Source organism: Mytilus edulis, chromosome 6, assembly GCF_963676685.1.
Source record: "Mytilus edulis chromosome 6, xbMytEdul2.2, whole genome shotgun sequence".
NCBI lineage: Eukaryota > Metazoa > Mollusca > Bivalvia > Mytilida > Mytilidae > Mytilus > Mytilus edulis.
This window is the reverse complement of record NC_092349.1, coordinates 9,874,299-9,996,391: the sequence shown is the minus strand read 5'-3', so window position 1 is coordinate 9,996,391 and position 122,093 is coordinate 9,874,299. Positions and strand designations below refer to the sequence as shown.

Below are 122,093 nucleotides of genomic sequence, written 5' to 3'. Positions count from 1 at the left end.
ATATCATTTTTATATCTTGATGAATCTTGAAAATGTTTTTCAAATATTGCGTGTAATTGAATGTTCATCATAATTGGGTTTAACCAAAGGTTATGTCGTACATTCAAAACAGAAGTTTTTGTTTCCGGTATAACCTATGATGCAACTAGTCACTGAGTTTTCGCGGAGGCGTTTGAAGCCGAATCCCGGATTTCGTCCTTCTTTCATGGCGAGTCCAAAAGTAAAATATGAAATTCTATTACTATATATACTTTAAGTAACTTCAGTCCTATGTCAAATTAGAACAAGGACATTGCATCAATGTAAGAATATTTTCTAGGATCATGAAATCATTTTTTTCCCTTTTAGTAAACTAAGCACTTTTAAAATTGTGTACGCTTCAGTGGCGGATCCAGCCATTTTAAAAGGGGGGTTCCAACTATATGCTCCCATTCAAATGCATTGATCGGCCAAAAAAAGGGGGGTTCCAACACCCCCCCCCCCCCCCCCCCCCCTCAATGTTAGCTGATATTTTTTGAAGATTCAGAGTACTCAATTTAGATTTCTTAACTTTTCGATTTTAGGGTCACTGGTAGGTCTGGTAGACGAAACGCGCCTCTGAATATATTTTTTTGAGTCTGGTAATATAAATGAGTTATATCAAAAATGATGGAAACATGAAAAAAAATATCCACCATTGTAAATTGTTGCCCTTATGTGAACACACCATGCCACTTATTGTTTACTCTTTTTTTTTACATTAACAAGTAGAAACACTCGAGTGGAATGATGATACGAGATTATAATTTAAATTTTATTGATCATTACACGAGCAAAATGTAAACGTACACTAGTTTAACCTTTTCAAAAAGTACGATGTGTATCGCTTCTACGTGAACATGAAACGATGATAAAAAAATGTTCACAAATCGTTGTCAATATGATATACGGTAGTCTTTTGTCCTATCTTTATTGTTTAATTTCTTTTCCTGTCCGGGGTATGTTCACGATTCTATATCTCAAACTAGCAATTAGAATATAAGCCACACGACAATAAAGGCAACCAATCAGAACCAATATTTTTTAAATCATAATTTCAAGAAGGCGTGAATGAAACTTTAATAGTTTCGAACCGTGAAGAGAAGCAATAGCGAAAGTTTACAGAAATGGTATAAGGGTTGAAGATACAAGATACCATTCCCGATTGAAGATTCAATGTATAGATATTAGAACTCGATTGTTATTAAAAGAATGAATTCAGGAGCTTGTAATCAAGTGTGTTTATTGATGTTTATCATATTTGTTTTGAACATAAATCAGTTGGATTTTTCATTTGAAATGTTTTACATTTTTACATGACGTGGTTATTTATTATAGCTTACTATTTAGCATTCACTTACGACCTATGTTTTATCTCACTTTTGTATCACGTAAGGGGATATATAACTGCTCATATTCATTTCACTTGAACTCTGATGGATAGTTGTCTCATTGGCAATCATATCATATCCTACTTATCTTCGCATAGCTTCTAACATCTACGTCATCTACTCTCTTGTGAATAGTTATCTAATTGTATTGACAATTAAACTTTATCTTTATTCTCCTGTGTTTCTTTTTATTATGCATCAACATTATTTAAAATAAAAAAACAACGCCACTTGTTATCGTGCTTGATCAATTGCTAATCTGTTTTATAGTAATTACAAACTGCTAATAACCTTGAAGCAGATCAAAGGCAGTAATAAATCTAAGGTGCCATTGACCTCCGCAATAATATAAAGGATTAATTTTAAGCAGTTTGGGACATATCTTGAGAGTTGTCTTCTGAGAATAAATATTATAACGAATTATGTATCAATATTTGATATGAAGAATGAAGTTCATTTAACTGAAACGTAAAGACTTAATGTTATTTTTTACGTCGTCATTTGATTATATAAATTGCATTTTTTTCTTTAGAATTTAATAATGTCCCTCATGGGCAATGGTGGGCATCCTTTCATGGTCAAAACTATCCATGGACAATATTTGCTTATTTATATGTGTCCCGGCCACAATTTCATACCTGCGAAAAAGTGTCCATGATAATGGACATTATTTAATATCATAATTCTGTGGTGGACATTTGTTTACAGGACATTATATTCGCCATCCCGTTTTGTAATATGATTATATCTAGTATTAAATGTATTCTTTGCCTTGTTAATATTGGACGTATTTGAACCTATAATAGCTTTTTTTTTTTAATACATTTTACTTTGACAGAGAGTTGTCTCATTGTCACTCACAGCATCCTTACCTTCTTATTTACTAGTAGATTATATTTTTTAATATACATGTATAAAATTATAATGATTTACATTTAAATAAGTAAAACAAAGGGTGGACACTATTTCAAACTTTTGCAGTAAAATTCTGTCCACTTGAGGGACAATATTTCATATTTCACGATGGCTCTGCCCGAGGGAAATATGATTTTTCGAGGGTGAAAAAATCCTCATATCTCCCGAGGCCAAGGAAAATGAATGTTTTATTCCACTGCCTATGCTTTGTTTACAATCTGAACATCAAATACTAGTTTGCATAAAAAAATAATCTTATCAGCTTGTTTTTATTACTTAACACTTCATACATTGATAAACAGTGCTGAAAAAAGTTAATTATTAGTCTTTTTGTTTTAAACGTCTGAAATAAATTTATACAAGATAATGATATTTGCTATGTCCATTTAGAAAATAAGAAGTTAAAGACGTTATGTTCATAAAGGACGCGTAACGTCGCATGATTTAGTCCCTACATTTCAGAGGGGAATATGATACTGAGAGGGGAATATGAAGATTTGTTCAATGACACGTTGGATAGTCTCAACCAATCAAATACTGTGTAAACTATCAATATGTATAAACAGTGGAATAATATTTAATATCACAATTCTATGAAAAACTGTCAAGGTGGACACTTTTTCACAGGACACTACAATGTCTTACATGTTAATGGTAAATCGTCAGGGTCTGTTGTCTACAATTCTATATTAAGGTACATCATTCGACAACAATTGGGTTTTTTTCTTCTGAATTTTAGAATTCAATTCAGTCAAAAACAATGTATATCAAATGAAAACTCAATGATCGATTAATTAATTCAACAAATCGTTAACAAACGACGCGATCGGTAACGATTGACTAGTACAATTTTTTGCCTCAATCAAGTCAACTGATTGTTGCATCAATCAAACGTATTTGTTTATGATTCATCACAAATCTGTCTTAACTATATGACTATCGATTACGATTCAAAGTCACATGTTGAATAAATCAACCGACTTTGTCTAAGATGAAGACTCGATTGTATTTATTGATAGCGATTGAACATCAGTTGTCGAATCAACCTTCGATCATGACAATCGATATAACCGAAAACGATTGAACGTCGTTTGTCGAATCAATGAACTAAATTTGTGCACCATACAGATTCGAACAAAAAGATGGATACGATCGATAACGATTGAACGTCATATGCCGAATCAATCAACTCAACATTCAACTTAATTCGAGTTTGTCCATCACCGGAAAAAACTCGTTAATTATGAGCGCTTTTATGACGTCATTTACCAGAAAGAGGGGATCGCCTGTGTCCCGCACTTTAAACTTTCATCAAGCGTCTTAGTGATCGTCATTGTGCAGGATAAACTAAAAATAATGATTGTTCTGTAGGTACTTAATCACAATTCCCTATGGCAGCAGTGCTGAAAGACAATTATGAGATTTAAATTTGCCGAATAATTCGTACAATATAGATTTATAGTTTTCCAACCACTCGCTCAACATTGGAAAGGAAGTGACGACGTCCCTAAACGCATGAATGATGTTCACTAAAACCAAAGTTTTTTTTAACAGAAATGCATCGAACTCAAAAGTTGTCTATACGATCGGTAACCAATAAATAACATTTGTTGAATCAAACAACTCAAATAAGTTACATCGTTTGTTTAATCCACCATTTTCTATATAGGAAAATGTCTGTGTATATACTCAGTCAGGAATACGACAGTTGTTATCCATGTGTTTGACGTGTTTAAATTTTTGATTTTGTCATTTAATTACGGACTTACCGTTTTGATTTTCCCTCGGAGTTCGGTCGGTATTTTTGTTATTTTACTTTTTATTGAATTATTCAACTCAATTTGTGTATGATGATGACTCGATCGTAAAGATAAAAAAACCAATAGAACGTTATGTCAAATCAATAATCAAAATTTATTTATGATAATTATCAATACGATCGATAATAATTAACCATGATAAGTAAACTATATAATATACACTTAATCAAGGGAAGAGCTCCACAACCTCCACACGGCGAACGAGACCAACTAATATAAATTTTAGTAATTTAAAACCAGATGTTCCGCAGGGCGCAGCTTTATACGACCGCAGAGGTCAAACCCTGAACGGTTGGGGCTAGTATGGACACAACATACAAGCTTGATACAGCTCTGAATTTGGATTGCGATTAAATAGTTGACACAGCATAGGTTTCTGACACAGAATGAATGTGGTTTAATGAACTTAAATTTTGTTTTTGCTTTGAAGCAATTTAATATGCTGTTGAATATTAATCCTCTCAAAAAAAATATTGGAAGAAATTTTCTTTTTAATTTCTGAAATCTGAAATAAAGAAAAATTAAACCCCCCCCCAAAAAAAAAAAGAAAATTTTGTTTCACCTCCCCTTTCCCTTATTCCAAAACTGATCTCAATTCAAATTGTAATAGAGTTTGCAACAATAACTACTCATTTAAATACATCATAAAATATTAAAATATAAAATGTCATACAGTCATGGTTAAAATTAATATTAATTAATAGTAACTTCTAAAAAAAATAAATGGGAATGTGTCCAAAGAGACACAGATGATGCCAGCATATAACGTTATAAAGGGACATAACTCAAGAACTGTAAAAGTGAAGCTACCAAAAATTGAACTTAAACTGAGTTTAGAGGTAATAAGCATTGTATACACATTTCATTAAATTCAGTTGAGACAAACTTACGTTAAGAGAACAGAAACTAAAAAATTCTTCAATTTATCCATTTGTAAAGGGGCATAACCCTAGAATGGCAATCAAAGTGCTTGTAATCACTGAATGGTAAACAATGGTAAAGACTGCTTTAATTTATCAGTTGGTAGTAAAGTGAATATTGCATGGTATATTGTGTATAGCATTGATTTAAGTTGATTCAACTACTATTCTGGACAAAAAAAGATAACTCCAATTTTCAAAGAATATTTCATAAAGCATTGGTTTTAGGTGATTCAACAACCATTCTGGACAAAGAAAGATAACTCTACTTAAATGTCTTGAAACAACAACCAGATGCCCCGATGTGGTCTAAGAACTTAAACTTAAAAACTTTAAATTTTAAATTGGACATTACCTATTATGGTCCAATATCCAAAATCTAAATACATGGTTAGATTCAGCATATTAAAGAACCCCAAGAATTCAATTTTTGATGAAATCAAATAAAGTTCAATTTTGGACCCTTGAGACCTCAATGTGGACCAATCTGATAACCGGGCCCAAACATCAAAAATCTAAATACATGGTTAGATTAAGCATATATCAAAGAACCCCACATATACAATTTTTTTGTTGAAAAATCAAACAAAGTTTAATTTTGGACCGCAATTTGGACCAACTTGAAAACTGGGCCTATTATCGAAAATCTAAATACAGGTTTAGATTCAACATGTTCAGCATATTAAAAAAACCCAAGGATTTAATTTTTGTTGATATCAAACAAAGTTTAATTTTGGACCCCAATTTGGACCAACTTGAAAACTGGGCCCATAATAAAAATTATAAGTACATGTTTAGATTCAGCATATCAAAGAACCCCAAGGATTCAATTTTTGTTGAAATCAAACAAAGTTTAATTTTGGACCACGATTTGGACCAACTTGAAAACTGGGCCTATAATAAAAAATCTAAGTACATATTTAGATTCAGCATATCAAAACACCCCAAGAATATAATTTTTGTTGAAATCAAACTGGACCCCAATTTAGACCAACTTGAAAACTTGGCCAATAATCAAAAATCTAAGTACATGTTTAGATTCAGCATATCAAAGAACCCCAAGAATTCATTTTTTGTTAAAATCAAACCTAGTTTAATTTTGGACCCTTTGGATCTTAATGTAGACCAATTTGAAAATGGGACCAAACATTAAGAATCTACATAGATAGTTAGATTCGGCATATCAAAGAACCCCAATTATTCAATTTTTGATGAATTCAAACAAAGTTTAATTTTGGACCCTTTGGGCCCCTTATTCCTAAACTGTTGGGACCAAAACTCCCAAAATCAATCCCAACCTTCCTTTTTATGGTCATAAACCTTGTGTTTAAATTTCATAGATTTCTATTTACTCATACTTAAGTTATGGTGCGAAAACCAAGAAAAATGCTTATTTTGGTCCCTATTTGCCCCTTATTTCTAAACTGTTGGAACCTCAACTCCCAAAATCAATCCCAACCTTCCTTTTGTGTTCATAAACCTTGTGTTTAAATTTCATTGATTTCTATTCACTTATACTAAAGTTATAGTGCGAAAACCAAGAAAGTGCTTATTTGGGCCCTTTTTGGCCCCTAATTCCCAAACTGTTGTGACAAAAACTTCCAAAATCAATCCCAACCTTCCTTTTATGGTCATAAACCATGTGTTTAAATTTCATAGATTTCTATTCACTTATACTAAAGTTATAGTGCGAAAACCAAAAGTCTGCAGACGACGACGACGACGCCAACCTGATCCCAATATATATACGACCAAAATTTTTGCGGTCGTATAAAAAAATTAGAACAATAGTGCAACTATCGTGTTATAGTGGAAAAAAGTAAATAGAAATGGGGAATGTGTCAAAACACTACATTACACTGTCAAAATAGCTTGTAAGAAAAAACAGAGAATGGATATGATGAATATAACATAGACACAAAATGAAAACATGTAAACTAAACCTTGAACAATGAACCATGAAATGAGGTCAAAGTCAGATGAACCATGCCAGGCAGACATGTACAGCTTAAAATTCTTCCATACAACAAATATAGTTAACCTATTGCCAAAAGACCAAAACACAAAAACTTAACACTGGGCAATGAACCGTGAAAATGAGGTCAAGATCAAATAAAATATTTCCATACACCAAATATAGTTGACCTGTTGCATAGTGTTAGAAAAAAGACAAAATCTTAAAAACTTTTGCCTTTTGGCAATTCACTATATATATGCTGTTGAATATTAATCCTCTCAAAAAAATGTTTGAAGAAATTTTCTTTTTATTTATGAAATCTGAAATGAAAAAAATTGACCCCCCCCCCCCGCCAATATTTTTTTAACATCCCCCTTTCCCTTATTCCAAAACTGTTCTCAATTCAAATTTCTAATGGAGTTTGCAACAATAACTACTCATTGAAATACATATTAAAATGTAAAAAAAGTGCTTGTTATCACTGAATGGTGAAGATTGTTTTAATTTATCAGTTGGTAGTAAAAGTGAATATACATTGTATATTGTATAAAACAATGATTTAAGTTGATTCAACTACTATTCTGGACAAAGAAAGATAACTCCAATTGAAAATGTCTTGCTATTGCCCAATATATTTCTTGCTATTGTGCAATACTGTGCAATTGAAAATATTTGCTATTGCACAATACTGTGCAATTGAAGATTTCTTGCTATTGCGCAATACTGTGCAATTGAAGACTTCTTGCTTTTGCACAATACTGTGCAATTGAAGACTTCTTGCTATTGCTGAATACTGTGCAATTGAAAATTTCTTGCTATTGCACAATACTTAATATAATAATTTTGGATCCTGATTTGGACCAACTTGAAAACTAGGCCAATAATCAACAAAAGGCTGTCACAACGACAGCAAACCGGATTTATTAACATTTATTTGTGTCCTGGCAATATCACAAGAACCATAACTGATGAATGCTGAAAGCGAAAATTGTCAATATCAAATTTGACCTCCATTTTGTAGTCAGTATCAACATATTAAAATTTGAAAAGCTTAGATTGAATGGTTCATTAGTAAATGCAACAACGTGAATGGAAACACCATTTTACGATCTTTCAAGAACCATAACTCCTGAACGGTAAAAGTCAAAATCGTCATTATTGAACTTGACCTCTATTTTGTCATCAGTAACAACATATAAAAATTTCAAAAGCTTTGGTTAAATGGTTAATGAGAAAATGCACGGACGCGACTGGAAACACCCTTTTTCAATCTTTCAAGAAACATAACTCCTGAACGGTAAAAGTCAAAATCGTCATTATTGAACTTGACCTCCATTTTGTCATCAGTAACAATATATTAAAATTTGGGAAGCTTTGGTAGAACAGTTCATTAGTTAATGCACGGACAACATTTGATTGCCGCCAGCCCGCCCGCCGTACATCCCCAAATCAATAACCGACATTTTTGTCACAAAAATCCGGTTAAAAATCTAAGTACATTTTTAGATTCAGCATAACAAAGAACTCCAAGGATTCAATTTTTGTTAAAATCAAACTAAGTTAAATTTTAGACCCTTTAGACCTTAATGTAGACCAAGTTGAAAACGGGACCAAAAATTAAGAATCTAAATACAGTTAGATTCGGCAAATCACAGAACCCCAATTATTCATTTTTTGATGAAATCAAACAAAGTTTAATTTTGGCCCCCTTATTCCTAAACTGTAGGGACCAAAACTTCCAAAATCAATCCCAACCTTCCTTTTATGGTCATAAACCTTGTGTTTAAATTTCATAGATTTCTAATTACTTATACTAAAGTTATGGTGTGAAAACCAAGAAAAATGCTTATTTGGGCCCCTTTTTGGCCCCCAATTCCTAAACTGTTGAAACCAAAACTCCCAAAATCAATCCCAACCTTTCTTTTGTGGTCATAAAACTTGTGTCAAAATTTCATAGATTTCTATTTACATATACTAAAGTTATGGTGCGAAAACCAAGAAAAATGCTTATTTGGGCCCCTTTTTGGCTCCCAATTCCTAAACTGTTGAAACCAAAACTCCCAAAATCAATCCCAACCTTTCTTTTGTGGTCATAAAACTTGTGTCAAAATTTCATAGATTTCTATTCACTTTTACTAAAGTTAGAGTGCGAAAACTAAAAGTATTCGGACGACGATGACGATGCCAACGTGATACCAATATACGATCAAAAATTTTTCAATTTTTGCGGTTGTATAAAAACTTAACTATTGCCACTCAACCATGAAAATGAGTTCAAGGTCAGATGACACCTGCCAGTTGGACATGTACACCTTAGTCATTCCATACACCTAATATACTAGACCTATTGCTTATAGTATCTGAAATATTGACTTGACCACCAAAACTTAACTTTGTTCACTGATCCATGAAATGAGGTCGAGGTCAATTGAAAACTGTCTGACATGCATGAAGACCTTGCAAGGTACCCACATACCAAATATAGTTATCCTATTACTCATTATAAGAGAGAAATTACAACTTTTTTTTTCGAAGTCGTCACTGAACCATGAAAATGAGGTCAAGGACAATGGACATAATACAGACGGAAACTTCAAAACATGAGGCATCCATATATACAAAGTATGAAGCATCCAGGTCTTCCACTTTCTAAAATATTAAGCTTTATAGAAGCTAGCTAATGGCTCCGCCTTAGTCGCTGCATCATTATCCCTATGTCCAGCTTTTTGTGATAAAAGTTGTAGGCTCCATAAAAATGAAAACCAATTTATGGACGTATGGATGGACAAGGGTAACATTTAACATGCCCACTTCAGCGACGGCAGGGGCACAAAAAACAAGTGATTTAGAATATGGTAGGTTGTTTGTCATATTTGTTTTGTATTTATTGATTATGTCATAATGTTTTACATTTTGTTATGCCTCTTATATATCTGACTGAGCGATATGATTTTGGTCATTGTTGAAGGCTGCAGTTTCTTATTTCTACATCATTGGATCTCAAGTGGAGTTGTTTCACTGGCAATCATGCCACATCTTCTAATTTCTATATTGGCAAAGTTTTCAAGACTTTTTACATGTATGTGTTGAGTTTCCAGTCTTCTACAGTGTTTTTCTAAGATTTTTGTGTTTACATGTTGTTCCTATTTCAATAATAATTTAATGTAAATGACAAGAACTCAAAGAACTAGTGGAAAAAATCAATCAATATCTCTTTTATAAATTATATTACCAAATAAAACAATGTGACTTCATAAATTATAATGATGATTCAGATTTTATGAAAGACTGTTATGCTTAACACCAAAATACAACTGAATTGACTGTCAAAATTAGCACAGATCTTTCTGAGTTTATTTCTGATCAAATTCCTCATATTGGTACACCATTTATAAGTTGATGCTCAGCACAGCAGTCATTTTTGTGTTTCTATTTATAAATCATTCTTCTGTCTTTTGACTGTAATAAGCTTGGACATCTTCATACATTTTCTGAAAATAAAAAAATTGTTCATTAAATCTTCTGGGAAAATCTTCATGACCTTTACCTTGAACACAATAAAATGAGCATGCTAAACATAAAATTGATAATCATGAGAAAGGAAATGGGGAATGTGTCAAAGAGACAACAACCCGAACAAAGTGCAGAAAACAACTGGGCCACCAATGGGTCTTCAATGCAGGGAGAAAATCCAGCACCAGGAGGCATACCTCAGCTGACCCTAAAATCTACTAGTTCAGTGAAAATGGACATAATACTAAACTCAAAAACATACTGATACAAACAAAAAATGACAATGAATGATTACTTTTCAGAATTAAATTAATTTAATGCCAGTCTCTAAGTTTCAAAATTACTAGAACACACCCGTGAAATCGCTGGCATTTAGTCTGCTTGGTTGAAAGTATGTAAAATGTAAACGGTTGTAATAGGAATTTTGGTCAAAGATTTTATGTCTGGAGAATTTCAGAAAAGGTATCAAAAGTCATACTTGGACACATGACAATTATTTGAAGTCCTCACCATTTTTCCAAAGTCCTATTTTTTTGTTTTCTGTCAAATTCCATGATTTTTGTGTTTCTGTTTATTAAGAAAATTTAAGAACATATATGTATATTATCATTGATTATAAATAAAGTGACTGTATTTGCTATAAACTATCAATTCAAAGTTTCTTCTCCACGGCGATAACTGCTATATTATATAGAAAGTCCTTATATATTACACTGTATTATAGGAGTAAAAGCATAGTGTAATACTGTACATGCAAAATAAAGCGAAAAGTTTAAAATCAGAAGTCTTGTCTATGACATGATGACTTAAATTTGGTCTGATGTCGGAACAACATGAACAATATCCGGACATTTTTTTTCCGTTTTTCTCCCAAAATACCCCAAACTGAATAATCATAATGGATGACAAATGCGACTGTGCATGGTACATATAAGAAACAGAGCCATGATGAATAAATTATGCGGAAAATGCACAAAATGAGGTCTTCTAATTTAATAGTACATGTAGTATAGATACATATGTCATGTTTGTACATATAAGGCCATGTTTACACCGAACGCCGTGTACAGTAAACATGTTTTCATTTGGTTTAATGTAATGTACACTAGTTTCGCATTAAATAAGTTCACATATATACTCCTTGTTTAGCTACCTGTACATAAGATTTGTTCACACTTGTACACTATTATGTCAGTTAAATGTTCATTACGTAGAACCAATTATATTCAAATTTCGGAAAACTTTTCTAGCAGTAAGAGAACGACCATTTGACTTTAAAAAAAATTCGGGAAGACCTTTTCAAATGAATTGTGTGTTCGGCAATGCTGATGGATGAGTCTTGATAAGGCTACGTAAAGTGTTTTTATAACAAATAAATATATCAAGTTTAGACAAATATTTCTGCCACGGGGGGGTCTCTTCCTATATAAAGGTATATGCATATGTGCCGCTGGAATGGGTCCCTTTTTTGATCCGTCAAATATATCAATGGGGTGCAATTTTACCGAGGAAATATATCAATAGGTAGTAATTGACTGATTGTGATATATCAATGGGTCATAAATTTCAGTTTGTTGTGCAACGATCTTCACTGAATTTCCCAAACTCTTTGTCATCTGCTGAAACTTATTTACACAAGTTTTGATATTGATTAAATTTAATTACACTGTCACAATATATGAATGGGTTATGATTTCGCTGTGAAATATATGTATAGGTAGGGATTTCACAATTATTCAATATATGAATGGGGGGTGTTTTTAAAATCCCAGCTGCACACCTATACCCAAAATCCCATGTTGAGACCCCCCCGTGATTTCTGCAAAGAACTTTATTAACAAACGTTATAAGTATCAATTTTATATAGAACTTGTTTCTTTTTTAACAATGTTTAAATATACATGGAAAATTAAAGTTCTGAATGCCTAGTTTTGTGTACACTTAACCTACACAAGGTCTACATCGACTATCGACTGCATGTAGACAAAACAGGATTTAAACAACATGTGTATGTAAACATTGAGTTTTATCAATGGGTACGTAATTATGTTTAGTGTATGTGTGAGTTACACTAACACAACACCGAGTTTATGTCAATGTGAACACGGCCTTAGAGTTAGACTGGGTAATTTAACCTGTATCAGAGTATTGAACTTTCTCCCAACAATTGACAAACAAATGATTAAGAGCATTCTGAAAAAAGGATTTCTATGCTACTGCTCACAATCTTTAGTACTGTAGAAGGCATAAATGGTAGAAGGGCCAGGGGAAATATGTCTACAGACAATATGATAGATATAGTCATGATAGTTTTGATTGACACAAACTGAATCAGATGTACATTTAATTCCCTTTTGTTGCTATGTTGAAGGTAAAAAAAATTCATAAATCAGTCAAATTAATGCTATATATACGAGTTTAACTTTTGTTTGCAATTGGTGTCATGAAACTTGTGCCTGTTTTATAAAATATATTTAAAATTTTTGAAAATTAATTATTATTTCAAGAAAATATGGGCATGAGCCCCTATTTTTTTTTTTGATATTTCAGAAGTATTTTAATAAAACATGCAGTGACATGTTTAATAAAAAGCAATTCACCCAAATGTCGTTAATTTCAATGTATTATTATGAAAAAAAGAGGTCTGTGATCCCTAGTTTATATAATTTGAAATTCTATTGACTGAAAAGTCTCTCCGAAACTTTTAGACACCCCATGCTGCTTTTGCAGCCCAGCTACTTTCGCTGAATGAAGTGGATGTAAGCAATTATTATAGGCAACCATACAGCATTCCATAATGAGAAAAATCAATACCATATTATAGTTTACCAGTATTCTTAAAGGTCCCAACATTTTAAAATTATTTTCTTCATTGTATTAGAATTAAACATTGCTGTTACATTTTGACATTTTGTACATGTAGGTGTGAGCCAATGCTCTGTGTTGAAGACCGTACTTTGACCTATAAGGGGACAAATTCCCCATTTACAGTACTGTAGACATGGTAGAAAAAACCAGATGCTCCGCAGGGCGCAGCTTTATACGACCGCAGAGGTTGAACCCTGAACGGTTGGGGCAAGTATGGACACAACATTCAGGCTGGATTCAGCTCTAAATTTGGATTGTGATTAAATAGTTGACACAGCATAGGTTTCTGACACAGAATGAATGTAGTCTAATGAACTTAACTTTTTTTTTTGCCTTTGAGAATTCACTATGCTGTTGAATATTAATCCTCTCAAAAAAATGTTTGAAGAAATTTTCTTTTTATTTATGAAATCTGAAATGAGAAAAATTGACCCCCCCCCCTCCCCAATTTTTTTTTACATCCCCCTTTCCCTTATTCCAAAACTGATCTCAATTTGAATTTCTAATGGAGTTTGCAACAATAACTACTCATTTAAATACATCATAAAATATTAAAATGTAAAAAAAGTGCTTGTTATCACTGAATGTAAAGATTGTTTTAATTTATTAGTTGGTAGTAAAAGTGAATATGGACCATAATTTGCTATTGGGCTCGTTTCCTATAACTATAGAAAAGTAATAAAAATGTGTATTACTGTAAGAAAAGTCGTAACAACATCTAAAGAAGCCTTTATTTTTATCAACATACAAGTGTATGCTACTCTTCCCTAGAAAAAAAATTGAAATTAACAAATTTCAAAGATTATACGACCGTATTTTTGTGTCGTTTCTCGCGTTACTTTTTGCTTTCAAAGTGCATAACGCTGACTGATTTATAGATAATCGTCACCGGCAAATTCGTAACTTTTGCTTTCAAATAATAAAAAACATCGACCAATAAGAATAGTCAGAAGAAAATGACGAGAATTATAAGTATTTCTGTAGCAGGTGTAAGAACAGTGGCGTTACTTTAGAGTCCGATTTCGTAACGCAGATTTTAGATGATGTAATCTGCTTAGTTGTAATAGAATTCTTAAAAACAATATGCAAATATGAACTCTCGCGAGATGTTCAAACAGGTAAATCAGAGAGGATCTACATTCTAGTTCTGTTCTTCGTAATAATTAAGTTTAACTTAGAAACTGACGTTATCGTTATGCGTTACATTTCACACGAAACAGAAGTCCAGTTATTGCGTTTTTTTTTAATAAAAATTGTTTGTCTATTCATTTCCGGTCATACGTGAAACATGTGACTAACATGTGATCACGCCATTACGGCCGGATATACGAAATACTAGGTCTAAACATTGTTTTTGTTTCCAACGGGATGTTAGCAAACATAATCTGTAGACTTGTTTCGTCTTGTTTAAAAGAGGAAAATACAATTTTCAAAGAGATTGCGCCGGGCAGAGCTCCAGATAAGCTGCGTATTTGCGTGATCACGCAATACAAATAATAAAAAACCCAATGCAATTGCACATTGCAGGGTTCAATAACCCAATTAATTCAAAGGAAAACCCAATTATATGCCAAAACCATGAGTTCTCAACACTTTTATTGGCTACCATTTGCGTTATTTACCCTTATCTGTTTACAGTCGTCGCGTAAACTATTTTTATAATATTTATAATTGGAAATGTCCTTTCGTTCTAAAAATAGATCCCTGCATCAAGTAACTGAATGGGTGCCTGTTAGAGTTTTCCGTTGCTCAATAGGTACACGTGTTTTTGAAAACATTTCGATCTTCTCTGGGTTTATCCAATAAGCGTGTGTCATGTAGTCAAATTTTGTTCGCATTGCTCGGGATTTATCATAACATACTTTGAATTAAAACGAAAGTGAATGTCCGGTAAAAATATTGAATAGAAGCATGTTTTCTGCTTCTTTTGAAAAGCTGAGGGAAAGTTATGAAGATAACAAGACTCAGTCAGTGTTTTTAGAAAGCGTCCATGGAACACACGGGCGTGTGTGCGTATCTTAACGAGAACATTGCTGATAAAAACGGGGTTTCCTCAAAAACGAAATCAGTTGGAAAAAGTGAAAGGCTAAATCAATTATGACATGATAAAGCATCAGAAACCAAAAGTTCTAATAAAAGACAACTTAACCCAGATTTATGAAAATTGGAATAAAACAAAAACATTCAAGTATAATTAGAGTTTATATACTATTTTTTTTCATTTTACCGTTAATTAATGCCGATATACACACACAGGACCTGCACTGGTCTCAGAATTTATTATATAAAGGTATAAGACGAGTGCCTGTGAATACACATATATCATGTATATCCGTTTTGTATCAGTTTATATGAGAAAATACAAAACTGGCAGACGGTTTGAAACGGAACACAAATTAAACCTACAATTGCTCCTCGGTGAATAAACCAAATGAAACAGCTAGCAAATAACCCTAACCCTAACCCTAAACCAAGTAAAACAGGCTAAACAAAGAAAGAAACATATTTAAGATGGAAAAAAATCTGGGGTTGATATTCCCTAAATATTCAATATTGTGTTGATGAAAAAACCCAATACATTAAGGAGCTTGGTGGTGAAAAACCCAATTTGATATTAACATGAGGGGTGAATATGAATTGATAATGCAATTAAATCAAAGCCTTAAAGGCTGTAAAAGCAATTGCTGTCATGTTAATGTTTGGGGACTTTTATTTTTCATCCACATATATACAAGAATTAAACCTGACATGAGTGTTGTCTAGTTAGAAGTAAGAAGGTTTTAACTTTTTATAACTAAAAGACTTTAGCAGAAAGTCATTTTTAATATATTGTATATTTCACAAGGAGACACCACGTTTACCAGGCTAAGGTTGGGGTCAAATATACATGTGCTGAAACATATAACTCAAAAAGAAATCATCATGGATTATCCCCTGGTAGTGTTTGTAACTGGGCAATAATTTCCTTTATTGATTTAATTTTAACAATTTTCATTATTAATTTATATTTAACCATTAACACAAATGATTAAGTTAAAACATTTCAACTTTCCAGACGCAAATGTTAAAAAACGGGAAAGAAATAAAATATCTTACAAGACATAAACATGTAAAGAATAAATGTATATTTCAGCTTAATAAAAATATTTTCATAATGTTACTTTGTCATCATTTTTAAAACTAAGTTCCAAACATTATTGCTCAGTTGATATGTGTCCTTCTGATGCGGTACGAGCACAGGCACTTGTTTCTATCCATAGGAAGGTCGATTATCCATATAAATAGTTTTATATGGATAGTCGACCTTCCTATGGATAGAAACAAGTGCATGTGGGTACGAGATAACTACAATTCTCATGCAATCCCGAAAAGGGGGGTCATCACAGACAAACATGACATTAAATCGTTATCACTAAACTAGTATATATATTGTATAGGGGCCAGCTGAAGGACGCCTCCGGGTGCGGGAATTTTTCGCTGCATTGAAGACCTGTTGGTGACATTAATTCTGCTGTTGTATGTTTTTCTATGGTCGGGTTGTTGTCTCTTTGACACATTCCCCATTTCCATTCTCAATTTTATTATACGAACAAGAACAAACAGCTCTACGTTGCTTTGATATTTATCAATTTTCAGGAAACATTGCGAAAAATGATCTTCAATATTTCGAAAACATGTGAAATAAAATTGCTAACACGGTGGACCGTCGAGTGTCAACAAACGTAGTAGACTTGTTCACTGAAAAGACGAGGATAATGGTTTCATCTGACATTTGTTATGCAAACCCAGTTTTGATCATGATATTTAAAAAGACGTACTTTTTTCAATCTATGTATTAATAAACTAGAAAATTCCAAATTGTAAATATCTCTTCATCTGGACCGACTTGGCATCTACTACGTTTGGACGGGTCCATTTCATTAGTAAGGTGATCGATAAATATTACGGAGTTTTGACAGAAAAGGAAAACGAACTTATTGTTAAGTGTTTTCAACAAGGGTTTCGTTCCGCTAAATTATTTGCGCAAATAAAGTTTGTCTATTTATAATTTGACACTACGCATTAACCTGTGTAGTGATTTTGATTTTACGATAAATGTATGAATGAACGATAATTTTATGAATGAACAAGAGCACCTGACCTCTTAAAGAAACACAAATTAAACATATAAAACCGTATTTATTAGGAGATAATTCAGTTAAATTTTCAATACTAAATCAACAACTGAAATGAATCCATATTTTGTTGAAACATCGTACGAACGGCGGAAAACGGAAGCGCATTTATAAAAATGTACTTTTTTTCACTCGGACTTCTATGTTATTTGATAGTCAAACGGTTGACCCTTTAAATACAAAAATACATCTACAAGAACATATTCTGAAACTTCTTAAATCCACTAACTTTTTTTTAAAGTTTCAAGCTATGTATTGCATTAGAAAACATACATAGGTGTTAAAGAATGACTGACCAGGAGCCTGTTTAACAAAATACTATGGCTTGATCTGGGCGGAGTCTCTGATCTGGGTCAGAAAGATGGCCATACGCGACGACATAAAAGCAATTGCTTTAAAAACTTTATCACCCAATTGTATAAGAAAATGGTGGGTAAAAAACCCAATTTGTGAATTCTTATCTGAAGCTCTGGCGCCGGGGGTCTATTATTTTTCCTATGTGCATAATGTTACATATGATCCTGTGTGAAAATAAATGCCCAATGACTTGACAAAATCGATTTCAGATTTGACAGACGTTAGAACACACTTCGTTTCCCGATAACGATGTAAAGAGTCCTTGGAAAATTCAATCGAAATTACGTCTCTTATCATTGTACCAATGCTCGTTGGAATGATTTTACTTCAGCAGTAAATATTACTGGATATTTTAGGTGAATAAATATAATTTAATAAAAAATACATGTTAATATACCGTTACACTTGGAATGTACAAAGTTGGTATCTTTGTCACAATTTTTAATTATTTTTTTTTATTCATGTTCTGCAAACACTTATCAGAAAGCAAAAAAATTGTCAAGGGAGAAGTAAACTTTTACCAGGCATGACTTGAAAGGAAGTACTTTATTGATTTTAGCCCACTAAAGTAGGTTAAAATGTAGAAACCATGTAGATCGTGTACAGGTCACAAATATCACATGGTGCCTATTTTAAAGATTTTAATTTCAAGTTAAAAGTTTTTTTCTTTACTGGATTTAAAGAATTTTACATTGCCAATGATTTGGAATGAATTGTATATAACTGGAATTTCAAAACCAAATATAAATACATTTTTTTGGCTTAAACATCAAGATACAACGATTATGGTATCCTGTATCAATGAAGAAAAAATGGAAATTTCTGAATAAATTGTACTAATTGTTTTCAAAACAAGCACACATTAAGGAGTTTTATAATACTGTTACATTAAAGATGGATTTTAAGAAAAAGTATACTGTTCAGATTATTTAAAGCAGATTTTGCAATAAAATAAAACTTAAAAAATGCTTTCGGTTTCTTACGGTTTCCTGTCGCGTTTAAAAAAAACTTTAATTTAACATTGAAAATAGATTTTAAATATTAACATGAAGCAAGTAACACTAGTAATGGTGTTCATTTATGTCTTTTGAAATATATTATGCAAAATAAAGAAAATAAAGATTGGTTTCCTGTTTGGTTTCCTGTCACGTAAACGGTGAATCAAAATGTATTAATTTTTTCTTGAAAAACTCAATTGTTCCATTAATACTATTCTAACACCAACACAACCCACAGAATAAAAGTTAAAGTTTTAGAACTTATGAAAAAGGATACCAAAAGAAACCAAAGGCTGAATACCAAATTATGGTCCATATACATTGTATATTGTATAAAACAATGATTTAAGTTGATTCAACTTCTACTCTGGACAAAGAAAGATAACTCCAATTGAAAATTTCTTGCTATTGCGCAATGTTGTGCAAATATATATTTCTTGCTATTGCGCAATACTGTGCAATTGAAAATACTTGCTATTGCACAATACTGTGCAATTGAAGATTTCTTGCTATTGCGCAATACTGTGCAATCGAAATTTTCTGCTATTGCACATAACTGTGCAATTGAAGATTTCTTGCTATTGCTGAATACTGTGCAATTGAAAATTTCTTGCTATTGCACAATACTTAATATAATAATTTTGGATCCTGATTTGGACCAACTTGAAAACTGGGCCCATAATCACAGGGATCTCCATGGATGAAAATTGAACGATGGAGGAACTTTCACCATTACAAACCGTGTCTACGCTGTACTGTGTAGCGCGATCGAAAGTATTTTATCCCTCCATACAAGGAATGGTGAACATGCTAATTCATTGCTTATTTAAATTATATTTATTTGAATTTTCATTATAGAATTAGAAGTATCAATATTTTCATTTATTGCCGTTTTTTAACCATTCAAATGTCAAGTCTTCATGGTCCCCCCTTAGTTGAGCATGACCAAAAGCTGTCATGAAGGTCCCCATGTAGATTTCTTGTATTTTTGGTAATTGACAATTGTTATGTATGATGTGGAGCTTATTTTTCATGGACACTGTCAAATTCAGAACCCATTTCCGGTATGGCTGATTTGCAGCAACAACAAAACGATTCGTACGGGTTATGTAAAAGGTTAAAGAGATTTTTAAAGCAAATGTTGACAAATGAAAAGGTTTTTAATGACTTTATCTGGCAAATTGATGCTGTGCAACATGCATCTTTCGAGTCTGAATAGAAACCGGAAACGCGGATGTATCAATTTGATTGTAATATACGAAATGAATTCGGAATTACGATACGATATTTCTTTACAGGAAATATTTTTAAAGTTTTTACTTTTTAACTTTTAAAGTAATTCTAAATTATCGTTACAGCAGTACTGGAGTTATTTGCGATGAAATAATATTTACTGTTTTGCGTCTTATTTTGTACTTCTTAAAAAAGGGGGATGCTGATTGCGTAGGTCAAAATAAAGCACGTGTTCGACTTGTTAAACTGTTTTCTTTGTAACTGGATTATTAATTTATTTATTTAATCTAAATTATCATAATCATTTGCTGAAACTTACCGTATTTATTCTAATAAACGCCCTGGGGGCGAAGACAATTTCCGAAAGGGGGGCGTCAATTAGAGAAACGAATTTCGTACCTTACTTCATTGACCTTTACCTGAATTTTGTTGAAACAGACTATAGTAACATTCACGTGTTTTATTGTCTCCATAATCTATAAGTAGCGTTTATCGGTAATATCAAATAGTTTGTTAAAATTTTCGAATGAATAAGCGTGCACATCAATGGAACATAATTTCAACAGCGTACTGTTTAACTGACAGATCTATTTTTGGAATTTGTTCACACTGTGTTGGATTATTGGAGTGGATTAAAACATGGGCATTTATATTGATTTTCCGTTTCATGTTTCTGAGTGACCAGGTCGATTTCATTTTCTTAACTACAAAATGGGGGTGTTTATTAGAAGTCAAAAGTTCTGAACGCACAATTTTCGGTACGGGGCGTTAATTAGAATTATATTTATTTGAATTTTCATTATAGAATTAGAAGTATCAATATTTTCATTTATTGCCGTTTTTTAACCATTCAAATGTCAAGTCTTCATGGTCCCCCCTTAGTTGAGCATGACCAAAAGCTGTCATGAAGGTCCCCATGTAGATTTCTTGTATTTTTGGTAATTGTTATGTATGATGTGGAGCTTATTTTTCATGGACACTGTCAAATTCAGAACCCATTACCGGCTTTAAATAGAATAAATACGGTAGTTGATTAATTCGACAAATGGATCGTCTATCCTCAGATAGTATTCTCCTGTCTGGTTTGTTGATCTACCTGTACAAGCTCAGGTACAAGTGATTAGTGATCTTAATCCGGATATCCCTCAGGCGTTAGAACTGTATTGGATTATAACATAAAAAGCCTAAGGGTTATGCAATTACATGCATTTGATTATAATTGATAAAAAAATGGCGTCGGGCTACAAAAAACAATGAAGTTTTGAACAATGGCGGAAGACAATTTAACGATGGCGCGAGTCATTTGACGATGGCGCAAGACATTTGAACGATGGCGGGGCGCCATCGTTAAACAGGCCATGGAGATCCCTGAATCAAAAATCTAAGTACATGTTTAGATTCAGCATATCAAAGAAGCCCAAGAATTCAATTTTTGTTAAAATCAAACTTAGTTTAATTTTGGACCCTTTGGACCTTAATGTAGACCAATTTGAAAACGGGACCAAAAATTTAGAATCTACATACACAGTTAGATTCGGCATATCAAAGAACCCCAATTATTCAATTTTTGATGAAATCAAACAAAGTTTAATTTTGGACCTTTTGGGCCCCTTTTTCCTAAACAGTTGGGACCAAAACTCCCAAAATCAATCCCAACCTTCCTTTTATGGTCGTAAACCTTGTGTTTAAATTTCATAGATTTCTATTTACTTGTACTAAAGTTATGGTGCGAAAACCAAGAAAAATGCTTATTTTGGCCCCTTTTTGGCCCCTAATTCCTAAACTGTTGGGACCTCAACTCCCAAAATCAATCCCAACCTTCCTTTTGTGATCATAAACCTTGTGTTTAAATCTAATTGATTTCTATTTACTTAAACTAAAGTTATTGTGCGAAAACCAAGAATAATGCTTATTTTGGCCCTTTTTTGGCCCCTAATTCCTAAACTGTTGGAACCAAAACTCCCCAAATCAATCCCAACCTTTCTTTTGTGGTCATAAACCTTGTGTCAAAGTTTCATAGATTTCTGTTTACTTAAACTAAAGTTATAGTGGGAAAACCAAGAAAATGCTTATTTGGGCCCTTTTTGGCCCCTAATTCCTAAACTGTTGGGACCAAAACTCCCAAAATCAATCCCCACCTTCCTTTTGTGGTCATAAACCTTGTGTTTAAATTTCATAGATTTCTATTGACTTAAACTAAAGTTAGAGTGCGAAAACTAAAAGTATTCGGACGACGACGATGACGACGCCAACGTGATACCAATATACGACCAAAATTTTTTCAATTTTTGCGGTCGTATAAAAAACTAGTTGAAATCTGTCATTTAACAACAACTACAATATTTTTTGAAATCTTAATAGTGTACGACTGAACTGCAGGCTAGGGCCATTTTCCATTTTTTGTGACAGTACTCTTAAGATTTTTAATTTTTTTCTTAACAAAGTTAGGACTGAAAAATCTATTCAGTTTTAAATTTCCATTGATAAAGTTCCCAGTTACAACTCTCATCACAGGGATACAGGTACTAATAAAAAACCAATATGATTGATGTAAACTGTGTGAAACTTGTTTCCAAATCCGACATTTTGAAATATTTGTAAAATTTCATGAATAAATAGGTTTAAACTAAAAAATGCAACATTTATTATTTAATTTTTTTTGTTACCATTACAATGATTATGTTGGTACACAAAACTTAGTTTTAATGGAAGACTACTTATCATATACAATATACTAAATGTCACATTTTAAGTGTTTATTTTAGTGGATAATTACTCAAAATTGAGGTGCTCCTGAATTGGAGGAAGATTCTCAAAACAGAGTTTTACAGAAAAAAATGAAAAAAATCGTTTCTCTCCCCAATCTCATTTAGCCCCTCAGACTTTGTTTACTTTGAAAGTTGTTGACCTAAAAATTAAAGTATTGAATGTTGATGTTTGAATCAGCAAACATAATTTAATTATGTTTAAATTTAACAAATAACAGGCTATTATTTGAACTTGGAATTATTTTTAATTATGGAATTTGCTTGATTTCTTGTTATTGAAATTTTTAATAAATTCCATGTTTATTCTGTACTGAAATGTTCTGTGCTGCGCACAACACTTTCTATTACAAAGAAAATAGTATATTTTCAATAGAATGTACTGTGCCGTGCACAACACTATCTAACCAAAATACATTGTATGGAAAGTGTTATTAACCGCTCAAAAGATTATGATACCGAATAAACATGGAAATTTATTTAAAAAATTTAAACACAAGAAATTATGCAAATTCCATAATTGAAAATAATTCCAAGTTCAAATAATAGCCTGTTAAATACCATTTTTAATTGGTACACAATCTTTGAGAATGATTTAAATAACCTGTGAAGGATATCCCTGCTTCTGCGTAGTGTGGCATTCCAACAATGACGTCACTATAAAATATAATGTAGGTTGGATATATTTAGAATATCTCGTCATACTGATTTTTCCAGATTGTAAAAGAAACGTAAATAGAGTAAAGGAGAGCTCAATATACGATAATTTCGAGAGAAACAGAAGGGAAATGTGTAAAAAAGTGTTTGAAGTCAATCTATTCATTTGTGTCTCCCCATCTCATCAATCTCAGTAAGATTTGTTGGGGTGTTTTCAACACTATAAAAACAAAATGAATGATGTGAGGGAATGTCACTCTGGTCAACCCCATAGGGGATTGACGGCTTGAAGCCGTCTTTCCCAAAAAAATTAGTTATCAAGGCTATCATGGCTATCATGGCTATGCATTTAGTTTCTGCGCAATGAAATAATTTTACAAATAACAAGCATATGTTATTACAGATTTAGAAAATTTAAGGAATAAAGAGTAGACAACTCATGAAAGTATCTGTAATAACACACACAAGTTATTTTCTGTAATAATCCTAAAGAGTTATATCTCTGACTGTTCTATTTCTAAATAAAGTGGGATTCTGTCAACGTTTTATTTTTAGTTGAATAAGTCTTAATCATGTTTTGGTTAGTGTACATGGTGTATTGCTATAACTTTGTTTCATTGACTTGTTTCAAAATGAAGTGAGATTCTGACTTCGTTTTTTTTTTGTGTGTAGAATAAATTTTATCATGTTTTGGTTATAATAGTGTATTGCTATATTTTATTGTTTTATTGTTTCAGATCAAAGGGACCAAGCTGTTGAAAACAATTATCTTTTGTGTTTTTCATTTAAAATCTTCAATGTTTTACTCATACCAAGCTATAGCTGCGGAACCGTAGCTCTTAGGTCCTTATGTTATTTTTTGACTATTTGCGGACCATCTATGGTCCGCAAATAGTCAAAAAATAACATAGATGGTCCGCAAATAGTCAAAAAATAACATAAGGACCTAAGAGCTACGGTTCCGCAGCTAACCAAGCTATAAATACATTCAGTATTTACACCAACGCAATTTAAAACAACAATCATCATGATCAGTCAGGGGCATTACTTAAACAAGTAACATTTAAAATTACCTATACAAGTAATGTTGAAAACGAGGCTATTTTAAATATTACTTATATAAGTAACTTTTCTAAATATTATTTTTATAGGTGTCCAACTATACAGATTTTACTAGCTTTAACAAATTGTTACGGTCATCTGGTTATTTTTCCCATGAAATATGAAATCTAATCTTTCTGAAACACTAATTGCCTTTCTGACGCACTTATCTTTCATATCGACGCTTTTGGGTCAAACATTGGTCTCTTGGGACTATTCAAATATCATTTTCCACAACAATCTTCAAGGTGGACAGATATAAATAGATAGAAACTTGTGAATTAATTAAGACTTGAAGTTATTTATTATTTGTAACCCAAAACAATTACATATGTTCCTTAAATAAGTGTTATTACTAATTTTTTCAAAGATGTATACAATAACTTATTCAAGTAATATTTTTTTCATTATTTTTAAAGACACCCTTAATCTCTATACTCCTCTTAAATCTAATAAATTCTTCATTTTATGATATAAAATGCTTTAAAAAATTCATGAAAACTACATTTAGTCCATGCTTCTATTGAAATTTAAAATAACTCTATTGAGTTATTTTATAATTTTTTAAAACAAAAATTACCTATATAAGTAACTAAAAAAAATTACTTGTTTAAGTAATGCCCCTGACTGATGATCATGATTTTCCAATTATTCAACTGGAATTTGAATTAAAATTGGGCTGAACGTGTAGAGTGCTACGGACCTTGGGTGCAAACGTGCGAGGTGCGAACGTGTAGGGTGCGAAAGTGTATTGGGCGTGATACCATCATTTGTCTATTAAAACCACTAGCTTTCGGTCAATATTGATTGCTGTAAAATACAGATAGTATCATACAGACATATTTGTGTGTTATATTTATATTTAGCTAGTTTTTTGTGATTTGTGGAATAGAACTACATTTGTTAGTTAATAAGTTATGCCCCCCCCCCCCCCCCCCCCCCCCCCCTTTCCCAAAAAAACAATACAAAATACAAACTCATGTGTCTATACCACAATTGAAGAATATTGATTGTCAGTAGTTGTTTGATGTCAAACCATCCATTGTAAATCATGACCCTATCTACTATAGATCTATGGTAACATCAGTGGGTCTCATTGGAACAGCAAACCTACCCCTTTATTCATGTTTCTAAACACGCTGTCAAGCGCCTTGTCCAGATACATTGCATAAACTAATCCACCAGTGCAAAACACTAAAGCAAAAGTTGATGTTCGGCGAAAGATGCCTCTATATACTCCTTGTAATGCTGACATTCTCTTCTGTTTGGAAGTCACCTTCGAAAAAAAATCAAGAGACTTTTTTCTTCCAAATTGTGCGGAAGGATATAGCAGAAAGCTTTATCAACTATTTAACTGGAAGAAATCCCTGTTTCTTATTTTCCTATTTTAATATAAATATTTTTAATTATTATTAAATTCTGGTTCTATTTTGACGAAGAATTTAGTTGTTTATTAAATTGTTCCTTTTAATTTCTTGGACTATTTTTGCAGCGAGAGAACTGCTTATTGACCTTCAAGCAGAAGATCTCCCTTCAGATAAACCCAAATACCACATTCAACTTTTCTCGCTGCCTTATATGATAACGGATCATTAAACAAAAATCACACATCATATTTTCATGTCTAGTTTTTATACGACCGTAAAATTTGACATGAGCTACCCAGAGAGACTAAAAAAACTAGGCTTACCTACATTATCCTATAGGAGAATAAGAGGAGACATGATCGAAACCTTCAAAACAATGAATGGATACTACGACAAAGAAGTTAGCTCATTTTTAAGAAAAGCAGAAGATTCTCAACAAAGATGTAGTAGTAGGACCAACAGCAATAAAGTAGTTCATCAAAGATTCCAATCTAATATCCGTAAACACTCTTTCTCTGTTAGAATTGCTAAAACCTGGAACAAACTACCAGATAAAATAACAAAGTCACCATCGATAAATTCATTCAAAAATCGACTAGACAAATATTGGTCAGACGAAGAATTATACTATAATGACTATAGAGCAGAAATATCCGGAAGTCACGGTCAAAATAGTATAAGAAATACATTAAATTACGAGTCTGGTGAAGAGGAACCTTGAGGGATCCTGTACTGGAAATCAACTATAAGTAACTATAAGTAAGTATATTGCTATCACGTTGGCGTCGTCGTCTGCGTCGTCGTCGTCGTCGTCGTCGTTGTCGTCCGAATACTTTTAGTTTTCGCACTCTAACTTTAGTAAAAATGAATAGAAATCTATGAAATTTTGACACAAGGTTTATGACCACAAAAGAAAGGTTGGGATTGATTTTGGGAGTTTTGGTTCCAACAGTTTAGGAATTAGGGGCCAAAAAAGGGCCCAAATAAGCATTATTTTTGGTTTTCGCACAATAACTTTAGTTTAAGTAAATAGAAATCAATGAAATTTAAACACAAGGTTTATGACCACAAAAGGAAGGTTGGGATTGATTTTGGGAGTTTTGGTCCCAACATTTTAAGAATTAGGGGCCAAAAAGGGCCCAAATAAGCATTTTCTTGGTTTTCGCACTATAACTTTAGTTTAAGTTAATAGAAATCTATGAAATTTTGACACAAGGTTTATGACCACAAAAGAAAGGTTGGGATTGATTTTGGGAGTTTTGGTTCCAACAGTTTAGGAATTAGGGGCCAAAAAAGGGCCCAAATAAGCATTATTCTTGGTTTTCGCACAATAACTTTAGTTTAAGTAAATAGAAATCAATGAAATTTAAACACAATGTTTATGACCACAAAAGGAAGGTTGGTATTGATTTTGGGAGTTTAGATCCCAACAGTTTAGGAATTAGGGACCAAAAAGGGACCCAAATAAGCATTTTTCTTGGTTTTCGCACCATAACTTTAGTATAAGTAAAAAGAAATCTATGAAATTTAAACACAAGGTTTATGACCATAAAAGGAAGGTTGGTATTGATTTTGGGAGTTTTGGTCCCAACAGTTTGGAATAAAGGGCCCAAAGGGTCCAAAATTAAACTTTGTTTGATTTCATCAAAAATTGAATAATTGGGGTTCTTTGATATGCCGAATCTAACTGTGTATGTAGATTCTTAATTATTGGTCCCGTTTTCAAATTGGTCTACATTAAGGTCCAAAGGGTCCAAAATTAAACTTAGTTTGATTTTAACAAAAATTGAATCCTTGGGGTTCTTTGATATGCTGAATCTAAAAATGTACTTAGATTTTTTATTATTGGCCCAGTTTTCAAGTTGGTCCAAATCGGGGTCCAAATTAAACTTTGTTTGATTTCATCAAAAATTGAATAATTGGGGTTCTTTGATATGCCAAAACTAACTGTGTATGTAGATTCTTAATTTTTGGTCCCGTTTTAAAATTGGTCTACATTAAAGTCCAAAGGGTCCAAAATTAAACTAAGTTTGATTTTAACAAAAATTGAATTCTTGGGCCTCTTTGATATGCTGAATCTAAACATGTACTTAGATTTTTGATTATGGGCCCAGTTTTCAAGTTGGTCCAAATCAGGATCCAAAATTATTATATTAAGTATTGTGCAATAGCAAGAAATTTTCAATTGCACAGTGTTCAGCAATAGCAAGAAATCTTCAATTGCACAGTATTGTGCAATAGCAAGAAATCTTCAATTGCACAGTATTGTGCAATAGCAAATATTTTCAATTGCACAGTATTGCACAATAGCAAGAAATATCTAATTGCACAATATTGTGCAATAGCAAGACATTCCAATTGGATTTCAATTGGAGTTATCTTTCTTTGTCCAGAATTGTAGTTAATCAACTTAAATCATTGTTTTATACAATATACAATGTATATTCACTTTTACTACCAACTGATAGATTAAAACAATCTTTACCATTCAGTGATTGCAAGCACTTTTTTTACATTTTAATATTTTATGATGTATTTAAATGAGTAGTTATTGTTGCAAACTTCATTAGAAATTTGAATTGAGATCAGTTTTGAAATAAGGGAAAGGGGGATGTGAAAAAATCTTTTTCATTTCAGATTTCATAAATAAAAAGAAAATTTCTTCAAACATTTTTTTGAGAGGATTAATATTCAACAGCATAGTGAATTGCTCAAAGGCAAATTTTTTTTTTTAAGTTCATTAGACCACATTCATTCTGTGTCAGAAACCTATGCTGTGTCAACTATTTAATCACAATCCAAATTTAGAGCTGAATCCAGCTTGAATGTTGTGTCCATACTTGCCCCAACCGTTCAGGGTTCAACCTCTGCGGTCGTATAAAGCTGCGCCCTGCGGAGCATCTGGTTGCATCTGATAATCTTCATTATTTTACATAACAGGTGACATGTTTTATTTGTATTTCGGATTTTTTTCTTGCTACCAGTTTTACTTAAATAATAGTCATTAAGGCTGCATCGTTGTAGATGGCCAGTGAGTGGGACCGCCAAATGCCGGCGCTATATCATAGTTTAAATAGTTAAGTAAAACAAAATAGAATAAAAATCCTATATGACAGCATTATTTATATGGAAATTTAAAACCCATATGACACATAAATTACGGTCTGAATTGGAAGCGGCCAGCAGATTGGAACGGGACTGGCTCATGCCGATTTTCATCCCATATGTGATAAATGCAACAAATTGAATCCCAACACAAAAGCGAAAACCTTTAGACTTCACTTACTAATTACACATGCAATGAAACTCTAGAAAAAGTTGACTCTACAAAATATTTGGCATAACTCAATCAAACTTAAAACGGGATAAACATATTGATAATATGACATCAACATGATCAAAAAGCAAATCAGGCTCTTTATTTATCCGTTTTTAGATGGTGACGTTCCCTTGTCACCATCTTACGGTGTTTATATATCTCAACTTGTACGATTCGCTCGTGTATGTAACAATGTTTTCGATTTTAACGAGAGAAATTTATGTATTACTGAAAAATTATTACACCAGGGTTTTCGATATCACAAACTAGTCAAAACATTTACTAAATTTTATCATCGGTATAAAGACATCATTCGTAAATATAGCTCAACATGCAGACTTCTAATACGTTCAGGTATTTCACATCCAATTTTTTATGGTAATATTCTTTATAAAGCACAAAGGTGTCAGTATTCACCTCAGAAACTTACAAAACCTTTGAATAAACTTATTAAGAAGGGATATAATTACGATACTGTTGTCAAGTCATTAAAGATTGCATATTTTGGCGTTAATATTGAGTCACTGATAAGGTCTTTGCATCGGAACTAAACACATTTATTCTAAAATACAGTTGTTGGATGGGCGTCAAGTTGGTTACTTATTCCCTATTCCTATTCGTTACCTATTCCCTATTCCCTATTCGTTGCCTATTCGTTACCTATTCCCTATTCCCTATTCGTTACCTATTCGTTACCTATTCCCTATTCCCTATTCGTTACCTATTCGTTACCTATTCCCTATTCCCTATTCGTTACCTATTCGTTACCTATTCCCTATTCCCTATTCGTTGCCTATTCGTTACCTATTCCCTATTCCCTATTCGTTACCTATTCGTTACCTATTCCCTATTCCCTATTCGTTACAATGTAGGTGCCCACTATATACAGGTGTTGGATGATTTTGGCGATCATTGGAACTACTATGTTGCCATGGAAACTACACCAAAATTTTCAAAATTCTAAAAATGCTCAAAACTCCATGAAACTTCACAGTAATGATGAGCAACATTGGAGTTGGAATTTCCAAAATAGGTCTTGTTACCATGGAAACAATGCAAAAAGGTCAAAAATTTCAAAAATAAGAATTTTCCGCAAACTGGATGAGACTTTACAGGAATGGTAACTGGCATAGGCAGAGTTGGATTTTGAAGTTAGAATTTTCAAAATGGCCGCCGTAACCATGGAAACAGCAAAAATATCAAAAATTAAAAATGTTCAAACTTAATGAAACTTTGCAAAAATGTTACTAGACATCTGTAGATGCTCTCTTTGACTTTGGAATTGTCAAAATGGCTGCCGCTCACCTGGTAATAGGGGGAAGGGGTGCCTTCCATTATTGCTAGCAATTACAAATCTAGTTGTTAATAGTCTTACATATGGTAATAGTTCTGAATTGGTTGAGGTAAAATGATCTTTTTATGACCTATTTATATGTGTGTGTGCTCAACCGATCCTTTTACTTCATGTTCGATACGAAACAACACTCCACAATAGACCAACATGACACAGAAATTATCAACTATAGGTCACTGTACGGCCTTCCACAATGAGCATAGCCTAAACCGTGTAGTCACCTATAAAAGGCCCAGACATGACAACCTCACACAATTCAAACAACAAAACTGACGGCCGTATTTCATATACCAAAAAATAAACGGATATATGTAACACAAAAACAAACGATAACTACTTAATTTCAGGCTCTTGTCTAGGGACAGGCACATACTAACATAATGTGGTGGGGTTAAACATGTAAGCAGGGTCTACATCGTTTCGGAGCATGCTATTACCTTGTTGAATTCGTTCCATAACTCGCTTATAATTCGCTTGTAATACGTGTATCATACGTTGCACCTTTTAAAACATGATTTTTAATTGTTTTGTTGTCTCTGGTGGTAGATTTGGGTTATTACAGGTGATATAACTCTATTAGCGCATTTGTACCTGTTCCAGCGCTCGGATAATACCCTGTTACTTTTTCGTTCCTGATTCGCTTTTAATACGCGGGGTATACGTTGCACATTGAAATAAATCGTTTTTTAATTGTGTTTATGTCTCTGGTGGTAAGAATGTGTTCTTAGAGATGAAATGATCCTATTAGCGCGTATGTATCCGTTCCAGCGCTCGATAAATACCCTGTTACCTATTCGTTACCTATTCACTTATAATACGTTTGTTGTACGTTGCACCTTTTCGAAAAGGATTTTTAATTCAGTTCATATCTCTGGTGGTAATAATGTGTTCTTTTAGATGAAATACCACTATTAGCGCGTATGTACTCGTTCCAGCGCTCAGTTAATACCCTGCTACTTATTCGTTCCTTATTTGCTTTTAATGCACGAGGTATACGTTGCACCTTGAAATAAATCGTTTTTTTAATTGTGTTCATGTCTCTGGTGGTAACAATGTGTTCTTAGAGATGAAATGACCCATTAGAGCGCATGAACCCGTTCCAGCGCTCGCTTAATACCCTGTTACCTATTCGTTACCTATTCACTTATAATACGTTTGTTGTATGTTGCACCTTTTAGAAAAGGATTTTTAATTGTCTCCATGTCTTTTGTGGTAACAATGTGTTCTTAGAGATGAAATTACCCTATTAGCGCGCATGGACCCGTTCCAGCGCTCGGTAAATACCCTATTACCTATTCGTTACCTATTCGTTACCTATTCACTTATAATACGTTTGTTGTACGTTGCACCTTTCAGAAAAGTATTTTCAATGGTGTCCGTGTCTCTGGTGGTAACAATGTGTTCTTTTAGATGAAATACCCCTATTAGCGCGTATGTACTCGTTCCAGCGCTCAGTTAATACCCTGCTACTTATTCGTTCCTTATTTGCTTTTAATGCACGAGGTATACGTTGCACCTTGAAATAAATCGTTTTTTAATTGTGTTCATGTCTCTGGTGGTAACAATGTGTTCTTAGAAATGAAATGACCCTATTAGAGTGCATGAACCCGTTCCAGCGCTCGTTTAATACCCTGTTACCTATTCGTTACCTATTCGTTACCTATTCACTTATAATACGTTTGTTGTATGTTGCACCTTTTAGAAAAGGATTTTTAATTGTCTCCATGTCTCTTGTGGTAACAATGTGTTCTTAGAGATGAAATGACCCTATTAGTGTGCATGTACCCGTTCCAGCGCTCGTTTAATACCCTGTTACCTATTTGTTACCTATTCACTTATATTACGTTTGTTGTACGTTGCATCTTTTAGAAAAGGATTTTTAATTCAGTTCATATCTCTGGTGGTAATAATGTGTTCTTTTAGATGAAATACCCCTATAAGCGCGTATGTACTCGTTCCAGCGCTCAGTTAATACCCTGCTTCTTATTCGTTCCTTATTTGCTTTTAATGCACGAGGTATACGTTGCACCTTGAAATAAATCGTTTTTTAATAGTGTTCATGTCTCTGGTGGTAATAATGTGTTCTTAGAGATGAAATGACCCTATTAGAGCGCATGAACCCGTTCCAGCGCTCGCTTAATACCCTGTTACCTATTCGTTACCTATTCACTTATAATACGTTTGTTGTACGTTGCACCTTTTAGAAAAGGATTTTCAATTGTGTTCATGTCTCTGGTGGTAACAATGTGTTCTTAGAGATGAAATTACCCTATTAGCGCATATGTACCCGTTCCAGCGCTCGGTTAATACCCTGTTACCTATTCGTTACCTATTCGTTACTTATTCGCTTTAAATACGTTTGTTGTAAGTTGCACCTTTAAGTAAAGGATTTTCACTTGTGTTCATGTTTCTGGTGGTAACAATGTGTAATTAGAGATGAAATGACCCTATTAGCGCGCTTGAACTGGTTTCAGCGCTCGGTTAATACCCTGTTACCTATTCGTTACCTATTCATTACCAATTCACTTATAATACGTTTGTTGTACGTTGCACCTTTTAGAAAAGAATTTTCAATTGTGTCAATGTCTCTGGTGGTAAAAATGTCTTCTCAGAGATAAAATGACTCTATTAGAGCGCATGAACCCGTTCCAGCGCTCGTTTAATACCCTGTTACCTATTCGTTACCTATTCGTTACCTATTCACTTATAATACGTTTGTTGTATGTTGCACCTTTTAGAAAAGGATTTTTAATTGTCTCCATGTCTCTTGTTGTAACAATGTGTTCTTAGAGATGAAATGACCCTATTAGTGTGCATGTACCCGTTCCAGCGCTCGTTTAATACCCTGTTACCTATTTGTTACCTATTCACTTATATTACGTTTGTTGTACGTTGCATCTTTTAGAAAAGGATTTTTAATTCAGTTCATATCTCTGGTGGTAATAATGTGTTCTTTTAGATGAAATACCCCTATTAGCGCGTATGTACTCGTTCCAGCGCTCAGTTAATACCCTGCTTCTTATTCGTTCCTTATTTGCTTTTAATGCACGAGGTATACGTTGCACCTTGAAATAAATCGTTTTTTAATAGTGTTCATGTCTCTGGTGGTAACAATGTGTTCTTAGAGATGAAATGACCCTATTAGAGCGCATGAACCCGTTCCAGCGCTCGCTTAATACCCTGTTACCTATTCGTTACCTATTAACTTATAATACGTTTGTTGTACGTTGCACCTTTTAGAAAAGGATTTTCACTTGTGTTCATGTCTCTGGTGGTAACAATGTGTAATTAGAGATGAAATGACCCTATTAGCGCGCTTGAACTGGTTTCAGCGCTCGGTTATACCCTGTTACCTATTCGTTACCTATTCATTACCAATTCACTTATAATACGTTTGTTGTACGTTGCACCTTTTAGAAAAGAATTTTCAATTGTGTCAATGTCTCTGGTGGTAAAAATGTCTTCTCAGAGATAAAATGACTCTATTAGAGCGCATGAACCCGTTCCAGCGCTCGTTTAATACCCTGTTACCTATTCGTTACCTATTCGTTACCTATTCACTTATAATACGTTTGTTGTATGTTGCACCTTTTAGAAAAGGATTTTTAATTGTCTCCATGTCTCTTGTGGTAACAATGTGTTCTTAGAGATGAAATGACCCTATTAGTGTGCATGTACCCGTTCCAGCGCTCGTTTAATACCCTGTTACCTATTTGTTACCTATTCACTTATAATACGTTTGTTGTACGTTGCACCTTTTAGAAAAGGATTTTCAATTGTGTTCATGTCTCTGGTGGTAACAATGTGTTCTTAAAGATGAAATGACCCTATTAGCGCGCATGTACCCGTTCCAGCGCTCGGATAATACCCTGTTACTTATTCGTTCCTTATTCGCTTTTAATGAGCGGGGTAAGTATACGTTGCACCTTGAAATAAATCGTTTTTTAATTGTGTTCATGTCTCTGCTGCCGAGCGCTGGAACGGGTACATGCACGCTATTAGGGTCATTTCATCTCTAATTACACATTGTTACCACCAGAGACATGAACAGAAGTGAAAATCCTTTTCTTAAAGGTGCAACGTACAACAAACGTATTTAAAGCGAATAAGTAACGAATAGGTAACGAATAGGTAACAGGTTATTTACCGAGCGCTGGAACGGGTACATGCGCTCTAATGGGGTCATTTCATCTCTAAGAACACATTGTTACCGTCTGAGACCTGGACATAATTGAAAATCCTTTTCTAACAGGTGCAACGTATAAAAAATGTATTATAAGCGAATAGGTAACGAATAGGTAACGAATAGGTAACAGGGTATTAACCGAGCGCTTGAACGGGTACATGCGCGCTAATAGGGTAATTTCATCTCTAAGAACACATTCTTACCACCAGAGACCTGAACACAATTAAAAAACGATTTATTTCAAGGTGCACCGTATACCCCGCGCATTAAAAGCGAATAAGTAACGAATAGGTAACAGGTTATTTACCGAGCGCTGGAACGGGTACATGCGCTCTAATGGGGTCATTCATCTCTAAGAACACATTGTTACCACCAGACATGAACACAATTAAAACACGATTTATTTCAAGTTGCAGCGTATACCCCGCGCATTAAAAGCGAATAGGTAACGAATAGGTAACAAGATTATTTACCGAGCACTGGAACGGGTACATGAGCGCTAATGGGGTAATTTCATCTCTAAGAACACATTGTTACCACCTGAGACATGGACATAATTGAAAATTCTTTTCTAACAGGTGAAACGTATAAAAAATGTATTATAAGCGAATAGGTAACGAATAGGTAACGAATAGGTAACAGGGTATTAACCGAGCGCTGGAACGGGTACATGCGCGCTAATAGGGTCATTTCATCTCTAAGAACACATTGTTACCACCAGAGACCTGAACACAATTAAAAAACGATTTATTTTAAGGTGCACCGTATACCCCGCGCATTAAAAGCGAATAGGTAACGAATAGGTAACAGGTTATTTACCGAGCGCTGGAACGGGTACATGCGCTTTAATGGGGTAGTTTCATCTCTAAGAACACATTGTTACCGTCTGAGACCTGGACATAATTGAAAATCCTTTTCTAACAGGTGCAACGTATAAAAAAATGTATTATAAGCGAATAGGTAACGAATAGGTAACGAATAGGTAACAGGGTATTAACCGAGCGCTGGAACGGGTACATGCGCGCTAATAGGGTAATTTCATCTCTAAGAACACATTGTTACCACAAAAGACATGGAGACAATTAAAAATCCTTTTCTAAAAGGTGCAACATACAACAAACGTATTATAAGTGAATAGGTAACGAATAGGTAACAGGGTATTAACCGAGCGCTGGAACGGGTACATGCGCGCTAATAGGGTCATTTCATCTCTAAGAACACATTCTTACCACCAGAGACTTGAACACAATTAAAAAACGATTTATTTCAAGGTGCACCGTATACCCCGCGCATTAAAAGCGAATAAGTAACGAATAGGTAACAGGTTATTTACCGAGCGCTGGAACGGGTACATGCGCTCTAATGGGGTCATTCATCTCTAAGAACACATTGTTACCACCAGACATGAACACAATTAAAACACGATTTATTTCAAGTTGCAGCGTATACCCCGCGCATTAAAAGCGAATAGGTAACGAATAGGTAACAAGATTATTTACCGAGCACTGGAACGGGTACATGAGCGCTAATGGGGTAATTTCATCTCTAAGAACACATTGTTACCACCTGAGACATGGACATAATTGAAAATCCTTTTCTAACAGGTGAAACGTATAAAAAAATGTATTATAAGCGAATAGGTAACGAATAGGTAACGAATAGGTAACGAATAGGTAACAGGGTATTAACCGAGCGCTGGAACGGGTACATGCGCGCTAATAGGGTAATTTCATCTCTAAGAACACATTGTTACCACAAAAGACATGGAGACAATTAAAAATCCTTTTCTAAAAGGTGCAACATACAACAAACGTATTATAAGTGAATAGGTAACGAATAGGTAACAGGGTATTAACCGAGCGCTGGAACGGGTACATGCGCGCTAATAGGGTCATTTCATCTCTAAGAACACATTCTTACCACCAGAGACTTGAACACAATTAAAAAACGATTTATTTCAAGGTGCACCGTATACCCCGCGCATTAAAAGCGAATAAGTAACGAATAGGTAACAGGTTATTTACCGAGCGCTGGAACGGGTACATGCGCTCTAATGGGGTCATTCATCTCTAAGAACACATTGTTACCACCAGACATGAACACAATTAAAACACGATTTATTTCAAGTTGCAGCGTATACCCCGCGCATTAAAAGCGAATAGGTAACGAATAGGTAACAAGATTATTTACCGAGCACTGGAACGGGTACATGAGCGCTAATGGGGTAATTTCATCTCTAAGAACACATTGTTACCACCTGAGACATGGACATAATTGAAAATCCTTTTCTAACAGGTGAAACGTATAAAAAAATGTATTATAAGCGAATAGGTAACGAATAGGTAACGAATAGGTAACGAATAGGTAACGAATAGGTAACAGGGTATTAACCGAGCGCTGGAACGGGTACATGCGCGCTAATAGGGTCATTTCATCTCTAAGAACACATTGTTACCACCAGAGACTTGAACACAATTAAAAAACGATTTATTTCAGGTGCACCGTATACCCCGCGCATTAAAAGCGAATAAGTAACGAATAGGTAACAGGTTATTTACCGAGCGCTGGAACGGGTACATGCGCTCTAATGGGGTCATTCATCTCTAAGAACACATTGTTACCACCAGACATGAACACAATTAAAACACGATTTATTTCAAGTTGCAGCGTATACCCCGCGCATTAAAAGCGAATAGGTAACGAATAGGTAACGAATAGGTAACAGGTTATTTACCGAGCGCTGGAACGGGTACATGCGCTCTAATGGGGTCATTTCATCTCTAAGAACACATTGTTACCGTCTGAGACCTGGACATAATTGAAAATCCTTTTCTAACAGGTGAAACGTATAAAAAAATGTATTATAAGCGAATAGGTAACGAATAGGTAACAGGGTATTAACCGAGCGCTGGAACGGGTACATGCGCGCTAATAGGGTAATTTCATCTCTAAGAACACATTCTTACCACCAGAGACCTGAACACAATTAAAAAAACGATTTATTTCAGTGCACCGTATACCCCGCGCATTAAAAGCGAATAAGTAACGAATAGGTAACAGGTTATTTACCGAGCGCTGGAACGGGTACATGCGCTCTAATGGGGTCATTTCATCTCTAAGAACACATTGTTACCATCAGAGATATGAATTTAATTGAAAATCCTTTTCTAAAAGGTGCAACGTACAACAAACGTACTATAAGTGAATAGGTAACGAATAGGTAACGAATAGGTAACAGGGTATTAACCGATCGCTGGAACGAGTACATATGCGCTTATAGGGGTATTTCATCTATAAGAACACATTATTACCACCAGAGATATGAACACAATTGGAAATCCTTTTCTAAAAGGTGCAACGTACAACAAACTTTTTAAAAGCGAATTAGTAACGAATATTTAACAGGGTATTATCCGACCGCTAGAACGGATACAAATGCACTTATAGAGTTATATCACCTCTAAGAGCCCAAATCTTCCACCAGAGACAACAAAACAATTGAAAATCATGTTTTAAAAGGTGCAACGTAAGATACACGTATTATAAGCGAATTATAAGCGAGTGATGGAACGAATTAAACAAGGTAATAGCATGCTCCGAAACGATGTACACCCTGCTTACATGTTTAACTCTACCACATTATGTAAGTATGTGCCTGTCCCTAGACAAGAGCCTGAAATTAAGTAGTTATCGTTTGTTTTTGTGTTACATATTTCCGTTTATTTTTTTGTATATGAAATACGGCCGTCAGTTTTGTTGTTTGAATTGTATGAGGTTGTCATGTCTGGGCCTTTTATAGGTGACTACACGGTTTGGGCTATGCTCATTGTTGAAGGCCGTACAGTGAACTATAGTTGATAATTTCTGTGTCATTTTGGTCTAATGTGGAGTGTTGTCTCATTGGCAATCATACCACATCTTCGTTTTTACGCAAGCGCTAACACGGTGATTTCATCCCGTCGAACCAAGATCCATCTTCAAACATACGGACATAAAGCAGTTAAAAGGTAGAAAGTATAAAAACCAAGTAAGGAACAAATGCGTATCGAACATGAAGTAAAAGGATCGGTTGAGCACAAACACATATAAATAGGTCATAAAAAGATCATTTTACCTCAACCAATTCAGAACTATTACCATATGTAAGACTATTAACAACTAGATTTGTAATTGCTAGCAATAACGGAAGGCACCCTTCCCCCTATTACCAGGTAAGCGGCAGCCATTTTGACAATTCCAAAGTCAAAGAGAGCATCTACAGATGTCTAGTAACATTTTTGCAAAGTTTCATTAAGTTTGAACATTTTGAATTTTTGATATTTTTGCTGTTTCCATGGTTACGGCGGCCATTTTGAAAATTCTAACTTCAAAATCCAACTCTCCTATGCCAGTTACCATTCCTGTAAAGTTTCATCCAGTTTGCGGAAAATTCTTATTTTTGAAATTTTTCACCTTTTTGCATTGTTTCCATGGTAACAAGACCTATTTTGGAAATTCCAACTCCAATGTTGCTCATCATTACTGTGAAGTTTCATGAAGTTTTGAGCATTTTGAGAATTTTGAAAATTTTGGTGTAGTTTCCATGGCAACATAGTAGTTCCATTGATCGCCAAAATCATCCAACACCTGTATATAGTGGGCACCTACATTGTTTTAAAATATGATGATTCTGAGTTGAAGCATATCCAAACAGTTCACCAAAAACCCAAAAGCTCATTTTTTTCACAATTGTGCCGTTTCCATGGTAACGGCAGCCATATTAAACTATTCCATCCCATAATTAAAAAGGGGGAAGGATATTAAAAATCAAATAAGTAACGAATAGGTAACGAATAGGGAATAGGGAATAGGTAACGAATAGGTAACGAATAGGGAATAGGGAATAGGTAACGAATAGGCAACGAATAAGGAATAGGGAATAGGTAACGAATAGGTAACGAATAGGGAATAGGGAATAGGTAACGAATAGGTAACGAATAGGGAATAGAGAATAGGTAACGAATAGGTAACGAATAGGGAATAGGGAATAGGTAACGAATAGGCAACGAATAGGGAATAGGGAATAGGTAACGAATAGGTAACGAATAGGGAATAGGGAATAGGTAACGAATAGGTAACGAATAGGGAATAGGGAATAGGTAACGAATAGGCAACGAATAGGGAATAGGGAATAGGTAACGAATAGGGAATAGGGAATAGGTAACCAACTTGACGCCCATAGTTGATGGCATGACACGGGTTATGTTCTTCTCATATATGTTATGATGGTATGATACTAAACCCCTAACGGGAAGGATTGTGCCTGATGTTCATATGATGAAATCATAATCTTTCAGTCAGTTTAATTGAAGTCTGGAGCTGGCATGTCAGTTAACTGCTAGTAGTCTGTTGTTATTTATGTATTATTGTCATTTTGTTTATTTTCTTTGGTTACATCTTCTGACATCAGACTCGGATTTCTCTTGAACTGAATTTTAATGTGCGTATTAATATTGTTATGCGTTTACTTTACTACATTGGTTAGAGGTATAGGGGGAGGGTTGAGATCTCACAAACATGTTTAACCCCGCCGCATTTTTGCGCCTGTCCCAAGTCAGGAGCCTCTGGCCTTTGTTAGTCTTGTATTATTTTAATTTTAGTTTCTTGTGTACAATTTGGAAATTAGTATGGTGTTCATTATCACTGGACTAGTATATATTTGTTTAGGGGCCAGCTGAAGGACGCCTCCGGGTGCGGGAATTTCTCGCTACATTGAAGACCTGTTGGTGACCCTCTGCTGTTGTTGCTTTTTATTTGGTCGGGTTGTTGTCTCTTTGACACATTCCCCATTTCCATTCTCAATTTTATCTTAGATTTATTCGTAGAAAACTTTAAAATAGCCTCACCAAAAAGACTCGTAAAGCTCATGCATCATTAAAGGTCTTGTCCTACCAAAATTAGAGAACTGTTCAACCATTTAGGAAATCATTTAGGATCCACATTAAAACAAAAAAATTAACCATTTGAAAAAAGTTCATAAAGTCTTAAGAGCAACCTGCTACCCATGCAACAGCTTCCATAACACCAGATCAGTAACTGAAACAATGACAGACTTAAATTCAATTTATACCCACCTGAAATTAGGCGTTTAAGACACAGATTTTTTTCTACAAAATTATACACAAAATTGTTGCAGTCCCTAAATTTAACTTTTTGATCCCATTACATAACAGTGCCAGACGTAGCCATCCACACTCATTTAAGCAAACAAAAACTCCTAACTAAAGACAGTTTTCCTTTTTACCTTAAATTCTTAACAGCAGTATTATTTTTTATTTTTTTTTTTATTAAAAATGAGAAATTTTTAAAATATGCAAGGCCTACAAAGGGGACTACAAAGAGGTTCTTTAAGGGACCCACATAATGGGCATTTATGCGCAAAACTTTTAAACTATTTTAGTGAAAATTCGGTTCGTATTGCCTATAACTATAGTCTTTAGTTTTCTATGTTGTTTAACATACATGTACTGTTGGTAGTCTTTTCGTCATTTGTAATGACTAAGTCACTTGGTCCGATCGTTTTCAACTGACGAGTTTACATATACCTTTGGTATTTTCAAACTCTCCTTTTAAATTTGATTTGAATGTTTCTCATCTAGATTTCATTGTATAGATTTGGAATCTAATTGTCTTTTGTTTTGGAGATACATGTCCAAAACCAATTACTTTTATGGCTTCAATATCGATTTATCGAAATTGCGCATGTGCTTCGAACAGTTCATTTCATTTATTTGGATTAAAAAATATTTGTTCTCCCAAAATTCAGGTGCACGCATAGGCGTTTTGATGTAAACGAAGCTTCGCGTCTGAAATGACTTGGCTAACTCGTTAAAAAGGCTATACTTGAATATTTTTTTTATTGGTATAAATATTGATTTTGTTATCAGTAACTTAAAAGCAAACTAAATATTACTAGTATGTTATATACATATATATATATATACCAATTCATGGATCTACAATCTGTCCATACCTGTATCTTGGCATTACATACAAGGTCATGTTTTTCTCTGATTGTTTATGACGTCTTTACACTATATCCATTGATATTGGATGTGTACGGATGGTAATTTAGTCTTAGATGCATGCTTTTTTATTAGTTGTTGGTGGCTTTGAACTAGCTGTCAGTTAACTGCGAGTACTCTCAGATCTGTACCTAGTGTCTTTTTGTTGTTGGGATGTAGAAGTACCCGGTCACGTCCACTTGTGTTTTTGTTCATGAGTTTTAAGCTTTTGCAACTGATTTTTATAGTTCGTTCTTATGTTGTACTGTTATACCACTGTCCATAGTTGGGATAGGGTTGGGATCCCGCTTACATGTTTAACCCTGCGACATTCTGTATGTTTGTGCCTGTTACAACTCAGGAGCCTGTATTTCAGTGGTTGTCGTTTGTTTATGTTTTACATATTAATTTTGTTTTTCGTTCATATTTTGTACATAGATAAGGTCGTTGGTTTTCTCGTTTGAATTGATTTACATTTCGGGGCCTTTTATAGCTGACTATGCGGTATGGGATTTTCTCATTGTTGAAGGCCGTACGTTGACCTATAGTTGTTTATTTCTGTCAATATTTGTTCTCTTGTGGAGAGTTTTCTCATTGACAATCATACCACATCTTCTTTGTTTATATTAGCCTACTCGTAACAACAACTTAGTTAATTTGTTATACCGACATTTCTGTCAATTTTGTAGGTATCTCATTGTCAATCCATCTTCGCTAGCCAAGGGTTGCGATCCACTCCCGTTCTCAAGAACGGGAGTGGATCATGAGAACGGGAGTGGATCGTAACCCTTGGCTAACAAAGATGATTGGCAATCATGCATCATCGTTCAATCTCGTTCAATCTCGTTAGGGTTATGAATAATCTATAAGTTCAAATCAATCGATAGAGCAAACTAATTCTTCTTCTTTTATAGCTGCTCATAGGTGTCGTTTTTATTTCTCATTGTTGAAGGTAGTATGGTGACTTAAATATGCTTCAATGCACGTTATTTAGACTCATGGATAATAGGATCATTGGCTATTACAGCCAATTCCATTGAGTGTGTAGGCAAATGTAATATCTTGGATTAGCTTGCTTACTAGCTGAACCGTGAAGTCATTATTAGGTCAGGTAAAATTCCCTCCTTTAAAAGAAGACTAGTCCGACATATAACCAATCTATCTGTCGGTAGGACTAGGCTACTCCAAAAGGGGGATATAATACCCTACCTAATAATGACTCCACGGTTCAGTAAGCAAGCGATCTTACCAAAGATATTATCTTACCAAAGATATTATCTTTGCCTACACACTCCATGCAATCGCCTGTAATGTATTTATGACATTGACTCGTTCTATTTTTTTAACTAATGACTGATTACAACCTTGATTTTTTTCAAACTGTAACTATTAGAAGGTTCTTATGGGGTTAACGGTAAACGGAATAATGGGTAAAAAATGCAGAATAAAAGTCAATAATATAAAGAATTGAGGAATTCTAGAATATAAAGAATAGACAAAAAAGTTTAAAAAAAAATCCCAAATAAATAGAGAGAAATGACATACAAAAGTCAAAGATTACAACATTGAAGTACCCCCATTCAGACCCTCTATTGGGCATTCTTTTCACCAGCAATACAAATATTGTTGGCGACGCTTATATATCCAATATACATTTTTTGGTATATAAATGATGGTATCTTGGTATGTTAGTTTTCAGTAAATTCATGTCTGACCGCTTCCACTAGAACTTATAAAATATATAGTAATTACAACAAATACATTGATTTTTTTTTATTAAGCATTTGAGACCATTGCACTCTGTGAACACCTTTAGTATTTCAACCCCACATCATGAGCACAAAATGAGGATTTCTGCGGACTTATACCGCTCTCTTACTGTGGTAATGGTAATTTGCATTATTGTACGACCTTATAACACTACAAAGTGCGGCATCATTTCTATCTATGTCTTCATAAATATCTTTTGCCGATCGACGGACATCTCCCTTCCAAAAATTATGCGTTGTCATGGATACGTCATTCATTCCCCATCTAGCGTATGCTAAATTCATGACTGGATGGTTCTCGTCCACACTTGCCACAACTATGTTTCTTCCATTTTTTCTGAATTTGATGTGTCCTCCTCTGACTTTGACATAATGCGTGCCACTGCCCCTTATTGGGTTATAGGCGATAACAATCCAGTCTCTCCAGTAGTATTTTTTGGCAAGTAATCTAAATAGTCCAGTGGCAAATTGACTATTGGACTGCCAGCTGTGTTGTGGAGAATATTCGTCAATATCCTTTCCGGATTGGGATTGATAATTACTAACACACTGCTGGTCAAAATCCTCGAACTTTCTTCGTACCTGCTGTATTCTAATTTGCCATTGTGACTTCATATAATCAACGTTGCGATTATATTGTTTAATTTGAAGAAAGCCTAATTCTACTGTTACCGCTTTCAAGAGTAGTTTCATTACGCCAAGAAGAAATATCTGCGTCTTTCTGCGGTCATATTTAGTATAAAGCATGATGGAAGTACCAAGATTATCTTGAAATATGTTTTGGTTGTTCACAATGGCATCATACAATTTTTTGCCACTATTCTGATAATCACTATCATAACTATCTATAAAAAGCTGTGTCCTGTTTCTGAAAGCAGCCTCTGGAACAGTATAAATATGTTGAAACTCATCCGACGCTACATTTATCTTCTGTTGTATTTGCCAGAAGTTGACCCTAACAACATTCCAATTAATCAATCGTTCAATATCGTTAAATCGATTATCTACCTGATCCAAACGATTATCGATATTCTTCATCATGTTTTTCATGAACGCCAACTCGGCAGACTCTGATGGGATGAACGCCATGATGACCCCTACGACGGAAGCTAATGCACCTAGGTAAGGTCCAACACTGCTTCCGATCTTTGATAAAGACTGTCCGAAATTTCCATTTGCAAGTACTTCTGTCATTGCTTTTCCAGTTGCAAGGCCAGAATTAACTGCGTTTTTTTCATCGGAAGAAAGGCTTTAAACAGGTGTGAAAAGACATAACAGAAAAGTCACCATAAAGAACCATTTGGAAGTAAACACTGAAATAAAAGGCATATGATATATGATAGTTATACTATGATTACATATAACTAAAAAGTTACTAAATCAGATTTAGGACATTTGAATTGAGAGCTTTTATTCGAATGTATGGGGTTGTTGTTTGTTCGGCTTCCTGTAGATCATATTTGTCTTTCCATAAAAAAGTTTGAAATAAAATGTTTTATACGCATACAAGGTGGTTGCTTATCTTCGTTGAACTGTAAAGCTTCAAGTTTTAAATTTGCTATTGAGTTTGGAACTCTTGGTTTAAGAGCTTCCTTGTTAACTTATACCTTAACCCAATGAGCAAACAAACCTCATTGGGTTAAGGTATAAGTCAACAAGGAAGCTCTTAAACCAAGAGTTCCAAATGGTGAAGTTGAAATCATCCCTTCGTAAATTTTACGGACGCCATCACGAGTTGGTTGACCGTTATGGAATACACGTCATACACGTTAGTATCACAGTTTTTATAAGTAATGGATTAAAGCACCTCTTCCGTCCAAAACCGCAAATTTGTAGTTAACCCATAAATCACCGGTCACTTTTCAAAAGAGCGTGTTGATGAAATTTGTCAGTGGTCAATTCTATGAATTGAGTATCATCCTTATATACAACAAGCTTCTAGGAAAATTTTAATTTGTTTTAATTAACCAGAACGTGGTGAAATTCTTTCTAATTTGTAATTCTATTAAGAAAAGAAAAGTTATCATGCAGCAAGGTATTATGTTGTTTTATTTATAACTAGATTTCCCACAATGTGTCTGTGTATAGAATCACTAAATAAATTCGGGCCGGTCGGACGGAACATACAAATAAACCAGAACATAGATATGTTATGTATTATCATCAAATACAACTTACATTTCAATATTATGAAAGAACGCGAATGCGACCACTTTCATTTTAGACGGAAACCGTCTAAAATTTAACTAAAATGCTCAAATTGTAAAGATTTCAATAATTTAGCATGACGTAATGATGCTAGTGCCCTATATATGTGCATTGTATTGTAAAAAACATCCTATATTTATGTAGCAGAAGCATTCTACTTTCCAGTAAATAGCTAAACGATTACATTTTCACAATTTTGTAAAACTGCTTTATTTTGGGGCCATAAAGTGGTCTTACTGAACCTACTCCTTTTCTGTTGATAACACAAATTACGCACATACGTTAATTAATTTTTGTCCACAAACTAAGAGTGATGCGAATGATGTTTAAACTAATATAAAAGTTGAGGATGAACACGGTCATTTTTGACAAACACCATCTGAAAAGTGACTTTTTTTGGTATATTTGATAGATGTTTCATAAGCTTGAATCGGAGCGTTTTTAATGACTAAATCAGTTAGAATCTTTAATATAATCTAATTGAATCAATTGAAATAGACACTTAAGTGTTTAAAAAGTGTCCAAAATCTTTCTTTAATAGATGAACCTGAAATTTGAGGCCAAAATCTGCCCTTACCAGACTTACTCCTTTAAGGATTTTGGTTCACGGTATAATCTTTGTTAAAAACTTTATTTTGAAACATAAAATTAAAGAAATATATTAAATTATTAGATGGGGACATTTGGCCCTGTTGATCAGATAAAAAGAACCCGTTTTTGTATTACCTAACGTCCGATTACCAGTGTGCCCTAATATACAACTAAAGGTATGCTGCATTTGTCAGCACATGTCAGGATAATGTATAATTTTATTTGATTCGAGCGTCACTGATGAGACTTTTTGTGGACAACACGCGAATCTGGTGTATATGCTTTTAATCATGGTATCTATTTTGAGTTTATTTGATATGACATTACTGCAACTCTATTTGAACCTGAGGAAAGTAGCCACCAATGCTTGACACTACAGATGCTTGACACTACAGAATGATACATAGAAAGTAATGGGACTATGTCATTAGTCGTTTTATTTCTGAATACACTGTCAAAAATAAATACCAGCAAGGATACAAAAAGTAGACGAGATCCTTGACTCAACAGTCATATCGTTCACAGGTTTAATTAACGTGACGAAACTAAAATACTGAACTCCGAGGAAAATTCAAAACGGAAATTCTCTAACCAAATGACCAAAAACAAAAGATAAAACACATCAAACGAATGGACAACAACTGTCATATTCCTGACATGATACAGGCATTTTCCTATGCAGAAAATGATGGAGCGAACCTGGTTTAATAGCGCTTAACTTCTCACTCGTAAGACAGTCGCAGCAAATTTTATTATATTGACAATCCATCCGGTCATTTCTTGTGTTATTTAAATTCCTTTTAAGCAACAGACGTACAATTAATAATTAGTAAGGTAATTTTCTAAATATTTCATTCCTAAGTTGTTTTATTTATTTCTTTAATTTTATGTGATTGTATTTTGTAATTTACCTCTTGTTTCACATGTCAATGTGACTGAGTGTTTTTGAAATAAAGCATATATTGTATTGTAATAAAAATGCGACAAAATATTGGATTTATTTTAGTTAAATTAATATATCGAATTTGAACCTGTTGAACACTTCTACCAATGCATCTGAAAACAAGTAATGGAAGATGAAGGTAAGAAGCTCTAATTTAATATTCATACTAAAATTTTATAGGACTGTTTACTTGTTTTGTTCGTGTTAACCCGTTAAGAAAATATATTTAGAAAAGTAATTTAATAATTACGCAGCTTTAAAAGTTCTGGAATCTTTCTCCTTTTTTTATATATATTTTGGCTGTTATGCTCTATTCATATTTAAGCACCCATTTATTCTCTATTCCTTTTTTAGCTCACCTGACCTGAAAGGTCAAGTTAGCTTTTCTCGTCACTTGGCGTCCGTCGTCCGTAAACTTTTACAAGAATCTTCTCTTCTGAAACCTCTGGGCCAAATTTACCCAAACTTGGCCACAATCATCATTGCAGTATCTAGTTTAAAAAAAGTGTTTGATGACCCGGCCAACCAACCAAGATGGTCGCCATGGCTAAAAATGGAACATAGGGGTAAAATGTAGATTTTTGCTAATATCTCTGCAACCAAAGCATTAAGAGCAAATCTGACAAGGAGTAAAATTGTTTGTTAGATCAAGATCTATCTGTCATGAAATTTTCAGACAAATCGGACAACCCGTTGTTGGTAGATGCTTCCAAATTAGTAATTTAAAGGAAATTTTGCAGTTGGTGGTTTTTATCTAGAATATAATAATAGATAGAGATAAACTGTAAACAGCAATAATGTTCAACAATGTAAGATCTACAAATAATTAAACAGGATCAAAATTGTTAAATTAACTCTTTTTTGTTATGCGTTTACTTTTCTACATTGGTTAGAGGTATAGGGGGAGGGTTGAGATCTCACAAACATGTTTAACCCCGCCGCATTATTTGCACCTGCCCCAAGTCAGGAGCCTCTGGTCTTTGTTAGTCTTGTATTATTTTGATTTTAGTTTCTTGTGTACAATTTGAAAATTAGTATGGCGTTCATTATCACTGAACTAGTATATATTTGTTTAGGGGCCAGCTGAAGGACGCCTCCGGGTGCGGCAATTTCTCGCTACATTGAAGACCTGTTGGTGACCTTCTGCTGTTGTTTCTTTATTTGGTCGGGTTGTTGTCTCTTTGACACATTCCCCATTTCCATTCTCAATTTTATCTTAAGGAGTTATTGTCCTTTATAGTCAAATTTTAACAATTCTCATAGTTCAAAGGGGCGTAACTCCTAGAAAAAAAAATTGAATCGCAATTTCCCGTTGATATGCACAACTACATAGTATGTCCTTATTATCTGAAAAGGTTTCGTGAAATTCTGTTGTGTGGTTTGAGACGCGTTGCGATGACAAACTGTTGCAGTAGTACATTAAAGTAAATAAGTTCAAAGAGGCGTAACTCCTAGAAAAAAAATTGAATCGCAATTTCCCGTCGATATGCACAACTACATACATATAGTATGTCCTTATTATCTGAAAAGGTTTCGTGTAATTCTGTTGTGTGGTTTGAGAGGAGTTGCGATGACAAACTGTTGCAGTAGTACATTAAAGTAAATAAGTTCAAAGAGGCGTAACTCCTTGAAAAAAAATTGAATCGCAATTTCCCGTCGATATGCACAACTACATAGTATGTCCTTATTATCTGAAAAGGTTTCGTGAAATTCTGTTGTGTGGTTTGAGAGGAGTTGCGATGACAAACTGTTGCAGTAGTACATTAAAGTAAATAAGTTCAAAGGGGCGTAACTCCTAGAAAAAAAATTGAATCGCAATTTCCCGTCGATATGCACAACTACATAGTCTGTCCTTATTATTTGAAAAGGTTTCGTGAAATTCTGTTGTGTGGTTTAAGAGGAGTTGCGATGACAAACTGTTGCAGTAGTACATTAAAGTATATAAGTTCAAAGAGGCGTAATTCCTAGAAAAAAAAATTGAATCGCAATTTCCCGTCGATATTCACAACTACATAGTATGTCCTTATTATCTGAAAAGGTTTCGGGAAATTCTGTTGTGTGGTTTGAGAGGAGTTGCGATGACAAACTGTTGCAGTAGTACATTAAAGTAAATAAGTTCAAAGAGGCGTAACTCCTAGAAAAAAAATTGAATCGCAATTTCCCGTCGATATGCACAACTACATACATATAGTATGTCCTTATTATCTGAAAAGGTTTCGTGAAATTCTGTTGTGTGGTTTGAGAGGAGTTGCGATGACAAACTGTTGCAGTAGTACATTAAAGTAAATAAGTTCAAAGAGGCGTAACTCCTCGAAAAAAAATTGAATCGCAATTTCCCGTCGATATGCACAACTACATAGTATGTCCTTATTATCTGAAAAGGTTTCGTGAAATTCTGTTGTGTGGTTTGAGAGGAGTTGCGATGACAAACTGTTGCAGTAGTACATTAAAGTAAATAAGTTCAAAGAGGCGTAACTCCTTGAAAAAAAAATTGAATCGCAATTTCCCGTCGATATGCACAACTACATAGTATGTCCTTATTATCTGAAAAGGTTTCGTGAAATTCTGTTGTGTGGTTTGAGAGGAGTTGCGATGACAAACTGTTGCAGTAGTACATTAAAGTAAATAAGTTCAAAGGGGCGTAACTCCTAGAAAAAAAATTGAATCGCAATTTCCCGTCGATATGCACAACTACAAAGTCTGTCCTTATTATTTGAAAAGGTTTCGTGAAATTCTGTTGTGTGGTTTAAGAGGAGTTGCGATGGCAAACTGTTGCAGTAGTACATTAAAGTAAATAAGTTCAAAGAGGCGTAATTCCTAGAAAAAAAAATTGAATCGCAATTTCCCGTCGATATGCACAACTACATAGTATGTCCTTATTATCTGAAAAGGTTTCGGGAAATTCTGTTGTGTGGTTTGAGAGGAGTTGCGATGACAAACTGTTGCAGTAGTACATTAAAGTAAATAAGTTCAAAGAGGCGTAACTCCTAGAAAAAAAATTGAATCGCAATTTCCCGTCGATATGCACAACTACATACATATAGTATGTCCTTATTATCTGAAAAGGTTTCGTGAAATTCTGTTGTTTGGTTTGAGAGGAGTTGCGATGACAAACTGTTGCAGTAGTACATTAAAGTGAATAAGTTCAAAGAGGCGTAACTCCTCGAAAAAAATTGAATCGCAATTTCCCGTCGATATGCACAACTACATAGTATGTCCTTATTATCTGAAAAGGTTTCGTGAAATTCTGTTGTGTGGTTTGAGAGGAGTTGCGATGACAAACTGTTGCAGTAGTTCATTAAAGTAAATAAGTTAAAAGGGGCGTAACTCCAAGAAAAAAAAATTGAATGGCAATTTCCCGTCGATATGCACAACTACATAGTATGTCCTTATTATCTGAAAAGGTTTCGTGAAATTCTGTTGTTTGGTTTGAGAGGAGTTGCGATGACAAACTGTTGCAGTAGTTCATTAAAGTAAATAAGTTCAAAGGGGCGTAACTCCAAGAAAAAAAAATTGAATGGCAATTTCCCGTCGATATGCACAACTACATAGTATGTCCTTATTATCTGAAAAGGTTTCGTGAAATTCTGTTGTGTGGTTTGAGAGGAGTTGCGATGACAAACTGTTAAAGTAGTACATTAAAGTAAATAAGTTCAAAGGGGCGTAACTCCTAGAAAAAAAATTGAATCGCAATTTCCCGTCGATATGCACAACTACATAGTATGTCCTTATTATCTGAATAGGTTTCGTGAAATTCTGTTGTGTGGTTTGAGAGGAGTTGCGATGACAAACTGTTGCAGTAGTTCATTAAAGGAAATAAGTTCAAAGAGGCGTAACTCCAAGAAAAAAAATTGAATCGCAATTTCCTGTCAATATGCACAACTACATAGTATGTCCTTATTTTCTGAAAAGGTTTCGTGAAATTCTGTTGTGTGGTTTGAGAGGGGTTGCGATGACAAGAAACAGGACTGACGGACTGACGGACGGGTCAAAAACATTATACCCTCCGCAACCCGTTGTGTGGGGTATAATTATCAAGTATAAATATATAGTCAAAGACCATTGCTGACATGGTTACTTTTTTCAAGGCGAGGTAGATTACTTTGGATGTTACAGCCGATTTCAATGAGTATGTAGCAAAAGGTAATATCTTTGATTAGCTTGCTTGCTAGCTGAACCGTGAAGTCATTGTTAGGTCAAGTAAACTATCCTCCTGTCAAAGTAGACTAGTACGTAACGACAGATAACCAAGCTATCTGTCTGTAGGACTAGTCTTTTTCGAGAGGAAGATATAATACCTTTCCTAACAATGACTTAACGGTTCAGCTAACAAGCAAGCTAACCAAAGATTTAAATTTACCTTTAGCTACATACTATTATTTTTGTTGGATGATAAGCAATTGCTGTTATCGCATTAATTTCACAAGTGCAACTGCAGTAGGATACGTAAGGTTTAAAGCAACGCTTCTGTCCTAAACCGGATATATGAAATTAACCTTTTGACCGGTCAATGGGAAAGCCTATGACATGTGAAAACTAGAAATGTAGATCAGATAACAGCCGAAGGCCACCAATAGGTCTTCAATACTGCGGGGGGGGGGGGGGGGGGGACTACACCCGGAAGTTTGCCTCAGGTGGCTCTTAAAGAAAAATGTATACGTGAAAATTGACGCCAAAACATATATACACATGGAAAAAAGTATTGCAACACCAAATTGAAATTCAAATTAAAAAAACACTTTATTTTTTTGTTAAATATTTTTTTGAAATAGAACTCGATAAACATTATCTAAATATCACATGAGTTTAATCAATAAATATCGACTCTATCAGTTTTTATCTGCACCTGCAGCTACTGTACTCGTAAACACTAAAACAGATGTTTTTATCCTCATTGTTTTCAACACTTAAAATAACCAAGTTTATAAATTTATGTTATTGACACCTTGTAATTGGTCATCCACAACTGCAGCAAGATGGCAGATATCCAGCATGAGGGAAGCAGGTATGTCGTTGTGATAATTGCTCGTATTGTTGGTCATCACCATTCCAATATAAGTCGTTTTGAGAATAAAAATCATGCAAAAAACAATGTTAAAGACCTTCCGAGGTCAGGAAGACCCCCTATAACATCTGCTAGGGAAAATAAAGCATAATGAAGGTTGGTAAGAAGGAAACCCATTGCAAACAATACAATCCTATAAAGAGAATGATGACCATACAGTAGCCTTTAAAGGTGTAATACCACCATTGATTTTCCCCTATAAGTCTTCGTTAAATTTGCACTTTTCAAAAAATTGTGCAGAATTTATCTTTGTTTCAAATAAAAGAAATACTTGGCATGAGTAAAGTTATATCCTGTCCAGTTCTACAGAAAAAGTTTCACATAACATTTCATTGCATATAAGAAAATAACCATCATTGGATGTTAACCAATCAAATTTCTCCCCTTATTCTATCTGTGTACAAGGTTTAGTCACCATGTAACCTCAAGATTACAAAATTTTCTATAGAAATCACAAATAAAAAATAATGGTGTTTTGAAATACCCAAGACATATGTTTATGACACAGAAATAGTTTTACTGCAATAAAATGTAGGACTAATTACCTACAACGGTCAAATTCAAGGGAATATTTTTTTAGACCTACTTTCATGCAACCGGATGTGACGTACCATGATTTGGTGGTATTATACCTAAACAAGAACTGTCCGAGATCGGCTCATCGCTGCTGGTTATCGTGCGATAATACCGTTTCGGGGACCTTTGCCTACGAACAGACACAGATGCCCGTCTCCAATATAGTGCAGAGCTCGCCAAAGTTGGAAATTAGCGTCATGGAGGAATATCCATTGTTCCAATGGAATTCGGTTCATCTTCCTTGGCCCAATTTTAGCCCGAATTTGAACCATATCGAGCATATATGGGACACTATTTGGCGTAAAGTGCATGAAAGGACACCCCAGTTCAAACAAGTCATGAAATGAACAATACCCTTCGTCAAGAATAATTGCTGCTAGCTTAGCAACAAATTAGTCGACTTATGGCAGGAATCAGAAGACATTATAAGATGCGGTTATTTGTATGAATGGAGGCTGCGCCCAAAATACGTATTCTTTCGCGTATAACGATCAACCTTGATGTGAACAATCATCTAAAGATTAATTTTGAAATGTCTGACATTGTAAAGTTCGACTACAGTAAAAGTTGTAAAATGCATTTTTTTTTTGTACAAAAAACACTTCATTTTGTTATAATAATTTTGGTTAGATAAAAGTTTGTTTTTCATACATTTTTTGTTCGTTTTAAAGCCAATGTTATCATTAACTACGTTTCAATATTATTTTACAAATATTTTATCATACTCCATCCAAAATAAGAGACGAATTCTTCAAGTTTAACCCCTTCCCTTTCACACCGGTACAGCTTACCGGTGAAGCGTTTTTTGGGTTGCGTATTATGTGAGAATAGTTGTAGCGTTTTTATTTTTGAGTGTATAAACATAATACTTAGATGAAATTAAAGCCAAGAATTTAAGCTTTCATCTGGTATGATATCGTGGATGTTTAACAACAAAAACAAATTTCTCAGCGAGATGAACCTGCACTTGACAATTAATTTGACGTCGAAATTTACGGGGATTTCCCGTTTTGTCAATGTCGGAACTAAACTGTCGAAACTTCACTGTGTGAAATATTTTGGCTTTACAAAATTACAGGCTAATAATTTCGATATTTTGCTTTACAATGATGTATTTTTTATTTGGTGGAAACGCCATTAAGCATAGTTTTTTGTCCATAATAAAGCACTTGCTTTCGATTTAAATAACCACGAGAAATTTGAGAAATTCAAAATTTTTACGAAGGAAAAAAAACAGCAATACTTAAACTATGAAATAGGAAAAAGTGATTATACACGAATAAACTTGGGACTTTTAGGTTTCCAAAACTGGAAAGTTTATTAAAATCGGCCGGGGACTTCAAAAGTTACGAGTCTTTATACTTTTTGATGATCGCCGTCAAAAATGAGTAAAAAACTATGGAGTTTTTTTATGACGATAGTCAATCATTTCTTTTATGGGTCATTTATGCGCGCACCTGCTTTAATCTATTTTTTTTTGGAGAAAATAATCAATTAATTCTTTACTTCTTCGAATTTCGTACATAATTTTATTTTTTATCGGTCACCCGGATACATTCCGATATCGGGTTTTTTGTAATTTATGATTTTACGGTTCATGACCTCAGTGTTAAAATCAAGGACAAATGGATACCGATTTAATTTCATCAGACGAAGAGGATTATTTGGATTTGTTACTTCAGGATGGAGACATCGTTGATGATACTGAGTCATACACAACAGAACAAGAAGTTTTGTAAGTTCCAAATTAACACCATGAACGCAAAGTCTTTTCTTTTCAATCGTGACAATTCGAAGTTCCCTTTTCAGCAATAACAAGTTCAAATTTGTACCTGATAAATATTAGCTGGTACATGTATGTTGTGGAGTATCATATTTATCATACTCAATTCTTATTAACCCTTTAACAATTTAGTCACACAGCTTTGGACAAGTTTGGTTAACATGAAGTATTAGGCTTGAATATTGTGAAAAAAAAGCAACTATACTTTATCATGATTTTATATTTTTTTCTGATACTCATGTCAGAGCAAAGTTAAGTGCCAAAATAAATATTTTACCCCTTCATATTCTAAAAGTGTCTGTCCAAAATCAGGAGCCTGTAATCGGCTAAATAATAATTGTTTTCTCATAGACAATCATACCACATCTCCTGTATATTTATATCTATGGCAAGCCAAAGTGGACAAAAAGAGCTATTTTCTAATATTAGAAAATCTTTTTCTAATATTAGAATATCATTTTCTAATATTAGAAAATCATTTTCTAATATTAAAAAATCATTTTCTAATATTAAAAAAGAAAAAGTCTATTTATTAATATTAGAAAATGACTTTCTAATATTAGAAAATGCTTTTTTAATATTAAAAAATCATTTCTTAATATTAGAAAATCCTTTTTTAATATTAGAAAATCCTTTTCTAATATTAGAAAATCCTTTTCTAATATTAGAAAATCATTTTCTAATATTAGAAAATCAAAAGTAATTTCTTATATTATAAATTCATTTTCTTATATTAATAAATGATTTTTTAATATTAGAAATTCATTTTTTAATATTAGAAATTCATTTTTTAATATTAGAAAATCATTTTCTAATATTAGAAAATCATTTTTTAATATTAGAAATTCATTTTCTAATATTAGAAAATCAAAAGTAATTTCTTATATTATAAATTCATTTTCTTATATTAATAAATGATTTTTTAATATTAGAAATTCATTTTTTAATATTAGAAAATCATTTTCTAATATTAGAAAATCATTTTTTAATATTAGAAATTCATTTTCTAATATTAGAAAATCAAAAGTAATTTCTTATATTAGAAATTCATTTTCTAATATTAAAAAATCATTTTCTAATATTAAAAAATAAGGTACTTTTTAATATTAGAAAATGATTTTCTAATATTAAAAAATGGTTTTCTAATATTAAAAAATGATTTTCTAATATTAAAAAATTATTTTCTAATATTAAAAAAGGATTTTCTAATATTAAAAAAGGATTTTTTAATATTAAGAAATGATTTTTTAATATTAAAAAATCATTTTCTTATATTAAAAAGTACCTTATTTTTTAATATTAGAAAATGATTTTCTAATATTAAAAAATGGTTTTCTAATATTAAAAAATGATTTTCTAATATTAGAAAATGATTTTCTAATATTAGAAAATGATTTTCTAATATTAGAAAATGATTTTTTAATATTAGAAAATGATTTCTTAATATTAGAAAATGATTTTTTAATATTAGAAAATAGCTCTTTTTGTCCACTTTGGCTTGCCATATATATCAGAATTGACCATTGTTTGAAAAAATAATCAGTATGTTTAATTCAATAAAAGACTGAAAGTGTAGAAAAAATGTACATTGGCACACACAAATAACAACAACAAAACAGAACATAAGAAATGATGGTCAGCTGGGAGTCAAAATACAAGCAGATTTATATAAACAAAAAAGGGGTAAACATGCAATATTATTGCATATGCTGCAGGCTTAAATTACATTTTTGGAAGCTGACTTGGACTATTTCAAAAGATTGGTTAAGCATTATTTATAAAAATCATGCAGAATAACATTTGAAGCAATATTTGCAACAGACATCAATATATTAAACTTCTTTTGGATGAAAGCAGACATGCATGTGGGGTATAAATCAGATAGCCAGCAGTCCAACAACAAAAAAATACAAAATGTAGTAGACATCTTACTGTTCTACACAATACATTTGTAGATCTATAGGTGTACATGTATATTCAGAATGTCCAGTAGTCATTCACAGTAAATAATATACTTATGATCATGAACGTATGCTATTGGAAAATTTGTATTTGCAAGTATCTGTTAATCTGGTAAAACTTTCTATATATTATACATGATCATACATTAACTTATTATAAATATAATTATCAGTTGGATTTTGTTTCTTATAAATGTTAGTATTTTCTAGTTCATCACAAGACAGTTCTCAGAGTTTATATGGTGACACACTTGCCAAGAATATTTATTGGAAAGATGAAAACACCTTAGATGATTCAGCTCCAGACCCAAGAACAAATGCATTCAAACCAGAAAAACCTCCAGGTTTTCAGTTTGCTAACTTCACTAGGTAAATGGATATATGTTGTATGAATTCTTACTTGAAATGGATATTTCTGTTATCTGTTCTACACTTATTCATTTAAGAAATATTTCCATCTTTATAGAAGATAGTTTTCAATTGAATAAATTCATTTGAAAAGCCCCTTTTCCAATCATAAAAAATGTAAAAATATTCACTTTCACTATAAATACAGGTTAAACTTTCCCTTTTATGATTTTTTATAGTTAAAAACCCTGTATTTTAATGAATTAAAGAAGTATATTGAAATGTCTTAGAATATTTACAATAAATTTATTAAAAGAAATTAATTTGTCTTATGTTGGCTTGTCTGTAATATTTTCTCAGTATATGCTTTGTTTTAAATATTACTATTTTATGTTGGTAGGAAACAACTACAAGGACTAAAATCACCAGCAGATTTCTTCAAACTCTTTTGTACAGTGGAACTTCTTACTCAGATTTGTATAGCCACAAATAACCAGGCAAGAACTTTAATTAGTGCAGGAATGTGCACTTCATACACATCTAATGGAGCCTGGGAATTACTCACAGTAAATGAGTTACTACGGTAAGACTTAATATAAGTGAGAAAAAAATATGGCACCTTTAAGAAACCTGTTGTTGATGTTTAAATAAACTTTTGGGTTGTTGTATAATTGGTATATGGTTATAATATATATATATAAGAAAATTATTAAAAGATAATATTATCAAAAGATAACATTTGATATACACTAACATTATAATAGAAGGGTATTCTTTATTTTGAAAAGTGAAAACAGAGTATTATATAAGATTATTTTTTTATTAAATGTTGTCTTTTACAGATTTCTTGGTATTGTTATCTACATGTCAGTTGTAAAGCTGTCCACAGTTGATAAATATTGGTCATCTGATGTGTTATACAAGAGCTGTCCAGTTCGAGATGTTATGTCAAAGAAAAGATTCCTTGCAATACTATCATTTATTCAAGTGACGTCTCCAGCTGAAGTTGATAAAGGTATTTATAAAAGTATTTTTATTAAAATGAATGTATTCAATATTTTAAAAAGAATTACATATTGCTTGCTTAATGTTGTAATTCAGAAATACAGTTGCAAGCTATGGAGTTTTTCATTATATGTGCTTAATGACATTATTTAAAATTTTACATTTGGCCATGATTTTTCAAAAAGATAAATTTTATATCAATATTATAATGGACAGGGGGCATGCATGTCTTATTAAAAGAATAGATATGTCATATATGTCTTTTGCTCCCAACTTTCATTCTTCAACTGAAATAAAAAAAAAGATGTGGTATGATTGTGACCACTCTGTACAAGAGACCAAAATGACACAGATTTAAACAACTATAGGTCACTGTACAACCTTCAACAATGACAAAAACATATACCGCATAGTCAGCAATAAAAGGCCCCGAAATGACAATGTAAAATAATTCAAACAAGAAAACTTACGGCCTTATTTATGTACAAAAATAAGAAAATGATTACCTACAATGTGTTCACTTTTTATTCTCCTTCAACAATAAAGCTTTTAAGAATTATTAAATTTGAGATGAAAGCTTTTTTTTACCTGTTAATAACAACATCAAAAATTAAAAATAGGTGTTGAATAAATGCAGTAAAAATATTTAATCTCCAAAACTATATTGTTAATGAAAAATTTATATTAGAATCTATGAATTACATTCATGTGGGATTCAAACTTATGTTTTTGCTGAAATAATTTTGGAAAAAAAAATCAACAAAAGTTTTTAAATGTTTATTCAATATATCTATTACTTTCTTACAAATTTATATGTAGTATTATAGAATATAAACGATTTTGTACTTTTGTTGTCCTCTCTGTTTTTTTTTCTATTTTCAGTAAGATGTAAAATCAACGTATTATGATGATTGACTGGAGAACACATCGCTGGACGATTGTGAAATTTTATATTTAACATTGCCAACCAGTTTATCTGGGTCCCAAAAAAGCTTATGTCTATAATGGAGAACGATTAAGAACATAGAATAACTAAAATGCTAACTTGAATTTAAAAGAAAGAATTATTCATTAAACATGTTAAACATGTTAAAGATATATGTTTTATCATATTACATCACTGCATTTTGTGAATTGTTATTCTTATTAAATTAACTAATTATTCAAAGCATGTGTTTTGTCCTGAATGCAATATATCTGGAAATCAATCTGCAGCAGAAGAAACATTGCAAACTTTTTGTAAAAGGCTTAATATTTCAAGATATTTTCATTTAATGGATCTTAGTTCAGTTGGTCAATTCTGTATCTTTCAGACACTATTTGCTATAGGTGAACTATATTTGGTAAATGGAATGATTATTTGGTGTACATGTTGATTGTTCTATTGTCAGGTTTAATGCGACATTGACCTCATTTTCATGGTTCAGTAAACAAGTTTTGTTCTTGTGTTAGGTTTCTTCTATACTGTAAGCAATATGGTTTCAGTGCTCGTGTATGGAATCATTGTAAGGTGTACATGTATGTCTGTTTTTTCAGGTGACAAGTTAACAAGAATGAGGTATTTGCTGGACCATGTAAAGGAAATATCACAAAGATTATATTTTCCACACAAAGATATTTCTGTAGATGAAAGGATGGTTGCTTCTAAACATAAATATTCTGGCATTCGGCAGTTTATCAAAGACAAACCAATAAGATTTGGGATAAAATTGTGGGTTCTGGCATGTTCTGTTACTGGGTATACATGGAATTTCTTTGTGTACTTGGGTAAAAAGAGAACAAACATAGTTGACAAATCAAAGGGCTTAGCATTCACAGTTGTTACCACTTTGTGTGAAAAGTTATATGGACAAGGATTTAGGCTATATGTTGATTCTTTTTACACAACATTACGTTTAGCAATTGACCTACTTACAAACAAAGTGTATTTAATTGGAGCTATCAGATCTAATAGCACAGCGATGCCTCTAGTTTTCAAACAAAGTGTAGACTGGAGTAAACTTGTATCCAGAGGTGATTTTAGATGGCATAGGGAAGGTTCGTTTGTTTTCATACAATGGAAGGATTGTAAGACGGTTACACTTATGTCCCCTTTGCACAAAGGTTCTGATGTAACGTCCTGTTTTAGAACTATTTCCAACCGTAACGCATGGAAAAGGCAGAATGTAAAACAGCCACAAGTTATTCATGATTACAATGTTAATATGGGCGGAGTGGACTTGTCTAACCAATATTTAAACAAGTATTCATCTTATATAAGAACCCAAAATCATTGGTGGAAGGTATTATTTTTTCACTGTTTTGACATTATGGTGGTAAACTCCTATATAGTTTTTCAGGAGTTTATAGGAAAGTATCCTGCCCAGTTTGAAAACACTACATTTGTTTCTAGGTTTGGTCAACTAGAGTTTAGAGAATCGATAGCATCTGAGCTAATGAATATCGGGAGACCTTCTGTTGAGAACATTGTCGCCAAACATATGCCATCTTTTCTAAGTATCAGAAAGGATTGCGTTTACTGTAATGCAAAAGCCAGTATGGATGGTTTACCGTCACCAAGCCACAAAGTATTTTCAGTTTGTAATACTTGTAATGTCCCACTTTCTTGTTCAGCAACAAGAAACTGTTTTTACAATTGGCATACAGAAGTAAATATTCAAACCTATGTCTCTCAAAATGGAAAATTTAAAAAGAGAAAACTTGAAACTTGATTCCGGTTATTTGGATACTGTGCATGTGGCTGTTTCCCCCCAGTGACTTACCAGTTGTTAATTGATACTTTTTGTTCATTTGTTAATTTATACATGTATATGAATTAAAGCAATTTTCTTGTCCACTTGCAAGTGTTGATAATCCATACAGGTAGTACTCCAATTGACATCAACAGTTATTTCGATAAAGTTGTTCACCTTTGAAATAAGGTTCAGTTCTCGAAATGAGAGATTTTAAATCATTTTTAGAAGACTGTTGCCATAACAACTGGTATTATTTTGTATTACACTTTAAAGTTGGTATCCGATTCTATTAAACTTCGTTTTGGTATGTTAATATATAATTCTTATTATCAAAATCTCGGAATCCTTTAATGTATGGCAATTTTTTCGTATTTTTTCCCATTTGACTACCGTTGCTATGGGAACCATTTGACAGAGTGAAATATTTTCTGTATTTTTTATATTGTTTATCCCATATTTAGTAAGTACTTGATGAATGTTCATCTTTACAACTCTCAAAAAGCTGGAAAATGAAGGAAATACTATGGGATCAGGTATTTTTTTTAAAATTGGAATGTTGCTTAGCAACAGAAAAAATACATTATTTATGAATATAATCATTAACTTTGACATGATTTGGAAAGCTGACTTTCCAAGCTTACTTTAACGGGTAAGAGTTATATCTATTTTAATTTAAAACATATTCAGAAATTATCAGGAAATTCAAAATTTCCATAAAATGACAAGAAAAAGCGGGAAATTTCAATACTTAGAGACGTGTCACGTGATCTGTTGCTATGGTAACATTTATCTGATATGTTCATTTTGTAGCCAAACATATCTGTTCTGAGATAGATGGATACAAAAAGATATGCTTTATTATAAATAAAGAAATTTATGTGATATTTAAGAACACCTTTAAAAGTGTAAATTTTGCTTAAAAATGCATGAATGGGAAGGGGTTAAAAAAATCAAGGTGTTGCAATACTTTTTTCCATGTGTATATTTTAAAAAACTAAAATTTAAAAACTTACACGACTAACAAAAGCCATAGGCCTCTGATTTGGGACAGGTGCATACATGAGGCGGGTTTAAACATGTTTTGTGAAACCTCAACCCTCCCCCTATACCTCTAAATAAGCTAGAATAAACAAACACACAGTATACCCGCAGTAAAACTCAGTTTAACAATAGTCCGAGTCCGATGTCAGAATAGGTAACAAAAGAAACTATAAGACAAAGGGAAAGATACATGCATTAACAAAGGATTATTAGCAGTTATTGACATGCCAGACCCTGATTGAAAACAAATGTCCCTATCAAGAATAATCCTCCCAACCTTTTATAATAACTAAAAATCAGTTTTTGTTTGCGAAATAAAACATTCATTCACCATAATAGTTATCAAAGGTACCAGGATAATCATTTAGTACGTCAGACGCGCGTTTCGTCTATATAATACTCATCAGGGACGCTCAGATCAAAATAGCTGTAAAGCCAAACAAGTTCAAAGTTGGAGAGAATTGAGGGTCCAAAATTCCAAAGCGTTGTGCCAAATACGGCTATGGTAATCTATTGTTGGGATAAGAAAATCCTTAGTTTTTCGAAAAAATTAACGTTTTGTAACGGGAAATTTATATAATTGACCATGTGATTGATATTCATGTCAACACCGAAGTGCTGGCTACTGGGCTGTTGATAACCTCGGGGACGAAACGTCCACCAGCAGTGGCACCGACTCAGTGGTGTATAAAAGCATAATGATAGCACTATACTATAAGTCCTTACTGTTTTCTATACGGTGATGTAAAATTAAACTGTAAGCAACGTTTTGGATGCACACATGTTGTAAATTGTTACCTGTCATGCATGTGCATTCTATAGCTACATGTTTCTATTCAGTCTTTGACCATGTTGGCACACATGCAATGCAACCGGTTATATTTAAGTAACAATTTTAATAAATAGAAAGGAAAGTTCACAATTAGGAAGCTGCAACAATTTCTGTGGTCGTAAATTTAAGTTTTCAGCCGATCCTCATTGTCGATTTCATTGTCGATTTCTTACATTTGCTTATGGTTTGAAAAACATCTATTGTGATGTGAAATTTACATTGTTATCACTTCCTTTTTACAACAACAAAAAAAGGGGGAGGGTAGAAATTTTTTCCAGGAATCTATATACAAACTAGGGCGTTTTTCAAAAGTCCTACATCTTTACTAAAACAAATTATTACAGTAAGTATATTCTCAACATCTTAACGTACTAAGCAATATTTTCAAAACCGCAATATATCTCATTGAATATATAAGGAAATATAAAAAAAAAATATTTGATACGAGTAAGATATCATTTATACCTTCTATGATCTAATATAAACTTCGAATTCCATGGGGTGTAGGAGTGGGGACTTCTGACCGCCGTAACAGTGATTCTATAAACAATCAACGTATTGTTTCAACAAAATGGAGGTCCATGTCCACCCCCCTCCACCCTTCTTTATGAAAGAAATCCACCTCTGGGTAGCTAGATCTTAAAACTTTTTAATTTTGTCCCTGTAAGTGAGGGTATGCCCTACATCTATAAAATAAAATTTAATTGAAAATTCAAATGCCCCCCCCCCCCCCCCCCCACACAAAAAAAAACAATAAAAAAACCACACACACAAAAAAAAACCAATAAGAAAACCACACACACATGATATAAAAAAATTTGGTTTTGCATGCCCTTTCTTCATTCCTTAATTCTGTTGTAACTTACGGTTACAAATGATACCCGCGCGGTGTAAAAATGAAAAAAAAAACGTGTACGTACAGAGTAAACAAAAGAAATTTAGAACCATGAATTACATGAGTATAAAAACTGAGTACTTTTCGATATACACACGAGATATGGGAATAGTATATAACTACTCACTGTTATCTCTTGATTTGTTGATTATACGTGATTTGAAGAAAATTACGATGATCGTTAATATTAATTTAGCAATAAATAAACGAATAATTATAAATATTGTATTACTGATATAGTCATTAATCAATTTAATTGTAGGTAACCTATTAATATTTTGCAAAAAACGCATACTTTTGATTGATTTTAAACTATTTTGGAAAATTTAAGGAAGCTCTATAGGTACCTTAGATTTAAGTGTTATCTTAGGCGATTCCTTAGTATAAGGAGTTTTATGCATACCACTTAAGTTTTGTGGGCGTGACTTAAAACAACTAAGATTTTACTTAGGAAATACTTAGTTTAAGATTTTTTATGCATACCACTTAGATAAAAAGGGCGGAGTTTCCTTAACTTAAGTGTTAACTAAGAAAAATCTTAACTTAAGTAGCTTTATGCATACGGGCCCTGTTGCCGTTCTTTGAAAGTTAATTCGATAAAATCATTTTTGAAGATTTTTAGAAACATAAACCTTTAAGGTGGTAAGCATTTTCACTTTTTCCATGAACGATGGGTATTATATTTTTGGGGTCTTCCTTTACGCAGTCAAAAAGCTGAAAAGACGAAATCGTTGTCTCAACAAAATATTCTTTCACATTTTTAATAAACAACTGACAATCCATCCTGTCATTTTCAAGTTTAATTGAAATTCTTACTATAAGTTGAACATCCCTTTGCATGAATAGATAAAAAGAACCGATTTTTACAAATTAATTTTGCATGATAGATCAAGTTACATAAATGTCATTACCATAATGATTGTTTGCAGTATTGAATTATAAGAGTGTTAGGGTCCTTAATATTTAAATTAACCTAAGTCAATTTTACGTATGAACTGTTTTTATTTTCGATAATAGTATTCTGTCCCACTAAACGATAAACTGGCTTTCTGTTTAAATTTAGGAACAATAAAATTATCAATTGAGGTAAAATTAAGTAAAGGATAATTGTTTGTTTTTATAAAGGCAAAATAAGATTTATATATAGATATTCCAATGCCAATTCTACGGAAGCGTATTAGGGACATAGAAAAAATAAAATTGGCAGTGAACTTTTTTTTCAAATCTCGAAATTTTGACTACAACTTGAAATTTTGACTTTTCAAATCCCGAAATTTTGACTTCAACTTGAAATTTTGACTTTCTAAAATCTTGAAATTTCGACCTTTTATAAAGTCGAAATCTTGACTTTTTAAAACTCGAAATTTCGACTTTATAAAAAGTCAAAATTTCAACTTTAAACTCAAAATTTCGACTTTTTTAAACTCAAAATTTTGACTTATTTTAAACTCGAAATTTCAAGGTATTTTAAACTCAAAATTTTGACTTTTTCTAAACTCGAAATTTCATCTTTAAAATCTCGAAATTTTTATTTTAAAATTAACATTTTGACTTTTGAAATCTCGAAATTTTGACTTTTTTAAGTACTTTGAAAACTTTGATGTTAGTATTCAAACACAGTTATTATAATTTTAGAAGGAGTAGACATGTATACATGGACGCAAATTATTAAAGCGTCATCCACACATTTTGGCAATTTATATTCAGAAATTCGTTTTGTTCTTAAATTAAGATATCATGGATTAGCATTTAATATTGACGAGTTTCATTTGGAAAGAACATGCATTTTGACTGAACAAATACCCCCTCCCCCCCCCCCCCCCCCCATATTCCATGTTTTAGTTACACGTCACTGTCGTAGGATCGACAATCTGATGATATTTAGCATCACAGTTTCAAAGGCCTGTTTGGTTTCCCAATAGCAAGTCACTGACTATGCCTTGTTTAAACAATAGTAAATCAAGTAGCCAAAAATGCCATGCATATTCAGAGCAACCAATGAGCTGCTCAGTTTTCTAGTTTGGGAATTTCAAATTATTGGTTCTTTTTTCTGAAACATTGATTGAACTGTACCAGTTGGCATTCTTATGACACAACTATTTTAAAACACTTGTCTTTATATATTAGACTGTTGAATAAAAGTATGTCGTAATATAGGTGTGTCGGAGTAATGAGGTTGTCTTGATACACATATCTGAAGTCCAGACTTGAAATATGTATTTGAACGAGAAACATTTTTTATTTATTCTTCGGCCAAAAACAGATTTTCTATCTAAAATAACCTCTTTAAAATGGTTTAGTTTATTAAAATATGCTTATCAAATTTATGATGTATAATGGCTCTCCGCTTGTTGATATAAATGACTGTGAATGTGATAGACTATTATCGAAATTTTGAGTTTAAAAAAAGTTGAAATTTCGACTTTAAAATAAGTCGAAATTTTGAGTTTAAAATAAGTTGAAATTTCGAGTTAAAATTAATTCGAAATTTCGAGTTTAAAATACTTCGAAATTTTGACTTTCAAATTCCTTGAAATTTCGAGTTTAAAATAAGTCGAAATTTCAAGTTTTAAAAAGTCGAAATTTTGAGTTTAAAGTTGAAATTTTGACTTTTTATAAAGTCGAAATATCGAGTTTTAAAAAAGTCAAAATTTCAAGTTGAAGTCAAAATTTCGGGATTTGAAAAGTCAAAATTTCAAGTTGTAGTCAAAATTTCGAGATTTGAAATGTCAAAATTTCGTCTTTGAAAAAAAAAAAGTTCACTGCCAATTTTATTTTTTCTATGTCCCTAATACGCTCCCGTACAGTTCATATTTTAATTTTACAATAATTCTTGAGGTGGATGAGGGTTTTTCATTTCTGTCTACTTTTATTGCCATTTATTCTATTCTTTATAAATGTTGCCTGTTATTCGCTATTCTATATATTCAAGCATCCCATTATTCTGTATTCTTTGTTTTTTATTTGCCTGTTTTTCTTGTTTGTCTGTCTTTTTTAGCTCTTCATTCAGCACATTTTGTCCTTTATTCTCTGTTCTTTAAACCCCATCCAGATCCTCTCAAAATGACTCGTGGTAGAGTGTTCTTTTAGTAAAGGGGTTAATTGCAGATTCCTTTAAAAGACGATTTAAACAAGTGTATCAAAAAGCCTGTCTAAAGTGTCTTTAAGCGTTACATTTATGAATACAAATGAAGGTGGTGACGTATAGACAACTAATCACATGATTACTGAACGGATAACACCCGCTGTTGAATAGTTATATGAATACAATACAAATTCCTTATTTTTTCTCGATAACTCGAATATTGACATATAAAAAAGCTGAGAAGAACGCACGTATGTTGATTGCTTAAAGAATAAGTGATTATAATTTGACATTCATTGGTATCTTAAAAAAATGGATTTGAAATGGTATCTACTTCTACAATTATCTTGAGTAAAATAAAATGAAATCGTCGATCTTCAAATTGTATTTACTGTTTGTTTCTAATATTGTCTTAAACAAAAACGCTTGGCTTTAAAGCTGAAAGTTTGGTATTGCGGGTAAGCTTTGTTGAATGATAATCAATTACTGTTAACACATTCATTTCATCTGTAAACATCAGCAGAGTATACATAAGTTGGGTTTAAAAGCACATCTTCTGTAAAGAAAAAGGACACATTTAGTAAACCTTTTAACCGGTCCGTTTTCAGAAATATGTCAGTGGTAAAACCTATGACGTGTGATTCTAAGAAATTTTAATATCCTTTATAAACAAGAGGCTTCCAAGAAATGCAATTTCATTTTGTTTAAATTTATCTTATCTGTATTTTTATGATTTATCAGGACAAAACCAACATGGGATAAATAAATTTACTATTATTTGCAAGAGGTATTTGTATTATCAAGATGTCTTCATAGTATGAAAAAATATTTTCACGAAACGACAATGTAGTATGAAAAGGTATCTCCATGTTATATCAAAACGTCTGTGTAATATATACATTTATCTTAGCGATAAAGCAAATTGACAGAGTAGTATAGTAAAATGTCGCTATTAAAGTCAAGAACATTGTCTTCATGATATATCTCTGTCCTTAATGATATGAGTATTGTTAAGATACGGCAGCTGTGGCGTTCCATACATCTGCGGTCTTGGAGGTCACCTCGATAGTTAATAAGAGGCTTCTAGACTAAAAAATATTTAAAATTTCGAGACACATATAAATCGAGATCATGCGTCTCAAATTGTTTATTAAGTCTTTCCACTTTTCTGTGGAAAGACTTATTGTATTTGTTCTGATTATTATTAGGTCTTTCCACTTTTCCGTGGAAAGACCTATTGGTTTTCTTCTGATTATTAAGTCTTTCCACTTTTCTGTGGAAAGACTTATTGTTTTTGTTCTGATTATTATTATTAAGTCTTTCCACTTTTCTGTGGAAAGACTTATTGTTTTTCTTCTGATTATTATTATTAAGTCTTTCCACTTTTCTGTGGAAAGACTTATTGTTTTTGTTCTGATTATTATTATTATTATTATTTTTTTTTTTTTCTTCCGCCAAATTTTGTTCATGCGCAAAATGTTTGTTTCGCATTATGTCGCTTAAATATTTCTCATATGGTATCGTATACTTTATGCGCCTTTAAATTTCACCCTGCTAAGCCGAATCATTTTCTATGTAAGAGTTATCTCCCTTTTCACTGTTTACACTCTGTGTGCATCTCCTTCGTAACAAAAAAAGATAGCGACAGAATTCTTTTTACAAATTGTTCGTTACATCCTCAGTAATTTTTGGCGTATTTGGATCGAAGCGATTCGATGAAATTTTATAGGAGTTATCTACCTTTACAAAATAAATTTGTCGGTATGTTTATTTAACTCATAAACAGTTAACCGTATAACCCTGGAATGTTTTTATTTGAGTCCCCTAGGTCCTAACTTAGAAAATGAGGTCAAGGTCAAAGGTCAAGGTCAAGTTCTCAATTGTGACTTTTGCTTGTTTTTGCATTTTTTCTGACACTTTGAAAGATACATATTAAAGAACAAGTGCAAAATGTCAGCTTTATGGTAATGAAGATATGCTACATTTAGTCTTATACAATTAAATGGCATCTTATAGGAGTTGTTGCCCCTGAAATGTCTTGATATGAGGTTATTTGATTATAACTTCAATTAAGTTCATTATAAAGACATTTGACCTCATACAAAAGGTTAAGTGACAAATGACCTTGAAAAATGGCTACCGGAAGTGACCTTTAGAAAACCGGAAGTAGCTTTTTTTTGCAATTTTTTCACCTAAAAGTACCCAGAATCCATATATTTTGTCATATAGATACATAAAACAGATTACTGAAGACTAAAAATGACTTCCAACAAACCGGAAGTGGCCAATTATCTCCCATTCTACATACAAAAGTATATAGAAACTATATATTTTTGGAATCAGTGTGAAAGAAGCTATCATATGAGACCGGATGTGACATTCATTTCACCGGAAGTAGCATATTATCTCCCTTACATCACTCAAAAAGATAATTAAACCATCATTTATCGCATCAGTATGAAGAAACTACCTTCTTATCCAAATTTCTTTGTTGTGGAAAGACTTTCAATTGTTCTCTGAACAATTGGTTTTTAATTATTATTATTATTATTATTTTTTTTTTTTTTTTCTTCCGCCAAATTTTGTTCTTGCGCAAAATCTTTGTTTCGCAATATGTCGCTTAGATATTTCCCATATGGTATCGTATAGTTTATGCGCTTTTAAATTTCACCCTGCTAAGGCGAACCATTTTCTATGTAAGAGTTACCTCCCTTTTCACTGTTTATCCTCTGTGTGCATCTCCTTCGTAACAAAATAAGAAAGCGACAAAATTCTTTTTACAAACTGTTCGTTACATCTTCAGTAATTTTTGGCGTATTTGGATCGAAGCGATTTGATGAAATTTTATAGGAGTTATCTACCTTTACGGAATAAATTTGTCGGTATGTTTATTTAACTCATAAACAGTTAACCGTATAACCCTGGAATGTTTTTATTTGACTCCCCTAGGTCCCAACTTAGAAAATGAGGTCAAGGTCAAAGGTCAAGGTCAAGTTCTCAATTGTGACTTTTGCTTGTTTTTGCATTTTCTTTGACACTTTGAGAGATACATATAAAAGAACAAGTGCAAAATGTCAGCTTTATTGTAATGAAGATATGCTACATTTAGTCTTATACAATTAAATGGCATCTTATAGGAGTTGGTGCCCCTGAAATGTCTTGATATGAGGTTATTTGATTATAACTTCAATTAAGTTCATTATAAAGACATTTGACCTTATACAAAAGGTTAAGTGACAAATGACCTTGAAAAATGGCTACCGGAAGTGACCTCGAGAAAACCGGAAGTAGCTTTTTTTGCAATTTTTTCACATAATAGTACTCAGAATCCATATATTTTGTCATATAGATACATGAACAGATTACTGAAGACTAAAAATGACTTCCAACAAACCGGAAGTGACCAATTATCTCCCGTTCTACATACAAAAGTATATAGAAACTATATATTTTTGGAATCAGTGTGAAAGAAGCTATCATATGAGACCAGATGTGACATTCATTTCACCGGAAGTAGCATATTATCTCCCTTATATCACTCAAAAAGATAATTAAACCATCATTTATTGCATCAGTATGAAGAAACTACCTTCTTATCCAAATTTCTTTGGTGTGGAAAGACTTTCAATTGTTCTCTGAACAATTGGTTTTTAATTATTATTTTTTTTCTTCCGCTTAATTTTCTTTCCTTCACAATTTTTTTGTTTCGCAAGATGTCGCTTAGACATATGGTATATGATATCAAACAGTTATTACACTTTTCTAACTGACACCGCGTAACCAAAATCTTTTCAATGTAAGAGTTATCTCCCCGAACACTGTTTTTCTTTTTATCGCTTAATCTTCACAACCGTATAAGAAACCGACAAATTTATTTTTTCAAATTGCTCGTTATATCCTCAGGATGTGCTGATTTATTTTGACCGAAGCCGTATAGATATTCCATATGAGAGTTATTCCCCCTTTTGTATTTGAAATTTTGAAATGTATTATTAACTGGAAAACCATAAGTGATAGAGACCTAGGGTCTTTTGATTTGAGATCCTTGGTCCAAAAAAATGAAAATAAGGTCAAGGTCAAAGGTCAAGGTCATTTTCTAATTTTTGAATTTGTCTTATTTTCACTCATTTTCATTAACCTTATAAGATATCGACAAATTATTTTGTATAAATTGTTAGTTGCGACATGTTGTAACTAAATAATTTTAGTTGAAAGGGTGTGTAAACAATGAATTGGAGTTTTAGCCCCTATCATATCTTAAATTATGTTTAAAGTGATATAACTTATTAACCATACATATTAGAGACTAGGGTCTTTTGATTTGAAATCCTCAGTTTGTGACCTTGAAATTGAGGTCAAGGTCATAGGTTAATTTGACGTTCTAGATTTTGACCTTTGCTTTAAATTCATATCTATACATCATAAAGTCATAGGAACTGACATTTTCAACTGAATTTTAATATTTTCATATCAAAATGGATCTTTATTAGTTGAAAGACCTTCAATTGTTCTTTGAACAATTGGTTTTTAATTATTATTATTAAGTCTTTCCACTTTTCTGTGGAAAGACTTATTGTTTTTCTTCTGATTATTATTAAGTCTTTCCACTTTTCTGTGGAAAGACTTATTGTTTTTGTTCTGATTATTATTATTTTTTCTTTTTTCTTCCGCCAAATTTTGTTCTTGCGCAAAATGTTTGTTTCGCAATATTTCGCTTAGATATTTCTCATAGGGTATCGTATAGTTTATGCGTTTTTAAATTTCACCCTGCTAAGGCGAACCATTTTCTATGTAAGAGTTATCTCCTTTTTTACTGTTTATCCTCTGTGTGCATCTCCTTTGTAACAAAACAAGATAGCGACAAAATTCTTTTTACAAATTGTTTGTTACATCCTCAGTAATTTTTGGCGTATTTGGATTGAAGCGATTCGATGAAATTTTATAGGAGTTATCTACCTTTACAAAATAAATTTGTCGGTATGTTTATTTAACTCATAAACAGTTAACCGTATAACCCTGGAATGTTTTTATTTGAGTCCCCTAGGTCCTTACTTAGAAAATGAGGTCAAGGTCAAAGGTCAAGGTCAAGTTCTCAATTGTGACTTTTGCTTGTTTTTGCATTTTCTCTGACACTTTGAGAGATACATATAAAAGAACAAGTGCAAAATGTCAGCTTTATTGTAGTGAAGATATGCTACATTTAGTCTTATACAATTAAATGGCATCTTATAGGAGTTGATGCCCCTGAAATGTCTTGATATGAGGTTATTTGATAATAACTTCAATTAAGTTCATTATAAAGACATTTGACCTTATACAAAAGGTTTAGTGACAAATGACCTTGAAAAATGGCTACCGGAAGTGACGTTAGGAAAACCGGAAGTAGCTTTTTTTGCAATTTTTTCACATAAAAGTACTCAGAATCCATATATTTTGTCATAAAGATACATGAACAGATAACTGAAGACTAAAAATGACTTGCAACAAACCGGAAGTGGCCAATTATCTCCCATTCTACATTCATAAGTATATAGAAACGACGACGAGGATTTTGGCCATGCAACGATTGACGACGGCGAAGATTTCTGGCCATGCAACGATTGACGACGACGACGATTTCTGGCCATGCAACAATTGACGACGACGAAGATTTTTGGCCATGCAACGATTGACGTCGACGAAGATTTCTGGCCATGCAACGATTGACGACGACGAAGACTTCTGGCAATGCAACGATTGACGACGACGAAGACTTCTGGTCATGCAACGGTTGACGACGACGAAGACTTCTGGCTTTGCAACGATTGACGACGACGAAGACTTCTTACCATGCAACGATTGACGACGACGAAGATTTCTGGCCATGATACGATTGACGACGACGAAGACTTTTGGTCATGCGATGATTGACGACGACGAAGATTTCTGGCCATGCAACGATTGACGACGACGAAGACTTCTGGCCATGACACGATTGACGACGACAAAGACTTCTGGCCATGCAACGATTGACGACGACGAAGATATCTGGCCATGCAACGATTGACGACGACGAAGATTTCTGGCCATCCAACGATTGACCTATAATAATAATAATAATAATAATAAATAATAAATTCTTTATTTAAAGAGGGTAACTCAATTAGAAAAATTCTAATTTTCATTGAGGCCCTCAAACAAAATACATGCATACAGTTAACATTGATACATTAAATTACAATATATATTACTAGTATATACAACAATTCAATCACTAAAATATACAAAGGGTAATAAATGACAATATTTGATATAGTTTTGTTAGAGAAAAACAAATTATTTGACTTGCATATAATTTTCAAGAAAATGATTATAACTATGTTTCTTGAATAGTTCCACATTAGGACATTTTTTTATTTCGAGTGGTAAATTATTCCATACTTTGGTTGCAGAGTAATGAAAAGATTTTTTATAAAAATTTGTATTTGGCCTTGGAACAAAAAGATCATTATTAGAGACAGATCGTAGGTTGTGGCGTTGCACATCATCAATATTTAGAATTGCTAAGTAATCAGGTGTTAGCCCATTTACAATTTTATACATTAAAATTGATTGTTGGTATTTTATTCTTTTGGTAAAAGATAGCCATTTTAAAGAAGAAAACATGAAATTAGATGGAATAGAAATATCGCATTCCAGTATAATTCTTGCTACTCTTTTTTGAAGTTTTATGATTCTATCTGAATCTTTTTGTAATAAATTTCCCCAAACTGAACTACAATAGTCTATATATGGTAGAATATATGCATTATAAAATAGTTGCCTTGTGTGTATTGGCAAATATACTTTAATTTTATATAAAAGTGATACTTTAGAAGAGATTATTTTACATACACGATCAACATGATCTTCCCAGCTTAAATTTTCATCGACGAAGATTTCTGGTCATGCAACGATTGACAACGACGAAGACTTCTGGCCATGACACGATTGACGACGACGGAGACTTCTGGCATAGCATCGATTGACGACGACGAAGACTTCTGGCCATGCAATGATTGACGACGACGAAGATGTCTGGCCATGCAACGATTGACGACAACAAAGACATCTGGCTATGCAACGATTGACGACGACGAAGATTTCTGGCCATGCAACGATTGACGACGACGAAGACTTCTGGCCATGCAACGATTGACGACGACGACGAAGATTTCTGGCCATGCAACGATTGACGACGACAAAGACTTCTGGCCATGACACGATTGACGACGACGAAGATTTCTGGCCATGCAACGATTGACGACTTCGAAGATTTCTGGCCATGCAACGATTGACGACTTCGAAGATTTCTGGCCATGCAACGATTGACGACGACGAAGACTTCTGACCATGAAACGATTGACGACGACGAATATTTCTGGCCATGCAGCGATTGACGACGACGAAGACTTCTGGCCATGAAACGATTGACGACGACAAAGACTTCTGGCCATGCAACGATTGACGACGACGAAGACTTATTTATGGTCATGCAACGATTAACGACGACGAAGACTTCTTACCATGCAACGATTGACGACGAAGATTTCTGGCCATGATACGATTGACGACGACGAAGACTTCTGGCCATGCAACGATTGACGACGACAAAGACATCTGGCTATGTAACGATTGACGACGACGAAGATTTCTGGCCATGCAACGATTGTCGACGACGAAGACTTCTGGCCATGCAACGATTGACGACGACGAAGATTTCTGGCCATGCAACGATTGACGACGACGAAGACTTCTGGCCATGACACGATCGACGACGACAATGACTTCTGGCCATGCAAAGATTGACGACGACGAAGACTTGTGGCTATGACACGATCGACGACGACAAAGACTTCTGGCCATGCAAAGATTGACGACGACGAAGATATCTGCCCATGCAACGATTGACGACGACGAAGATTTCTGGCCATGCAACGATTGACGAGGACGAAGAATTTTGGCCATGAAACGATTGACGACGACAAAGACTTCTGGCCATGCAACGATTGACGAGGACGAAGATTTCTGGCCATGCAACGATTGACAAAATCGGTTAGCGAATCACAATTTTTTTTTCACGCATCATCAACTAATTGACTTTTAATTGCAAAATAAAAGTTCAAATCAGGCATAACAGTGACGACATGTTTGATGTATTTTCAAATGTGTATATGCTATGTGGAATTAATGTGTATAGCTATGTCTATTATCATTACATACAGATGGGAATCTAGTATAACCAATACCCCATCTATAAACACGTTTTGATAGTCCAGTTTTAAGAAAGACACTATAAATTTTCTAAATATTCACAAAAATTTGAACACGTTCATATTAATCGTACAAAATAAAAATAACTTGAAATACAAACACAATTTTCATTACTTGGAAGAGTATAGTCATATTTTCACTATTTTTAACGTCATAGGTTTTTCCACTGGCAAATTTCCTAACCGCGGCTATATCAGCAAGGGACCGTTAAGATGTTAACTTAACAATTCCGGTGTGGGACGGAAAACGTACTTGTATCTTAACTCATGACATTGTTGTTTTTGTGAAATTAACGTGTTTACAGAAATTGCTAATCATCCAACTTTTTGACTTGCATGTTTTTCCTCATTAATTTAGTGACTTTTTGTTTGAATTCAAGCATTTGTTTGTTAAAGACCCTATTTAGAAAAATTAGTAAAATTAATATTGAAGATTTATATGTATTTTACAGGAGACCGCTACAAAAGGAATTTTATATCAAATACTAAAAGTCTTATTTTTTTGCCAAGAAAGTCAAATTATAATCATGTTCTTCATGTTCTTCACGCGAACTAAAATCAGGTGCGTAATCTTTTCAGTAATTCTTTTAAAATATTAACAATCGATATTAAAGGAGAAAGGGATGAGTATTCAAATACTTATTTACAGCGATCTACGTATCCTTTCCGAGAACAGTAACAATAAAAAAAAATTTTTTTTATATGGGACTATTTTGTTTGTATTTGCGAATGATATGCTTTGTCCCTTTTTTAATTTCACGTATTTGATTTGTGTTTGTTCATATGTTTATCCTTTAAGAATAACATTAGTATATATATGATATAGGACGTAAAAGTTCCTTTAATTAATTAATGCAAAAAAAATTTCTCAAAATCCTACTAACTATCTATCTTCGTGCAATTTAAACAAGAGGCTCTCAAGTGCCTAAATCGCTTACCTGTTATTTTTTGTTTTTTGCTTAAATCTTACTTCAATGATTATTTTGGCTTTTTTCCCCATACGTTCCATTAAAGCCATAGTGTCTATGTTTCTTGACGTACAAGGAAATATAATACAAAATTTATTTAGTTTCATTTCTTTTTATTGTTAAAATTAAAAACCATAAAAAAACTTGTGAAAAATTGTCCTTAAAGGGCAATAGCTACTTAAGGGGTCAATTGACAATTTTTGGTAACTGAGGTTATCACCAGTCCAGTAGTCAACACTTCGGTGTTGACATGAATATCAATAATGTGGTCATTTTTTAAAATAAATTTCCTGTTTACAAACATTGAATTTTTCGAAAAACTAAGGATTTTCTTATCCCAGGCATAGATTACCTTAGCCGTATTTGGCACAACTTTTTTGGAATTTTGGATCCTCAATGCTCTTCAACTTTGTACTTGTTTGGCTTTATAAATAGTTTGATGTGAGCGTCACTGATGAGTCTTATGTAGACAAAACGCACGTTTGGCGTACTAAATTATAATCCTGGTACCCATACCCGTAGCTAGGGGGGGGGGGGGGGGGGGTTCGGACGAACCCCCCCTTGAAAACAAGTAAGCACTGTTAAAGACAATGTTCTGTTCGAATTGTGACTGTTAAAGTCGAGTTTGTGAGTCCAACGAACCCCCCTTTGGAAATTCCTGGCTACGGGCCTGGTACCTTTGATAACTATTTACACCACTGGGTCGATGCCACTGCTGGTGGACGTTTTAATCCCCGAGGGTATTACCAGCCCAGTAGTCAACACTTTGGTGTTGACATGAATATCAATAATGTGGTCATTTTTTAAATAAATTTCCTGATTACAAAATTTTGATTTTTTTCGAAAAACTAAGTATTATCTTATCGCAGGCATAGATTACCTAAGCCGTATATGGCACAATTTTTTTGGAATTTTGGGTCCTCAATGCTCTTCATTTTCGTACTTTTTAGGCTTTATAAATATTGCTCTTAATGCTTTAGTGTCTGAGGTATAAGTCAAAAACTACATTTCACCCCTATGTTCTATTTTTAGCCATGGTGGCCATATTTGGTGATGGATCAAAATTTCGGATACAATTCATAAACCAGATTCCTAAAGGAACATTCATTCAAAGTTGAGAAGTATTAGGCACAATAGTGTCAAAGGAGAAGACTTTTAAATGCTGGTAAACTTGATAAACTAATTGTATAAAATTGTCTTGAAAGGGCAATTGACATTTGCTCATCTAACTTTTTTATAGATCTTATTTTTTGCAACATTATTGCTGTTTACAGTTTATATCTATAATGATATTCAAGATAGTAAGAAAAAACTTCAAAATTTCCTTAAAACTACAAATTTAGTGACAGCAACCTAACAATGAGTTGTTCGATTTGTCTGAAAATATCCGGGCTGATAGATCTTGGCCAATTGAACAATTTTACCCCATGTCAGATTTGCTCTAAAACCTTTGAGATATAAGCCAAAAACTCCATTTAAACCCTATGTTTGTTGATGGATCAAGCTTCTGATACAATTTATAAACTAAATACCCTAAGTAACATTTAGTTAAAGTTTGAAGGTATTTGACCGAGTAGTTTTAGAGGAGAAGATTGTTTAAATAGTTTACGACGACAGACTACTGACGACGACAAACGACGGACGACAACGGACGCCAAGTGATTGCATAAACTCACATTGGGCCTTTCGGTCCCCAGTGAGCTAAAACAAAACTCATATCCCTGCTTTATTGTTGCATCATTCTAATATGACGTCCTTATTACGCTTTGTAAACAAAGTCGTGTTCTAATGAGCACAAAATATGTTTGACACATGCGCACGAACTTACTGTGTATATTAACGTTATTTCCATCGTTATCCTCTAAAATATATAAATTTAAACAGCTAACCTAAACTTTTATTATAAAACAACATATATTTACCCTGTTCGTAGTTTTTAAACTTATCAAATATGAAATGTAATGCACAGACATCTCGGGGAGGAAACGGGTAAAGCCAAACATTTTTACGGTATTTTCGTACGCTTCGACCTATAAAAATACTGTGTATGTCCTATTAGAATCGAAATAATTCCTTCATGTCATGCTCTATGTTCATTTTAACATGGGTAGGCATTATATTTGACCACATTTTGCACCTCGCTGACGCTCAGTGTAAAATATCGACAAATATAATGCCTACCCATGTTAAAATGAGCATAGAGCATGACATGAAGGAATTATTTCTTAATTTGAAAAAGAACAAGAACACATTAAATAATAGAAAATCGGCTAGAAAATATGAAATATTAAATATTAAAAAAAGGTCAAGGGCCTGTGTTTATACGTTCATCGTTCTAATCTATGTAGACATAGACGTATCTTATAGATGTTATAATCTCTGTTTTGTGATAGTTTTAAGATCATTCTAGTATTCAAAAGACAGAATATTTTAATCATGCTGCTGAATTTGTGAGAAAAAAAAGCTTTATGGTTCGTCTAGTATCCTTGCTTTTCATCAAATTCTTGTATTCAAATTTATGGTGGAATCTGCTATAATGCAAGGTATTCGGACGATCCTGCATTATTTTCTTAAGTTTCAGCTGAAAAACATTTCCAGATAATGTGGAGAATAATTATACATGTATAATTCTTTTTGTCATGATTTTAAAAGTATGTCAGATGATGATAAATTTGTATTTTTAGTTAGTGATGAAAATGTTTATTTTTATGCGGCCAAAATCTGCTATGATATTTTACTGAAAAGAAAATATTTATTATATTCTTAACATTTGTTTACTTTAAAACTGTTTTATGTTATTCTTAACATTTGTATACTTTTAATTTGTTTTATGTTTTATGTTTTACGTATGTATATATATATGTAAATGTATATACCATTTTTTATAGTCTCTAATAACTCTTTTTAGAGTGGCTCTTGTTTTATATTGGAATATTTAAATTGTAATATTATGTAAATGTTTTAGAAGAGGTGAGACCCATATAAAATATTGTCTTATCTTGTCTGTATAAGATATAGTCAAGTTTAACGTGGGTGCATTACTAATGAAATCACGTATCGAGTGTTACTCGACTAATTATGTCGAAATATCAAGTGATTTCTTAATGAGCCTCTCAATCAAAGGAAAAAATACGTAAACAATTGAATAAGATGTAAAATGATCTATTAATTTCATAGATTAAAACCCCATATTGTTTCGAAACTTATCTATATAGCGAATTTTAAATATTTTGTTCAGTTTTTCACCCACTGAAAAAGAGAAAAAATGTATTAATAATGAATGTATTGATAGATTCCGTTATATTTATTACAATGGTAGGATTAACTTTGTTGGATACTAAGGTCTCTTATATCATGTCAACATTTGTTCTCATGGCTGGAATTTTGTGTTTAGTCATAAACATCAAATAGACCATAAAGGCATTAACTGAGCATTATTCAGTTTTGAATCGAAGTTTCATTTTGTATCACAGTAATATATTAACCTAAAACCTAGATGTATTTCTGATTACCAAATAGTGCGATGATAAATTATACAAACACGACGTTGCAACTGTCTCATATTATAATTAATATCTCAGGGGAGGGTCGGCGGTCAAATAGTCTACATTGCATGTAGTTATATTACTGTAATCTCTAGCCAGTCAATACTGCGGTCTATCTGGTGTGGGTGCAATCGACTCCAATCTTAATTGACTAGGAGTCGGTTTTTCTATCGAAGGTCGGTTGCCTCCACCAATAGAAACTGGCTGCAACGAAATAGACCAAAGGTGTCGCTTAAAAATTTCGTTATTACACTGGTCAGCAATCAACTAATCAATATTTTCTCGTGTTCTAGTGCACACCATTTCTTGTCTCTTTTTTTTTTTAACTTAAGGTCAACATAAAACAATCTTGAATTTAAGAAAAGGGAAAATAAGAAAGAAAAATGATCGAACAGATATTCAAATCAAAAGTAAAACAAACGACAAAACGAAACACGACAAAAAAGCCTGAGATACACGAATTCCGCCAAAAATCGAGAGTTATCTGGGATGCAACAGCAGGACAAGCATGTCGTGGTACACATGTGGCACACGGTGTGTTGCTAATGCACGTGCAAACCTGGTGCTAATTCTAAATCGGTTAGATCACATTAGCGAACAATTGGAATTAACAGATCCGTTGGTATCTGTGAAACATATTCCTTACTCATTATCAGTCAACCAACTCATGAAACGTCCTTAAAAGTTTCGAAGGGATGATTTCAACTTAACCACTTAGAACTCTTGGTGCAATTGTTTCATTGAAAACAACAGTCTTCAATCATGTAAATCATGATGAGGAGATCTTGAATATCGTACCCAAAAGTAAATTAACAAAAATACCGAACTTGGAGGAAAATTCAAAACGCAAAGTTCCTTATGAAATGCCAAGATCAATAGAACATACTCCTGCAAATAAATGGATAACAACTGTCTTATTACTGACGTGGTATAGTCAAATACAATCTAATTGAAATATAGATCTCCGAATTCGTTATACTGCGTTACTACATATGAGGCGCATTTGTAGTAACATAGTATAACGAAATCGGAGATCTTTATTTTAACTAGATTGCATAGATTTTTTTCCCTTTATTTTACTCAGAGATAATAAATTCCATCTTGTTAGTGGACTTTGGAATGGTATATTGGTGGACAATTGGTTAGTACAGTTTACCAATCATTAACATGTGTACGTTCCCTTGTCACCATCTTACGGTATTTATATATCTCAACTTGTACGATCTTGTACGATTCGCTCGTGTATGTAACAATGTTTAAGATTTTAACGAGAGAAATGTATGTATTACTGAAAAATTATTACACCAGAGTTTTCAATATCACGAACTAGTCAAAAAATCATTTACTAAATTTTTATCATCGGTATAAGGACATCATTCGTAAATATAGCTCAACATGCAGACTTCTTATACGTTCGGGTATTTCACATCCAATTTTTTATGGAAATATTCTTTATAAAGCACAAAGGTGTCAGTATTCACCTCAGAAACTAACAAAACATTTGAATAGACTTATTAAGAAGGGAAATAATAACGATACTGTTGTCAGGTCTTTAAAGATTGCATATTTTGGCGTTAATATTGATTCAATTATAGGGTCTTTGCATCGGAACTAAACGTATTTATTAAAAAACGAGTTGTTGGCATGACACGGGTTATGTTCTTCTCATATATGTTATGATGGTATTATACTAACCCCTAACGGGAAGGATTGTGCCTGATGTTCATATGATAATATCATAATCTTTCAGTCAGTTTAATTGAAGTCTGGAGCTGGCATGTCAGTTAACTGCTAGTAGTCTGTTGTTATTTATGTATTATTGTCATTTTGTTTATTTTCTTTGGTTACATCTTCTGACATCAGACTCGGACTTCTCTTGAACTGAATTTTAATGTACGTATTGTTATGCGTTTACTTTTCTACATTGGTTAAAGGTATTAGGGGGAAGGTTGAGATCTCACAAACATGTTTATCCCCGCCTCAATTTTGCACTTGTTGGTATTGGGTTCGAGGGGCGAAGCTCCCTGAAGCTAAAGAGTTATCAAGAATGAGATACCATTTATGTCATTTAAAACTCATCAATAGCAACATACTTAGAGTCTAATTTGTTTATCTTTTGTATTTAAATTAATTTATTCACTTTGTTGATTTGAGATATAAATTTAAGGTCATTGGTTTTCAGTGGCGTAGCTATGCCATTTTCTAGTGTACGCCCGAACCTCGACAAGTTGTCTGAGGGCCCCCATCAGGTTAGTGGACATGAAATAATGAACTCAAGTAGATTTTCAGGTGAATTTGAAAATTCGTAAAGGTTTCCATGGAATTCTGGTTCTAGTCTAGGACAACTTCCCGCAAAAAAATCTATTTGTCAGTCCATAACAGGATTAAAAATAAATAAACATTTTCCTTCAATATTTTTTCTTGATCTTCTTCTGCCAAAGTTTCATGACAATCTCGGAAAGTTTACAAATTTCCCAGACCGTCTGTTAACTGCGAAAAAATAAGTCCATCAACTGAAAAATGAAAACAAAGTTCTTATAAAATTTTGGTTCATGCAGACATTAATTATAAAAAAGCTTCTGCTAAAGTTTCATAAAATTCGATGAAGGTTTGACAAATTCACTGATGTGTAACAAACTAACCCCAGACTTTATCTACCTGTTATATAACTGCAAAAACAACTTCCCTTTATCATTAAATACGAGAAAATTAAATATATGTCCAACTTTCGTAAAATTTCATGAATGTTTGACAAAATTATTATTGATATATAAAAAAAAACTATTAACAACATGCTGAACCTACATGTATATGTTGACGCCGCCAACGCAATCTAGGATCGCTATGTCTCGCTTTCGCGACTGAAATGTTGCAGGCTCGACAAAAATGCAATTATCATCAGATAATGAGTAGCTTTTAAACCAAGGGAAATTAAGTGCAATTCACAGTAGATTCAGACTTTGGCAGAAGATGAACAAATTTATAATACCCCGGATACCTTTTGATTGAAAAGTAGATTTCGTCACTATTATTCGCAACTATACAACTCATTGAAGAAAGATTTACAAGGCTTATATATGTAATTTTAACAAGTTCTTTTTAGTTTAATGGGATTAAAATATTTTTTTTTACCAAAATTCAAGTGTACGCCCGGGCGTTTTGACGTTAACGTAGCTACGCGCCTGACTGTTAGTTTAATGGGATTAAAATATATTTTTTTTTTACCAAAATTCAAGTGGACGCCCGGGCGTTTTGACGTTAACGTAGCTACGCGCCTGACCGTTAGTTTAATGGGATTAAAATGTTTTTTTTTTTACCAAAATTCAAGTGTACGCCCGGGCGTTTTGATGTTAACGTAGCTACGCGCCTGACCGTTCCACTAATTAATATAATATGATCATGATAGTATATCCCACCTGTACAAATTTTATCGACATCCATTCAGTAGTTTATTTATTGTTGTTACGTCTTACAAGGCAAAAAAGTCATTACGAACACGGAATCATTGCTTTATTATGTAATAATACACAACATAAAATTTATTAAAATCAGGTTTTATTTAATTTCGATTAAAATGATGAATTGGGACAAAAAGTTATTTAATAATACGCAGAATTGATTTGTTTTTGTCCAGTTTTTGCATCAAGAAATGGTCAAATGAAACATATACTGAATACTGGAGTAATGTCATGGGATTTTTTTTTTAAATTTAGCCAGCTGTTTTTTTTTCTAGGAAAGCGAGGTCCTTTGGTATACAAAGTGCGCATAACATTATCATGAATACGCCTACTTTATTATAAGCACATTTATCCCACGTTTCCGATTTTAGACGGAAGTGGTACTTTTAAAATTTACTTAAAATACAGAAAAATTAGCATGTTACAGCAATTGGAAATTGTCAACTCCTTGTATGGTAAGTTTTTAACTTTAATACACTTTTTATGACAATAATCAATTATTTATTTAAGAATCTGTAAGAAACATAAAGTAAATATTATTTAAAAATCATTCATACTTAAATAAGAGTTTTTAAAATAATCAAGAATAAATTTTACTGAAATAATCCAAATTCACACATGCACATAGTTTAAACATATTTATTTATAGTGGATTGGGAAACAAGTTTTGCAACTTATATTAATCCCTTTCCACTTTGCGGGTGCGAGTGCTGCCTAGTAGCGGCATTAGCCTACTCTTTTTTCGAAATCTACAAGGGTGTCTTTAACGTGCAAGAGATATGGCTCTCTCTTAACACGGGTCAGCCATTTATCGTCCCCTTCCGACGGACTATCATCGTTTCCTCAAGACCATACTCACAAATGGTGTCAAGGGAGAGCCGAAAATTGAGTTCCTGAAATTTTCATCCCAAACGGGAATCGAACCAGGAACCTTTGTGCCATAATTTATGTCGATAATTTATTATTTCTGAAATTGGTTGAAGGACAAAAATGTTACACAATATTTGTCCAATATTTTTACAAATACATTTTGGTGTACAATCTAGGTCTAGCACTTGGACCACATTTGGAAAAAACCTAGATCACCAACACATTTAGACCTTTCATTACCTTTACTGATCAAACACTTAATATTTGTCAACATTGGGTTTAGCAATAAGCACTGTGGCACCGTTAAAGTCCACAATTCCTCTAAAGTCCACAACACCGCTAAAGTCCACAACAATTTTCCGCTAAAGTCCACAACGCCGCTAAAGTCCACAAACTTTCCGCTAAAGTCCACAAAATGACCTCCGCTAAAGTCCACAAGAAAACGCCGTTAAAGTCCACAATAAAAAGTTCCGCTAAAGTCCACAAAAAAGCACCGTTAAAGTCCAAACATTTTTTTTTATTATCAAATGATCAATTCGCTGGTTTTTTACTCCCAATAGTATATATATCTAATAAAAAGCATGAACCCTTGTTTTTTCAAAGTATTTCTTACGAAAGCGTATTAGGGACATAGTAAACATAAAATTTGTAATGAAATATTTTTGACTTAATCTCGAATTTTTGACCTTCTCAAATTTTTGAATTACGACTAAGTAAAAATTCAAAATTTTGATTTTTTAAAAAACTCGAAATTTCGACTTTTCTCAAACGCAAAATTTCGCCTTTTCTCAAACTCAAAATTTCGACTTTACTTCAAACTAAAAAAAATGACACTATAACGTACACGTGAGTGATTTTGATAAAAAAAAAAAAAAAAAGCAGACATGCAAGATTTTTCATATATCGTTTTATTTAGTTTTAAAAAATAATTTCAATATAAGCAAAAGGTAAATTACCAAAAATACTATGTTCAAAGTTAGCCTCGCTCATCACGATCTTGAAGACCTCACCACGACCGTGATACGACCTTCCTGCGATCTACACGATCGTACTACGATCATCAAAATTTGCATTTTTTTTCACAGATCGTAGTGCGTTATTAATCATGCTCATACCGCGACCTCACCACGTTCTGATTTTTTTTAGATCGAGATGAGCATGGTGCAATCGTGGTCTAGTGGGACTGGGGCTTTATCTTGGGTCACACATTAACGTTTTTTACTGCCGTCTCAGTTTGACAGGACCATTCCCGATTAAAATTTGTCAAAATCAAGATCCTGTGAATCGTGGATGAAAATTCAAACCTTAATTAAAATTTGTAAAACAAATAATTTAATCATGACAACAGTCAGATATTGTTCAGGAAGCTTCGATATTCAACCGTATCAAGGTACTCAATCCGATATAGCAGAATCTGTCACGACATAGGCACGATTGTAATCCGACTAGACAAAATCGGCTGAGTTTCCCCGAATGTTAAGGGACGCACCTAACTGTTGGGGTGCTTTGCCGAACTATTCGGACCCTTCCCGACCAGTAGGAATCTGTTACGAACTAAAACGACTGCGTTCAGACAATAATAGGACAGTGAACCGACGCTGACGGAAGTTATCTGTTGGAAAACTGTCGGCATACTCGAGATGATCATGTACTGTCGGAAAGTAATCCTACCACGGTCCGCTCTATCGCATTGCAAACGGCTTTGTCTGGTGTCAGTCGTATTGTATTTTGTAATTGTCGGGACTCTGACGTGGGTATCATTGACGAATTTCATATTAATAACGGGACTGTTCCCGAACGGTTTAGGCAAAAACGTTTCGCAATCGACAAGATCTGGATCGAATCTTGACTTAATCGGCAGAAAAACAGCAATGAAAAATTTCTCAAGATCATTCCCGTTCCACAGGACACCGTTAAGAATACACAGAACATTGTTAGGATTTTGATCCGATACAGCATAATCTGCCACGACACAAGCACGACTATAATCCGACTAGACAAAATCGGCTGAGTTTCCCCGAATGTTACGGGACGCACATAATTGTCGGGGTGCTTCGCCGAACTATTTGGACCCTTCCCGACCAGTAGGAATCTGTTACGAACTTATACGACTTTGTTCAGATAATGATAGAACATTCGAGATAATTGAGGATAGTAATCCGACTTTTTCACTTTTCGTGTCGTATCGCTGTTTGGTCTCAAACGGGAGCAATAATCGGCAATGTGTGAACTCCGCATAAGGGACATAGTAAGGCCGTTAGTTTAAGGCCCCACATAAGGGACATAATAAGGCCGTCTCATTGGCAATAATACCACATCTTCTTTTAATATATAGTAGAAATAAAATTAGCAGTGAACTTCTTTTTTCAAAGTCGAAATTTTGGCATTTCAAATCTGTAAATTTCGACTTTAACTCGAAGTTTAAACTATTCAAATCTCGAAATTTTGACTTTAACTTGAAACTTTAACATTCTTAAATCTTGAAATTTATTCAAACTAAAAATTTCTGTCAACATGCATGTTCTTTCCGAATGAAACTCTTCAATATAAAATGATTATACTTATCATATTTTTGTAGAACCAAACGAATTTCTGAAAATAAATTGCCAAAATGTGTGGATCCTCGGTTGCTTTTTAATTTGCGTCCTTGTCTTCTCCTCCTAAAATTGTAATACTAGTAGCTGTGTTTGATTACTAACAGCCTATGTTTAAATAGTGAGGAAACGACGAAATTTTCAGTTTTAAATTTTTTTTTTTTTTGTTTTCAAAAAGTCGATATGTTGAGTTTAATGCCTTGTCCACACGTACATTTGATTCGAATCGAAGGCCAATCGAATTCGCTAATCGTGTTCACACACTCTTCCTTTTTAATTCGAATTGATTTGAATTGTCTAATTCGCACTAACCAATTCGCCTTAGAAATCCGTTTTTGTTGATACGAATTAAAAAGTTAACGACGTTCGGACAGTAAAGCGAATTACGTGTAAACGCATCATAAGAAAAGTCAAAATTTGGAGTTTAAGAAAGTAATTTTTTGAGTTTGAAGTAAAGTCGAAATTTTGAGTTTGAGAAAAGTCGAATTTTGCGTTTGAGAAAATTCGGAATGTCAAAATTTCGACTTTGAAAAATATTTCATTACACATTTTATGTTTACTATGTCCCTAATACGCTTTCGTAAGAAATACTTTGAAAAAACAAGGGTTCATGCTTTTTATTAGATATATATACTATTGGGAGTAAAAAACCAGCGAATTGATCTTTTGATAATAAAAAAACAAATGTTTGGACTTTAACGGTGCTTTTTTGTGGACTTTAGCGGAGCTTGTTATTAATGACTTTAACGGCGTTTTCTTGTGGACTTTAGCGGAGGTCATTTTGTGGACTTTAGCGGAAAGTTTGTGGACTTTAGCGGCGTTGTGGACTTTAGCGGAAAATTGTTGTGGACTTTAGCGGTGTTGTGGACTTTAGAGGAATTGTGGACTTTAACGGTGCCACAACACACGTCACACATGATTACCTTCTTTTTCATTTGTTAAAAAAAAGACATTATCATGATCGATTAGTTTTGACTTGTAGCTTTTTACAGAATGAGGGTTGATGCATTAACAATAACTCAAGAATGTTTCACTAACTTGCAAGAAAATGTGGTGAATTGTTTACATTGTTGAATTTAAACATGTTACGGTGTATATGCATTAATCATGTTTTGCACATGTTTTTGTATTTTATTAAATTATGTACATCTATTGATAATTATGAGCTCCCTTTTTATTTTTATAAATTTACAATTTTACGTTTCCGAGTTAAAGGGGGAAATGTGAATGCCTACTCCTGAATGAATATCCAATCTTTTACAAAAATCGAAATTTTACAAACGAGTGTTTGAAAATGGTCAAAAATGATTCCTCACTTATTCTTATTCTTAAAATTTTAGACAAAAATTAGCCTTTAGTCCTTTACTGGACCTTCAACTATGCTATTTTATAAATATCTGCTGGTTTGTACAGAGTTTGGTTTAATTTTAATATATACCTTTATATATATAGTTCCATCAAAATTAAATTACTGTTTATAAAAGTAAAATAATTGTCCGTAAAAGTAAAATAATTGTTCGTAAAAGTTAAATAAATGTTCATAAAAGTTGAATATATTTTCATAAAAAGTGCAATATTTATTCATAAACACAAAATTTGCATTCCAAAAAATAAAAATGTTTGTTCATAAAATAAAATATATGTTCTTAATTTTTTTGATTTTTTTCCCGATACCACATTCGGAAACCAGTGAATGTTGACATGCTTGAGTTAAAACTGAAAGAGCGGTGATCCGTTCTGTTATATGGCCCATCTAGATTATGTTTTTTCGGTATGTTCGTCCGTTCGTCCGATCGTTCGTTCGCCCGTCTCTTCCGCTTCAGGTTAAAGTTTTTGGTCAAAGTAGTTTTTGATGATGTGTAAGTCCAATCAACTTGAAACGAAACTTAGTACACATGTTCCCTATGATATGATCTGTGTACTATAAACACATTCTTGTCTGTCCTTCTTCGTGAGTTCTTTTTAAATAACCAGTTCTTTCCGTGTCAAGGTCTAAATTTTCTACGCAAGACTCTGGTGCATAGAAATTTGAATCAAAAGATTGGAAACTCATCATTGACCTAACAAATCAACCCAGGGAGATGGCATAAGTTTGTTTAAAATTGCCCGATATTGAATTGTGATCTACCAAGTTTACGGGGGAAACACTGTGAATTTTCTATCAGCTCTCGATATGTCTATCATTTAAACTACAAACGGGTACATACTCCTTGATTATTTGTTGAAAGTTGCCGGTATGTTTATATAAACAAATGTCATGGGGACAAAACAAATGTCATGGGGACAATGTTGAAATATTTGCAAATGAAACTTATAAACGTTTTGACATTTCCAGTGACGAAGGCATACAGAAAAGGAGAATGTTAAATACATGTATGCAATGGGGTAAGTACCTAAAAATATAGCAAAAAGGTCCGAATAAAAAAGGACAAAACATCCATTCTACTTTAAAATTGAGAATGGACTATAAATTATATGCAACATGTTAATTCAGGCTCATCAGAAGAAATTGACAAATATGGTAACCGTTATCTTTACACTACAACCTTTACATTTTTTTAGACATGACAGGGCTTTGATAGATAAAATCAGATGCATTTTGTGTTTCAGACAAAATAATAACGTATCATTTTTTCCTGCATCATAAGCACATTTCGACAATAAATGTCTCTTCCGCACAGGCAAAGGTCGAAGTCGCTATCTGCATTTTGACCTTTGCTTGATATTGAAACTCATCAGAACCCGTTATAAAGTCACCGACGTAATGTTTACGTCAAATTAAAAATAAAGACTTGACGCAACGTCAATTCATTGAGTCGAAGTTCTTTATTGATTTTTAAAATGAGTTGCCTCCCCTCTACTATTTGATATCAGATATTTGCAAGGAATACTTGGAAATTTTACATGTTACAGACGATTTCATTGAGTATGTAGATAAAGGTTATTTCTTTGGTTAGCTTGCTTGTTAGCTGTACAGCAAAGGCGGCATTATTATGTTAGGTTCACTATCCTCCTTTAGGTTTGGGCCCACTGGCTGTCTATGAGGGGGCCCGCTCCCGTCACGCTTCAGTGATTTCCTATATAATCAACTATATTTTTTTTCTCATAAGGGATGGCGGTCCCCCTACAACCCCCCCTCCCAAAAAAATCTATCTTTCTGTCGGGCTAGGCTACTTTGAAAGGAGGGTAGTATACATAACTTAATTATAATTTCACGGTTCAGCTAGCAGGCAAGCTAATCAAAGATATTCCCTTTCCCTTTTTGCGATAACTTTATACGTGTCTATTATATAAAAAATAAGATTTGGTATGGTTGTCAATGAGACAAATCTCAACAAGAGAGACCAAATGAATAGATAGTTAACAAATAAAAATCATCGTACGGGCTTCAAAAATGAGTAAAATTCATACAAGGTTATTTACAATAAGTTGGACTACATATATACATAACGTTCAAATCGTATCCTTAGCGAAACTTGATTTTGCAGAAGCTAGAGACCAGAATTGTGAGAGTCCGTCTAAAGTTACCTATCATTTGACCCACAAGTTATTGTTTTGTTAACCGAAAGTAGACAAACAAACTTCCTTATTCTAGCCAAAGTTATATTCGCTAGCCAAGTGTTACGATCCACTCCCGTTCTTTTCACCCTTGGCGGATCGCCGATTGAGATAAAATTTCGGAGACACAATATAAGGATTTTCATTAGTTGCAGTTAAAACTCGCTGCATCTAATCAAAAAGCGCCTATAACATGATCACGTGTGAATATAGAAGGTGTTTGTAAACACGTGTAAATGAATATATTATCTTTATTCTCATCACCAATTACATAGGTACAGAGAAGACATGTAATACAATACATTAAACACATATACAATATATACAACAACAACAAAACAAGTTGCTTTCTTTAAAAAAAGAAATGCAATCTTAAACCCAAATGCTTGCTTGGCATTATATATTAGATAATTGTTTAATAAAGATGTATTGTTTTATATTACTTCTGTTGTGCATAAGAATTAGAAACTGACATTGCCTGTTTACTTAATGTTAATTTTATTTTTAATTATTCTCGTTCAGAATATTAATCGCATTGTTTACATGAAATCTTATCTTATATCTAAACACAGCTGGTTTCAACGTTTGACTCTAATTAAAATACTACGCATGTTGGTAAATATATTAGCAGCTTGTCATTGTGTGCAAGGAAATATTATATCATAATAAATTTCAGATCATACGTAAAATATCTTTATAGCAACTTAATGCTTATTCAACAGATTAGTAAGCTATTGTGCATGTGGATTTGAAAGGTGGTCATATAAGCTATTGCGCATGTATTTGAAAGGTGGTCATAGAAAGAACAGAAGTGTTCCGAATAACATCCGGTGTTCCGAAAGACTACATCTATCGTCCAATATATACAGCGTAAACCCTCAGGGGTTTACGCAACAACAGAATTTATGCAGGAGGACACACTCGCTTGTTTATAATTCGTATATTAAACTTACATAAATTTATGAGATCTGCACTATTTGTAACAAATTGACATAATTTCTTTTTAGTATCTAATACATCGCTTTTGTCCCCTTTTCAACCTGTGATTTAGTTGCCTTTTTATAATTTCCCGTTTTTTTTCAATAAAATACCCAAATAACTAAACTCTTGAACTATTTCTATCTCTTGATTATCTAAAAAAAAAATGAAAATTGTCTGGTAATCTTCCACATGAAAAACATAATATTTTGGTTTTGGATACATTAACTTTTAATTTCCAGTAGTTACAGTATTCATTAAAACTATCTAACTGTATTTGAAGATCTTGTGGTGTCTCAGTCATCAAAACAGTATCATCTGCATCACATTTAACATTTTTCCATTTACATTGTTTAACAGTAATTTATGCCAAAGCCCATCCCTCCAAATTTTGTCAAAAGCCTTTTCAAAGTCTATAAATGCACAATAAAGTTTTTTATTTCTTTTCTTTAGAAGTTCAAACAGAGAATGTGATATAAATAAATTATACATAGTGCTATAACCTTGCACATTGCATGTGTTCAATGTAAAATCAGGAAATCGTCAAAATATTTGTTCAAACGCTCGGTTAAAACAGCCGTGAACAGTTTACCCAAACAACTAACAATGGTAATTGGCCGAAAAAATTTTGGATATTTTTTTGTCGAGAGTTTTCTTGTATATGTTTTCAGATCCAGCCAAATTTGATCTATTGACTGTAGTTCGACTTTTTTTTAAATTTTCGTCTAAATTTACAATATAAATGTTGTCTCGCAAATTTACATTCTCGATTAAACCATGATTTATCAATAAATGATTTCTGACGTGTTTTTCCGTTTTTACTATGAGAAATGCCAAATGTAGCTTTTGCACTTTCTATAAAAATTTCACATAGTTTCTCAACATGTATATTAACATTAATGTCTACCCTTGGTTCTGTCAAATTATTAAACGATCATCTATTTTTCCTTGGTTTATATTTTGTTGAAACTCTATCTATTTATCACTGTCCCACTTTCTTATCCTTTTTACACTTTCTTCTATATAATACGGTACCTCACATCCGTTTACATTTGTTGCATGCACACGAATAGACAATGGACAATGTACATCAGAAAATAATTTTGAAAAATCTACTACTTTCAAAGTACAAAATCTGTTTATAAAATTCACATTACTAATGCAATAATCTACAACACTTGCATTCCTGCAAGTCAAGTTTCCTTCCTTGCCACCATTTAACCTCCCATTTAGTATAAAACAGTTATTCCCTTAGCAAAAAACTAAAGAGCCATACCTATTTTTTCCAATATCTCTATTTTTCTATCCCTCGGAATATCTAAAAAGTCCAAAATGGACACACTATTTTCTATTAAATCAGAGAAATTACTTGAAGGATCATTAGAGTCAAAAATAAGAAAATCTTTCTCTGAGGCTGTTCGACCATTAAAATCTCCAACCAAACTGACAAATATATATCGTGATGATAAGTCCAGACACTCAATTTCAATCTGACAAAAAGCATCCCAAGATGCATAAGACGTGTACTCTGGTGGAATATACACAATTTCAAACACTGCATCTGTATCAGTGTTCATCAATTTAGAACTTATCTCAAACCAAAAAACAAACTTGCTACCCGTATCAATAACTTCAATGAGATGTACATATTTCTGTTTGTAACCAAGTAGATTACCACCAGATTTCACTTTTGCAATTTTTTTTTCTGTTTTTAAATTTTAATATATAACCTGGTAGTTTTATTTCATCTCTATCATCAAGTTTGGTTTCAACTAAGCACATAACGTCATGATTTCTTAACAAAGTTTCAAATTCAGGATATTGTAGTTTTTTCATGATTCCACAACAATTAAGTGATAGGATATTGAGCATATCAGGATATGCACTTTTAAAATCACTATTTGACATAACTAAATTTTCTGTATTCATGGAAGCATTTGCACTAAAAAAAAATGTCTGTTGTCATATTTACATTATCATCAATAAAGTTTTAATCATTAATATTTTCAGTTTGATTTACCTCATCAATTTGACTTTTAACTATTGTTTTGTTAACATTCAGAACAGGTTTATTAATGTTATTATAATGAGAACAGTTTGAAGTATCTACATTAAGACTCGTACTTGTGGGTTCTCCCTGACATCCCTAAGTCGGCGTTGTACCACTTTTAGTTGGTCTTTTATCTGGTGTTGTCCTGTTGTTAATTAAGCGGTGACCTCAATGGTGATGGACGAGCTTCATTTAGAGAGCTACCATTTGATATTTAGGGAGGGAGGCTAGGATGGAACATTTTGTCCTGCATTTTTTTTTAGTTGTAATCTCTGTCCTGCCTTTTTATTTTTCACTCTATCCGGTCCTGCTTTTGTTTTTAGTTTATCCTGACTTGTTTTACATAAATTGTCATCCTGACTTTTTTTTTTAGCAAATGTCTCATCCTGCCTTTTTTTTTTTACTCAAAACTCCTGTCCTGCCTATTTTTTTCAAATTTCATCCTAGCCCCCTCCCTAAAAATCAAATGGTAGCTCCCTTACCGCACTGTCACTTTCCATATTTCTGTCACAGTCGTCATCCTTTTGTAGATGGTACAGCTGTCCATCAATAAACAGCCGGTCCCTGACTAGAACTACATCTCTTTGTTGTTGTTTGGCTTCTTTCATCACCGCATATAGTTTTTTTCGCCGTTTAATTTCTGCTGGAAACTGTTCACTTATGCCAAATGGGGCACCTTTCAGCTTGAAAGCGTTATTTAGTACAAATTGAAGGTCGTTGTGGTAAATTAATCGAGCGAGAATATGACGGGCACCATTAAGTCCAGTCTTACCAAAGCGATGAACGTTTCCAAACTCGATGAAGTGATCTATTTCTAGTTCATGACGCAAGAATCCTCTGAGTTTGTTTTCACAGTTTTCAAATTTTGTAGGACAAAAGCCTGTAAAAATAAGGTTTTTTTCATACTGCGGCACTGAATACGGGGCGCCGAATGGGACTCTTGTGGTTTTGTACAAAATTCAATTCTGTCATAACAAAATCATTTTTGTCTTACAAAACTATGTGCTACAGACTTGTTTTGTGAGAACTTCAATTTTGTGATGACAAAATTCATTTGTGTAGACAAAATTCATTTTTGTCATGACAAAATTCATTTGTGTAGACAAAATTCATATTTGTCATGACAAAATTCATATTTGTCATGACAAAAGTCAATTTTGTCTAAAAGGTATTACAAAATTGACTTTTGTTACCTGATATGGAAATTAAATCACAAAAGTCAATTGTGTGAGGTAAGATTCAATTTTGTGAGACAAAATTGACTTTTGTGAGACAAAATAAACTTTTGTGAGACAAAATTGACTTTTGTGAGACAAAATTGACTTTTGTGAGACAAAATTCAATTTTGTCAATTTTGTTGAGACAAAAGTCAATTTTGTTAATTTTGTTGAGACAAAAGTCAATTCTGTCAATTTTGTTGAGACAAAAATCAATTTTGTTGAGACAAAAGTCAATTTTGTTAATTTTGTTGAGACAAAAGTCAATTTTGTTAATTTTGTTGAGACAAAAGTCAATTTTGTCAATTTTGTTGAGACAAAAGTCAATTTTGTGACGACAAAATTCATTTTTGTGACGACAAAATTAACAAAATTGACTTTTGTCTCAACAAAATTAACAAAATTGACAAAATTGACTTTCGTGAGACAAAAATCAATTTTGTTGCGACAAAATTCAATTTTGTCAATTTTGAATTTTGTCAATTTTGTTGAGACAAAAGTCAATTTTGTCAATTTTGTTGAGACAAAAGTCAATTTTGTCTCACAAAAGTCAATTTTGTCAATTTTGTTGAGACAAAAGTCAATTTTGTCAATTTTGTTGAGACAAAAATCAATTTTGTCAATTTTGTTGAGACAAAAGTCAATTTTGTCAATTTTGTTGAGACAAAAGTCAATTTTGTCAATTTTGTCTCAACAAAATTCATTTTTGTCAATTTTGTGTAACAAAAATTGATTTTGTATGCAAATTAGTTAACAGAAACCAAACTAAACTAATTTGAATACAAAATTGACTTTTGTCGCCCAATTTTCAAATTAGGTAACAAAATTCAAGTCTGTGTAACAAAAATGAATTTTGTCATGACAAAAGTGACTTTTGTCCGCTGATAGATAATTTTGTATGACAAAATTTTAGATTTGTAGTATGATACAAATTTTGTTAAACTGAACTTATTTTTGTTGAACAAAAGTCACTTTTGTCCGTACAAAATTGAATTTTGAGTACAAAACCACAAGAGTCCAATTCGGCGCCCCGTACTGAAGGTCTAGAATTTTGTCACTAAGATCATTTATTTCATCGTTATATACCTTGGCCCGTATGCATAAAGCTACTTAATTAAGATTTTCCTTAGTAAACACTTAAGTTAAGGAAACTCCGCCCTTTTTATCTAAGTGGTATGCATAAAAAATATTAAACTAAGTATTTCCTAAGTAAAATCTTAGTTGTTTTAAGTCACGCCCACAAAACTTAAGTGGTATGCATAAAACTCCTTATACTAAGGAAACGCCTAAGATAACACTTAAGTCTAAGGTACCTATAGAGCTTCCTTAAATTTTCAAACATAGTTTAAAATCAATCGAAAGTATGCGTTTTTTGCAGAACATTAGTTACCTACAGTTACCTTGATTAATAACTATATCAGTAATAAAATACTAATTGTTCGTTTATTTATTGCTTAATATTAACAATCATCGTAATTTTCTTCAAATCACGTATAATCAACAAATAAGAGATAACAGTGGGTAGTTTCCCATATCTCGTGTGTATACCGAAAAGTACTCAGTTTTTATACTCATGTTATTCATGGTTCTATTTTTCTTTTGTTTACTCTGTACGTGCACGTTTTTTAGATTTTAAAAATACTCCCCGCATGTATCATTCGTAACTGTAAGTTCAAACAGAATTAAGGAATGAAGAGAGGGCACGCAAAAAAACATTTTTTATATCATGTGTGTGTGGGTTTTTTTTTTTGGGGGGGGGGGATCATTTGAATTTTCAATTTAGTTTCATTTTAAAGAAGTAGGGCATACAAAGGGGAGAGGTGGACATGGACCTCCATTTTGTTGAAACAATAAGTTGATTGTTTATGGAATCACTGTTACGGAAGTCAAAAGTCCCCACTGCTACACCTCATGGAATTCGAAGTTTATATAAGATCATATAAGATATTTATGATACCTTACTCGTATCATATTTTTTTTATATTTCATTATATATTCAATGAGATATATTGCGGTTTCGAAAATATTGCTAAGTACGTTAAGATGTTGAGAATATACTTACTGTCATAATTTGTGTCAGTATAGAGTGTAGGACTTTTGAAAAATGTCCTTGTTTGTATATGGATTCCTGGAAAAAATTTCTACCCCCCCCTTTTTTTGTTGTTGTAAAAGGGAAGTGATAAAAATGTGAATTTCTCATAGATTTTTTTCAAACCATAAGCAAATGTAAACAAGGGGTCTGGAATGGGAGATGTCAGCGCATAATAAGCTGAACTATAATTAGTGAACATTAAATTTTTATTGAAAAAAAAATGTTTTGTAAAATGATTTGCTTACAATGTTACCCTTAGTCTTGTGCTACGCCACTGAAACCTTGATCATGTTTTGTTAGAGTTTAAAACATATTGTTGTATCCAAAAAATATTACACCCATTAAAAGATGATTAAAGATTATTCATTTGGCTTACTGAAATATTTTTTTTCCAATGCTCATCCGTAAAAACATCAACCTTAAAAAGCGTTGTCTTATATGCGCCTATTGTTCATCATTTATACTATGTTTATACGTTGTTTTGAATTGTTAAACATACCAATATCAATTTAACCCAAGCTCTTTAAAATAAAAGCATGCATTGATCAATAAATATAAATAATCATAACAAACTTTTACACGGTACATGTGATGAGCTAGTATCATACGGTAATTAGAGAAAGGTTCCGATTTAAGTATTCCTTAGTTAACTTGAAGACTTAAGTAAGTTTATGCATACCGCTTAAGAATTTTACTTAACTAAGGAAATTCTTAGTGAAATCTAAGTTTAAGGAATACTTAAGTTAAGATGTTTTATGCATACGGCCCCTTGTTTGCAGACGACTGAGAGATATTTTGTTGGCTTTGCTCAAACTTTAAAAAAAAAAAGTCAACTTTTTTGTTGAGAGCGCTTATTTGGTCAGACGAAGTTTTATATTCAGTTTAACACTGATTATACATATCACTCATGATAGCTTGTACGCTAGTTTCTAGAGAATTACTTTTTCCTTAATAGTTATCCCACGATGACGCGGTGTGTCAGTGTAAGATCACCCCGATGGCCGGAGGCCAGAGGGTGATCTAACACTGACATACCAAGTCCGAGTGGGATAACTATTTTACATCCCAGCTGTTTTAGATTAAACAAAAAACCATTTACAATTTATAAAATCTAGTTAAGAACGCCACACAACCATTATAATATTCTTTATAAATTACTAAATGATTTATACCCTTTTTGACCCCCGAACACGATGAGCGATGAGTAGATATCAAACAATGACAACTCGCCCCACTGACCAATCGGCCCACACTATATCGCCACTTTATGAAAAAATCGCCCCACTCTCGTTTACCGACTCATCCCACTTTTGAAAAAGTGTAAAATCAAACTGAACAATCACTGACAACTCACTTATTAACGAAAAGGGTTTAAACCTCACTGAATAAAGGTCTGCCAACTCGCCCCACTTCTAAAAATACCTGCTTCCTTTAAGTATGTTAAATTACTGATAGTTCGTATCCAGTCGTCCTGGTCTAGTGGTATGTTTCATGGCTTGATATGCTAAATGTCTCGAGTTCGAATCCCAGCATATCCACTGGATTTTTTCTACGTGAATTTTGATAGATAGTCTTTTCCGTATAATTGTATCTTTAATTATAAGTTTTATAGTCGATTTGACATTCCCGCCAAAATGTTACAGAACAAAGGAAAGCATGCATAACAAAGAAACTCAAACTAGGGTGATCTGGTAGGGGTGATCCGGCTCAGATCACCCCTGTTAGAACAAAGGAGCTGGGATGTAACTCCAAGTATTTAAAATTTTTCGTAAGTATACGCAGATCAGCAGATAGCAGTGTGACAGTGGTTTTTATTTTCTCTATACTTTCCATTCCAGATTCAATCTTTTTTATACTTTTTTCTACAGATGTTACAACACTATGAATTAATGTTAAGAGAGTTGCCGTATTATTTTCATTGCCATCCTCTATGATCTTACGGCTTTCAGCAAGAATTGTTGTTGTTTCGGCAAGACATTTTGTGTTATCCCCTTGGAAGCCTCTTTATTTACTGGGTTGGGTCATGAATATTGATAGAGTTCGAAGGTCAGCTTTCATACCTTTTAGCGTTACTCCTTTGTACGTTACATTTATCGAATCTTGTGAGTAGATTTTGGTAGTGTAATGTGATTACTATTTAGACGGTAAACAAAGAAAATACTATAGTTATCAAGTCTATCTTTTTACAAAAAGTTATATTTCATAACTCAAAACTCACAGTATGATGAAAGTCGAAAGTAACATATTATCGCAAAATCCAAATGAAAAAAAACAACTTAAATTATCATTTTTCTTCATTTTTGACGGAGCAGAATTTTCAAGACACCGTCCATAAGGGGACATATATATATATCCAACTTTAATGTAGAAGGTGTTTGTAAACAATTTCCACGTGTTTATTTTGCAACAAATTTTTACATCCCTAAACAAACAACCACATTCAGTGACAATTTTAAAATTTTTAATCGACTAATAAAAGTTCCTTTGTTTATTTCTTGCACAAATGCATGAATGTTAATGTATATTTTCGTTTCCGGCTTTACTAAGTGTGTAGAATCTAAGCGCTACCGTGTTTTATCTCCAAATTGAAGAGTTCAAGTGCTGTTAACGTATATTTGTTACACCTAACAGAAGTTCCACTGGAAACTTTGTTACAAACAATGTCATAATACCTGTACCTGTTGGAACAAATATTCTATACTATGTATTCCGTTAGGAACATATATGTGGAAATAATATTCCAGAACATTTTTTCCTTTTGAAACTTATATTATGAAGGAATTTATATTTCGTGACAGTGCTATCATTGGTCAAGAATAATGTATTCGGAATGACGGGAGTGGATCCTTACCCTTGGCTAGCGAAGATGAGCCAAAGTATGCTACAACCATATGTTTTGATGAAGTAAAAAATGAGATATCATATGACACAAGAATTCTCTATTCGAAGGACGGAAGCAGAGAAATAAATTTCTTTTGTTTTAAAGATTTAAAACATATATAAAAAAGAAGATGTGGTATGATTGCCAATCAGACAACTCTCCGCAAAAGACCAAAATGACACAGACATTAACAACTATAGTTCACCGTACGACCTTCAACAATGAGCAAAACCAATATATCTGTCTACCGATGTTAAATCATAAACCATAAACTCATCATTATAGACGAAAAAAGTCTGAACTGAAAGTTCAGGCTTTTTTACCACAAGCACTTGTATCAGAATGTATACCTTAATATTATATTAAGGTATATAGGAAATTTATTTTCTGAGACAAATGCTTGTGTTTTTGACATATTATTAAATCCTTAAATTTGTCAACAATAAACAATACTTTCCAAATGCCTAGATTGTTGTAGCGATTTTCCAAGTTAATTCATAAAAGATATACACATTTTTAAATGCCACTATCTGAATTAAGTTCGAACTGAAATTTTATCCTTTATTTTCAATATAGTTAAATAATAGACTTTGACAGAAATAAACAAAACTAATTAATAACCTAACATATTGTAAAATCAGTATACAATCGAGATAGCTGTCTAGGAATTTGAAAATCTGGAATAGAAGCTTCGTCAAAACGAGAAGAGAGCATCTGGTGTCCAGTTGCAAGTTTTGAAATCAATTTTTTAAATCAGTGTAGAGTAAGATATCTTGATGTTGGAAACTGAAAGAGTCTGGATAACATTAGTCAAGATGGGTTCATATTCTTTCTGAACAATATGAGCATAATACATCTTCAGTCCAAACTTGAATAGCACACAAAAAGCCAATACTTGACACAAGAAGTTCTAATTTGTGACGGGAAACTCAGTCTTTTCCTCTCAAGAGTACGAATGTGTTTAATGTGTTTATATTTTTATGACAATCGTATTTATCTTACCTCCTAAACATTTCTAGGAATATGATTGGTTAAAAGCGTCCTCGCGGAAACCGTGTATATATAATATTAGGTTAGTTGGGAGGCGGGGCTTATTTCATACACGATTAGCAGTGGAGTTGCGTCCCTTTATATTCCATAGAATAGAATAGAAAAGAATATTTTTATTTCCCAAATTACAGGGCGTATAAAGGGCATAAAATCAAATAAAATTGATTTATATAATTGGTAACAACAACAATAATAGTGGCATATACATATATATTTGGAATATAAGCATTGGTCAGAATCAAGCTAAAAACCACATATAAATTGTGAATAAAAGAATAATAAAATTACATTATATATGTATTCATTCTCAAATTATTTACCTGACCATACCTGATCTCCTTAATTCAAAGCAGTCACAAATATAACAGCCCAATTTTCCATAAGAGTAACATTTTCTTGGGTCAAGAGCCATAAAAATTTAGAAGATTTCTTTGGCCCAAAAATTACTGCAAATTTAAAAGTTATCATAAATAATCTTAAATATTCTTGAAAACTTGACTAAGGTATAAGGTACTAAGAAAAACAAAACAAATTTGACACCAAACAAGTTACCATAGCAACAAATTATGACTTAATTTGAATATTATGTTAAATTTCGTGATTTTCATTTTTTTTCATCAAATTTGAAGTACATGTATATTTTAGATTGACAAAGTATGTGCGCACCCAAGAAACAACTTTATATTTTGTAAGATTATGTCAATAGTTATAACAAAGCTTCTGTTAAATCATTTTGTTGTTTCTTGGCTGCGCAGGATGTTTCCACAACGGAAACAAAGATAGAAAACTGCATAAATTCTGTATTTTTTCATCATTTTTGTGAAAACAGTACATATTATGACGTCATCAGATAAAAATCTTTATGTTTTTCATTTATATATTTTGACCCGATGCATTTCTAAACATTATGTGCCAATTTGAAATGGTAATCAAACATTTTATTTTCATGGGCCAAAACTAGACCTTAATGCCCCTACTCATTTATAAAATTATAACAATTGAATTGTTAGAAATGACTTGAAAAAAATCGTCCCTTTGAAGAGGTCATTCTAATAAAAAATGAAGCTCATATTCAACTTTACCAAGTGAGCAATAAGAACAAAGACGCTCAGATCTTTCTATATGTTTTTTTTTAAATTCTGTCTGACTCAATTTTTAAAGAGTGAACGATTATTCTTAATTTACAAATTGACTGTCTTTTTTTTGAAGTCCTGTAATTCTAAATATTTTTCTTTTTTAAAACAATTTTTTATAGAAAAATAAGTACCAAACTTCCCTTTTTCGGAGTTAACTGTTTGATACTTCAGTTTATTCCAAAATGTTTAATAACTTTTACAAAGTTTATTTTTAACATACTGACTTAAAGAACCAATTGATTGGTCAAAATTTGGTAATTCAATCTCTCTCTGAATATAATCTATACTAGAATACCTTGATTAATTTACATTAGAACTATGTAACTGTTTACAACATATAAATGCATCAAATAATAATCCTTCTTTCAAACGTTCCAGTCTATGACAATATTTTACCATTGATAAAATTATTATAGTAAAACACATAGGAAATCTACCAAGCTCTGACATTACAGCTATATTACTTGACTTTCTGTTTACACCAAGAATATTTTATACACGTTAAGATAGTCGGTAAGATAAATTCGTTACATAGTGTGCTAGTGACGTAATACGGTATTTGCTCTCACCCCATTATATGGAATTTACTGACCCCACATATACCGTAGTAGGTCACTAGCACACTATACATGTAACTAATAATGGAGGTTTACTGATTTACTACGTACCGTACGAATCGTAGTACGAACTGGGAGCCGTCATTGAACTTTTGAAATTAATTCATATAATGTAGATATAGAAAGATGTGGTGTGAGTGCCAATGAGACAACTCTCCATCCAAATAACAATAAAAAAAGGTAAACCATTATTGGTCAATGTACGGCCTTCAACACGGAGCCTTGGCTCACACCGAACAACAGGCTATAAAGGGCCCCAAAATTACCAGTGTAAAATCATTCAAACGGGAAAACCAACTTGCTGCAATGATCGAAATGAATTACTTTAATAATAAAAACTAATTTTAAAAAACCCATGCAAGTATGGCACGCCGTTATTATATTTATTCAATTTCGAGATATCTTATTTAGTTAAATAAGATATCTTATAAACTAATTGAGATATCTTATAAACTTTTAGAGATATCTTATATATTAATTGAGATATCTGATTTATTAAATAAGATATCTTATATATTAAATAAGATATCTTATTAAAATGTTTATAAAGATATCTTATTAAATATATAAGATATCTTATTTGAAATATAAGATGTCTCTATTAATTTATAAGATATCTTATTAACTATATAAGATATCTTTTATATAGTTTATAATAGAGATATCTTATTTACTTAATAAGATATCTCTATTAGTTTATAAGATTAGTTTATAAGATATCTCTATTAATTAATAAGATATCTCTATTAGTTTATAAGATATCTCTATTAATTAATAAGATATCTCTATTAGTTTATAAGATATTTCTATTAGTTTATAAGATATCTCTATTAATTAATAAGATATCTTATAAAGTATGTATTTAAAAGATATCTTTATAAAGAAGTAAGATATCTTATAAACTTTATAAGATATCTTATTAATTAATAGAGATATCTTATAAACTAATAGAGATATCTTATAACCTAATAGAGATATCTTATAACCTTTTGGAGATATTTTATAAACTTTTAGAGATATCTTATTTACTTTTAGAGATATCTTATTAACTTATAGATATATCTTATTAACTTATAGAGATATCTTATAAACTAATAGAGATATCTTATAAACTTTTAGAGATATCTTATTAACTTATAGAGATATCTTATTTAATTGGTTATAAAGATATCTCTATTAGTTTATAAGATATCTCTATTAATTAATAAGATATCTCTATTAGTTTAAAAGATATCTCTATTAATTAATAAGATATCTTATAGAGTATGTATTTAAAAGATATCTTTATAAAGAAGTAAGATATCTTATAAACTTTATAAGATATCTTATTAATTAATAGAGATATCTTATAAACTAATAGAGATATCTTATAAAGTAATAGAGATATCTTATTTACTTTCAAATTAAATAAGATATCTTATAAAAATTAAAGATATCTTAATACTTAATAAGATATCTTGTTAAATAAATAAGATATCTTTAAATTTGAATAAATATAAAAACGGCGTGCCATATGCAAGAACTAAATTATGATACGAAAAATACGCAATTCTGACGCGTTAACAAATATAACCAACACCAGTATCATTGTATGTGTTTTAGAAAGTACTAGTTTATAGTTATTATTTTATTCATAAGTCAGTATGGAAACAATTTTTTTTCATTAATTTAAAAGATAAAGAATCAAATGTTTTTAGTATTAATCGCTATTTTACAAAATAGCGTCAAGGAGGCTATATTGCCGGAGTAGTTTTTTTTTGTCGGATTATTTTACTTATCATTTTATTTACTCATTTCAGTGTTAACATCAAAATGGTGCTTCATGGTGACCCTTTTGTTATTTCTTTTTTTGAGTGTCCAAAGCATTTCTGTGACGGATAAATACGCCGTTAATTCTGGCCTGGCAACTGGAAAAGCGATGGTGGAACTGCTTGAAAAGGGAAATTTTGATGAATCTTTGACGCAGTTCGGGAAAGGTATAGGTCCATACCTTGGTGCATTGGTTCCATTCGTAGGGTTAATTATGGCGTTAATTCCATCCGAGTCTAGTCAATTGGCCTTGATAAAGAACATGATGAAGGAAATCGACTACAAATTGAATGAAATAGTTAATCGAATCGACGACATCGAACGAGAGATTCAAAAGAATGGTCTGCAATGCAACTACGGGGGATTGGAGCAGAATATAAAAAAAGCGTCGCAAAGGTTTCAAGATATTTATTCTGACAATACGCATGGTGTAAGTGAAGAAATAAAGAAAAAAGCTAGGGAAAACAGGAAGAAATTTTATATTGATAGTTACCACAGTCTTTATCACGATAGTGGCTTAGAATTATATAATAGGATTGTTAAACAACATGCATTTTCAACTGATTTTGGCACTTCCGTGTTGAGTTATACTCAAAATGACCTCAGAAAGACACAATCATTTCTTCTCCGTGTTATGGCACTTCTTTTGAAAGCTGCAAAAGTAGAAGTAGGCTATTGGCTACTTATCAATGATTCTTACAACGCCGAGTCTACGAAGGACACATGGCAAAAAAGAACACAGTCGGTGCAACGGAGGTTCGAGGAAATAAAGCGCAAGTGTGTAGCAAATTATCAAAGTGAATCAGGAAAGGATATTGATAGGTATTCTTCTAAATTCAAAACTCAGACGAATAGACAATTTGCCTATGGACTAATTACTCAACTTCACGGAAAATACTACTGGAGGGACTGGTATGTTATCGCCTATAACCCAATATATGGCGGTGACAATCATTGGGTAATGGTCAAAGGAGGACACATTAAATTTAGGAAAAATGGAAAAAACATAGTAGTAGCGAGTAGGGATAAAAGTCACTCATTCATGGATTTATACAGTGCTGAGCAGGAAATGAAAACAGTACGGGTTTCAAGTTATCGTAGTGCGACTTGGGGGGCATATTACACTGTCCCTCGACCAGCTAAAGACATTTATAACTCCTTAGATAATGGACGTGCCTCATTGGTTAGTGTTATAAGATCTGACGCGAATGCAGCATACTTTTCATATGCAAGTACTAGTAAATCGAAACTTATCAGCAGGGGTTCTTATAAGCTTGTGATGTGGGGTTGAAGATCTAAGGTTTACACAGAGTGGTGTTGTCACTCATATGATTCAATACTTATTAAAATGCAATGTGTGTGTTATTGATATTCTTTTTATTTTGAATGGACAAGGTATGGTTTTGGATACGACCAGGTTTTTTTCATATTTGGCTACATTCAAATAAATCATAAGTGCCTTCAGTAATAAAAGGCTATGCTCATTTCTAGCTTTTTAATTGACAATATGGACCGGCACTGATATCATATTCAAATATAACACACCGGAGATATCACGGGTCCGTGATTGAATTAAAGTATATAACTACATGTATGCATAAGCCTTATTATAGTATTGGTATTGTCATCTGATAAAATCATGCCGATTATAAGATGCCGTGACAGTTTTCTCTGCTTTCAAAATCTTTCTGTTTGAACCCGTCGACCGGGAACTTATTAATTATTGGTTATATTAAATTCATTAATTATTTGGAAAACAAAAGGGTCTGGAATGGAGTATTTTTTAATCAATAACATTGTCCTAAATTAGTTATCAAAAATTCAAATTCAAATATCTATCACCATATAAACTTTAAACATTAAGTTTTTGACATACAAAATAAGTAAACACTATAACTATATTTCACATATATATATATATACACAATCATTCATTTACAGTAAATATTCAAGTGTCCCCTGTTCTCAGTTCTAATGACCTTTTGATGTAGGACCCCAATGTGTTTACTTGTGATAATGTTGATAGATTGAGTATAAAAATCAACTTTTTTTCATCAGATAAAATTTAATCTTTAACAGAAAAATTAAAATCCAAATTGTTAAAAAAGTTATTTCTTAGTTCCATATTTAATTTTCAATCTAATATAAAATGTTCTTCGTTTTCTATTTTTTTTACATTTAAGGCATAATCTCTGCTCTATAGGAATATTAGTATTTCTGCCTTTTTCTATATTTAAATTATGGTCACTTATTCTTAGTTTTGTTATTAATTTTCTATAAGACTAGTAAAGTTTTTTTTTTAAATTGATATTTGGATGGAGCGTTGTCTCATTGGCACTCACACCACATCTTCCTATATCTATTTGATGTTCTTAAATAGTCTTCAAAACATAAATTTTATTTAAGATTCTTATATAAATAAAGTTTACTTTTTTCATCGATGTTTTGCATCTTATCATGTATCAAATTTTCAAAGTAGTTTTTAGAGCTTTTTTTTTTTTTTTATATATAAACGATAAATGAATTATTTTTTTTGGTCTAAATTGTACTATATCTCAACTAAGTTCACTTAAAATATTTTTTACATATGAAAACCAGGAGTATACTCCTTCTGAGTCTAAGTTTTTACTAAGCGTGTAAGCTTCTTTCAAAAGAGGATTTAACTTACAGCATTCAAATCTCTTTAAATATAATAAAGTTTGTGTTTCAATATTAAATTCTATAGGAAGTCTCCCCAATTCAGCTCTAGTTAGATTAGATGCATTTTTTTCTAGTACCTAGTAGAAATTTACAAAATTGCAGGTGTAATTTTTCAATTGGACTATTTTCTGCAAATTTAAAATAATCTACTTCTTTTTCAGAATTTAAAGCTCTATTTTTTGCTCTAAAAAGAGATATTTATGTGTCTTAATATGTACCTTCAGAGTTGTATATTTACCATTTTTGGTTTTTATGAGGGAATCAAAGAGGTGGCATGCAACTTTGACTGGTAAATTATTCAAAGACTTTGTGTAAGCTTTCAACCCAAATAAAGCTTTTTGGGCTATTTGGACAAGTTCTTTAGTACTATGAGATATGTTGCCATTGCATTTAATTAATAAGCCTAAATATTAATATTCTGATACATTATCAATGTTACTGTTCTAGTTTAGAGCATGTCCTATTAATTCAAATATCATATATTTTGTCTTTTTAATATTCAATTCTATCTGCCATTTATCACAGTATAAAGCTAAATTATTGAGACTATTTTGTAGCCCTGTTTTAGTTTCTGAAAAGATTAACAAGTCATCTGCAAAAAGCAGGCAACTTAGTTTTGAGTCTATAATTTTTAGAGGAGAACACAAGTAAATTTCAAAGACCTCTGTGATGTCATTAATGAATATATTAAATAAAGTTGGACTCAGTGAATCACCTTGTTTTACCCCTCTTGTAATATTAAACATATCAGTTACCATGTTTTTGTATTTAATTGAAGACCCAGTGTCATCATATTGATGTTTTATAATGTTAAAAATTTTCTTTCCTATACCCCCATATTATAAAGTTTGTACAAAAGAGCATCTCTCCATACAGAGTCAAATGCCTTTCTTAAATCTACAAAACAAGCATAAAATTTCTTTTTGTTTTTATGTAAATACTTATTTATTAGAGATTTTAATATAAAAATGCTATCTGCAGTTCTGTGGTTCTTTCTAAAACCAAATTGGCTGGTACTTAATTGTTAATCTATAATTTTAGTAAGCCTATTGTTTAGAGTTGCATTAAATATTTTTGCAAGAAAATTAATCATAGAGACTCCTCTGTAGTTATTGGGATAATTTTTATCTCCTGATTTATGTAATGGGACAAAAAAGTTTAATTCTTTGATTCGCTGTGTTACGTCATGCTGGCTAACAAATTGAAAACTGTACCTATAGCCTTAATTTAAGTCTAGATTTTTAGTAACCGTATTGTCATCTTAGAAAGTCAAACTTATTAAAATACTGCAATAGGAAACAATGTGACAATGATTGAATTTAGTAGTGTCAACCCTGTGGTTATAACCCGTGTTTATAGCAAAATCCTAAATACACCGTATGGTGGTGCGCCTGTCAGATGCGGAACGTACAGATAAGGTAATAAGTAACACATGTAACAGGTGAATATACTATTGGCATCGGTATCGGGTTCGACCCGGAACTCGTTAATTATTGGAAATATTAATTTTGTGGACAACAATAGGGTCTGGAGTGGTGTAATTTTTAATCAACACCATAGTCCTATATTAACTATATAATATAAAGTTAAATGTTTTTACCTCATGATGGGTGACCAATTGAACCTCGTTTACTATTTTAGTATTATATATAATATAATATATATATACAACTCGTCTAAACATCAACCCAACAATGTTAGATCTGTAAATTTGCTTTCGCAAACTTTTGGTTCTTCCCTCGCCGGAATTCGAACCCATGCTACTGTGATATCGTGACACCAAATCGTCTGCACTGCAGCCGTCCCGCTAGACCACACGACCACCTGGGCTCTACAAAAATAGAGCTTTCGCTGGCCGTGTGTTACCTTTCCTCGTCAGTTTTAATCTAGCGGCGTACTACAGTACATGATATATAAGGCATGAAGATGTTATTGTTACAGATCAGCTAAATTATCTATAGTAAAGGATCCTACAAATTAATGTAAGATACAGTCACAGAAAATAATTATATTTATAAGTACGTCTGAGTCAGTGACAACTCTACAACAGATGTATCCATCGGATCGCCATCAATGATGGTGATACATGGCTGTGTACATAATGTATATACAACTCGTCTAAACATCAACCCAACAATGTTAGATCTGTAAATTTGCTTGTATATATATATATATTTAATATATAAAGTTGAATTCTTTGATTTGACTTATGTCGTGTTTACCCCATGACGGCTGACAAATTGGATCTCGTTATTTTAGTATTATAGATATACGAATATGTACGCGACTTGATTTAACATTTATTAATATGTTTGTTTTGTTTTTTTTGTCTAATGGGAATTGATGTATTAGTAAAAGGCCCAAATTTCACATGTAGGTCAAGTAAATTAATTGCTTTAGGGCTGCTTATGGTTATTATACATATGTTACAGGCATTTTCTAAAATGCCTCATAGATTGAAAGATTCAGGAATTTTACATAGCACTTCCATGACCTTTTCTTATAAAACATTTAACGTTCTACATAGAAATAAAGCAGTTGGATTTGTGGGCAAAGGAGTAAGAGCTAAGAGAGACAGGTTCATAAGGAATTGAAAAATATGGCCGTGTTTACACCTCAAAAATTACTATGAGTACAGACAAACTGGTACATCCAGGAAAGTTTTAAGGCATGGCAGGAACTAGATATATAAAAGTTATATGAAGTCTACGTTTCAGAAAATTAAAAACTTACCTGGATTTTGATGTCCATTTTTCCAGTCTGCAGAAGATAGCAAAATAAACAAACACCTGAGTTTCATTTGATACGGCCCACTCAGTTACACAGTTTAAACCTGTTAAATCACCTATTGTTTACAGGTGTCTGTTGTCCATCTATTGTCCATTTAAATCAATACTACTCACAACATTGATTATATGAGGGGAGCTTCTCAATCGTTTTCACTACTTAGTTAATTTTTGCACCTTCTGCAGGAACGAAAAAAAAAATGGATAGCAAAATCTAGAAAAGTTTGTAATTTTCTGAAACATAAAATGCATTTAAAATTTATATATCTAGTTCCTGCCATCCCTTAAAACTGTTGCAGGTGTATAGGTTAGTCTGCACTCAGATTAAAATTTAGGGTGTTAATACGGCCATTTTAGCCAAACGGTTATGATGAACCTTAATAGCTGTGACGGAGCTTGAAGAGTGCATAGAAGACGAACAAGAAGGTGTAGATAGCAAAGGGCGCCGAGAAATCTAGGCGAGGCAGCGGCTGACACGACGACCACTGTGAGGGCAGTATGAGAGACTTGCACTACCTCAACAAAGAGGAATAAAAACTTCCTCATAGTGGACACTGATATGTAATGGTAGTTTTATTGCTCTTTGTTTGGAAATGACACCACAAAAAGAGATTTGTCACTTGTTTAGTACTTATGTTAGATAGCAATATACATAAACTTTACCATCCCCTTTTCCTTGCTTTTTTTTTTACAAATAAAGCGTAGTTTGTGTCATGTATGTGCATAAGTATGTAATCCTTATTTTTCATAGATTTGATATTCAATAGTAGAATGGTAAAAGATATTTATTTTCTTTTTGCTGTATGGCAACAACCTGAATGAATATGCTAAAAAATATTGCAAAAAGAGTACAAAGATGTCACATATTTGCCAAAATTTTTAACCTAATAGTAAAATTTCCATCCCCTGGAATGATATCTTTTCTGAAACTGTTTACAACTTTACATATATCTATCAAGAGATCAAGAGTGCATTTCTTTCTAACCAAAGTTTGGTGAACGTTGTGTGCCGTTTGTTATAGTTTGTTAAACGTTACAGAAGAAGAAACAAATGCATCGTTTAATCATAGTTAGCTGACCCTGTTTGAACTGTCAAAAAATCATGCAAAGTTTGATGTTACTTGAACTTTTTACGCTGGGAAATAGCCTCCGAAGAAGATGTTATAGACACAGAAGACAGCGCCCCTCTTGACTTACTTGACTTTTGACTTAATCCTCTTCGCTCCTTGTGGAACATAGTCTGCTACAGTCGCTTTAACATTTCCATCTTACTCTATTTTGGGCTATCCTTTTTGATTCAGTCCAGGTATATCCAATTTCCTCCAGTTCTTTGTGCCTTGATCTTCTCCAGCTGTGAAATGGTCTTCCCGGTCTCCGATGTCCTTGGGGATTCCATTCTAATGCCTGTCTATTGATGGTACCTACAGGTTTCCTCAAAGTATGCCCAATCCATTGCCAAGTTCTCCTCTTTAGTTGTTTAGTTGCTGGTTCCTGGTTGGTTCTTTCCCATAAGCATTTGTTACTAATGGTTTCTGGCCACCAAAATTTACAAATTTGGCGCAGGCATTTGTTGATAAAAACCTGGATTTGATGTTGTATCCCTGCTGTAAGTCTCCAGGTCTCTGCACCATAAAAAAGGACTGATTTAACATTAGTGTTAAAAATTCGAATTTTGGTGTTTTCTGTAAATGCTGTTGATTTCCAAACTAGCTTCAGCATAGCAAATGCTTGTCGGGCTTTACTTATTCTTGTCCTGGTGTCTGCATCTGTCCCACCAGTTCTATCCATGATGCTTCCTAAATAAGTAAACTGATCTACTTCTTCAATATCTTTCCCTTAAATTGAGACTGTTCCTCCTTTTCTGGTCTTTACTTTCATAATTTTTGTCTTCTTGGTGTTGATTTTTAGCCCTAGTTTTTTTCCTGTTTCATGGAGTTCAGTGGTTTTGTCTCTCATGTCTTTCAAACGGTGAGATTACAGAGCCAGATCATCTGCAAAATCTAGGTCTTCTAGCCTTCGTGCGAAGTTCCACTGTATACCTCTTGGTGAAGTGTCTAGTGCTTGCTTTGTTACTCAGTCTATAGCTATCAAGAATAGTGTAGGGGAGAGTAGGCAGCCTTGTTTCACACCAGTATTTACATGGGAAGGATTGGTGAATGATGATTCATGTATCACCTGTACTGTGAAATCCTCTTACAATGCCTTGATCATGTTCACAATTTTTGTTGGTATGCCATAATGCCTTAGCAGTTGCCACAGCCCTTCTCTGTTGACACTATCGAATGCCCTTTCAAAATCGACAAAGTTGATGTAGAAGGATGATTGCCATTCTACCGATTGTTCAATGATGGTACGTAGTGTTGATATTTGGTCAGTGCAGCTTCTGTTTGATCTGAAACCTGCTTGTTCGTCTCTCAGTACCTGATCAATTGCATCTTTAATTCTGCTGAGTATAATTCAGCACAGTATTTTACTAGCTACTGATAGAAGTGTTATGCCTCTCCAATTCTCACATAGCCCTAAATCACCCTTCTTTGGCAGCTTCACTAACAAACCCTTTAACCATTCTGTTGATATCTTTTCTTCCTGCCAGATCTTATTCAGGAGTTTAGTTTGTACATGTATTCGATTATGTCATTGCCTCAAGATTTGAAAATTTCAGGTGGTATTTCATCTATGCCTTTTTGAGTGATTTGATGGCCTTTTTCACTTCATATTTCTTGATGTTATCTATTTTTATTTTCAAATCCACCCCAGCTGGCTCTACTATTACTGGTTGGTCTGGTTCTGGTCTTTTAAGGACATTGACAAAATATTCATTCCATCTTTCCATCTGTTCATTAAGATTGGTTAGGACTTTTCCATCTTTATCCTTTACTGGTTTAGACTTAGCTGTGTTTCGTCTACTAAGGGTTTTGGTGATATTGTACAAGGTTTTGATGTCGACCTTATATGCAGCAAATTCTGCTTCAGTTGCTAGATCATTTACAAATTCTCTCTTGTCTTTCCTACAACATTTTTTCACTTCTTTGTTTAGGAGCTGGTGTTTGTTTTGTGGTTCTTGTTTCTGAGCCCTTGTTCTTGCATTATTAACCTTTTCCTTCATTTTCCTTCTCTCTTCTACTTTATCCCACGTCCCAAGTGACATCCAATCTTTCTTTTTGTTAGTTTTTCTACCAAGTACATCTTCACACACTTCCTTGATGATATCTCTTCCCATCTCATTCGTTATTTATGTCCAGGTCTGGCCCATCTTTAAGTACTTCAAATCTGTTCCTGAGCTCGATTTGGAATTGATCTTTGAGATGTAGGTCTTTGAGCTTCTCCACATTATACTTAATCCGTTTTTGTTCCACTTTAGTCCCTTTTGCAAGTTTAATTTTTACTTTGGCTATGATAAGATGGTGGTCTGAGCTGATATATCTGCTCCTCTCATAACTCTCACGTCTTGTAGTGAGCTTCTCCATATCTGACTTATCATGATGTGGTCAATCTGATTTTTTGTTTTTCCATCAGGTGATTCCCATGTCTCCTTGTGTATGTTCTTATGTGGAAATAAACTGCCTCCTATCACAAGCTCGTTCATCTCACAGAATTCAACTAGCTTTTCTTCATTCTCATTTATTTCTCCTAGACCATGTTTTCCTAGTGTTTTCTCTCTGTCCTTGTTCTCTTTTCCAATCTTAGCATTCATATCACCCATGACTATTTTGACGTCTCTTTTGGGGATGTTGTCCCAAACATGTTGTAGTTGTTCATAAAAACATTCCTTTACATCATCTTCGGCATCATTGGTTGGTGCATAACACTGTATGATAATTATGTTTTGGCATTTAGCTTTTAGTCTCACCCACATTATTCTCTCATTTACTGGTTCCCATTCCATCAGGCTCTTCTTTGATGTGTTTGAAAGCATTATTGCTACTCCTTTTGTGTGGTAATCATTTGCATTTGGGTTTCCCGAGTATAGAATCTCCCTCACCTGTTACCAGTGTCAAAACTCCACTTTGGTTCCATCTTGCCTCACTTATGCCAAGTATGTTTATATCATAGTTTCTCATCTCCTTTGCTATCTGAGCATATTTCCCACATTCATACATTGTGCGTACATTCCATTGCGCAGCTTTGGTGACTTTGTTGGGCGAAAACAGTGGTATCGGTTTATTAGACGTCATTCTCTGCATCGCATGGCGGTCAGTTGCATTAAAAACAACTTCTGCTCCAACCCTAGAAGGGCAAGCATGTATATCGACTGTATTAGTTTCTGTAATCAGCTTTTTTTTTACAGGGCAAGGTGATTAGCCTGACGCCAAACCCCCGTACCAGGAGGGCCAGGGATTTATTAATCAAGGTTTCCTTCCTCTAGATAAGCTGCTAACCAAAGCTTATGACTCCCATCAAGCCATTGGTTTTGTATCAAGTTGTCCTTCTCTTAGATGAACTGCTTTAACAGAGCTATGATCTTCATCTGACCAACTATTTACCCATAGCTGGGGCAAGGTTTGATCAACACGCCGGTGGGCCTACACACTGCATCTCTGTGGCCCTTGCTGCTCCGATATCCTCTACAATTATGCCTAGGGCACTATACCCTAGTTACCGTGTGCTGTCGCGGGGAGGCATTGCAGAAGTCTTGAATAGTGCAGAGGCTATGTACTGGCAGAAAGACTTACTTACTCGGCTTTCTTTTTCACCTGCAAGCAGGCTAGCCAGCGGTGATAAAAATCCTATGGCTCTACCACACTAGACGCATGCACAATCCTGTGGTACAACCACCAGCACACCAGCGCCCCTCTATACACACTTATTCTTATAGGAGTTATCTCCCCGCGTCCCCTTTTTCTTGTTATCGCTATATCTCTAAATCGGTAAAAGATTTTAACAAACTGTCTTCACCAAATTGTTTGTCTACTCTTAAATAATGATTTGGTTTATTTTGACTGGAGTGATCGGAAGATATCTTATGGGAGTTGTTTCCCTTTGAAAATTTAAGATAGGTTTTATTTGTCGAATGAATTCACACATTATAAGTCGTAAAGGCCTAAAGTATTTTGATATGGAGTCCTTGGTCAATTTGAAGCAAATTGAGGTCAAGGTCAAAGGTCAAGGTCATTTTCTCAATTTTGAATTTTGCTTGTTATCTTTAATTAAAAGAAACTGTAACAATTAATGATATGATGTGTTTGTTCAATAACTGTTTACAATAGGACGCAACTTCAACCCGTTTCAGTCGAAGTGTTTCGGTCAACCTTTAAAGGAGTTTTCTCCCCTTATGTATTTGAAATTAGTATTACTCTACTACCAAACAAATGATTGACCTGGCGTCTTTTGATTTGAGATCTCTGACTAATGACCTCGATATTGAGGTCAAGGTCAAAGGTAAATTTGACGTTCTAGATTTTGACCTTTGCCAAAAATTCTTACTGGTTCGGTCTTCTGCATTTGGTTGTAGACATTTTATCGGAATTGACCGTATTTTTACCGGAAGTAGCCTATTTCAGACTATTCCTATGAAAAAGTGTCAATCATAATTGTATTTTTTTTTATCATGTTTATATCAGTTTGAAGTAATAAATTACATGAACCAAGAATGACATTTTCCAAACATAGTTTTTAAATCGATTCTTATTTAATATCGAGGTGGAAAGACCTTCAATTGATGTATGTGAAGTTAGCAGCCGGTTCGTTATTCGATATTCATTATTCAATATCCAACCGGCTGCCAGCAGTCGGTTGGATATTCCAATTTTGTTGAAAATCATAAAAAAAAGAAATACTTGATAACATTAAAAACAAGATTTTCTTAGTTAAGAGGACTGATAAGATATTTAGGAAATCGTTAAATGACCTCTTCAAGCTGTTGTAAATTCGAATATACACCCTTTTCTAAGTTGCATATTTGTCTTTATGTAATATAGATTGTTGTCAATACAAAAACTTCAAATATTTACTTTTATACATGATATTTCTTAAAACAAAATGAAAACCCGCTAACTTTAGAAAACATTAAGAAATATAAATAGAAATATTATGGAAAGCCCAAAAAAGAAATATATAGTAAAAACCTACCCGAGACCGCTTAAATGAGGATGAGACCCCCCCCCCCCCCCCTGGTCTTTCAATGTCCACAAACTTCAATTAATCATAGACTCTGTATATATAAAGGTCGTATTAGAAGGATTTTCCAGAATATTGTCATATTCGATATCTATGGATGGCTTAAATTGTCACTTTTCAGCTAAAAATTATCAAAATTTTAGGACAAAGGGCACAGGGCAATGTTGATAGCCCCCTGATCTCTCAATCTGACTAATATTAAGCAGACATTTAGTCAACAGGTAGATACAAACGTGACTAAAAGGAATTTGGGTACACTTCCTGTCTTTCATGTTTACGGAGCGCCCAAAGTGCCAGTTGGATATTGAAAATATATAGTGAAAACCTACCTGAGACCCCTTAAATGAGGATGAGACCCCCCTGGTCTTTCAGTGTCCATAAACTTTAATTAAATCATAGACTCTGTATATATAAAGGTTGTATTAGAAGGATTTCCCAGAATATTGTCATATTCGATATCTATGGAGGGCTTATATTGTCACTTTTAAGCTAAAAATTATCAAAATTTTAGGACAAAGGGCACAGGGCAATGGTGATAGCCCCCTGATCTCTAAATCTGCCTAATATTAAGCAGACATTTAGTCAACAGGTAGATACAAACGTGACTAAAAGGAATTTGGGTACACTTCCTGTCTTTTGTGTTTACGGAGCGCCCAAAGTGCCAGTTGGATATTTAAAATATATAGTGAAAACCTACCTGAGACCGCTTAAATGAGTTTGAGACCCCTCTGGTCTTTCAATGTCCATAAAATTTGATTAAATCATAGACTCTGTATATATAAAGGTTGTATTAGAAGGATTTCCCAGAATATTGTCATATTCGATATCTATGGAGGGCTTATATTGTCACTTTTCAGCTAAAAATTATCAAAATTTTAGGACAAAGGGCACAGGGCAATGGTGATAGCCCCCTGATCTCTCAATCTGACTAATATTAAGCAGACATTTAGTCAACAGGTAGATACAAACGTGACTAAAAGGAATTTGGGTACATTTCCTGTCTTTCATGTTTACGGAGCGCCCAAAGTGCCAGTTGGATATTTAAAATATATAGTGAAAACCTACCTGAGACCACTTAAACGAGGATGAGACCCCCTGGTTTTTCAATGTCCATAGAATTTAATTAAATCATAGACTCTGTATATATAAAGGTTGTATTAAAAGGATTTCCCAGAAAATTGTCATATTCGATATCTATGGAGGGCTTATATTGTCACTTTTTAGCTAAAAATTATCAACATTTAGGACAAAGGGCACAGGGCAATGGTGATAGCCCCCTGATCTCTCAATCTGACTAATATTAAGCAGACATTTAGTTAATAGGTAGATACAAACGTGACTAAAAGGAATTTTTGTACATTTCTTGTCTTTCATGTTGACGGAGCGACCAAAGTGCCAGTTTGATATTCAAAATATATAGTGAAAACCTACCTGAGACCGCTTAAACGAGGATGAGACCCCCTGGTCTTTCAATGTCCATAAACTTTAAGTAAATCATAGACTCTGTATATATAATGGTTGTATTAGAAGGATTTCCCAGAATATTGTCATATACGATATCTATGGAGGGCTTATATTGTCACTTTTCAGCTTAAAATGATCAAAATTTTAGAACAAAGGGCACAGGGCAATGGTGATAGCCCCCGATCTCTCAATCTGCCTCAAATTATGCAGACATTTAGTCAACAGGTAGATACAAACGTGACTAAAAGGAATTTGGGTACACTTCCAGTCTTCAATGTTTACGGAGCGCCCAAAGTGCCAGTTGGATATTCAAAATATATAGTGAAAACCTACCTGAGACCGCATAAATGAGGATGAGACCCCCACCCCCTGGTCTTTCAATGTCCATAAAATTTGATTAAATCATAAACTCTGTATAAATAAAAGTTGTATTAAGAAGGATTTCCCAGAACATTGTCATATTCGATATCTATGGAGGGCATATATTGACACTTTTCAGCTAAAAATTATCCAAATTTTAGGACAAAGGGCACAGGGCAATGGTGATAGCCCCCTGATCTCTCAATCTGCCTAATATTAAGCAGACATTAATTCAACAGGTAGATACAAACGTGACTAAAATGAATTGGGGTACTCTTCTGTCTTTCATGTTTACGGAGCGCCCAAAGTGCCAGTTTGATATTCAAAATATGTAGTGAAAACCTACCTGAGACCGCATAAATGAGGATGAGACCCCCCTGGTCTTTCAATGTCCATAGAATTTAATTAAATCATAGACTCTGTATATATAAAGGTTGTATTAGAAGGATTTCCCAGAATATTGTCATATTCGATATCTATGGAGGGCTTATATTGTCACTTTTCAGCTAAAAATTATCAAAATTTTAGGACAAAGGGCACAGGGCAATGGTGATAGACCCCTGATCTCTCAATTTGCCTAATATTAAGAAGACATTTCAGTTAATAGGTAGGCAAAAATCATAACCTTGGGGTTGTGAGAGATTTAACAAGCAGCTGACCGCCGTATTGGCAAAGATAGAGACCTATTGAGCTCTGCAAATTGTGAGCTATGGGATGAAAAAAACCAGGCGCACTGGGTATGATTACCACGAATTTTTTGATTTTTTGATATGGACGATAGGATCGAAATATCAAAAACCAGATCTAAAAACCATTGAACTGGGGATAGTGGTTTTGGGTGACCTAAATTAATTTAATTTTGATTGTTAAGATAAAGACACGGATCCAATAGCTAAAACTAGCTGGAATTAGTTTTTGAAAATGTCAAAGCCATGAGAAGTATTGCCAAAATGAACCACTTCCAATGGTACTCTCGGATGAGAAAGGGTCAGTTGGTTCAGTTGATCGGAACGAAGACCAACATTATTTGAGCGTTGTCCCAACCCTATGCGAGGAAGGATATTATCACCCAGGCCAAACATCATGGGTTGATAGGGGTTAGCAGAATGTCGAAAGATCGACTACTGGAGAAGTTACAGGAAAAGATCAGAGAAGATAGGAAAGCCATTGGGAATAAAATTGAGGTACATCCACTGAAGAAAGCCTTTAAAGATGTATTTACTTCATAAAAGATGACCCCAATTATTGACATCAATATGCAGACCTTCCTTGAGGTCTCTCGCATGTCAAGGGTAGAACTTATAGACGATTGGGCATTGAAAGGATAAAAGGTCAATGTGATGCTGCACTGTTAAGATTAACCCAACAAGTAAGATGGATACTTTCACTCTGGAAACCAGATTTTCACATCAACCACGGACTTGCTTGAGGAGATGAATGCAAAGATCGTAGAAAAGATTGCACAGTGGACCTCTGAAAAAAGTGGCTGGACATCGAAGGCAATTGTAAAACTTCAAGTCAATATTAACAAACACCGACCGCTGGGTGGGTCGCAGTACATTGATTAGCCGGCGTGGATCAAAGCCAATAAGGCTGTAATCAATGTGAAAAATAACGACGAGGAGTGTTTCAAGTGGGCCAAACTTTCAGCCTTTCACCATAACAAGATAGACCCAAAACAGACGGACAGGGTTACACAGAGATCAATCTGGTTAGCCTTAAGGATATTAATAAATTTGAGAAGGCCAATTCCACCCTGGCGCTTAATGTATTTATAATAGATGATAGTGAAGTATACCCGCTGCGCATTTCAAACGTTGGTGAACAGCGGGAGAGAGAACTCAACTTACTGCTGATCGAAGGCTACAGGTGCTTGAACCACTTTTATAACAAGGAAGTCCTGGAGACCAACAAAGAGTGTTGCGTCAAACACAAGGCAGTCAAGATAGAGCTGCCCAAAGAAAGGGATATACCAGCTGACCTTTGTCAACAACACCCACTCGATGATAGTCCCTTTCGTGGTGTACGCGGACATTGAGTGTTTTAATTTACCTATAAGGTTGAAACCAAAAACGATAAGGTAGCAATACACAATTAGAAGTTTAGTTTCGCATTAGGGCAATGGTGAATTTTTTAAATATGAATGTTTTCAGGAAAGGTACCACTGTTCAAACCAACGCTTAGGGGCGTTAAAAAAAACCGCTCAGAGGTGTCAAACCATCGCTTAGGGGGGTTCACGTCAACACTATAAATAAATGACGTTTATAAAGATGACGGACCCTAAACAGTGTGAGGCGCTCGTCAGGGAGTTGCAAGAGATCAAGCGGAAGATTCAAGCCAGTAACATGCAGCATCGCCTCGAGAAGATTCGACTCAACCGGGACCTTTCCAAGTTGTTAAGTCTGTGGTTGAGGCTCAGCGTTAGACAGCTTCACCGGTCACCAAAACGATCGTATACCTTCCTGCAGCAGTGACAGCCCTCCCTCTTCCACCGCCCAAGTTTGACTTCCCATTGCACCACCTACAGACACCATCCTCGGACCTCGAGCACAGCAATATTTGCAGCTCAATAACAATCCTTCCGCCGACCACACCTCTCGATCGCGATCGGAAGCGAACCAGTTATTACTTCTGACGGCGATGATATTTTCGTGGATGATGTGAGGTACAAAGGAACCCTTGACCTCTGGGAACTCATGGTGAAAAAAAAACAGAATCGTTCGAGCCCGAAGTCTTTAAGACCTTGTCGACTATGCAATGAAGAAAGGTGAACACATCAGCATCAAGGAATATAAGCAACTTCATCGTATTATCCTGTAAATAAAAGAAATAAGGTGGTACCTAACACTTTAACTAAAATTAATTTGGCTCGTTTAATTTTCTTAAAATTTTGACAAAGTATTTACTTTGAAATTTTGACAAAAATATAAAAAAATTCAAAACATTTGAACCAACCGTTACTTCAGAAAAATTACACTGGTTATATAGCAGTTTGACAAACACTTATTTTGATCATTGCGAAGCTTTATATTCCTTTATAAACACAACGTCATTAAAACGTTCTGCTGATTTTACAGAGTAAATACCCTGAAGTGTTAGGTACCACCTTAAGAAAGGTTTTGCTCGAAAGTATGCATACGGTGATAAATGTTTGTTTGACACTATCGCCGGTATCACTGGTCGCATGTTCGCCTCCTCTGCTGCCAAGACCTTGGAAAGTAAGGCTATGAGCGCTGCCACCAATGCAGCCACTGCCAGGATAGGAGTTAAAAAGGTGGTAGCCAAAGTCGTCGATCATGTCGTTGACAAAGTGACCTGCCCTCGAAAACCCAGTGTCCAACGCAGCAAGCCCAATCAACAGGTCAGTGTTAAACGCAGTAAGCCCAAACCAAACCCAGTTAAACAATCTCATTTCTGGTCGTGGCATCGCTACCATCCACGACTTCCTCCGACGCTATAAATAAATAAATAAATAATGTCTGACATCCTTACAATCACAGAAGGGTTGACCTTCGATGAAAGTCTTCAAAAATATTAATACCAGGTTCACGATTCGAACCTTAAGCCGGTGCCCAACTTACCAACTCTGGAGCGGAGATCCGAATTAACATCGAAACGCAGGACCTGTTCCTCTACCCAACCGAGCGTTATCTCTTGGTAGAAGGACGACTTCAAAAGCACGACGGCACTGCATATGCAGAGGTTGATCTCATTCACAATCGTATCATATATCTCTTGCTATCTGTTATCGACTCTCCGGCCAGCAGATTGAACACATTAACGACCCCAGCATCGCCACCACTATGCTGGGAATGTTTACCTACCCCGACAACTTCTCCAAATCGCATAGTCTCAACCAAGTGTGGCATTTGGATTCTTCCACTGATGCCGAGGCTGAGAACACTAGATTTGCAGCCTGCTATGGATACATAATCACCAAGCCCACCAACAAAGGATCGTACTCGTTTGCCATCCCCCTGAAACATATTTTGGGATGATTACAACAAAAAAGTGTACGGGTTCAGGCACGAACTCCGACTCGTTCGCAATTCAGATGCAAATGCCATTCTTAGGGCAACCGCCGTCAATAACGTGGCAAAAATAATCCCGAATAAGATCTCTTGGTTCCTCCCTCACGTCACTCCTGCAGACGAAAACAAGATGCAACTGTACAAAATCATCCAGAATAAATTCAAGATCCACTGTGGATTTCGCATGAGACAGTGCGATTTCATAGCCTTCCCAAGCCTCACAGTTTAACTGCCGCCTAGCTGCCAATAGTGGTCGCGAAAAGCCTAGATATATCATCGTTGCCTTTCAAACCGACAGAGATAATGACAAAACCCATAATGCTTCCGTGTTCAATCACTGTCGATTGCAAAATATCCATGTCACCCTTAAAGCTGAACGCTACTCAGCCGTCGACTTTAATGCCGGTTTTTCACAAAACAAGGTTGCCAGAGTGTTCAAGGAGGCTATAGACTTCAGATAGAAATTCTACAACATTGACACCCTTCTCAGTAAAGGTAGCGTTAACCCCTCTGATTTCATTAACCTATAGCCGCTGTTTGTCATCGATGTAAGTCATCAGTCCGAGTGGACATCCAGATTCGAGGGGAATTCGAGCGTTATGTTCTCGCCAAAACCGAAGCATTTTGCACTTGCAATCTCCGTAGAAGTCCACCAGTTCGTAAAGGACGGTCAGATGTTGAACGTCGTGTTTAATAAATAAATGGACACCACACTGTTGCAGCAAATC

The 122,093-nt window shown here is 33.5% G+C and overlaps 6 protein-coding genes and 1 long non-coding RNA gene across 8 annotated transcripts; 2 read left to right on the top strand and 5 right to left on the bottom strand.

Annotated features, from left to right (window-relative positions):
- Nucleotides 1-10,231: 10,231 nt before the first annotated feature.
- LOC139525976 (uncharacterized) lies at nucleotides 10,232-25,997 on the bottom strand. Its single transcript, XR_011665070.1, has 2 exons — nucleotides 25,803-25,997; nucleotides 10,232-10,512 (listed from the first exon to the last, which is right to left on the bottom strand). It is a non-coding gene; the product is annotated as an uncharacterized lncRNA (long non-coding RNA).
- A 17,718-nt stretch (nucleotides 25,998-43,715) lies between these two features.
- Nucleotides 43,716-109,663, bottom strand: LOC139525975 (uncharacterized). Its single transcript, XM_071321165.1, has 2 exons — nucleotides 109,342-109,663; nucleotides 43,716-45,039 (listed from the first exon to the last, which is right to left on the bottom strand). Exon 2 carries the CDS (start codon nucleotides 44,918-44,920, stop codon nucleotides 43,820-43,822), a length of 1,101 nt encoding a protein of 366 aa, XP_071177266.1. The 5' UTR covers nucleotides 44,921-45,039; nucleotides 109,342-109,663; the 3' UTR covers nucleotides 43,716-43,819.
- LOC139526185 (piggyBac transposable element-derived protein 4-like) lies at nucleotides 54,578-60,917 on the top strand. Its single transcript, XM_071321311.1, has 5 exons — nucleotides 54,578-54,844; nucleotides 57,064-57,222; nucleotides 57,602-57,784; nucleotides 58,044-58,216; nucleotides 59,743-60,917. The coding sequence occupies exons 1-5, from the start codon at nucleotides 54,735-54,737 to the stop codon at nucleotides 60,915-60,917; spliced, it is 1,800 nt and encodes a 599-aa protein (XP_071177412.1). The 5' UTR covers nucleotides 54,578-54,734.
- Nucleotides 88,861-105,273, top strand: LOC139525974 (uncharacterized). Of its 2 annotated transcripts, none has more exons than XM_071321163.1 (2): nucleotides 88,861-88,905; nucleotides 103,899-105,273. In XM_071321163.1, the coding sequence occupies exons 1-2, from the start codon at nucleotides 88,881-88,883 to the stop codon at nucleotides 105,197-105,199; spliced, it is 1,326 nt and encodes a 441-aa protein (XP_071177264.1). In that variant the 5' UTR covers nucleotides 88,861-88,880; the 3' UTR covers nucleotides 105,200-105,273. The 2 variants fall into 2 exon arrangements, with proteins under 2 accessions (XP_071177264.1, XP_071177265.1); XM_071321164.1 differs by lacking the exon at nucleotides 88,861-88,905 and adding an exon at nucleotides 98,025-98,183.
- A 984-nt stretch (nucleotides 109,664-110,647) lies between the features above and the next one.
- LOC139526184 (uncharacterized) lies at nucleotides 110,648-111,181 on the bottom strand. Its single transcript, XM_071321310.1, has one exon. It carries the CDS (start codon nucleotides 111,179-111,181, stop codon nucleotides 110,648-110,650), a length of 534 nt encoding a protein of 177 aa, XP_071177411.1.
- An 886-nt stretch (nucleotides 111,182-112,067) lies between these two features.
- Nucleotides 112,068-112,613, bottom strand: LOC139526183 (uncharacterized). Its single transcript, XM_071321309.1, has one exon. The coding sequence runs from the start codon at nucleotides 112,611-112,613 to the stop codon at nucleotides 112,068-112,070; it is 546 nt and encodes a 181-aa protein (XP_071177410.1).
- Nucleotides 112,614-112,784: 171 nt separating this feature from the next.
- Nucleotides 112,785-113,309, bottom strand: LOC139526182 (craniofacial development protein 2-like). Its single transcript, XM_071321308.1, has one exon. It carries the CDS (start codon nucleotides 113,307-113,309, stop codon nucleotides 112,785-112,787), a length of 525 nt encoding a protein of 174 aa, XP_071177409.1.
- Nucleotides 113,310-122,093: the final 8,784 nt, after the last annotated feature.

What these genes read in the sequence shown, in the direction of transcription:
- LOC139526183 (XM_071321309.1), bottom strand. Translation starts at nt 112,613, where the DNA reads ATGGGAAGAGATATCATCAAGGAAGTGTGTGAAGATGTACTTGGTAGA.
- LOC139526184 (XM_071321310.1), bottom strand. Translation starts at nt 111,181, where the DNA reads ATGGATAGAACTGGTGGGACAGATGCAGACACCAGGACAAGAATAAGT.
- LOC139525974 (XM_071321163.1), top strand. Translation starts at nt 88,881, where the DNA reads ATGTTAAATACATGTATGCAATGGG. An exon ending in AAATACATGTATGCAATGGG is followed by an intron (nt 88,906 to 103,898) that starts GTAAGTACCTAA and finishes TACTCATTTCAG; the next exon opens with TGTTAACATCAAAATGGTGC.
- LOC139526182 (XM_071321308.1), bottom strand. Translation starts at nt 113,309, where the DNA reads ATGCTTTCAAACACATCAAAGAAGAGCCTGATGGAATGGGAACCAGTA.
- LOC139525975 (XM_071321165.1), bottom strand. Translation starts at nt 44,920, where the DNA reads ATGACAGAAGTACTTGCAAATGGAAATTTCGGACAGTCTTTATCAAAG.
- LOC139526185 (XM_071321311.1), top strand. Translation starts at nt 54,735, where the DNA reads ATGGATACCGATTTAATTTCATCAGACGAAGAGGATTATTTGGATTTG. An exon ending in CAGTTTGCTAACTTCACTAG is followed by an intron (nt 57,223 to 57,601) that starts GTAAATGGATAT and finishes TTATGTTGGTAG; the next exon opens with GAAACAACTACAAGGACTAA. An exon ending in ACAGTAAATGAGTTACTACG is followed by an intron (nt 57,785 to 58,043) that starts GTAAGACTTAAT and finishes TGTCTTTTACAG; the next exon opens with ATTTCTTGGTATTGTTATCT.